This window comes from Cryptomeria japonica, chromosome 1, assembly GCF_030272615.1.
Source record: "Cryptomeria japonica chromosome 1, Sugi_1.0, whole genome shotgun sequence".
Taxonomy (NCBI): domain Eukaryota; kingdom Viridiplantae; phylum Streptophyta; class Pinopsida; order Cupressales; family Cupressaceae; genus Cryptomeria; species Cryptomeria japonica.
The window spans coordinates 683238862-683383040 of record NC_081405.1 but is presented as its reverse complement, the minus strand read 5'-3'; the positions used below and the strand labels follow the sequence as shown (position 1 = coordinate 683383040).

Here is a 144179-nt window from a genome sequence, read left to right as displayed (position 1 = left end):
CCCCACTTGACAAACAATCTCCTTTCTATCTATCAAATCACACATGGCGCAACTAAGAGAGTTGTGGAGTTCACACCTGACTCAGTTTTTATTAGAGACATGGAGACTAGAGCTATCATTGCAACTGGGGTGGTTGATCATGCATCTCGGTTATACTCCTTTTCAGATTTTGTTGATGATGATGATTTCACATTTGATGATTCTACACATGATGATCACACTTATTGTGATGATTCAGATTTTGAGGAGAACTTTGGACACTTGAACATGGGGATTCTCACATGTAACCCTGTTCTTGAGTCTTGTACTTCATCTTCTCATATTGATATCACATCACCTATTGTACCTGATGATGCAGATAGTGCGACAGTTTTGCCTTCATGTGATTCAGTGCAGCAGGATATACATTGTCTTCCAGCTTCAGATTCATGGGATGATTACTTGACAGACATTGCAGGTTTGTTTGTGGAATCCTACATTGCAGACTTGGGAGACATCATTGATGACATACATCTTCTCTTTGATGAAGATGATCCTTCTTCGATTGTTGCGAGGGCACACTCTGACCCTCTTGTTCATTCTCTACATGATCATTCTTTCGAGGTTGACATGATTGTGGATACTTATGTACAACAGTTGGAGGAGGTCTCTTTATTCTTTGAGGAGACACATGAGTCTTTGGATATTGTTCTCCATCCATCTCCACTAGATGTTGGAGTTCCTTTTTCAGCAGTATGCCACAGTTTACCATCTTTGGAAGGGGTATCTTTCAGCATCGACATGAGGACACTTGAGCAGTTTTCAGAGATTCCTTTCATCATGAGTTTTCTTCATACATCTTCCCTTCATGATTGGGGAGACTTCATGGATACACCTTTGGTTTTGTTTCTTCCTAAGGGGAGGAATGTTGTTCGACGTTCGTGGAGCAGTTTCTTCATACATCGAGCTTCTATCATTGGTGCAGATTCTTCATTGAAGGATGATCACAGTTTGACTTCTCTTCTTCTCTCATATGGGGGGGACCTTTTCCTCACATGGGGTTTTGTTCCTCACATACTTCTTTGAGAGTTCTCTTGTATAGCTTTCATCTCTCTTTTGGGGGAGGGTTTTTTCCCATTGGGTTTTTCTCTCTTTCCTCACTTTGTGAGAGATTTCATTGCATTGGTTTGCATGCATTTGCATTTGTGCATGGGTACCTAACATGGCCTCGTAGCCGGGACCCATCTTGCATTGCTTAGTTGCATTGTAGACTTAAGTGCATTCCCCTAAGTTGCACTTAAGGGGGGGTGTTGGTGTAAATAATTATTCATCATGGATATTATTACACTTACTTAAGTTTACTTAGGATAATGCATTTCATAGTAGTTTGGATATGAGACACTTGGGTGTTTGTGCCACATTGGGATAGTGTGTGTAGGAGAAATTCCACCTCTTATGGTGTTGATCTTGTTATTACACTATCATATCCACTTATTGTGGAGTGATAATTCCACCTTCGGTGGGTGATCCACCTCATATGGAATATTGTATTATTTCTCCTACCTACCCACACCTATTTCCTACCTACCCTTGTTTCTTATTGAGCCACATGTCATGTTTGTGTGCTCATACATATCCCTAGCCTTGCCTATATAAGCAGGCTCATCTACATTGTATGTAATAGTTGTTGATCATTTTCTATTGATGAGAATACAGTTTATTCTTGTCCCATATTATGTCTCTATCTTGTACATTTCAATGACTTCTTGATCTTGGCAAAATCCAACAGATATGTTGGTCCTACTCAAAGTCAACCTAATCCACCAACCTTGGCTAAAGATCAGGAGAATGATTACAAAGCAAGAGAAGCACTTTTGAGCGCATTGTCAGATCAAAAAATCATGGGATTATCATACCGATCTACTGCTAAAGCTATTTGGGACAAATTGGAGACAATGAATGAAGGTGATACCACAATCAAAATTGCAAAACTAGAATGCTTCTGGGTCAGGTATGAAAATATAAAAATGCAAGAAGATGAAAGGATTTTTGCTTTTATGGAAAGAGTTAATGAAATTGTTTTGGGTATAAAATGTTGTGGAGGATCCTTAAGTGAAGATGAAATTGTTTCTAAAGTTTTAAGAGCATTGCCACCGGCATATAAAATGAAAGTAATTTCTATTAATGAATTGAGAACAATGCCTAATGCATCAGTATCTAGAGATACTTTGGTTGGAAAACTTTCAGCTTTTGAACTTGAGGAATTTGGTCCCATTGCTACAATTAAGATAGATTTAGCTTTTAAGGCATCATCATCATCTATAGAATCATCATCATCATCTAAAAATTTTGATTGGAAAGCACTCTATGCTAGAGAACTTGAAGACATCAGAAGGGAGGATGAAGAACTGGAAGAACTTGAAGCACTATTTGCAAGGAAAATGCCTAAAGGTCCAGTTGGAAGTAAGTATGAAGGTAAAGCACCATTTAAATGTTTCAACTGTAATAAAATTGGTCATATGGCATCTAGGTGTCCTGATAGACATGCAAGATTGAAAGAAGAAGCTAAAAGAACATATAAGCCTAACCTTGAATATCAGAGATACAGATTTAAGAAGAATAGAGACAAATCATGTTACTATGCTGATGAAGGAGTAACTGATGATTCTAATGAGGAACCGACAGACAATGGATGGGATTTTTTTGCTATAATAGAAGATCAACTGGCACCTATTGTTCAACTGGTAGAACATGCCTTGGTAGCTAAAATTGAAGAAAAGGATGAATGGATCATTGATTTTGGATGTTCACATCATATGGCTAGTGATAAAAGTAAATTCTTAACCTTTCAGGAATATAATGGAGGTCTAGTAATATTTGGGGATGATAAAGCTTGTTTGATCAAAGGAAAAGGCACTATATCTTTTGATGGTAAGCACAATACTGACAGCGTTTACTATGTTGAAGGTTTGAAGCATAATATTTTGAGTGTTGGTCAATTAGTTGAAAAAGGATTTCAATTACAATTCAAGAATGGTAAATGCAAAATCATGGATAGAACTGGTTTGGAAATTGCAACCAGTAATCAGACTAGAGGTAATATCTTTCATTTGAATAACAATGAGAAAACATGCTTGATTGCACATATTGATGAAAGTTGGTTATGGAATAAGAAACTTTGTCATGTAAATTTTGATTGCATTGTGAAAATCAGTACAACCAAGGCAGTAAGGGATTTACCTAATATTGTTAAACCTCATAATCCGGTATGTAAGGAATGCCATTTTGGAAAGCAGGTTAGAGTAAATTTTAATAGTATTCCAAAGAAATCCAATAATGTTCTTCACTTAATTCATATTGATTTATGTGGTCTAGCAAGAACTAGAAGTCTACAAGGAGATAGATATTTTATGCTAATCATTGATGATTATTCTAGAATGTGTTGGGTTACTTTTCTCAGGGAGAAATCAGAAGCTTTTGGGAAATTCAAATTATTCAAGGTAATGGTAGAGAATGAAACCAGTAAGAAAATCAAATGTTTAAGATCAGATCAAGGAGGTGAATTCACATCTAAAGAATTTAATACATTCTGTGAAGTGGATGGAATCAGAAAACAATTATCAGCACCTCGGACACCCCAGCAGAATGGATTTGTGGAAAGGAAGAACAGAACTATTCTAGATGCAGCTAGAAGCATGATATCAGAAGCAAACCTACCTCATGTGTATTGGAGAGAAGTAGTGAATACAATAGTTTACACATTCAACAGAGTTCACATCAAAGGTGAAACCTAAGACCCTCATGAACTATGGTTTGGTAATACTCTACTCTTAAATATTTCAGAATATTTGGAAGCAAATGTTATATTAGGAGAGATGAGTATATTGGCAAATTTGATCCTAGAAGTGATGAAGGAATATTTCTTGGTTATTCATCTAAGAGCAAGGCATATAGATGTTTTAACAAGAGATTGCAAAAAATTGTTGAGAGTGCAAATGTGAAGATTGATGAATAGTTTAGAGGTAATTCAAGGTCAATGGACTTTGAACTAGCAATAGAGATAATCACAAATGAACCTACAATGAGTACACCGGTACATAATGTTGATCCAGTCACACCGACATCATCTGAGAATTCCACAGTGACTGAAGCACAACAACAAGTAAATACACCCAGGTATGTAAGATTGAATCACTCTGAAAGTCAGATAATTGGAAATAAGCATCAAGGTGTTATGACTAGAGGAAGACTAGAAAATGAAGAGGTATGTCTAATTTCTCAAATTGAACCAACATCAGTTATTGAGGCATGTGAAGATAAATATTGGATTAAAGCTATGGAAGATGAATTGGCGCAAATTGAAAAAATAACACATGGACATTGGTTCCCTGGCCTAAAAACAAAATGTAATTGGAACTAAATGGATATTCAAAAATAAACTTAATGAAGATGGTAAGGTAATCAGAAACAAAGAAAGATTAGTGTGTAAGGGATATTCACAGAAAGAAGGAATTGATTACAATGAAACCTTTGCACCGGTAGCTAGAATTGAGGGAGTCAGACTATTCTTAGCTTTTGCAGCACACAAGAACTATAAAGTATATCAAATGGATGTTAAATGTGCATTTCTGAATGGTGATCTTGAAGAGGAAGTTTACGTTGAACAACCTGATGTATTTTCTTTGACAGATGACAAAGATATGGTTTGCAGGTTAAGGAAATCTTTATATGGATTGAAGCAAGCTCCTAGTGCTTGGTATGCTAGATTCGACAAATATCTTTTGAAGCTTGGTTACACTAAAGGTAATGTTGACAACAACTTATACTACAAAGTGACTAATGATGACATCTTGGTTATTGAATTTTTTGTTGATGATATCATTTTTGGAGGAGAAGATGGATTGTGTAAAGACTTTTCTAATAAGATGCAGGAAGAATTCGAAATGCCTATGATTGGAGAGATAAAATTATTTTTAGGATTGCAGATTTCACAAACTGATAAAGGTATATTCATAAATCAATCAAAGTACTTAAAGGAATTACTTAAGAAATTTGGCATGGAAAACTCTAAATCGGTAAGTACTCGTATGACTACAATTGATAAACTATCATTGAAGGATGAATCAGCACCTGTTAATCCGACAAGGTACAAGTCCATGATTGGAGGTTTACTGTATTTAACACAAACAAGACCTAATATTATGAATGCAGTATGTATTGTTTCAAGATTTCTGAGTAATCCTAAAGAAAATCATGAATCAACAGTGAAAAGGATTTTCCTGTATCTACAAGGCACAACAAATCTTGGTTTATGGTATCCTAAAGATGAAAATTTTGATTTATGTGCATACACAAATGCAAATTGGGCAGGAGATGTAGATGACAGAAAGAGCACCATCGGCGGAGAATTCTTTCTTGGTAGCAGATTGATTTCATGGTTGAGCAAGAAATAGAGTTGCACATCTTTATCAACAACAGAATCAGAATATGTTGCAGCAGCAACTAATTGTACATAGGTATTATGGATTAAACAAATGTTGAAGGATATAAAGGTAAAATGCAAAGAACCTATAACCATTTACTATGATAATATGGCAACAATTGATATATCTAAGAACCCAGCATTTCACTCTAAAACTAAACATATTTCTATCAAATTCAATTTTTTGAAAGAGAATGTTGAAGCAAAAGAGGTGAAATTGGTTCATGTGAATACTAAAGAGCAGATTGCAAATATTTTTACTAAGCCTTTGCCTACGGAAACTTTTGAATATCTCAGAGAATAGCTTGTTGATTCTTGGCATCAAACCGACAGAATTAACAGAGAAATATTTTTCTGGCTTTTATGAGGAGAGCTACTTCTCATGGGGAGTAGTTGGATAAATTGGATAAGTTGGTATTTTGTAATAAGTTCTATGAACTGATTGTATCTGGTTTTTTTGTATTGCTTTGGCATTTGATGTCAAAGGAGGAGAGATATCTATGGATAAACACATTATCTTTTGGGGAGAGATTATTCATTGGGGGAGAGATTATTACTCTCTGTAACTGTATTTTGATTTCTGGTTAATGATCTCCTTGGGAGATTGTTGGTTTTTGGTTTTTGGCATTTCTGCTTTGGCACTTAGATGGTTTTTCCATCTTGTGTTGTCATCAATGCTAAAGGGGGAGATTGTTGGTATTTTGGATGTGTTGCACTAGTTTTGTCATTGATGTCAACACTTATCAACACCTATCAAGCACTTGGAGATCTTTGGTTATGTTCATCAGCATGTTCAATGACTTATGCACAGTTGCTGGTATCTGGCTCACTGGCAGGTTATATTGTTCATCGGCACTGAGGATGATATGTTATCATTTGGAGATTACTTGGTTATGTCGAAGACATTGTTTGGACACTTTATTTTGGTGATTTGGTTATTGGTCTAATAGAGTTTGCATATTTGTTGTTACCGGCAAATAGGTCTAGGTTATGGACCGGCAAGTGTTATCTATTTCAGATCAGCATGACACGTTATGGAGATGATTTGTTATTATTGTAAATGCATTGAGCCGACATGATGCATCTCATATTGACTCATTTGTAATTTATTTAATTATAATATTCTTTGTAAGCCGACCTACAGATTTGGTCTTAGGTTTTGGTATATATGTAAGATCTCATTTGTGAGATTATGAAAAAGGTGTGAAAAGGGGATTGTAATAAGGTATATGTGAATATAAGCAGAGCTATACACATAGACATCATTTGAATATTCAAGGAAGGTATGAAAAAGACAATCAGAGCTTAACCGGTACTGAATCCAGTATATGAAGATGTTATTTTGAGCACTACATTATCATTGGATTTAACCATCTAATTGTAGTGAGTGTGACTTCCATTTTGTGATTAAGCAGTGAGCTTTAGGCAGTTGGCCTTTCTGCATGTGCAGACCCCATATCGTACACACATACTATCTATAGTAGTATCATTTGATTGTGGGTAAGGTTTCCCACCATAGTTTTTCCCCTTACAAGGTTTCCACGTACAAATCTTTGTGTTATGTGTTGTGGATGTTGTTTGTCTTTATGTTCCATGCATTAAACTTTACCGGTATTGCAATTAACTATTAAACTGTCAACTGACATAAAGTTTGGTTTACTGGTATTATGCATTAAGTTTGGTTAAGTTATATTTGGGTTAAAATTAATTGACAAGTGATTCACCCCCCCCCTCTCGGTTGCCTTCGGGTCCTAACATATACTGGGCATGGTTCAAGAGTTGGCATTCTTTTTATCACAGCCCAAGGTAATAGCATTCCAAAATCATACATGATCACCTTCCCTGACACAAACAACATAGCAGAGTATGAGGCCTTGATCATAGGACTAATAATGGATGTTCAATGGAACTTGAAGGAGCTACAAGTCTACTGTGATTCATAGCTGGTCATTTGAGAAGTTAATGATGATTACCAAACAAAATACGATAAGCTCATTCCTTACAAGAAAATGGTTGGTAGTTTCAAAGAATTATTCACAAATATCACCTTTGATCAGATTTATTGAGAGAAAAACAGAGCCGCAATGCAATGGCTACAATAGCCTCTCTTCTTGATCTTCCACAGAACTCAACAGGCTACAAGTTCTTAGTTGAATAGCTTTGGATCCCTGCTTATGATATCCCAGAATCTGAAATGGTATGTCAACTCATTGGTTCTGATTCCCCATGGTATGGTGATTTTAACATCTCTTACCTACGCAATCAAATCCTTCCACCAAATCAATCAAATAATCAACGAAAAACCTTCATATGCCAATCCGCTCGATACACTATCATTGTTGAAACCCTATACTGAAAAAGGTCTTGACGGTACTCTCCTCTAATATATAGAGCAAGGTTAGGTGACCACAACTTTAGAAGAAGTACATGAAGGCATCTATGGGGCCCACTCAAGAGGCCCTCCATTGGCTAAAAATATCATGAGAACAAGATACTATTGGCCTTCCATGGAAAAAGACTCATACTATTTTGTCAGAAAATGCAAGAAGTGCCAAGTTCACAGAGATTTGATACATGGACCTACACAAGAATTACAACCCATCGCAACCCCATGGCCCTTTTATCAGTGGGGACTTGGCTTTGTGGGTAAAATCCATCCATCTTCATCCATTGGTCATAAATTCATCATTACTGTCACTAAGTACTTCACAAAGTGGATCGAAGTCGTTCCACTAATCCAAGTCACCGACAAGCAAATCTCTTCATTTATCCTAAATTATATCATTTGTCGGTATGGTGTACCCATGTCCTTCATCACAGATAATGGGCTTCCCTTCAAAAATCAAGATGTCTGAGAACTCTGTGAAAAGTTTCATATCTAACACCATTTCTCCACCCCATATTACCCACAAGAAAATGGTCAAGCATAAGCCTCAAACAAGAACATACTAAGGATCTTAAAGAAGAGAATCAATGATGTCAATCATGATTGGCACATTCATTTGAATTTTGCACTATGGACATATTGAACTAGCATTCGAACCCCTATAGGCACAACCCCATACTCACTTGTTTATGGAGCAAGAGCTATCCTTCCTATTCAGGTTGAATTACCATCCCTTCGGGTTTTCTTAAACAATCTGATTATGAAGAACACAAGTGAGCACTTAGAGGGGGGTGAATCAGTGATAATTTAAAACTTCAATCTAGTGTGAGTGCAAATAAAAACAAATCAAAATCATACACACATAAGGACACATCACATAACACAGGTAATTATGAGGAAAACCCAATGTGGGAAAAAACCTTGGTGAGAAGAGCTGTTGAAGTCTACTGCTTCAATCCAGCCTCACAAGTAAGTCATAGTTACAATATGTTTTAGGGAACCAACCCAAGGAGCACCAACTCAAGGAGCATCAACCCCTAGTTTTATGAGCACCTACCCCTTCTCTAAGAACCCACTCAGAGATACATAGTGATTCAACAAACAATTGATTACAATTACAAAAACCTTGTTACAAATGAATTTTGTAACACCTTTCTGTTGCTCTGAGGATGTACCTCAATTATACTTCATCTTTGTCTCTTTGTCTCTTCCTTCTCTTCCATGTTCCGTAATCACTTCATAAAACTTACCCTGCTCTCTACTTCTATTTTCAGCAACTAAACCCACTATATTGACTGCTGAGTTCATAAGGCACTCATCACCTCCAAATAGTCGACTAGATCATAACTCATCACACACAGGACAACTATTTTTCTTCCTCGTTGTCATGACCCATGATCTGTACAATTTCCAATGTGGCTTACATATCGTCCACTAAGTCAGTTTGAATTTTCCCAATAAACAGTTAAATTTACATGATCCAATTTGAATCCAAGTCATTGATCTGAACCTCAAAGACATCCTAATCTCTTCATTCTGCATCCAGCGCACTTGAACAAAATAGGTCAAACATCCACGTTGACTGTTGAGCTGCCCATATCAATTGATCTCCATACTATTTCTAACCTTCGTGTTATGCTGTAAGTATCAGGTTGACTAATCCAATCGGTTACCTTGTCCCTTCATCAGCATAACAATCTCTTTCGGGCAGACAACTATCACTTACATCACCTTCACAACCTATCCTGATGAACTCCTTCACCTTTGATTTCAGTTATCACCATAAGCTATCCCGAAATGCAATCTTCATGTTGACACACCTTATCAGCATAAGTTACACTATTCGCAAATCATGATGCAAAATGACCCCTCATTGGAATAGTCATCACTATCGACATAGGCAATGTTAGATAGCTCAAATAACCAGAGGAGAACCGAGAGGGGGGTGAATCAATTGTCAACAGATTACAGAATTTTAAGCATTCAAATCCTTATTACCGGAATGCATAAACCCAATACGAGAATACATAAACCAAATACCGAAATAACTAATATAGCAATTAAACATAAACATAAATCACATAACAGTTACCATCCATCCAGAACACATGACACCAAGGATTGTACATGGAAAACCTGGTAAAGGGAAAAACCACAGTGGGAAGCCTACCCATAGTCAAATAATACTTTTGCACTAAGTATGTGATTAAAAAATGAGGGGCCTGCACATGCAGGAAGTCCAACAACCTAGAGCACACTGCTCATTACAAAAGGAGCCTCACTGACTACAAAATAAATTTAGACTACAATCTAGAAAAGAGTGAACTACAAAGATAGCATCTCCTATGCCTGAGTACAACTTCGGTTGAGATTAGTACCAGAGGTCTTAAACCTCTCTTACCAACCCAATTCAATCACCCATGATCGACCAAAACTGTTGCATATGATTACAACATTATTATCATAACCATGATCTATAAAGAGATCTTCATATTTATACCAACCTGGGACCTAAACAATTAGGTCGGACACCTAAAAGATAATACAATAATTCATAACATAAACCCACAATCCAATGATCAACCAAGTTGGCCTAAGACTGAAACAACATAATCCAATCAATGAATCTATCTCGTAATGCATCGAGATCACCCCTCAACATGTTACATAAGTTGGTCCATAACCTAGTAGAATAAGATAGCATTAGGTTTGGTCCTAAATGCAACACCACCGATCAACAAGAACATGAACAAGATAACCAACAACATCCCGAAAGCCATCTAGAAGTTGCACCAACACCACTTATCACGTGCATCAAAAAATATTCAACAAAGCTCTGCCAGTAAAACCCTTACCGGTGACCAAAAGGCTTACTAGAACAAATTATAGTATTTGAGTCATCAAATCCTGAACTAGTTGATTGTGATATGCATCTGAATAGCATGAATGACAAATCTAAATCACTTCCACAAACCAAAGCATACTGGAGCATACCGGATCAATATCATAATCCAGCCACTCTACTAAAACCAACCGGAAACTGGTAAACAACCAAAATAGATGGTGTTTCCATCAATGAAAAAACATCAATGCAACACATAATCAATTCCTCCAAATTACCAATAGGCAAAACATGCTAAATCGACATAACAAGTTATACCGAAGACATACTGTTATCTTCTCAATACCGTCATAGGTATTCCAAACTCACAACTCCACAATGACAAACTTCATCGACATCACTATTCCAGAATCACAACTCCATAGTGACAAACCCCATCAGCATAGATTATATCGATGATCTTACCAAAGAGTCAACTCTTCTTTTTCCTCTATCAACATAGGGAAAATTTGCCATTCCACCTTCAATAAAAACTTTGATAGGTATCCTCAATCTCCTAGTCAACGTAACTATTCCGACACAATGATATCGGAGTAGTTTGCACAAACTCTATGATCGATATTGCTATCCTGATATGACAGAACACAAAGGAGTCTACACATGACTCGACATCGGTATGACTTATATTGATAGAAATTTCCTCCACACATCATGGCATTAGTATAGTTAATCTGAGTTATCATGATTTTTCTTTCAGTAGCATAACTTGTGTGTTATGCTAACTGCAACACTTGTTTCTCTGTATTATCTTGGCATCCTTGCAGTCCTTGTTGACATCAATGACAATAATGCCAATAATCTCCCCCTTTGGCATTGATGTCAAACACAAACTAGACATGTCTTCTCTCCCCCTTTGACATCAATGGCAAAGAGCATTCTCCAACTGAGTAGGATGAACCATTATTACAATATAAAAGGCAAGGCCACTACTGGTTACACAAATTCAGATCTCCCCCTGAGACTAGGCATGAGGTTCAAGGATAGGAATAAGTAAACCAATGAGCTCCCCCTGAACCACAGATTGTTGTAAGCACTTAAGTACTAAAATAAATTGGGACAACCCCCGATTTGAGTCTCAGATATTTAGAAGTGTCCTTGGGCAGAGGTTTTGTAAAAATATCAGCCACTTTCTCAACTGTGCTTACATATTCAACCTTGACTTCCTTGTCAGCTACCTTCTCCCTCAAGAAATGATACTTAATTGCTATATTTTTTTTCCTTGAGTGCATGACAGTGTTCTTTGAGATTTTGATTACACTTGAATTGTCACATTTGATGGAGATTGGATCTGCATACTCTACCTAGATATCCTTAAGTGTTTTCTTTATCCAAAGAACTTGTGAACAACATGTAGCAGTAGCTATGTACTCCACTTCAGCAGTAGATAAAGAGATGGATTCTTGTTTCTTGCTGTGCCATCAGACTAATCTGTCACCAAGGAAGAAGGCACCACCACTAGTGCTTTTCCTGTCATCAATATATCCTTCCCAATCAACATTTGTGTATGCTTCTAAGCTGAAATTACCACTCTTTGGATACCATAGACTATAATCAAGTGTTCCCTATAGATACTTGAAGATTCTTCTAACTGCATTCACATGTGATTGCTTTGGAGCAACTTGGAATCTAGCTACCATGCATATTTATTGCACAATATTAGGCCTTGAGGATGTAAGATACAATAGGCTTCCAATCATGGATCTATACAGGGTTTGATATACACTAGGTGACTCGTCATCTTTTCTTAATTTGCATCTTGTCACCATGGGAGTATTAACAGGTTTGTTATCATCCATTTGAAATTTCTTCAACATATCTTTAGCATACTTGGTTTGTGATATTAATATACCACTTTCTAATAAAGAAATCAGCAAACCAAGAAAATATGACATCTCTCCAAGCATAGACATTTCAAACTCTAACTGCATTTATGTTGGCCATTTGGTGGAATTGAGTATGTGTTGCATTGATGTTTTGTCATTGATGTCAACACTAGCAGTTTGGATGCTTTACCGACACCCTTCTGGTCCCAGTAGATTGAGTGGTTTCTGGTTAACTTGGATCCGGTATGTTCTGGTAGGCTTCGGTATAATCTAGTGATGGAATTGGCTTGTTCATAATACATATACTCATATTTGGTCTGGTGAATGGATGCTATCCTGCATGCTTAGAAGATTGGTTTATGGTTCTGGTGAGGGTTTCACCGGCAAATCTTTTGATAGAGATCTTTCATGCATTGCATAAGTGGTGTTGATGCATCTTTTGATGGAGTTTTAGGATGTTGTTGGTGATCATGTTCGAGACATGGCAGTTGGAGATCATTGTTGAAGTGTGTGGACCTATACTTGGTCCCAGTTGATCTAGGTTATGGACCAGCTTTAATGTAACATGTGGATAGGACCTATTGATGAATTTCTGGGATGTCTTATGTGTTGATATTACTTGATTGGTCTAAGGCCGACATGGTTTGTAATTATGTAATTGGTTTATTGTCTGGTGGCCGACCTGATTGTTTATGGTTGAGGGTTTGTATAAATAAGATGTAAGATCTCATTGTAGATCATCATGGTTAATGTAAGAGGTCATGGTCAAGGAATGTAATGTGCGAATAAATGTAATATCATTCAAGCAGAGGAGTTGGTCGATCATTGGAGATCGAATTGGGTTTATGTAAGAGGATTTAGTCTTCTGGTATTGAGCTTAACCGGAACTGTACTCTGGCATAGGAGATGCTATCTTTTGCAATTCAACACTTCTCTGGATTATAGTCTGGATTTATATGTAGTCAGTGAGGCTCCTTTTGTGATGAGCAGTGTGTTTTAGGCTATTGGCCTTCGCGCAAGTCTAGGCCCCCTTCATTGTAATTCACATACTTACTGCAGAAGTATTATCTTCCTGTGGGTAGGCTTCCCACCATGGTTTTTCCCTTTATCAGGTTTTCCACGTACAAGTCTTGGTGTTGTGTGGATGGATTTTATTATGTGATTATTGTTTATTCTTAATTGATTAACTACTATTCCGGTATTAATGTTTTGGGTTTTGGTATTAAATTTTTAATTGCTGAATGTTCCTGTAATTTGTGACAACTGATTCACCCCCCCCCCCCCCTCTCAGTTGTCTTTCAGTTATCTGAACTATCTAACAATTGGTATCAGAGCTTTGGTCCTCTTTGTAGAAAGCTTAACCACTAAGGGAAAATCCTATGGCCTCTAACAGTTCAAGTTCATCCAGTTCTTCTGGAGCTATCTTTCGAAGGGATATTCTAAGGCTTGATGGAATAAATTATACAGTATGGCAGATTTGGATGGAGACACATCTGATAAGTCTTGGCAATGAGATTTGTGAGATCACATAGAATGGTGTCACACCCTTTAATCTGGGATCTGGAAATCCTCCTTTGGCAAACCTAGACAAGGAGCTTGAGAATGATTGTAGAGAAAGAGAAGCCCTCTTGTGTGCACTTTCTGATTAGCAAATAATGGGATTAACTGACAAATCATCTGGAAAGCCTATATGGGAAAATTTGGAGACTCTTAATGAAGGTGACCCTACAGTGAAGATTGCTAAACTTGATGATTACCGGGTGAAATATGAAAACCTAAAGATGGAAGAAGATGAAAGGATTACTGCATTCATGGAAAGGGTAAATGAGATTGTTATGGGAATTCAATGTTGTGGTGGAACTTTGAGCGAAGCTGAAATTATTTCTAAATTCCTAAGAACCCTACCATCGACTTACAAAATGAAAGCTACTGCTATTAATGAGTTGATAACAATGGCTAATACGTCTATCAATAGAGATACTTTGGTTGGGAAACTATCTGCTTTCGAGCTTGAGGAATTTGGACCTTCTGGAGCTATGAAGACTGAACTTTCTTTTCATGCATCTACATATGCAATCGGTAAACAAGACTTGAAAGCTTTATATGCAAAGGAGTTGGAAGATATGAAAAGAAAAGCACCTTTTAAATGTTTTGCATGTAATAAGATTGGTTATTTTGCATCTAGATGTCCTGAAAGGAATTCAAGATTTGAAAAAAGAGTTAAAAGATCATTTAAGCCTAACCCTGGATATCAGAACAAATATAAGTACAAGAAAAATAGAGACAAATCATGCTACATAGCGAATGAGGAAGGCATTACTAATTCGGATGATGAAATGACATAAGGCTCTGCTAGTGGATCTGACAATGGGAAGGAATGGGTGTTCCTAGCTATCAAGGAAGATGATCCTGCACTAGAAGAGAATGTACCTGAGGAGAAGGCATTTCCTGCTAAAACTGAAGACAAGGATGAATGGGTAATTGACAGTGGTTGTTCACATCATATGACTGGAGATAAAGGGGAGTTTATGTCTTTGCAAGAATTTGATGGTGGACTAGTTAGATTTGGAGATGACAAGGTATGTATGATTAAAGGAAAAGGAACTATATCATTGGATGGTAAGAACAATACTGACAATGTTTATTATGTTGAAGGTTTGAAGCATAATGTTTTATGTGTAGGACAATTGGTAGATAAGGGATTTCAACTACAATTCAAGGATGGAAAATGCAAAATCATTAACAGATCTGGCTTGGAGATTGCAATCGATAAACAAACAGAAGGTAATATATTTCATTTGAACTCTAGTGAGAAGACATGTTTGATTACACAGATTGATGAGAGTTGGCTATGGCATCATGTGAATTTTGACTACATTGTGAAGATTAGTTCAACTAAGGCTGTTAGGGATATACCTAAGATTATGAAGCCCTTTAATCCGGTATGTAAAGAATGTCAAATGGGTAAACAGGTCAAAACCTCTTTTAGGAGCATACATGATAAATCAAATGATGTTCTTGATCTTATTCATATTGATTTGTGTGGCCCTGCTAGAATTAAAAGTTTTCATGGTGATAGATATTTCATGCTAAACATTGATGATTATTCTAGAATGATGTGGGTTACTTTTTTGAGAGAAAAATATGAAGCATTTGAAAAGTTTAAAATCTTTAAGACTAAAGTGGAAACTGAGACATGATTGAAGATTAAATGTTTGAGATCAGATCATGGTAGATAATTCACATCTGGTGAGTTTAATAACTTTTGTGACAAGCATGGTAGAAGAAGATAATTTTTTGCTCCCCAGACACCTCAGCAGAATGGAGTTGTGGAAAGGAAGATCTAAACTATCTTGGATGTTGCTAGAACAATGATGATGGAAGCTAATCTACCTCATATCTACTGGAGAGAATCAGTGAGTACAACGGTTTATACATTCAACAGAGTACATATCAAAGGAGAAACCGGTAAGACACCTTATGAATTATGGTTTGGCAACACACCTACAATTAAGTATTTAAGAATTTTTGGTAGTAAATGTTATATCAAGAGAGATGATACTATTGGGAAATTTGATCCTAGATGTGATGAAGGCATATTTCTTGGTTATTCTAATGAAAGCAAAGCATATAGATGTTATAACAAGAGATTGCAGAGAATTGTGGAGAGTGCTAATGTCAAAGTAGATGAGCTGAACAGAAGTCAAATCAGAGTTTATGAGAAGGAACCGGTAGTGAAAATGATTATATTTGAACCGGTAGCACCTTTACCGAAATGGAGAGTTGAACCAATTACTCTGTCAACATTAGAAAATTCTATAGTAACTGAAGAACATGGAAGAGGAACAGATAGTCAGAAGACTCCTAGGTATGTGAGATTGAATCATTCTGAAGATCAAATCATTAGGGATAAGAGTAATGGAGTGATGACAAGAAGAAGATTGGCAACTAATGAGGTATGTTTAATTTCAGAAGTTGAACTGGTATCAATAATTGAAGCATGTAAAAATGAACATTGGTTGAAAGCTATGGAAGAAGAATTAGATCACATTGAGAAAAATAACACATGGACCTTGGTTCCCTGGCCTAAAAATAAAAATATTATTGGAAAAATGGGTTTTTAGGAATAAATTTAATGAGGATGGTCAAGCTATAAGAAATAAGGCTAGATTGGTTTGTAAAGGATATTCTCAGAAGGAAGGAATTGATTACTGAGAGACTTTTGCACCTGTAGCTAGGATTGAAGTTGTAAGATTATTTCTTCCTTGTGTTGCTTATAAAAACTACAAGGTTTATCAGATGGATGTTAAATGTGCATTTTTGAATGGGGATATTGATGAGGAAGTTTATATTGAGCAATCTGATGGTTTTTTACTATCAGATGATATAGATATGGTTTGTAGGTTAAGGAAAAATTTATATGGATTAAAACAAGCAACTAGAGCTTGGTATGCAAGGTTGGATAAATATCTTTTGAAGATTGGTTTTACTAAAAGCAGTGCTGACAGTAATTTATATTATAAAATCATTGATGATGATATACTGATTATTGAAGTATTTATTGATGATAATATTTTTGGAGGTGAAGATAAGTTACGCATAGAAGTTTCTAAGAATATGGAGAAATAATTTGAGATGTCTATGATTGGTGAGATGAAATTTTTCTTAGGTTTGCAGATTACTTAGACTGACAAAGGTATTTTTATCTGTCAAACTAAATATGCTAAGGAATTGTTGAATAAATTTGGTATGGGAGATTCTAAACTGGTAAGTACTCCTATGGTTACAAGTGAGAAATTGACAAGAATTGATGTTTGTACAATAATAAATTCTACAAGATACAAATCTAGGATTGGAGGTCTATTCTATTTGACTCAGACTAGGCTTGACATTATGAATGTTGTTTGTATTGTTTCAAGATTTTAGAGTGATCCTAGAGAAAATCATGAGATGGCGGTGAAAAGGATTTTTAGATTATTGCAAGGTACATCATAATATGGCTTATGGTACCCTTAGGATGATAACTTTACTTTATGTGCATATGCAGATGCTGAATGGGCTAGAGATGTTGATGACCAAAAAAGTACTTCCGGTCAAGCTTTCTTTCTTGAAAAGAAGTTGGTTTCATAGATCAGCAAGAAATAGTCATGCACTTTTTTATCTACTACTGAAGTTGAGTTTGTTGTTGTTGCTACTAACTGTACACAAGTTTTATGGATGAAGCAAATGTTGAAGGATATAAAGGTGGATTGTGATGCACTGGTAGTTATTCACTGTGATAACTCTATTGCTATTGATCATATATCAAAGAATTTGGTATTTCATTTTAAGACAAAGCACATATCTATCAAGTATAAATTTTTGAAGGAGAAGGTGGAAGAAAATGAAGTTAGACTCGTTTATGTGAACACTAAAGAACAAATTGCAGATATTTTCACTAAAGAGTTATCCAAGGAATCATTTGAGTACCTAAGAGACAGATTGGGAGTTTCTGCCCCTCTAGTAGAGACTTGATTGATGTGATTTGGCATCAGTTTGACATGCATTATCAAAAATACTATTCATTCTGGCACTGATGTGGGATGCTACTGCTCAGGGGAAGTAGTCAGCTTTGAGATTCAGAGGCTTATGTTTTTGCTTTGATATTTCTATCAGATTTCTGGCATTGATGTCAAAGGGGGAGCGATATTGATGTGAAAAAGATAAAAACAAAAAGTCAAAAGTGGGAGTGATATTGATGTGAAAAAGATAAAAATAAAAAGTCAAAAGGAGGAGAGATATGAAAAGTAAAAGGTGGTTGTCTTTCACAGGGGGAGACTTGTTTGGCATTTCTTGGTACTTAGATGTTTTTCACATCTAGTGTTGCCATCAATTCCAAAGGGGGAGATTGGTGGCCATTTGGTGGAATTGATTATGTGTTGCATTGATGTTTTTTCATTAATGTCAACACTAGCTATTTGGATTCTTTACTGGCACCTTTCTGGTCCCAGTAGGTTGGGTGGTTTCTGGTTAACTTGGATCCGGTATGTTCCAGCAAGCTATTGTATAATCTAGTGATGGAATTGGCTTGTTCATGATACTTATACTCATATTTGGTCAATTGGTTTTGGTCTAGTGATTGGATGTTATCCTTCTTTCTTAGAAGATTGATTTCTGGTTCCGGCGAGGGTTTCACCGGCAGAGCTTTTGATGGAGATCTTTGATGCATTGCATAAGTGGTGTTGATGCAGCTTTTGATGGAGTTTCAGGATGTTGTCAGTGATCATGTTTGAGACTTGGTGGTTGGAGATCATTCATGAAGCGTGTGGACCTATACTTGGTCTTGGTTGATCTAGGTTATGGATCGACTTTAATGTAACGTTTGGATAGGACCTATTGATATATTTTTGGGATGTCTTATGTGTTGATATTACTTGTTTGTTCTAAGGCCGACATGGTTTGTAATTATTTAATCGATTTATTGTCTAGAGGATGACCTGATTATTTATGGTTGAGGGTTTGTATAAATAAGATGTAAGATCTCATTGTAGATCATCATGGTTAATGTAAGAGGTCATGGTCAAGGAATGTAATGTGTGAATAAATATAATATCATTCAAGCAGAGGAGTTGGTCGATCATTGGAGATCGAATTGGGTTTATGTAACAGGATTTAGTCCTCCGGTATTGAGCTTAACCAGAACTATACTCTAGCATAGGAGATGTTATCTTTTGCAGTTCAACACTTCTCCAGATTGTAGTATGGATTTATATGTAGTCAATGAGGCTCCTTTTGTGATGAGCTGTGTGGTCTAGATTGTTGGCCTTCCTACAAGTGCAGGCCACCTTCATTGTAATTCACACACTTATAGCAGAAGTATTATATGACTGTGGGTAGGCTTCCCATCATGGTTTTTCCCTTTGTCAGTTTTTCCATGTACAAATATTGGTGTTGTGTGGATGGCTTTTATTCTGTGATTATTATTTATGCTTAATTGATTAACTGATATTCCAGTATTAATGTTTTAGGTTCCGGTATTAAAGTTTTAATTGTTGAAGTTCCTGTAATCTGTGACAACTGATTCAACCCCCCCCCCCTCTCAGTTGTCTTCCGGTTATCTGAACTATCTAACAATTTGATCAGCAAACTGTTGGAGTTGAGAAAATACAACACCACAGGAGCCCAAATGATCTCTGCAAGCTGAAAAACTTGAGAAAATACAACACCACAGGAGCCCAAATGATCTCTCCAAGCTGAAAAACCCATTACAAGGAGAAGCAAGGAAGCAAATCACAGAAGAAAGAAATACATAGAAAATATGCTCAAAAAGAGAGAGCTCAATATTCACAAAATGTAATGTAATAGTCCTCCTTCTTGTTACAATGAAAAGAAAGAACTCAACCTTTAATAGGTCAAGAATAATTAATAAAAGAATTAATTATTATGCACCTAAAGTTAGCTTAAGTGTAAAAGAGATAAAGGGGACTTAAATAATTAAACAAATATTGTTTAATTAATCAAGTAAATACCCGAATACTCTAACACCCCCCCTTAAGCTAGACTTAGGGGAAGCTAAAACCTAGAGCAGCTACTAAAAGCAGGAAAGATGGGTCCCGGCAACAAGGCCTGATCAGGTACCCAAATACAATGAAATCTCTATGAACTGGAGAGATAGAGAAAGCACCACTGAAGCATGAAGAACCTACAAACACTGTTGAAGAGTAACTGTTGATCTAAAGAACCTCCACTGAAATAGAACATGACTAGGTAGAGAAGACTATAATCTGTATGAGTGCCCTTAAATAACACTACTCGAATTAGAAGGCAAACAAGGCAAACAACTGTAATCGAAGATACAGATGGCATGAAAACACCAAAGCCTAAAGAGCTGATCAATCAAACCACGGAAGCATTAGAACCAATGGGACAAACTCCCCATAATGTTGAAGAGGGACAAGAACACTAAAAAGAATGGCCAAGAAGAACTGCAGGATGAAGAACTAGGAACATCAAAGGTGCAGAGATAGTACATGGTGTCATGGAAGGAACATTCACTTGACACACAGCATGAGGTGAATGTCATGAAAGGAACACTCACTTGACAAAGGTGGATGGCAAACAAGGCAAACATCAACCCCCTCATGGAACTTTATCAATAGCGCATGTACAATAAGGCACAAGATGTGCAAGATCCCAAGTAAACAATGCATGATGGCACTTTATCTTAGTGTGTTTGCATAAAGACAATGCTACAATGATAATAAGACTAGAAATAGAAAGAACACCAAAAACTGAGACATCCTACTCAGAGAAGAGATCCCAAGACCTGAAACCACCAAGATATCCACCAGAGTGCTGAAAAGCAAAAAATTGAATAAAATATGCATGGAGCAGAATCTGTAAATAAAACTTATATGGCTAGAAATTACATAGCACACACTTTCCAAAAATATAAATTTTTCAAAAAACCGAGTTTGGATGCTCATTCTACGTCCCCTGGAGTGCAAAAAAGAGACCTCACTTTGACTGAAAAAATACATAATCAAATAGAAAAATTGGAAACAATTACTAACATGACAAGGGGCGGCTCGGAACCAACTTTTTGACGCCTATTTGTTTTCAAAAAAAATGACTCCGTATGCCCAAGATATGACCAAAAAACCAAACCCCCCTTCAAAACAAGAGGAAGGGGTAGTCTGGTGGCTGTTCAAGTAGAGGTGGCCAGTGAGCGGCGCACTGGTGGCGCCCCAGTGGCACTCTGGTGGTGGAGTGGCTTTTGGGTGGTGCAAGGGAAGCCTGGCAAGCGGGGCCAAGGAGCAGGGCTGAGCGAAGTGGAGCAAAGGCGGCGCAGCGGTCGGGAGGCGGAGGAGCTGGGTCGAGTGAAGAAGAGCGTTGGTGGCACGGTGTTGTGGGCTAGGCATTGCAGCCTTAGCAGAGCAGGCTGGGGCAGTGCGGCGACGGCGTGGGCCGCAGGCGGGAAGACCAACAGTGGGGCCGCAGGAAGGCGGCAGGCGACGGGGTCGGGGAGCGGTGGGGGCTGCAGGGAGCTGTCGGTGGGGGCCTGGCCAACGGGGCCAGTCAGCGTGATAGCAGGGGGGTCATACTGACAAGTCTGGTTACCATACGACGGCCGAACTATCAGCGCCGGTACCATGCGCAATCCTAAAAAACCCAAAAAATTGCTTATTTTTTTCACCGTTTTTTTTATTTTTTCCAAAAAATCAAAATCCGGCCTGCATGCCGTAAAAAAGAAAAAAATTAATTTTTTTTCTCGATTTGTGTGTCAAATTCGCACGGCCTGGTGTTGGAGAAAAAATTCACCTAGATGCTCAGGAGTCAAAAATAGACAAATTTTATGACTATAGGGGTTTTTGGACCTTTGGAGCATGATGGTGTGGTCCGTTTAGGCCCAAAGTGCTAAAAAGAGGCCTATCCCTAAGCATACAAAAAAAATTGCCTGAAACCCCAGATCTACTTCCAATGCAAAAAATCTCAAAACAAGAACAGATAGTTGCAGATCTGAAGCTCTGATACCATGTTGGAGTTGAGAAAATACAACACCACAGGAGCCCAAATGATCTCTGCAAGCTGAAAAACCTGTTACAAGGAGAAGCAAGGAAGCAAATCACAGAAGATAGAAGTACACATAAAATATGCTCAAAAAGAGAGAGCTCAATATTCACAAAATGTAATGTAATAATCCTGCTTCTTGTTACAATGAAAAGAAAGAACTCAACCTTTAATAGGTCAAGAAACCCTAAAAGGGAAAACCTAGGTTTGCACATAATAATTAATAAAAGAATTAATTATTATGCACCTAAAGATAGCTTAAGTGTAAAAGAGATAAAGGGAACTTAAATAATTAAATAGATATTGTTTAATTAATCAAGTAAATACCCGAATACTCTAACATAAACTCCTTGCATAGGGCATCCTTGTTGCTTCCAAAGATGATGTCATCTACATATACCACAACAATGATCATGTGATTATCGTTTATCCTAAAGTATAAGTTTCTATCAGCATTCTCTTTTCTGAATCCTTGATGTTGGAGATATTTGTCTAAACTAGAATACCACGCCCTTGGTGCTTGTTTTAAACCATATACAACCTTTTTCAACCTACATACAAAATTCTCATCTTCATGTAGCTAGAATCCTTCAGGTTGTTGTATGTAAAATTCTTCCTCAAGATTTCCATTCAAGAAGGAAAATTTGACATCCATCTGATATACCTTGTATCCCTTATATGTTGAGAATGCCAAGAACATTCTAATTGCTTCAAGTCTTGCAATGGGAGCAATATTTTCTTCAAAATCTATACCCTCTACTTGAGCATACCCCTTGCAGACCAGTCTTTCTTTATTCATTATCACCTTACCTTATTCATTCATTTTGTTCCTATTAACCCATTTGGTCCCAATGACATTCTTATCAGTAGGTCTAGGAACCAATTCTCATGTTTTGTTCTTTTCAATCTTCTACAGCTCTTCTTTCATTGCCTTCATTCATTTGTCACTCTTGCTAGCTTCACCATATGTCTTGGGTTCCATCTCAGTCATAAGGAAGAAGTTTACTTATTCATTATTTCTTGCATAACTTCTTCTTGTTTGCACACCTTCATTTTTGTCTCCTATAATTTTATCCTTGAGATGATTTTTTTGAACATACTTATTTGGTGTCTTATTTGGTACCTCTTCTTGTTCACTCTCAGATTGTCCTTCATCTTCAACAAAAGGCTCTTCAATCTGATTTATTGTATTTTCCCTTCCTTTGTGAAAGTTCTCATCTATTCTAACATTCACACTCTCAACCACTATCCTTAGTCTTTTGTTGAAACACTTGTAAACTTTGTTGTGAGTAGAGTAGCCCAAGAAGATGCCCTCATCGCATCTTGATTCAAAACTATCTAAACCATCTTCATCTCTTTTGATAAAGCATTTTCTGCCAAACACCTTGACTGGGGGTTTTCTATCATACCATAGCTCATAGGGTGTCATTTTGTCATTCATTCTTAGTTGAACTCTATTTAGTGTGTATACAGCAGTATGGACTGCTTCCTTCTAGTATATATCAAGCAGATTTGCTTCATTTAACATAGTTCTTGCCATCTCCTTAACTATCCTATTTTTCCTTTCTACAACACCATTTTGTTGTGGCATCCTAGGGGCTGAATAGTGTCTTCTAATTTCATGTCTTTCACAGTAGTCTTTGAATTCATTTGATGTGAATTCACCTCCACGATCTGATCTAAAACATTTCAGCTTGTATCCACTTTCTTTTCAACCAACCTTCTAAAAATTTTGAATCTTTCAAATGCATGTGATTTATCTTGCAAGAAGGTAACCCATGTCATTCTTGAAAATCATCAATAAGAAACATGAAATATCTCTCACCATTTAGAGTTGTTGTCCTAGTAGGACCACATAGATCAGTATGTAAAAGCTTTAAAGGCCTTGTGGTTGAGTACTCATTTGCGTTGAAGCTTACTTTAGTCTATTTTCCTCCTTGACATTCATCACAAAAAGTGCTTGTTGGCTTGATGATCTGTGGTATATGCCTCACATATCCTTTCTTGCTGACCTTGACAAGATTGTCAAAATTTATGTGACCCAATAAATTTGTGCCATAACCAACTCTCATCAACTTTTCCCATCATGCATTGGGACTCATATCACTCCTTCACGTTATATACATTTACATCAGTCCTTTTTCCTTCTGCAATCAATTTACCATTTCTCTCCTTTATGATTTCACATCCTTTTGAATCAAAGGTAAACTTGTATCCTTTGTCTCACATTTGACTAACACTCAACAGATTGTGTTTTAAACCTTCCACATAGTATACATCACGAGCTTTTAATTTCCCATCTATGTTGAGAGTACCTTTACCTCTTATTTTGATTGATTAATTATCTCCAAACCTCACTGAGCCTCTATTCCAATCTTCAAGCTTGATAAATTTCTTCTTATCATCAATCATGTGATTTGAGTAGCCACTATCTACTACCCATAATTTCTTCCTTATAGCATGTAGGGCAGTTTGAACAATCAGACTTGACTCAGCCTTGTCCTTATCTTTTTCAACCCAAACTTGTTTGGTTTCTTTGTTCTTGTCTGATGTTATTTTCTGATCTGGATTGGCCTTAGGTTCCAAGGTTGATTTATTCTTCTTTTTCTTAGCTATTCTAATTTTACAATGCTTTGCTATATGTCCAAAATTTTGACAATGATAACATTTGACATTTCTATTGAATGATAAACTTAAGGGACTCTCATAGGACTCAAAATCGTAGCTCCTACACTCATAACTTCTATGACCAATACCATTATAATGATGACAAATTATATTTGCATCTCTAAGAGAAGCAAAATGATTGTTGCTTTCATAACCGGGAAGAGACCTATTCATAAGCCTACACTTGGCAATTATATGACCATAAGTATTACATTTATAGCAGTAGTCGTGGAATTGAGGTACATACCAATTTTTGTTGAATGTGTTTCTCATTGGTCTCCATGAAGCAGCATAACTCAATCTTCTTGAGTTCTTCCTAGAATTATTGACTTTTATGAAGCCATCATCATCCACCTTGGCATTTCCTGTAGGATCAGTATGTTTTTTCTTTATAGCAGCAGCATATGTTTTCTTCATGTCTTCAGTAGTTGTAGTCGGATCTATTTTTTCCTTTTGGTATTCTTGACTATGAAGGTTTGTCTATTATCATTATCACTTGAAGTGACAAAGTGTATTTCCTTGCTTGATAAGTCTTTACTTGCACAACACTGACTAGCATCAAATCCAACACCCTTAGTGTCTTTGGAGTTCTTTTGTTTGTTCAGCATTTAATCCAGTGCATCTGTGTTACCCTCATACTTGATTCTCACCTTGAGTTCATCTTTGCATTTTTCAAGATCCTTTCTGAGATTCACAATTTCTTCCTCCATTTTTTGGTACTCCTTTTCCTTATGTTCTATCTTTGTTTTAGTTACCTCATACATTCTCTTAGCTTCATCCAATTGTGTTCTCAGATCTGAAATATTTTGCTCACACTCCTCAAGACATTTGTTCAATCTGTCTTGTTCTTCAGCAGTAGCATACTTAATCTTTTTGTATTCTCTCCTTACCTTTCTGAGTTCTTCAAGTGCACTCACAAGTTCACCTTCTAAGTCTATATCAACTTCTACTTCCTCTTCTTCATCACACAACTCTTTTTGTGCCATGAAAAGATTAACTTCTCTTTCATCTTCATTGCAACATTCATCAGACACTTTCTTCATCTGTAGCATCATCCTCAAATGTGTAAAGATTGTTCATCCTTCTAAAATTTCTTCTTCTTGGCATGAAAGATCTCTTCATATTCTCTTTACCATAGGTCTTCATATTTTTCTTCTCATCTTCATCCTTTTCTCTATAAGGATATTTAGATGCAAAGTGTCCAGTCTTACCATAGTTGAAACATTTAAAAGGAAGCTTACCTTTATGTTTTCCTGAACCTTTCTTGAGCTTCCTTGCAAAGTTGGCTATAGCATCATTAGAGTCATCTTCTTCTTTATTGAAAACTTCTTCTTTTACTTTCTTTGCAGTATTGAAGGAAGATTCCCTTTTGAGGTTTCACTACCGATTGTCCTCATCTCATAGGCTGATAAGGAGCCAAATAACTCATCCATGGAGAAAGTTTTTAGATCTTTAGTTTCTTCTATTGCAGAGACCTTTTTGTCAGATTTTGAAGTGAGAGATCTCAGCACCTTTTTGACAGTGACTTAATCTTTGACTTCCTCTCCAAGTCCTCTTATAGCACTCACAATCTCATCCACTCTTTGCAGATAATCCGTTATCTTTTTCTCTTATTTCATTTTTAGGATTTCAAATTGAGCTCTTAGATTCTACAATATGGCTTCTTTTCCTTTAGTGTCTCCTTCATATACCTTTTGTAGCTTGTCCCATGTTTACTTAGCTAAAGTGCAGTGCAAGAATTTGACAGACTCTGTATCAAACATACCACTTAAGATTGCATTCTTAGCTTTGGCATCATTCTCATATTCCCTCTTTGCATCAGGGTTGGTAGGAGGAACTTGAGGAATAGTATAACCATTTTTCACTGACATCCAAACATCAAAGCCTAAAGAGGATAAATAAGATTCCATTTGTATGCTCCAAAAGGCATAGTTTGTGCCATCAAACATAGGTTCTTTGGAAAATGAGGATTCATTCCTAGCCATTGTGTTCACCAGATAGGATCTACCCAAGCTAGAGGAAGCTTTTCACTAAGGGAACCTAATGCTCTGATACTAATTGAAGAACACAAGTGAACACTGAGAGAGGGGATAAATCAGTGATAATCTAAAACTTCAATCTAGTGTGTGTGAAAATAAAAACAAATCAAAATCATACACACACAAGGACACGTCACATAACACTAGTAATTACGAGGAAAACCCAATGTGGAAAAAACCTCCGTGAGAATAGTTGTTGGAGTCAACTGCTCCAATCTAGCTTCACAAGTAAGTCACAGTTACAATATGTTTTACGGCACCAACCCAAAGAGCACCAACCCCTAATATTTTGAGCACCAACCCCTGATATTCTGAGAACCAACTCAAAGAGCACCAACCCCTAGTTTTATGAGCACCTACTCAAAGGATCACCTACCCCTACTCTGAGCTCCCACTCAGAGATACATAGTGATTCAACAAATAATTGATTACAATTATAGAAACCTTGTTACAAATGAATTTTGTAACCCCTATTTATTGCTTTGAAGGATGTACCTCAATGATACTTCATCTTTGTCTCTATGTCTTTGTATTCCCTTCCCTATTCCTTAATCACTTCATAAAACTTACCTTGATCTCTACTTTTATTTTCAACAACTACACCTAATATATAAAATTATGAGTTCATAAAGCACTCATCACCTCCAAACAGTCGACTGGATCATAACTCATCACACACAAGACAACCATTGTTCTACCTCATTGTCATGACCCGTGATTTATACAATTTCCAATGTGGCTTACAGATCGTTCACTAAGTCGGTTTGAATTTTCCCAATAAAAAGTTCAAATTTCCATGATCCAATTTGAATCTAATTTGTTGATCTGTACCTCAAAGACATCCTAATCTCTTTATTCTGCATCTAGGTCACTTGAACAAAACAAGTCAAACATCCACGTGGACTGTCGAGTTGTCCAAATCAGCTAATCTTCATACTGTCGCTAACCTTCATGTTATGTTGCAAGTATCGGGTTGAATAATCTGATCGCTTACCTTGTCCCTTCATTGGCATAATAATCTCTATCAGACAGACAACTATCACTTACTTCAACTTCACAACCTATCCCAATGAACTCCTTCACCTTTGATTTCAATTATCACCATAAGATATCCCAAAATGCATGTTGACACACCTTATCGGCATAAGCTACCCCAATCTTAAATCATCATGCAAAAAAATCACTCATCAGAATAGTCATCACTATCAGCATAGACAGAACATGCTAAATCGACATAGCAAGTTATACCAAAGACATACTATTATCTTCTCAATAATGGCATAGTGTTCGCATTATTGGCATTAAGTTGTCATTGATGTCAACTGGTTTGGCATGGTCACCAATGAGTAAGAAGTGGTGACTGGTATAGGACAAGTAAGACATGATGATGTCAATCCATATGTATGTAAGCAGATTGAAGGTAAGTTACCGGTAAACATGAAATGCATCATCTACTGGTAAAGTAGGACCACCGGCAAGAGAAAGAAAGCAAGAAAGAGAAGAACTAAAGGATGTAAATTGGTATACTCTTCCTTAGAGTTTATTCTGAAAAATTTGCAGAGTGAGTTAGCAAGAGAACTGGTGAGAGGGTCTAACCGGTAGAGACAAAGTAACCAGTAAACTGTTGTAGGTCTATCAGTTAATTAAGCTAACCGATGAGGTGTGATTGGTCAAGAAGGAATTCAAGAGTGACATAGTGTGGTGTGAGGCTGAGGGAGAAATAAGAGAGGCTACGAGTAACTGGTGAGTGATCAAAAAGAGTAATCTAATAACCGGCAATGAAAGAGCCAATGAAGAAGATGAGGTTGTTAATCGGCAGAAATCCATTGATCAAGTATTGGAGAACTCATTTGTAACCAGGTGTTATAACTATATCTAAATTGTATTTCATTATACAACACCGAGTTGGAGCATGGTACGGGATTTGGTGCTCCTTGGGTTGGTGCCCTAAATCATTGTAATCCATTATTTCATTGTGAGGCTGGATTGGAGTAGTAGACTCTAGCAGCATCTCTCACCGAGGTTTTTCCCATATCGGGTTCTCCTTGTACATCTGGTGTTGTGGGTTGCATTTATGTGTTTTCCTCTTTTGATATTCACATTTGCTTACCTATTTGATTATTTAGTGCTTAGGATGATAACTGGTATTCCAAGGTTGTTTAAAAAGAAAATAATTTAGGAACCACTGAGTCACCCCCCTCTTAGTAGTACATTGTGTTCAACAATTGGTATCGGAGCCTAGGTTCCCAATTGACTAAAGCTTAGGTAGATTCTGGTCTTAGAACACAATGGCAAGAAATGAGTTTGCCTCCTCAAAATCCCCCATGTTTGATGGATCTAACTATGCCTTCTGGAGTAGAAGAATGGAGACTAATATTTCCTCCCTTGGTTTTGATATGTGGATGTCTGTCGAGAATGGGTATACGGTCTCTAGTGTTCCTCCTACTGATCCAGATGCTAAGAAGGAGTATGAGAATAATGAAAAGGTTAAACATGCTATCTTAAGTGGGTTGTCTGATAATGAGTTTGTCAAGGTCATGCATGATGGTATGATGAAAGAATAAGTATCTGGTAGATTACTAAGAGGGGGGGTGAATCAGTAAACTAAAAAACTAATACAAACTTCCCAATCTCAAACTCAATCACAAAAAGTAAACTTATCAATAAAATATCATAATAACAATACTCAACATCAACTGGTTAACTGTTATAGCAACTTAACAGTAAACAACTTTAATCTTGTAAACATCCAAATGCTTAATCATATATCAACACACTCCATCTCTCAATGCTTCCAGTTATCATGCCTTATCATAAGTCAATCAAATCAACAAATAAGATCATAACCACAAAAACATCCACCACATGACACAAATTTTTATATGTGGAAAACTCAAATAGGTAAAAAAACATGGTGAGATGAGACTCACAAGATAGCTATATGAAATCTTCTGAAGTTTGCCCTATTAGGAGCCAAGCCTATTAAATCTTTTACAATAAGTCCTGTTGAGAACTGATCCTATTAGGAATCACCCAGTTAAGGGATTTACAAATGCCTTGATAAAAAGAAAATACCCTATTAGAAGTAACCTCGGTAGAGGATTTGAGAATCCAAGCTAGTGGACCACCTTGTTAGAGGATTTAAGAAGTAACCAAGCTTGTTAGACCTTACCCGGTTAGGGGATTTTAATTCTACTATAATTGTTAGAAAACAAAAGGTTTTTCTTGATCTGTCTGAATAGAACTACATTTGCTTGATCGGATCCTTGTAAACTTCAATTTGCCTTTACTCAAACTCAGATCCATTCTTTGGTTAGGCAAACACACACTCAACCGATTTCTACCAACTCTTGCCAACACTTTTTACAAAATAGCTTCATCGACCTTAAATACAAATCAATTAGGTCGGTAACACAACAAAAACCTAATTCTCTCATACAGATTACAAACAAATCGGTTCAAGTGTGACCATTGGATTTACATAGAAATCTATACACATTCTTCAAGAAAATTCCAACCACTCCATGATCACCGCTTCATCGGACTTGTAACTCATCATGTGCTTTGCATTAGATTCAATCCAATTTTCTCATTCCCTAGACAATCAAACAAACGCGCCAAAACAATCCAAACTTATCTTCAAATAATGACCACACGTGTCACTATCATTACCACTCATCAGATAATAAACCAACATAACCATTTCAGCAAATTTAATCAGTTGGGGTTTAACAAAAACACAACTGGTAGGGTTTACCGATTACATAACATAAAAGGGTTTAACCTTATACACCGGTCACTGGTTCAACTCACATACTTACATACCGGTTTACAACATCTTCCATAAAGCTCTTCCTACCAGTTACAAGACAATATCAATAACAACAATATCAGCAATATCATAAATACCATTATCGGTTCTCTTGATTTGATGATAACATAACATATCATTAATGCAATCTACATGCAAATGCCAACAATCTCCCCCTTTGGCATTGATGGAAATACAAATATAAATGCCTCTGATTGCTACTGTGAATGGTGAATAGGAATCTTGGTTTACATTACCAAGTATTCACCATGCTCTATTTGTCTTCAGCCTGTCGTTGGTTTGCCTTTGCCATAATCCCATAATTCTTCTATTCCTTTGACAACAATGCCAAATTGAAAGTAAAACATGTAATATCAAAATTTTCATTGTGCATCAACAACATACTATAACTTGATGCTCCCCCTGTGGAATACATCCACTTCTACATCAATCCTTCTAATATTTTGCAAGTAATTCAGGGATTAATGCAATCAGCATCATGCTCAACTAACTTCATGAAGAGGGACAACCCCTAGTTGACTTCTAAGACACTCAAATGTAGTCTTAGGCAAAGGTTTGGTAAAGATATCTGCAAGCTGCTCCTTGGTAGAAACATGCTCTAAGATAACATCTTTACTTTGAACCTTTTTCCCTCAAAACATGATACTTCAATTCAATGTGCTTGGTTCGTGCGTGCAAAATATGATTCTTAGAAATGGCACTTGTGTTATCACATAAAATCTTTATAGGTTCTGAGATATTCATCTTAAAACCTTCCAAAATGTGCCTCATCCAAAAAGCCTATGTGCAATTCATATAAGCTTCAATATACTCAGCTTCAGTAGTAGATTGTGAAGTACAACTCTGCTTCTTACTACTCCATGAAACAAGCCTTCCACCTAGAAAGAATGCTGCACCGTAGTGCTTTTTCGGTCATCAACATTTCCTGCCCAATCAGCATCTATGTACACCTTCAAATCAAAGTTTCCTCCATATGGATACCATAATCCATAGTCAACAGTACCTTTCAGATACCTAAAAATTCTCTTGGTTGCTATCAGATGTGCTTCCTTAGGATTCTTCTAGAATCTAGCAACTATACCAACCACATGGGCTATATCTGGTCTGCTGTGAACAACAGTGTAATCTCCCAATCATTGACCTGTATTCCTTTTCATCAACAGACTTAGATTCATCCTCCTTGGATAACTTACAACTTGTAACTATTGGTGTTCCAACTGGTTTACAGTCACTCGTGCCAAAAGTCTTCGAAACCTCTTTCACATACTTAGATTATGTAATGAAAATACCATTCTTCATTTGCTATATTTGCAAGCCTATGAAAAAATTTATTTCCCCTACTAAAGATATTTCAAACTCATTTTTCATTTCATCTACAAAACTATTGCTCATGACATCATTACCTCCAAAAATAATATCATCAACAAATACTTCACTGACCAGTATTTCATCTCCTTCAGACTTGAGATAAATACTACTATCATCACTAGTTCTTGCAAATACTACCTTCATCAGATGTGTATGAAGCCTTTCATACCATGCTTTGGGTGCCTACTTTAATCCATACAAATCTTTATGCAAACTGCATACCATGTCTTTCTCATCTGTCAAAGCATAACCATTTGGCTGCTCTATGTATACCTCTTCTTCCAATATCCCATTCAAAAATGTAGACTTAACATCCATTTGGTATACCTTGAACTTCTTATGGGCTGCAAATACAAGTAAAGTTTTGACACCTTCTAGTCTTGCTACTGGTGCAAAATTTTCACCATAATCTTCTCCTTCTTCTTGCGCATAACCCTTGCAAACTAATCTTGCCTTATTGTGAACTACAACACCATCTTCATTTAACTTATTTCTAAATACCCATTTAGTACCTATAAAATTCTTGTTTACCAGTCGGGGTACCAGGGTCCAAGTGTTGTTCTTCTGAATTTGATCCAACTCCTCCTCCATAGCTTTAACCCAATAATCATCACCAAATGCCTCCTTAGCACTTCTAGGTTGAATGGTGGAGATCACGCAAGAGTTCTCTCTTATTTTCCTTCTAGTTAGTACTCCAACATCCTTATCCCCAATAATCTATTCAGGATTGTAATTCAATCTCACATACCTAGGAATAGCATGATCATTCTCTTTAGGTTCAACTTTTTCATTAACATCTTCTAAATTTATTTGTTTCAGTTGAACAAGTGCATCAAAATTTTCTTTACCGGTTTCTGATTTAATAGTTTCAGGTTCCAAAAGCAAAATGCAAGGATCTTCATCATTATTCTCTGAACTGCTTCCTTTTGAGACTTTAGGACATTCATCTACTCGAACATCAGCACTCTCAACAATTTTCTGTGTCTAGTTGTTGAAGCATTTATAGGCCTTGCTCTTGGTGGAATAGCCAAGAAATATGCCTTCATCACTCTTAGATTCAAAATTGCTAATGTAATCACCTCTTTTAATAAAACATTTGCTACCAAATATCTTAAAATAGCTAACATCAGGTGATATTCCATACCAATATTCATAAGGGGTCTTGTGCTTACCTCTTTTCACCAAAACTCGGTTCATTGTGTAGACAGTTGTACTTACAACTTCTTTCCAAAATCTTTTCACTACACCTCCTGTATCAATATTGTCCTAGCAGCTTCAACCACTGAGTGGTTGTTCCTCTCTGTGATACTATTATGTTTTGGTGTCCTTGGTGCAGAAAGTTGTTGTTTGATACCATTCTCATCACAGTAATTAGTGAATTCCTCATAAGTAAATTCACCGCCTTGATGTGTTCTCAGACATTTTATCTTTTTGCCACTCTCTTTCTCAACTAAGGCCCTGAATGCCTTGAACTTACCAAAAGCTTCATTCTTATTCTTCAAGAATGTGACCCACATCATCCTTGAATAATCATCAGTGAAGATCATGAAATATCTATCACCTTGAATGCTTCTTGTTCTTATTGATCCACATAGATTTGTGTGAACCAAATCTAACAAGTGCTCTGCTGAGAAGGACTTTCTCTTGAAATTTGAAGAAGTCATCTTTCCTAACTGACATTCTTTACAAAGATCATTAACCGGATTGTCTAGCTAAGGCAGACCTCTTACTGTCTTGAAATTTCTCACTTTAATAATGTTATCAAAGTTTATATGACAAAATCTCCTATGCCAAAGCCAACAATCATCTATCTTTGCAATCAAATAGTTGCTAACTTTAGGATTAAGATGAAATAGATTACCTCTAGTTTATTTCCCAGTTGCAATCAATTCACCTTTGTTGTCAAATATTTTTCACATACCATTCCTAAACTCGAGTGGGTATCCTTTGTCATTAAGTTGAGCCACACTCAAAAGATTGTTCTTTAGACCTTCAACCCAATAGACATCGTCAACACTTCTCTTCCAATTAAGAGAAATAACTCCCTTGCCTTTAACCATACAAGGTGAGTCATTACCAAATCTGACAACACTGCCATCAACACTGCCATCAAATTCCTTCAAGGAAAGGAATTTGCTCCGGTTACCGGTCATATGATGTGAACAACCACTATCAATGATTCAGTCATGGGAGTTATCCATCCTGTACACTAGTGCCTTTTGATCTGATATCTCTTCCTTAATAGCTACAAACACAATATATTCACTAGCATCATCATCAGATTCTTCATCAATGATACCACTGTCAACCGCTATAAGACAATCTCTCTTGCCTTTACCATTATACTTCTTGAATTTGTCTCTCTTATGTTCATTTTCACCATTAGGACAATTTGCTGCTATATGACCAATCTTGTTGCATGCAAAACATTTTAAAGGTAGTTTACCTTTGTATTTCCCAGTGCCTCTAGGCAGTCGTTTTACCAACAATGCTTCAAGCTCCACTAAGTTGTCTTCATCATCAGCATCTCTGCTGGATCTAGATTCATATCCATGACAAGTATCTTTACTTTTTCTCACAGATGGGTTAGAGATAGAAGCTCTGAATGCAGATTCTGATTTTTGTACACTACCATCATAGCCATTTAATTCAAAAGTAGTAAGTTTTCCAATAATAGAGTCAACATTTACTTTAGTTTTGTTAATGGATTTCAGCTCCTGAATAGCTGCAAATCGGATAGCATAGACCGATAGCAGGGTTCTCAGTACCTTACTGATCACTGTGGCATCTTCCACTTTCCCTCCTACACTCTTTATTTCACCAACTATCTCTTTTACCCTTTGACCATACTGATGGATATTCTAATCTTCAAACATTCTCATATCATCAAACTTTCCTCTTAGGCTCTCCTCTTTAGAAATCTTAACATGTTCATCACCTCTATAAATCTCTTCAAGTTTTTTCCATACTTCATATGCAATTTCAAGACCATGAACATCTACATATTCAACATTAGATATGGAACTAATAATAGCCTCCAATGCTTGATGATTTTCTTGTTGTTCTTTCTTCTGATCATCAGTCAGAGTTCCAGTAGGTGTAACATACTGAGTTTCTACATGATCCCAATACTGACTTCCCAGACTCTTAATGTAAATCTTCATTCTATCGCTCCATATCCTATAGTTATCTTTGTTGAACTTCATACCTTCCTTCTTCATCATGATCTACAAGATCTTTTCCTCAAGTTGTTAGGCTTTTAGATTTAAGAGGACCTGAGATGCTCTGATACCAATTGATGGTATGATGAAAGAATAAGTATCTAGTAGATTACTGAGAGTGGGGGGGGTGAATCAGTAAACTGAAAAACTGATACAAACTTCCCAATCTCAAACTCAATAATACAAAGTAAACTTATCAATAAAATATCACTGTCAAGATCAATACTCATAAGAATACTCAACATCAACCGGCTAATTGTTATAGCAACTTAACAGTAAACAACTTTAATCTTGTAAGCATCCAAATGCTTAATCATATATCAACACACTCCATCTCTCAATGCTTCTAGTTATCATGCCTTATCAGGAGTTAATCAAATCAACAAATAATATCATAACCACAAAAACATTCACCACATGACACAAATGTTTATACATGGAAAACCCAAATAGGTAAAAACCACGGTGAGATGAGACTCACAAGATAGCTATCTGAACTCTTCTGAAGTTTGCCCTGTTAGGAGCCAAGCCTATTAAAGCTTTTACAATAAGTTCTGTTAAGAGCTGATCCTGTTAGGAATCACCCAGTTAAGGGATTTACAAATGCCTTGATAAAAAGAAAATACCCTATTAGGAGTAACCTCGGTAGAGGATTTGATAATCCAAGCTAATGGACCACCTTGTTAGAGGATTTAAGAAGTAACCAAGCTTGTTAGAGCTTACTCAGTTAGGGGATTTTAATTATGCTATAATTGTTAGAAGACAATAGGTTGTTCTTGATCTGTCTGAATAGCACTACATTTTCTTGATCAGATCCTTTTAAGCTTCAATCTGCCTTTACTCAATCTCAGATCCATTCTCCGATTAGGCAACCACACACTCAACTGATTTTTGCCAAGTCTTGCCAACACCTTTTACAAAACAACTTGATTGACCTTAAATACAAATCAATTAGGTCGGTAACACAACAAAAACCTAATTCTCTCATTGAGATTACAAAAAAATTGGTTCAAGTGTGACCATTGGATTTACATATCAATCTATACACATTCTTCAAGAAAATTCCAATCGCTCCATGATCACTGCTTCATCGGACTTGTAACTCATCATGTGCTTTGCATTAGATGAAATCCACTTTTCTCATTCCCTAGACAATCAAATAAACATGCCTAAACAATCTAAACTTATCTCCATACAATGACCACACGTGTCACTATCATTACCGCTCATCAGATAATAAACCAACATAACCATTTCAGCAAACTTAATCAGTTAGGGTTTAACAAAAAAACAACTAGTAGGGTTTACCAGTTACATAACATAGAAAGGGTTTAACCTTATACACCGGTTACCGGTTCAACTCACATACTTACATACTGGTTTACAACATCTTCCATAAAGCTCTTCATGTTGGTTACAAGACAATATCAATAACAACAATATCATAAATACCATTACCGATTCAATTGACATCAATAACAACATAACATATCATTAATGCAATCTACATCCAAATGCCAACAATGCACAATGCATCCACCAAGGAGACTTGGCATAAAATGTAGAGGTTATTTGATGGAGATGCAAAAGTCAAAGAGGCCAAGATGCAAGCACTAAGGGGTCAACTTGAAGGCATCAAGATGAAGGATGAAGAAAAGATTGAAGACTACCTTCACAGAATAGATGAAACTGTGAAAACTATAAGAGGAGTTGGAGAATAAATTGCAGATGAGATTATTGTCAAGAAGGTACTTATATCTCTCACATCTAAGTATGATACTAAGGTTTCTGCCATAGAGGAAGCCAAGGATTTGAAGATTTTCACAATGGATGAGCTATTTGGCTCATTAACAGCCTATGAAATGAGAACAACCGGTGAAGCATCCTCAAGGAAAGAGGCAGCGTTCAACTCCACCAAAAAGGGCAAGGAAGAGGTTGCTCATAAAGGATCTAGTAAAGACTTGGATGCAGAGGTAGCCAACTTTGTCAAAAATATCAAGAGAGGATTCGGCAAGTATAAAGGAAAGTTACCACTCAAATGTTTCAACTGTGGTAAAGTTGGACACTTTTCTACAAAATTTCCTTATATTGAAACTTGTGGAGATGAGAAAAGAAGTTTTAGTAGATCTGCTAGTAAAGACAAAGAATTAAATTTCTACCGGATAGGAAGATGAGGCTATCAGAAGCAGAATAGCCTATATACTATTGAGGATGATGCCACACATGAAGAAAGTGCATCAAAAGATGACTACCATGAGAATGAAAGAGAAGTTAATCTCTTTATGGCACTTGATGAACCGATTGGTGAATATGAGGAAGAAGAAGACCTTGAGGCTAAAGTAGATCTAGAAGGTGATCTAATAAGTGCTCTTGAGGAGATAAGTAAAACAAGAAGAGAACTAAAGAAGTTCAAGCTTACTGCAGCAGAAGAACAAGGTCTCTTGAAAAAATCCTTGGATGAGTCCAATAAAGTTATATCTGACTTGAAACTCTAGTTGGAAGAAACCAAGAGGATATGTGAAGTTACATCCTCTGATCTCATGAAGAAGGAAAAGGAGCATCAAGATCTGGAAGCAAAAATAGTGAAGCTCGGAAAGGAGCTTGAAAAAAGTAAGGAAGAAATGAAAGTGGAACGCAAATATGAAGGCATCACCAAAGCCTTGGACAAGATGTTGAGGAAACATAAGCCATCTAAATATATCGATGGCATAGGATTTGAAGGATAAAGTTCAAATAGAAAGGACACATTCAATAAGGAGATACAATTCACTTATTCAAGTGAAGGTGAAGAGAAGAAGACATTCACAGTAAGAAAGGATATCGGTAAGAAGACTTATGCAGAAGTTGTTAGAAACTGCCATATAAACCGGTATACACAATCAATGAACCGGAGGCCACACTCAATGTATCGACATACAGATCCTAGGAGAAATGCAAGAGTTGTTCATGAAGGATTTACCTAAGTTAGCAGCATGAAAGGAAGACCCCCAATGAGGCAGACGTTTGTAGGACTAAGGCAACCTAACTGGTATGTTCCAAACTTTCATGGTTATTGTTACTAGTGTAACAAATTTGGACATAGGTTAGCTGACTGTAGATTAACCAATAAGCCCACTATGAGTTATGAAAGTAGAAATCCATTTAATGCACTCTGAAATATAAATTTTGTCTATTATCAGTGCAATGGATTTGGTCATAGGAGTTTTGAATGTAGGAAGAATAAACTGGTGTCCAACATTAATTTCAAAGATTCATCCTTCAATGAAAATGTGAGATGTTATAATCGTCAAGAGTTTGGACATATAGAAAAGTTTTGTAAAAAATAGGAAAATCAAGAAGAAGAGGACATGTCCTAATCAAGAACCGGTAGTTAAACCGGAGCACAAAATTGCAACTAATAAGAAGAAGAAAACCAAACCGGTATGGGTTGAGAAAGAAAAGGACAAGGTAGAATCAAGTCTGATAGTGTAGACTACCCTACATGCTGAAAGGAAAAATCTATGGGTTGTAGATAGTGGCTACTCCAACCACATGACTGGTGATAAAAAGAAATTTATCAAGCTTGAAGATTGGAATGGTGGTTCAGTGAGATTCGGAGACAACTCATCCATCAAAATAAAGGGAAAAGGTACTCTAAACATTGATGGAAAACTAAAAGCACATGATGTGTATTATGTGGAAGTCCTAAAGCACAACTTGTTGAGTATGACTCAGATGTGTGACAAAGGTTATAAATTCACCTTTGATTCTACCAGATGCTAGATAAAGAAAGAGAGTATCGGTCAGACTTTAGCCAAAGGAAAGAGGACAAATGGTAATGCATATAATCTGAAGGAATGTTTTGAATCCCAATGTATGTTGGGACAAGTGGATGAAAGCTGGTTGTGGCATGAAAGATTAGGCCACATAAATTTTGATAATTTAGTTGCAATAAGAAAAAAGGGATGTGTAAGAAATATTCCACCCATCATCAAACCGGTAAGCACATTTTGTGATGAATGTGTGAAAGGGAAATAGACTAAGGTGAGCTTCAAAACAAAAGAACACAACACCTCATGACCACTTGAAACTGTACATACAGATCTATGTGGTCCAAGTACAACAAGAGCTCTTGTTGGTGAAATATATTTTTTGCTCTTTATTGAAGAATATTCAAGAATGACATGGGTCACTTTCCTACAAGATAAATCACAAGCATTTGATAGATTCAAGATCTTTAGGAAGATGGTGGAGAAGGAAAGTGGGTGCAAGCTAAAATGTCTAAGATCAGATCGGGGTGGAGAGTTCACATCAAATGAGTTTGAAGATTAATGTGAAAGACATGGAATTAGAAGGCAATATTCAGCCCCTAGGATGCCACAATAAAATGGTGTGGTAGAAAGGAAGAACTGGACAGTCAAGGAGATGGCCAAAACCATGTTAAATGAGGCCAGGTTTTTAGACATATATCGGAAGGAAGTGGTTCATATTGCTGCATATACCTTGAACCGGGTTCAACTAAGAAAAAATAGCAGAATGACACCTTATGAGTTGTGGTATGACCGGAAACCATCAATCAAATACTTCAAGGTATTTGGAAGCAAGTGTTTTATCAAGAGAGATATGAATGGTCTAGGTAGTTTTGATTCCAAGAGTGATGAAGGAATCTTCCTTGGTTACTCATCTAACAACAAGGCCTATTAATGCTACAACAACATACTAAGAAGAGTCATTGAAAGTGTGCATGTAAGAGTTGATGTGGATATGCACAAAGGAAGACAATCACAAGTAAACCAGTATGATGATTCTGGTGATGAAGGTGAGGAAGCTCAGTCAGACAATGATCTAGAAGAAGCATCCAAAAAGGCTTCTAATCGGTATGTGCAGATGAACCACCCAGAAGAGAAGATTTTAGGTAATAAGAGTGATGGTGTGCAAACTAGGAGAATACTTTCCCGGAATGATGAACAAGTCAACTTCTGCCTCCTGACTGAAGTAGAACCTAAAACATTCAATGAGGCCAACAAAATTCAGAAATGGATGGATGCCATGGAAGAAGAGTTGTAGCAGATTGAGAAGAAAAAAACTTGGGAATTAGTCCCTAGACCAGAAGACAAGAACATCATTGGCACCAAATGGGTCTACCAGAATAAGATGAATGAAGATAGTAAAATTGTTAGGCATAAAGCTAGACTTGTGTGCAAGGGATAATCTCAAGTAGAGGGTATTGATTTTGAAGAAACATTTGCACTGATAGCTAGATTAGAAGCAATTAGAATGTTCTAGCCTTTTCTGCCTACAAGGGTTATAAACTATATCAAATGGATGTAAAATCTACCTTCCTCAATAAAAATTTGGAAGAAGAAGTGTACATGGAGCAACCGGAAGGGTTTTTGTTACATGATGATGAAACCTTTGTGTGTCGGTTGAAGAAAGCCATGTATGGTTTAAAGAAAGCCCCTAGAGCATGGTATTCAAGGCTAGATCAGTACCTAAAGGAGAAAGGATTCAAAAAGGAAAGTGCTAACAAAAATTTATACATCAAGAAAGATGGAAACCACATGATCATTGTGGTTGTGTATGTAGATGACATTATTTTTGGAGGCAATAAGGACACCCTTTGCAAATAATTTGCTGATCAGATGTAGTCAGAATTTGAGATGTCAATGCTTGGATAATTGACATACTTCCTTGGTTTGTAGACATCATAGCAAGATAAGGGAATATTTATCTCACAAACCAAGTATGCAAAGGATATGTTGAATAAATTTCAAATGGAGGACTGCAAATTGGTGAGTACCCCCATGGTGACTAGAAGAAAAATAAGGAAGAATGATGCATCAGACATTATATAGATCCATGATAGGAAGCTTATTGTATCTTACTACTTTGAGACTAGATATAGTGCAGGAAGTGTGCATGGTGGATAGATTTCAAGTTGCACCTAAGCAGTCACATATGAATGTCGTAAGCAAAATTTTTAGGTACCTACAAGGAACACTCAATTATGGTTTGTGGTACCCTAAACAAGGAGAATTCATCTTGGAATCATACACTGATTTTGATTGGGCAGGTTGCATTGATGACCGAAAGAGCACAAGTGGTGGTGCATTCTTTCTAGGTGACCGGTTGGTCTCATGGCATAGAAAGAAGCAAGATTCAGTCTCCCTATCAACTACTGAAGCATAATACATTGTTGCTGCTACATGCTGCTCTCAGGTGCTTTGGATGAAGCAAGCCCTCAAGGACATATAGGTGGACATCTCTAATTCTATTCCCATCTGGTGTGATAATTCAAGTGCCGTCAACATATCAAAGAATCTAGTGATGCATTCCAAGACAAATAATATAGCCATCAAGTATCATTTTCTCAGAGAGAAGGTTGAAGGACAAGAAGTAAAGATGGACTATGTCTCTACAGGAGAACAAGTGGTTGACATTTTCATCAAACCATCACCGGTAAGAACTTTTGAGTCCTTAAGACACAAGTTGGGAGTTGTGTCACCTGCCTTATGCACTTAGGTTAGTAAGGAGTTATATGGTTTAGGGGGAGTTCATAGTAGCATCTATAACTCTTCAACCACATGATGATGATAGGGAAATTTCAAGGTTGTATGTCTCTGTACCAGTTGTAATCACTAAGAGAAGATTTAACTAAGGGGGAGGTAGGTATGAATGAAAGGGGGAGTATAAAGTACCTTGACCCTTTGTCATTGTGTCAAAGGGGGATAAATCTACCATTGTGAAGTCTTGCAATAAGTTGACATCAATGCCAAAGGGGGAGACTGTTGGCATTATTGGCATTAATTTGTCATTGATGTCAACTGGTTTGGCATGGTCATCGGTGAGTAAGAATTGGTGACCGGTATAGTAGAAGTAAGAAATGATGATGTCAATCCATATGTACATAAGCAGATTGAAGGTAAGTTACTGGTACACATGAAATGCATCATCTACAGGTAAAGTAGGACCACCGGCAAGACAAAGCAAGCAAGAAAGAGAAGAACTGAAGGTTGTAAACTGGTATACTCAGAGAAGATTAATGTTGTCGTTAAATGGACTGAGTAGTAGGACCAACATGTTTGATGGCAGGCCAAGTTGATCCACTGACAGAAAAGAGGTATGCAGGTATGAAGGCCCAACGGTGGAGTTAGGTTATACCGGTAAGGTGATTTGAACTGGTAGTCAATCTTGATCAATGAAGAATGTCAAATCGACATAGAAAACCAAGCAAAGGTGGATGTCGACAAAGATGACAGCTAGAAGCTAGGTGGTTATCATGCACAAGCTGGTGAAGTGTGCATTGACATAATAGTCAACAAGCAAGTTGGCTTTTATGAAGAATCCGCAAGTCATGGGAGGATGGCAGAAGATTGTGGCTCGAGGAAGACAAGATAGCAAGCTATTGAAATTATCTTGCAAGAAGATCTAATCTTCGTATCCATTTGCTGAAGAAAACAGTCGAGCCATTTATGGTGTGTGACAGAGAAATGCATAAAAGTATGGTGCAGACCTCCAGATATAGAAAACGCACATTGGAATACGAGGTGTTGGCAGTGCTAATCGATGACATGCAGATCATCTCTTTGGAAAAGAAGATCGGATCAAATCCAATACGGATCGAGTTGGTGAAGGCAAAACCTAACACGACACTATTTGAATGTTGTTTTGGTGGGAACCCTAGAAGATAAATATGTGAGCTCAAGACTGAAATCAATTGATGCTTGATGCAAAGACTGAGAAAGAATATATTCTGACCAAGAAGAAAGATCATCTTCCTTAGAGTTTATTTTGAGAAAGTTGCAGAGTGAGTTAGCAGGCGAACCAGTGAGAGGGTCTAATCAGTAGAGATAGAATAACCAATAAATTGTTGCAGGTCTAACAGTTAATTAAGCTAATCGGTGAGGTGTAATTGGTCAAGAAGGAATCTGAGAGTGACATAGTATGGTGTGAGGCTGAGGGAGAAAGAAGAGAGACTAGGAGAAACTGGTGAGTGATCAGAAAGAGTAATCTGATAACCGGCAGTGAGAGAGATAGTGAAGAAGAGGAGGTTGTTAATCGACAGAAATCCATTGATCAAGTGTTGCAGAACTCGTTTGCAACGAGGTGCTATAACTGTATCTAAATTGTATTTCATTATACAACACTGAGTTGGATCTTGGTGTAGGGGTTGGTGCTCCTTGGGTGGGTTCCCTAAATCAGTAGGGGTTGGTGCTCCTTGGGTTGGTGCCCTAAATCATTGCAATCTATTATTTCATTGTGAGGCTAGATTGGAGTAGTAGACTCCACCAACATTTCTCACTGAGGTTTTTCCCATATCGGGTTTTCCTCGTACATCTGGTGTTATGGGTTGCATTTGTGTGTTTGCCTCTTTTGATATCCATATTTCTCTTACCAATTTGATTGTTTAGTGCTTAGAGTGATAACCGACATTCCAAGGTTGTTTAAAAAGAAAAGAATTTAGGAACCATTGATTCACCCCCTCTTAGTGGTACATTGTGTTCTGCACATAGGTATTTCAAACTTACAACTCCACAATGACAAACTTCATCGACATCACTATTCCAAAATCACAACTCAATAGTGACAAACCCCATTGGCATAGATTATACCAAAGAGTCAACTCTTATTTTTCCTCTATCGGCATAGCTTGGTCTATCAGTATAGGGAAAATTCACCATTCTACCTTCAATAGCAACTCTAATAGGTATCCTCAGTCTCTTGGTTGGCGTAGCTATTATGACACAACGATGTCGGAGGAGTTTGTACAAACTCTGTGATCAGTATTGCTATCCTGATATGAAAAAAGACAAAGGATTCTACACATGACCCGACATCAATATGACTCATGTCGATAGCAATTTCCTCTACACAACATGGCAATTTCCTCCACACAACACTGCATCAGCATAGTTAATCTGATTTATCCTGATCTGTCTTTCTGCAGTATAACTTGCATGTTATGTTGACTACAACACTTGTTTATCTATATCATATTGGCATCCATGTAACCCTTGTTGACATCAATGACAATAATGCCAACAGATTAATGATGAAGAATACCGAGTCTCCCATCTTCAAGACTTTGAACTACTTGATGAAAAGCGACAAGTTTCCCACAACCACCTTGAAGCATATCAACAGTGCATGAGAAGAAGCTACATTCATAGGGTCAAACCTCACACATTTGAGGTACGAGATCTTGTTCTCAAAGAGAATCCTCGCAACCAACCAAATAGAGAACACTGGGGCTAATTTATCCAATTGGTTGCATCCTAATGTTATCACTGTTGGCATTACAGTAAGAAAGATTGTTGATATTCAATAAGGATATTGAGAAGGTTGTTGAAGATTATTGATATAACTGAAGAAGGGTGATAACTATCTTTATAACATTATTTTGTCATTGATGTCAAGAAATTGATTATCTGATTTAGTATGATGTTGCCATATCTTGACAAGATTGATTAGAAGAGAATTAAGATGTCGGTAAAAGACATAGAAAGAATGTGATGAATAAAGGGAGGAATAAGTTACTCAATGGGCAACTATTACCGAGTTAGACAATGATGAGATCATGATGTTTAGATTGTTTTGATATCCTACATATGTTGTTGATTGTAAGGTTAATACTATACTATGCCATCAAGCAAAGAACCTAGTCGATAAACCCTAAGGAACCTAGTCGGTAAACCCTAAGGTTATCGATATCGGTTAATGAAGGTGAAATGTCTACCGAGTAAAGTTTAGTATTTACCAAGTTGCAACCGAGTTATGACAGTGCGCATGGGATGGATAAAAGCATTATTTAATAAAGGATAATGATTAACTGGAGATGTATAAATGATTGGTATGTCGTGCATGAAGTTTGTTAAGGATCTATGGCAAAGGAAAATCAGCAGGAAGATCTACAACGCAGATTGAACCGCAATAACGTTATGCAAGTTCCAAGATAGGATTGCAAGTCCCGAGGTAAGGTAAAACATTTTTAGATTGGAAGGATACATTGAACCTAGTCAAGTTTGAAGATCTGATGGCTAAGATTGATCATGGGAAATGTGATCAAGGAGATTTAGCGGTTAGCAATTGTTTATAAATAAGGAATTGTTAATAAACAATGTATGTGGGCAAGTGTATGCACAGGGATGCTACATAGTGATTACCAAGCATGGAAGCTTGAAGACCTATTTGAATAACAGAGTAGAGAGCCCAGCAGAGGGACAAGATAAGTCCTATGACTAGATTATTTTGAGCAAATAAGAATCTTCTTTAGCATTTTAGATGTGAAGTTGCAGATAGATTTTTATTACTGTTATTTTGTAAGTGACAGAAAATCTCTTAACCGAGTGGACTTAACAGTCTTATATATAAACCCTCTAGCAAGGTAACATTCTAAATGAGTGCTTGAAATCCTTTAACAAGGTCACTTCTAACAAAGTGAAGATCCTAATAGATCTGAGGGAAATCCCTTAACCGGGTCACATCTAGAAATGTGTTTGTAATCTTTAACAGGATTTTCTTTTAACTAAGCATACTCTAGAAGAGTATATTTCTTAGTGGGTCCGAAACCCCATAGTGGTTTTTCCCTATTTGGGTTTCCACGTTAAATCTAGTGTTATGAATGTTATTATGATTATGTGTTCATAAGTTTGCATGTTTAGCAGTTTTTGGTTAAGTTGCTAAAGTATAAGTTACCGATGTTGAATTTGTTGATTTTATGGAAGTTTAAGTTTGTATGATTCACCCCCCCCCCTCTCATCTTGTTAGCTATTGGCATTTGTACTTTACATTTAGTATCAGAACTAACAATCACTACAGTCTTCGAGTCCGGGGCATACTAGTTAGCAACTTCAGAAGGGGAACCACTGGAAGATCGAATCAACAACATGCATCTCAAAAAGTTCCATACATAAGCTATGCAGAACATCAGGCTCGTAAAATCTCAAAAAATACCAAAAACATTCAAAAAAAGTACAAAAAAATGGAAAAATCAAGAAAATAGTAAAGAAAAATTATTCATCCAAATGGTGAAAATCAGTTTGAAGGTGCCTTGGATACATACAGTGGTGAAAACCTAGAAAACAAGTGCTATTCGTAAAGGTTATGGCTCCATTGTCTTTCAGACTTGTTGCGATCACATCCTTGCATCCACTCATACACCATATCTACCATGCCTTGTTATTGATATGCAATCAGGGTTATTGCCTTGTGTGTCTCACATCATGCTTTCACACTGACACCTAACTGGGAGCAACCTTTTTAACCTAATGATGGGAGTGAATTATCAATATTGATGATTCGTCGAGTTACCCATTTGGAAAATGTCTTGAAATAAAGACCAAAAACATTCAAAAGACCAAAAACATTCAAAAAATGTCCTAAAGAAAAAGAAAAAACATTTGTAAAACACACAAAAAGCCCAAAAACATTAGAAAACATCAAAATCAATCAAAAACATTTCAATAAACTTGTTCCTTCTACAAAAACATCCAGTCAAATATAAAACAACATTTGAGCTACCTACAAGATGACCAACTATCAAGTCAATAAACAATCAAACATCTGAAACATACGTGAAACCATCTTAACAAGGATACATATTTCTTTACAACATATACATGGTGACATATCTCTTTGACAAGAAGATTTTGTTTGGCTAATAAGCACTTGGTCAGATTGTTGTTTTTTTAATATATATATCAGGTTCCTATAATACTTTGGGATATCCAGAAGTGATTAGAGTGGCCAGGATGGTTCATGATATCTTTTTCTTTGTTTTCTATTTGCAGATTGTTACAATGAAGTTCTAGGGCAAATACTAATGGTGTCTACATAGGAAGTTCACTATGCTACGAGATCCTATGCAAAAATACAAGTCATAGACCACTATGGCCTACTAAATATAACGTATAACATGACCATACATATATGAACCAGAATAGAGGGGAACCTTCCTTGACTTCAATTTTTGTTTACAAGTGGCATGCTCAACCTTGGTTTCTAATACCTTAGCCAAGATCAGTACTACCACGGTCGATGAGGAAATAAAGCATTATGAATGGACATGGATTGTCAATTTCATCTCATCTGTATATATTACATTTGGTTGCATGTCACCCATACATCTGTTCATTCATACATTGTAAATATTTTTGTGAGCATGCATATGCACAGAATAGGTTGCTATGAGGAAGCTATGTATGATGAACTGTTCTTAAAAAATCATGATGGGGTACTCAGATAACACACTAAATTTCACATTATTATTAGGACCATTTTCATTAAGGCTCTATCATCATCAAATTAATCATTATCATTTTTCATCACTTCTTTCATTATCCAATTCATCTTTTCATCATTCATTATACATTATCAAATTCATTTTCATTATTTCTTTTATTATCCAATTCAAATTCATCATTTCTTTCATTATCCAATTCAAATTCATCATTCTTTCATTATCCAATTCAAATTCATCATTTCTTTCATTATCCAATTCAAATTCATCATTTATTATCAAATTCTTTCCATTATCATTTCTTTCATTATCAAATTCATCTTTTATTTTCATCTTTCCATTACATTATCACTTTCATCATTTCTTTCATTATCAAATTCATCTTTTTATTATCATTCTCATCATTTCTTTCACTACCAAAATTCATTTTCATCATTTTTTTCATTCATTTATCATTATCCAAATTCATTATTATATCCTCAGACATAGATCATTATTAAATACATCATCATTACATATATTAATTCATTCAATACATCATCAATATAAATAAAACAACGGATCCAATTCCATTTCATCAAAATCAAACATTGCATTTATTACATCTTATTCATCATAGCATTAATCACATATATCATCATATGTCAAATCAAGTCATCCATCCACACAAAATGTCAACATCTACATCGACATCCTTCATCATATCATAGAACAAATTAGAAGCCATATGCATCTATAACATGTATAATCATTTGCATCCACAACATTAATCTAACCATAAATCAAAAAATGATAAATCATCTACATAAACATTATAGCATCATTGCAATACATCATTTGCATAACATCATAGCATAAATCAAAATCATACATATCAAATGCCTCCATCATTTAGCACATTCATCATTATTACATTTCATCACTATACATTACATCTATTGTGTACCAATCATTGTATCATATCATACATCAAAAATATCTATACATCATCATAAATCATCAATCATAAAACATGTACCATACATTATAAAATGCATCATAATTGCATAAAGAATCCCTCACATATCATGCATATCAAACAAAATCATGCAGGGTTGCATAAGCAATAAATCCTATAAATAACTCATATCATCGCCACCAAAAAGGAGATCTCATCATATATCTCTCAACAAAATAAAGTACATGTGTGTGAGAGTACAATGATGTCAACAAAATAAGCTACCAAGAGCCATCCAAGTATCAGTAAGTAACAATGTATCTAAATATCAAATACAAAGGGCAATAAATATCACACAATACTCTCGTCAGACGTAGAAAGGGCACTATCAGTTGAAGGTCCTGGATAATGAGGCTAACCCATAACACCCTTGCTGCTTGCTTCTCTCTACGAGCACTCTAATCTGGCTTGTCGCCTCTGTGAGAAAAACATCACTCGTTGAATGTTGGGCACTACCTGCTCATAAAGACCTCGCCAATAATCAATCTTCTCCCTAGCCTGCCGCATCTCCCTCTTGGTCTCAATTGTCAGCCCCTGCCCCTGTACTTGCTCTATTACATGGATATTATCTTGTGCCTGTGCTAATATATCCATAGCATCATCTCTCTCCCTCAAAACTACAGTAAGCTCAGCTCTTCAAGAAAAAATTTGTGCATCCCCGGTCACTATCTCTACATCTCTATCATCTAATTGTGCATCTAGGGCATGAACATGAGCCTCAACAATAGTGAAGTGGGCTTGTAAATGAACCAACATCACCTCCCGCAGGTCTCCCTATGGGATATCCTACTCCACCCCCATCTCCCCTTGTTTCTCCTACTCCACCCCCATCTCCCACGGCCACCTCAAACCTCCCTACCTCTCCCTCCCCTCTCCCCTCTACCTCTTCTGGTGTTGGACCTGTGAAGGTGGCGATTGTAAGAGTTGCACTAGGTGACTACCCCTACGTCTCATCAAACACCTCCCACCTCCTCCATCTCCACCCCACCTCCTCCACCTCCCCGCATCAACTCTTCCTCCATCTACTCTCCTCCTCCTCCTCCTCCCCTATCACGGAGCTCGGTCATCCTCAAAATGTGGCACTAGCTCTACTGGGTCTGAAATCTGTAGAAATGGGTGGGAAAAAACATACTATGCATACTCATCTATCATACCTGCATCTACAATATCCACTAGATAATCCCATGGCCTTAGTTGTAGGCTACTAAACTCTGCCAACACCTAATCATATGGTAAACAAGGGCCCCCACTGGTACATCTCTTGCACCACTCGAGCATACTCACCAAATCCTCATGGTATCCCTTGTGCCTAACCAAATTGTCTCATAACTCGACCCAATAAGTGCCTCTCAATAAAGTGGGATGTCCTCCTGATAAAAAACCATGCAACATAGACATAGTAAATGGCCTCTACATCATCCTCCCACAGTTCACAATCTAGCTAGGGACACCAGACCATTGTATTCAAGTCATCGAGAGCACGACACCAATACTCCAACTTACCTAGCTGGGGCTGAGTCATCATCCCTCCATACATATATACATAGGGTTGGTCAATGGCCCTAAACCTCATGCATACTGGTCAACAGAAGGGCAAGTGCTCCCATTCCCAAATCTGAAGCAGGGTGATCCCAACTTCCAGTGATGTACTCTCATGGTACACCACATCATGTAAATCCCTGTACAAATGTGCCAAGATGCATGGACCCCATGCAAATCGGGTGCCCTCACTAACCATCCACTTGATCACTTGTCCCCAACCAATGATTAAACCATGTGACCTTTGATCAGGGCATAGTAGCCCTCCAACCATCCCAAATAGTAGAGCAGATAGTGGCTCATATAAATCTACAATATCCTCCTAGGGAATTGACCCATCATGCACCTCTAGATCTAAATGCGAGAAGATGCATCCTAATGCCGCCTCAACCATCACCCAGTCATAAGTCACCAACTCTCCTATGATGGGAATGTGTAGGATCCTCCACATGTCCTCCAATATCAATTTCATCTCTCTCATTGGTAGATGAAAGGATCAAGTATTGCTATGCCATCTCTTGGCTAGCACAGTAGTAGTTTGTGATTTGTATGAATCACAGGTAAATGAATCATATTGAATGAGTCAGTTGCACATACACAATCCACCTACAGGTCTGACAACTGATCTCATAATTGCTAAGTGGCAGGATGCCTCTCTTACGATTGCAACACACCTAGCTCATCCTACACACACAATCAAGTGACAATGTCAACCTTTTTGCTCACATAATCAGCTAATACCTACACTTCATCAGATGTTTCTTGATCAAGTATCTCAAGTCTCAAACAGGTAACTCGACTCACAAAACCTAGACTATAATAAGAATTTACATCAATTTCCTAGTCCCAACGGGTATGCTAAGTCCAACAAACATAACACAACAACCTAACATCCAAAAATTGACATCAATTGTCGCACACAAAGTCAAACCGGGGCATCAAATCACAAAAGTCCTATACTAACCACACAAAGGTGCTATACCAACACAAAAGCGTTAAATCAACTCTACAAAAGCACTGCAATAAAATAATAGTATTATACTGTTCAACAAAACCGCTACAACAATAAAAAAAAGTACTCCGCAAAAGCACTAAAATAACAAAAGTGCCACAACTACCTTACAAAAGAACCATTGTGGCACAAAGGCGCTAAACTAGGCGACAAAAGTGCTAAAACATAGTTTTAGCACCTTTATCTTTGTTCTTCAACTAGCAAAAAAATGCATTGAATGAGCTCAAGAGGAAAAAGTCAAAACTTGACTTACCATGGGTCTGTAGTCGGTTGGCCGCTAGTACCTCCAGATGTGCTTGCAACGATGATCTGCTATAGGAAACACCATCTTTTTTGCAATTGGCTGATCACAAACAAGTCACTGTTAGATCTCAATATCACTATGGAGGAGTGTGCAAATGAGGCCAATTTACCCCATCTCACACAAATATACCCTACCCAACCCTAGCCCTTTCTGCCTCGCTCACCGTCGTGGACCCTCGAAACTTCTGCAGCTCACCATTTCTCCATTTTAACGTTATTTTCTTTCGTTCTTTCACCTTTTAATCCAATTTCTTCTAATCTATCATCCCTACAATTCTTTCTATTTTCAAGAGACCGCCCAATTTTTCAAAATTTTCGGCCCATCTCTTGAGGGGGCATATCACCTATTAGGACTTCAAAAATTATGTCAAAATTTTGAAGGCCCAGGTTCGAAGTTTTGATTTTTGACACTTAGAATCCCTTTTGTAGGATAACACGTTTTGTTATATTACAACTTTAGTAGATAACTAATCAGAGAACAGTGTGTTAGTCACACATGAAGATATGAAGGGCAAGCATGGGATATGCTACTAGGATAGGTAACTAGACAAGGATAGCACATGCCATTGAGTTGGAATTGTATTGGGTAGGCTTCTTTGATCCAGGAAAAGTATGATTGTTGTTTAACTAGTACACCGTGTTAGTCACAGTTGGCTATAGTTGTCAATAGCATGTCATGTTTGTCACTTGTAGTCAGAGGTGTTGTTAGTCGCGCAAATGTTACAGGGTTAGCACATAACATGCAGGTTATCATACTACAGTAGGTGGCAGGAGGTGCATAACACGAGGGTTATGCTAGTGGGGTGTCAATAGCACATGGGTTTTTTATCTAACGGAGGCCAATAAACTACCAAGTGTGCATAATGCACATGTTATTGATTGTCTGACCTTGTTTCGCAGACAAACATCCTATTGACCTTGACCCTTTGCGAAGCAGCAAAAGGTTAGTGTGACCACATAGTCAAAGAGGGCATTGAGGGATAGCAGGATATGGCGGCAGACAAGGGAGTCCTCACCCTAAATGGGTCCAAGGCTTGTGCAAAGTATGGTGCGGGGGAAGCAATAATAAAGGGAGATAAAAGTCCCCACCACCCCACATCAATTGAAGAAGGAACAACAAAAGAAAGAGAGGCTCGTTCCTAGTGTACAAGGGCATCATGCGAGATAGCAGGGGATTTCTTAAAATACATACAAAGGATTACCCCATAGGGGTAAGATTGGATCGTATGAAATGATGTGAGATAACAAGAAGATAGAATATTAATTCCCCCGCCATCCCGTGTCGGTAAAAATAGGAACAAGACAAAAGAGGAATGGCTCACTCTCACCATTCAGAATAGGTTCCCTACAGGATAGCAGGAAATATTGAAGAACAAGGAAAGGCTTACCTCGCATGAGAGAGATGGGCTTGTAAATGATGATGTGCGGTAATAACAAAGGTGAAGCCATAGATGGCGATAAGGTTACCCATCATCCTGCATTGTTTGCGAGGATGGGAAAAGGGCCTTGCAGGGTAACATATAAAGGGAAACTCATGGAGGGCCCCGCCACCCCATAGTGTGAAAAGCGGCAGGAAGATGGAATTATGGGGCAACATAGAGGTATAGAAAATGGAATCCCCCACTATCTCATGATTTTTAAAGCCAAAGGAAATTGACCCCGCAGGTTAAAAAGAACACGAGGAGATTTGGGCTCCCCGCAATCCTACGGCCAGAAAAACAGAAGAGGGAAGACTCTGTAGGGATCAAAACCATAGTGAAAGGCAAGCATCTCACCAGCCTGCAGGGGGTTGTTGTCGTGAGGGTGCATAACACATGTGTTATTTGACCCATGTAGCATGCCTACATGCAACCTGGTGGTCAAATTGTACACATGGGGAGGTTGAATGAGGTTGACCAGAGGATAGATAGGAATATTTTGAGGACGCGACATGTACTAATTGGGTCAAACTCCACATGTTGAAAGGGGAAACACTGTCGATAGAGAATAGTTATGTCGACACACCGCAAGTAGTGGTTTGCAGCCAAATCATATCAAGAGGGAGGTTGCATTTAATGAAGATCAAACAAATGATCGATTGAGTAGCTCAAAAAGATTTGAAGATCTTCTATCGGTGAGATTTCACAGCCTTGACAATATTATAAAATCTACAGTCATTAAGACATAGGGACACAAGATAGGTGAAGATTACTAAATGTAGTAATCTAGACTTTGATGCACAACATCCAAGGAACTCAACCAATAGGGGAGATCTTTCTCCTAACTCACCTATACAATAAGGTGATAGCCCTCTAAACCTCACAGGACTCCTCACAAGGCAATTAGTACTCACAAGGTACAATACATCAAAACCTTACTCATGCTTCTTATCCCTCATCCACTCATTGGAACATGCTCACATAGACTTTTTCAACATGTATGGACCCAAATCCAAACCCTCTAATAATCCAATCACCATAAGTCTCCCTTCTAGTCACTCACTCAACACCAAACACAATTAGGACTCCAAAATCCATTCCAACATATAGTAGTGTCATAAAATTGTGACCCTAGCAATTTTCTACTACATTAGGGTCCTCATGCATGTGAGATCAAATCCTCTAGCCTGACTGGAGATCGAAGATTGCTCTGCCCTCGAAAATAGCTTCTTTCTTGGCCCCTACATCACCCTGTCCGCACTCTTCCATGGAGAAAGGGGTAGGATAGGGGTGTGGTGCCCTTGTCCTCCTAGGATAGGGGCGTGGTGCACTTGTCCTCCTAGGACAGGGGCATGGCACTCCTTTCCCTGCCCTATTTGGGGGGGTTGCATTGTTGGTTGTGCATTGGGCAAGAAACTCCCTCGATGTCGGCCTGTGACAAAAATCATGTCCACTAACATGTATTTAAGGGGCACTCATCCTCTCATTTGCATAAGTTCAATAAGTTGAAGTTGGATAAGATTGGAGTGGATCAAGTTGCACAAGCGATCAAGCATTCAAGAGCATTCAAGCATTCTTTTCCACCGTTGAGCATTCTCAAGTCTCCCTTCAATGCTAGGTGTTGCATTCAAGTCAAAGATTCAACCATTGAAGAGGAGATTGATTTTAACATTCAGTTCCGCACAAGAATTTCTATAAACATGGCTACCACAACCTCTCTTGAGGTGATTTACAATTCAATCTTTCATTTACATCTACTTGTAATTACTTTCTTTCATTACTTGGTTAATTCCAAAACTAGGGTTTGAACTAAAGGCAAACCCCCAATCCCAACCCATTTTCCTCTCTTTTATGTGTAAGTTGCAGGTGCGGAGCTGTACTTTTGGATTCGAGCTTAATTTGCAGAGGCGGAAAAACCCCTTTCATTTCGCAGATTTTTCGGAGGACCGTGTACATTCCCGCCATGGTCTGGGCGAATTTTCCTCATCTAGGTGCACAGCTTCATCCCATATTCTAATCTCAAATTATAATTAGTTCTTTGTCATTTTTGCACTACATAAATCAATTAATTCCTTTCCATTTCAAATAAGGAAGAGGGGATCATCTTATCATACCCATTTCATTTAGAATTCAATCTTCATCCTTGAAGGTTGGATCTAGTGAATTTCCTCTCCTCTTCCAAATGTAACTTGGTGAAAAGTGTTTGAAGGGTAATCAATAGTGAAACTCTCATCTCTCTTTGAGGGAAAGGGTAGTTTTCCTCTTGATCCATCATTCACCATTTTTTCCAACATTGCATTTTGGTGAACCCGATGTCTTGCAAGCTTTACTTTGAACCAAATTGCATATTTTTCATTTGCAAGTTTAAATTTTTTCCAAACTTAGTGGTTAAATCATTAAAAACCCTAGTTTATAAATTTAAAATTGAACTTGTAATTTGTAAAAAATTGCTTGTGATAATCTTAGATTTGAAAGTTGTTTTGTTTGTCAAATTCAATTTCCTCCTTGTCTTGTTCAATTTGCAATTAAAATTTACAAAATTAAGAGATTACTTGTTAAAACCCTAATTTTCAAAAATCATCTTGAACTTGTGCAAAAATTGGATTTTCATTTAATTTTTAGATTTCTGGTTGTTCTCAGACTTGTTTTCATTCCTCCAATTCAAATTTTCAAGTTCCCTCCTTTTTCCCAAAATTCAAATTTCAAAATTAAGTGGTTAGGTCATAAAACCCTAATTTTTAAATTTAATTGGATTTTGTGCAAATTTCAAATCAGTTTCATTCCAATTCACGTTTTTACACATTTTCCAAGGTGTCCCTATCCATTAGGTTTGACCTTTTTCAAAATTGCAATTCAATTCCTCTTTTTCTTCAAAACCCTAATAGGAACCTATTTTTAACATTTGCGCCTTCATTTCACCCATCTAGAGATTGTAAAATTAGCCAATTTTGGGGGGTTAGCTTTGAAATCATCATAATGTTCATCCCCGGAAATTTTGACAAAAGTTGGTCGGACCATGTGCATTCCTGCCACAGTCGACTTTTTTCCTGAAATTTTGAGAGATTGTTATGACTATATTTAATAGCCTAAATCCAGAATATTGGTTGATTTTGTCAATTTTTTATCCCTCTAGAATCGGAAATATCTTCAAAATTCAATATATCAAATTTCAAGAAAAAATTTAAAATTAAGAGGTTAATTATAGTCTGCCCTAATTTTAAAAAATTCTGATTTAAAAAATAAGTGATACTCCCTTGGCCCTAATTTTAAAATTTCAATTTCCTTTCATTTTTGGAAATTGTGTCATCCTCTTCCCCCAACAAAATTCAAATTGTGTAATCATTATTTTCTTAAATTTTTGCATTACTCAATTTTGTAAGCTTTGTTCTAAAATTCAAAATTTAAATTTTCCCTCTAGTGCATGAGTTTTACCACTATTAGTCCTACCTATCCTATCACCATTAGACGAAGAATTAGAATTAAGGCTTCCCAAGGTTTAATTGTCGAGGAGATGGAACCTAATTTGGGTGACTTCCTTAATGAGGATCATGCTAATTCTTCCCATCCTAATCATGTGCCTATTCACCCCATTGATGAATCCCATGATGAAGAAGAAGCTTTAACTAGGGTTTCTCTAGATCAACTTTCCACATTGGACAATTAATTTGATAACTTTCAACAATGGATGTCCCAATAATACCTTAATAGTGAAGCTCTTCCATTAATTGAAGGCCTTAAACGCATGTTTCAAAGTGATAAGAATGGAATTGATATATTGTGTGGCATTGTACATATTGTTGATTCTAATGTCATGCCTATCAAGAGTTGTGCCAAAACCCTAGGTTATTCACAACCTCCAACACAAGTCAATCCTTCTATTCCTTTGACTACAAATATGACTAGTATTCCTACTTTTACCTCCAACATCATGGCTACTTCAACTCAAAATTTCTTTCCTGCAACCATTGGTCATGGGGGCAATCCCTCTTCTTCATTTAATCCTCCATCTTTTCCCATGACTTCCATAAGTGTTCCTACTATTCCTCAACCAATCGGTGTGACACAAGGGGCAATCCCTTCAACAACTTTATTCCTCCTTTAAGTGTCCCTTTTCCTACCCAATCATCACCAATTCCTACTTATCATAATGTCCCACCACCTTATTCTCATTCCATTCCTTCTTTCAATAACATCACACCACCTTCTCAATCACCTATGTCTAACATCAATTCTTCTACCGAAATGACAATTAACAATCTTTCTCAAACTGTGTCTTCCTTACAACAACAAATTGCCTCTATGAGTCAATCCAAGTTTAGTGTGCCCACCTTCGATGTTGTGAGCCCACTTTCTCTTGATATTGTTAAAGTTGTGCCACCTAAACATGTTGAGATCCCTCAATTGGAACTCTATAATGGAAAAGTTGATCCTCTTATGCATGTCAAAACATTCCAAACCTTGTGTATTTATTTTTCTTATGATCAAAGATTGCTTGCAAAAATGTTTACAAGAACACTAAGAGATAAAGCTTTACAATGTTATTGCCCTCCTCCTTCTTATTCTATCACTTATTTTCAACAACTAGCAAATGCTTTCATCCAACAATTTCAAAACAACATTGGTCCTAAAATCACTTTGATTGATTTAATGCATTGTAAATAAGGTGTTAAAGAAAAAGTGACTGATTTCATTCGTAGATATAAGCATTTGTGGGCTCAAATTTCTTTTCATGTACCTGATAATGATATTCAAAGAATTTTCATTTCTAATTTACAAAAAGATATCAGGGAAAAGCATCTTTTGTCTGAGTTTACTTCCTTTCTGCAATTGTGTGCAACACTCCACAATTATCAATTGGTTGTGAGTCAAATGGAGCAATCTACTCCTATGGCTCCGAGTGATAAGGGGGAGAGTGTTCAACAACCATTTGTGAAGTTTAAACTAAAAAAAAGCTTCACAAAGTTCAATTATCCAATCAACAACCACAATGTGAATGCTACAAGAGGTGTGCCTTCTATTTAAAAATTCTTCCAAAGAGAAAGACAGTTTACTCCTTTGAATGAATCTTTACATAGTATTATGTTTTAGTTGTTGCACAGAAATGTTATCAAACTTCCTCCTATAAAATAAATTGATCCTTCTAAACCGGCATCCCCTTATTTTGATAACAATTCCTTTTGTCAATTTCATCGTCAACCTGGTCATGATACTGAGAAATGTTTTGCATTCAAGAATAAGATTCAAGACTTTATTCATAATAGTACTATATATATGGCAGGTGTGAATGATAAAGGGAATAAATCAGTAGCTCCTCCTAATCAAAATCTTAATATTTTCACCGATCCCTTGCCTTCTCATACCTCTAATGTTATTGACATTGTGTCTAATTCTCTCTCTTCTTAAGAATTCACCTATAAGGATCCAAACTTGGTTAATATGGTAGAAACACAAGATATGCCTAAGAATCCTTGTACATTTGACCCTAGCGAGACCATTAGAGCACCTGATCGCCCCTTATACATAGCTGCAAAGGTTAAGGATATCCCTTGCCATGGTGCCCTGATTGATCCCTCTTGCATGGTTAATGTCATAATAGAAGAGTATCTTTTCTCTTTACGATTGCATAAACCAATATATGATGCTTCTAATGTGGTTGTGAAGTTATTTGATGGCTTCTCTTATCCTACCATTGGTTCTATCACCCTTCTTGTTGAGCTTCATACTAAATCCTTGGATGTTGACTTTGTTATCATACCTTCTTCTGAGCAATTTTGTGTGAAGTTGGGCTATCCTTGGATATCTTCCATGAAGGCTATTGCTTCTCCAATCCACAAGTGTTTGAAATTTCCTCACAATGGTGAAATCATAACCATGAACCATAGCTTATTTTATCCATTTGAAAGAAGCCTCGATGTTCCTATTGATCTCTTTTGGCCCAAATAATTTCAATCTCTTCCATCAAGGAGTGATGATCTTTTTCAATCTTATCAAAAATGGAAGAACGATATGATCTTATCCTTAAGTCAACCTAGATCCCCAACACTTGACATTCCTATTATTCTTCAAGATGAGGTTCTTCCCCTCTCGGATAGAAGTAATCTCCCTCCTAAGGAAGATCATCAACCTATACCTATGGATGTGACTTTACCTTCTCTTAAGGAGAACAACAATATTCTTGCTAAGGTTAGACCCATACCTCCTCCTCATGATGGACCTAGTCTCCTTCCTACACCTAATATTCCTCCTTTCTATGGTGCAGTTCCACCTCCTTCCTCTTATCTAGAGAAGAGGCCTGCTTATCCTCTTGTTCAACCTAAAAGACCTCAACCTAAACCATCAACTATCAAGAAGAGAAACATTCCTACTTTTTCAAGTGTTCCTCCTCCTTCTCAGCCTTCCACTAAGACTCAACAGAATCGTAATGCGAGAGAACACTGATGAAGACGTCGCGTTCAAGCTCGTGATTCTATCCCTCAAAATACTCAATCTCCTCATTCTCTGATAATCAACATGATTCCCTTTTCTCCTAAGAAAGATGTTCAACCAACATCTCCAAATCATAAGTTGCATAAAACATATGATGGTTTTACTCCTATTTGTGTTCTTTCTCCTCTTTCTCTAAACTTTGATGAAGAAATGGGTGAAAATTTTATTCATAATGGCAATACAACTCCTAATGCTTCTAATAGTGAGTATGAGTATGTTGATGTGGACAAGCATTTATCAAATGAATTTTCATAAACCCTAATCCTAGCTCCTAGAATCGAACAAAGTGACTTACAACATGAGCATAGTCCTTGTTTGGATCTTGTGATAGCTCCATCTGTTGTGCTCGATGTCGCTCCTCTGGCATGTTGCATGCCTTCTTGAAATAGTGATCAGCAAGATTGGGAGGCGGATGTCATGCTAGATTAGAAATATTAGCATTGCAGATGTTTCTCTCTCTCCTTTCTTTCTCTTTTGTGACCATTCTTCTATGTGTACACCTGTTCTTCTATTGTTCCCTTAATGTCTACTTGGGGACGATGCAAAGCATTGAGAAATTTTTTTGGTCTCTTTCATGTTGACTCAAAAGGAATCCTCTCTTCCCTTTCTTCTAAGGTAGTGTCTGTATTTGGGGAATGATGATTATTATATGCACATATACATACATGAGTTATCATACAACATACTGACCCCGAGGAAAGCAACACTACCTCATGTTTTGTGTTCATTATCCTTGGATTTATTCCTCGGTTAGGGGCTAAATCCTTGCAATAATGTGCTCCCTCCCTTCTTCTCTCTCTCTTGGGAGTATCCTACCTTAAATAAATCACTCTCGATAAGGCGCTCGTGATCGCTTTAACGTGGGGGCATACACTTTGCCCATATTTTCCTTCTTGATACTTAGAATTACTTAGTGAACTTTGTTTTGCTTTGTAATCTTTGGTATCCTTGCTTTCATGATTCATAGTGAAGAGAAATTTGCTACTTGTAGTCATGGTTTTCCCCTTCTCAATCTTCCCTTTTACTTTGTCAATTGAAGTCGTAAGATCCTAAGTCAACTGGGGGCTTGGTGCATCTTGCCTCCTTGACGTGGTAAGTCTTTCAATCTTGTTTCCTTGTACTTTACTGGCAGTATTGGCATACACTTATACTCTCACTAAAGTGGGGACTAAATGTAGTGTCATAAAATTGTTACCCTAGAAATTTTTTACTGCATTAGGGCCCTCGCACACACGAGATCGAATCCTCTAGTCTGATCGGAGACCGAAGATTGCTCTGCCCTCAGAAATAGCTTCTTTCTTGGCCACTACATCACCCCATCTGCACTCTACCCTAGAGAAAGGGGTAGGACAGGGGTGTGGTGCCACTTTCCCCCCTTGGACAGGGGCATGGTTCCCTTGTCCTCCCAAGATAGGGGCATGGCACCCCTATCCCTACCCTATTTTGGGGCAGGACCCTTCCTAGGTTTGCATTGCTGGTTGTGAATTGGGTGGGAAACTCCCTCGATGTCAGCCTATGATGAAAATAAAGTCCACTAACATGTATTTAAGGGGAATTCATCCTCTCATTTGAATAAGTTCAATAAGTTGAAGCTGGATAAGATTGGAGTGGATCAAGTTGCACAAGCGATCAAGCATTCAAGAGCATTCAAGCATTATTTTCCAGCATTGAGCATTCTCAAGTCTCCCTTCAAGGCTAGGTGTTTCATTCAAGTCAAGGATTCAACCATTGAAGAGGAGATTGATTTCAAAATTCAATTCCACATAAGCATTTCTATCAACATTGCTACCACAACCTCTCTTGAGGTGATTTACATTTCAGTCTTTCATTTACATCTACTTGCAAGTACTTTCTTTCATTACTTGGTTGATTCCAAAATTGGGGTTTGACCTAAAGGCAAACCCCCAATCCCAACCCATTTTCCTCTCTTTTTTGTGTGTAGGTTGCAGGTGTGCAGCTGTACTTTCAAATTTAGGCTTCATTTGCAGAGGCAGAAAAATCTTTTTTGTTTCGCGGATTTGTTTGAAGGACCGTGTACATTCCCGCCACGGTCTAGGAAATTTTTCCTCAAATTCATAGGTCGACTTCATCTCAACATATTACTACCAAATCCAAGTGCACAGCTTCATCCCACATTCGGATCTCAAATTATAATCAATTCTTAGTCACTTTTGTACTACATAAATCAATCAATTCCTTTCCATTTCAAATAAGGAAGAGGGGATCAACTTATCATCCCCATTTCATTCAAAATTCAATCTTCATCCTTGAAGGTTGGATCTAGTGAATTCCCTCTCCTCTTCCAAATTTAACTTGGTGAAAAGTGTTTGAAGGGTAATCAATAGTGAAACTCTCATCTCTCTTTGAGGGAAAGGGTAGTTTTCCTCTTGATCTATCATTCACCATTTTTTCCAACATTACACATACAATGAATAAACCCAACACATATACTCCATAGACATTCCAAGAAGCATTCTCAACATACACAAAGAGTTTCTCTACCCTCCCAACCATCCAACATGGTTACCCTTCATTCACAATCAACACACTGCTTATTAGGACAGTCAAACGTGCTTTGGGACAGTCATGTAGTAGACAAGGACAATCATGTTTGAATGGACTATTCTTTTCTTATCACCCTTCAAATAAAAAATATGATAATGGGGATCCACCCTACCACACCCTTGACACTCAAACCAACACCAAATCCACTTCTAAATATGTAAATGCAATGATTTTCAACACACTGCCAAACTGTGACAGCCAACTCAAAGGTTTAAGAAAATCATAAACTCCCATGGATTAATTGTCTTCCTTGTTCCTATGGCAGTTGGATAATGCCAAGGGGTCCTTCACACATCCCTCTCCTCATTTTAAAACTTTCCAAACACATTTGTTTCCTTTACACCATCTAAACTCAAGCACCCATTGTGTTTTCAAACTGAGACAATGAATTTATGTCCTTTTCCTTCATGATTGCACCAGCCAAAATGAACATGGAGTACTTGAAAAATAAAAATAAACAAAATACAATACAACAAGGACATACACCACAGAAAAGAGAATTATTGAACATGGAATGGCCTTGAACTCATGATTTTTCCCTCTCGTGCTATCCTAGATTAGGGTTTAAATAGTTTTTACAAAAAATAAGATATCTATTCCAATTCTTGATGAAATCAAATGCCACAAAAGACAAATTAAACTAGATTTTGTTGGTATTTTGGTATGGTTTTGTCATTGATGTCAACACCTACTAAACACTTATCAACTCTGGCACTTTGGAGAATCAGCAACATTCACTGGCAAGCAAATGACTTATGCACAGTCACCGGTATCTGGTACACTAGCAAGATACAATTATCACCGACACTTGGAACAGCATGGAAAACACTTGGTAATGTCAAAGACATCATTTGGACATCTTGTCTTGGAGAATTGTTTATTGGTATATTCATATTTGCATATTTGTTGTTACCGGCAAATAGGTCCAGGTTACACCGGTAGGTTTATCTTTTCCAGATCAGCAGGCACGCTATGGAGATGATTAATTATTGTTGTAAATGCATTAAGATGACATGTTCAATCGGTTATTGCATCGGATATTGTATTGTTTGTAAAATGTTTTTATTGTAATATCTTGTAGAGCTGACCTACTAAAATTGGTCTTAGGTTATGGTATAAATGTAAGATCTTATTTGTAAGATCAAATGTGGAATGCGAAAAAGGATTGTGTGAAGGTTTATGCGAGAATAAGTAGAGCTATACACGTAGACATCATTTGAAGATTGAAGGAGGGTTTTTGTGAAGACAATCAGAACTACACTAGTACTGAATCCAGCATATGAATATGCTATTTTGTGCATTACATTCTTATTGGATTTAACCATCCAACTATAGTTAGTGTGACTCCCATTTTGTGATTGAGCAGTGAGCTCTAGGCACTTGGCCTTTCTGCATGTGCAGACCCCATTTATGTACACTTACTATCTACAGTAGTATCATCTGATTGTGGGTAAGTTTTCCCACTGTGGTTTTTCCCCTTACAGGGTTTCCACATACAAATATTGGTGTTATGTGTTGTGGATGACTTTGTCTTTATGTTTCATGCACTAATCCTTACCGGTATAGCAATTAACTATTAAAATTGTCTACCGGCATATCAAATTGGTTTACCGGTATTAAGCATTAAATTGGTTAAGTTGTTTTTGGTTTGAATTTATTTGACAACTGATTCACCCCCCCCCCTTCTCAGTTGCCTCTGGGACCTAACAATTGGTATCAGAGCTTAGTCCTCTTTTGCAGAAGTTTAACATCTTGAGGAGATCCAATGTCTACTAACTATTTTAGGAAGGACAATCCTAAACTTGATGGAACCAACTATGGCATATGGAAGATTAGAATGGAGACACATCTAAATTGCATTGGAAAGGACATCTGGGATGTTACAAAGAATGGTTATACTACTCCTACTCAAATTCATCCCACTCTACCCAACTTGACTAAAGATGAGGAAAATGATTACAAAGCAAGAGAAGCACTTTTCAGCGCATTATCAGATCAACAAATCATGGGACTATCAGATAGGTCTACTGCTAAAGCTATTTGGGATCATTTGGAAACGCTGAATGAAGGAGATTCCATAGTCAAAATTGCAAAATTTGAAAGCTTACGGGTCAGGTATGAACATCTAAAAATGGAAGAAGATGAAAGGATTTATGCTTTTATGGAAAGAGTAAATGAGATTGTTTTGGGTATTAAATGTTGTGGAGGAACCTTAAGTGAGGATGAAATTGTTTCAAAAGTTTTAAGAGGATTGCCATCGGCATATAAAATAAAAGTCACTGCTATAAATGAGTTAAGAACAATGCCTAATACATCAGTAACTAGGGATACATTGATTGGGAAACTTTTAGCTTTTGAAATTGAAGAATTTGGTCCTATTGCTACTATAAAGACAAATTTGGCCTTTAAAGCATCAACATCATCTGCTCCATCATTTGACAAATATAATTGGAAAGCCTTTTATGCAAGAGAACTTGAAGAAAGTAGGAAAGAAAATGAAGAACTTGAAGAACATACAAGCCTAACCTTGAATATTAGAGATACAGATTTAAGAAGAATAAAGACAAATCTTGTTACATTGTTGATGAAGGTGTGACTGATGATTTTGATGAGGATCCGGCAGATAGTGGATGGGTTTTTTTTGCTATAATAGAAGATCAACTGGCACATACTGCTCAACTGGTAGTACAGGCCTTGGTAGCTAAAGTTGAAGTAAAGGATGAATGGATCATTGATTCAGGATGCTCACATCATATGACAGGAGACAAAGGTAAATTCTTGAACTTTTAAGAATACAATGGAGGCTTAGTGAGATTTGGAGATGATAAAGCTTGTTTAATCAAAGGTAAGGGTACAATATCTCTTGATGGTAAGCATAACACTGACAATGTTTACTATGTTGAAGGATTGAAGCATAATCTTTTGAGTGTTGGTCAATTAGTTGAGAAAGGATTTCAGTTACAATTCAAAAATGGAAAATGCAAAATCATGAATAGAACTAGTTTGGAAATTGCAACCGGTAGTCAGACTAGAGGTAATATCTTTCATTTAAATAACAATGAAAAGGCATGCTTAATTGCACATATTGATGAAAGTTGGTTATGGCATAAGAGACTCTGTCATGTAAACTTTGATTGCATGGTGAAAATCAGTACTACTAAGGTAGTTAGAGATTTACCTAAAATTGTTAAACCTTAGAGTACAGTATGTAAGGAATGTCAATTTGGAAAAAAAGTTAGAGCTAGTTTCAAAAGTATTCCAGAAAAATCCAGTAATGCTCTTGATTTAATTCACACTGATTTATGTGGTCCAGCTAGAACTAAAAGCTTACAAGGTGATAGATATTTCATGCTAATCATTGATGACTATTCTAGAATGTGTTGGGTTACTTTTCTCAGAGAAAAATCAGAAGCACTGGGAAAGTTCAAACTGTTCAAAGCAATGGTAGAAAATGAAACCGGTAAGAAAATCAAATGTCTAAGATCAGATCAAGGAGGAGAATTTACATCTAAGGAGTTTAATACATTATGTGAAGTAAATGGAATCAAAAGACAACTATCAGCACCTCGGACACCACAGCAGAATGGAGTTGTTGAAAGGAAAAACAGAACTATCTTGGATGCAGCAAGAAGTGTGTTATCAAAAGAAAACCTACCACATGTATATTGGAGAGAGGTAGTCAGTACAACGGTCTATACATTCAACAAAGTTCACATCAAAGGTGAAACCGGTAAGACCCCTCATGAACTATGGTTTGGTATTACTCCTACTCTTAAATATTTCAGAATTTTTGGAAGTAAATGTTATATTATAAGAGATGAGTATATTGGCAAATTTGATCCTAGAAGTGATGAAGGAATATTTCTTGGTTATTCATCTAAGAGCAAGGCATATAGATGTTTTAACAAAAGATTATAGAAAATTGTTGAAAGTACAAATGTAAATATTGATGAACAATTCAGAGGAACTTCGATGTATATAGACTCTGAACCGGCAACACAAATTTTGACAAATGAACCTACTCTGAATCCACCAGTACAGAATGAAGATCTAGTTACCTCGGTATCATCTAAGGATTCCACAGTAACTAAGGAACAGCAGCAAACAAAGACACCCCGGTATGTAAGACTAAATCATTCTGAAGATCAGATAATTGGAAACAAGTTTAAAGGAGTTATGACAAGAGGGAGATTGGCAAATGAAGAGGTATGTCTTATTTCTCCAATTGAACCATCATCAGTTAATGAGGCATGTGAAGATAAATTTTGGATTAAAGCTATGGAAGAAGAATTAGAACAAATTGAGAAAAATAACATTTGGACATTAGTTCCCCAGCCTAAAGATAAAAATTTAATTGGAACCAAATGGGTATTCAGAAACAAACTTAATGAAGATGGATTATGTAAAGAATTTTTTATTAAAATGCACCAAGAATTTGAAATGTCTATGATTGGAGAAATAAAATTCTTTTTAGGATTATAGATTTCATAGATTGATAAAGGTATATTCTTGAGTCAATCCAAGTACTTAAAAGAGTTACTAAAGAAATTTGGGACGGAGGACTCTAAACCGGTAAGCACACCTATGACAAAAAATGACAAAATATCACTAAGGGATGAATCTACACCTGTTAATCCAACTAGATACAAATCTATGATAGGAGGTTTATTGTATTTGACACAAAACAGACCTGATATTATGAATGCAGTATGTATTGTTTCAATATTTCAAAGTAATCCTAGAGAAAATCATGAATCAGCAGTAAAGAGGATTTTCTGATACTTACAAAGTACTATAAATCTTGGATTATGGTATCCTAGAGATGAAAACTTTGAATTATGTGCATACATAGATGCAAATTGGGCAGGAGATGTGGATGATAGAAAAAGAACCACCGATAGAGCATTCTTTCTTGGAAACAGACTAGTTTCTTGGTTGAGTAAGAAACAAAGTTGTACATCTTTATCAACAGCAGAATCAGAATATGTTGCAGCAGCAACTAACTGTACACAGGTACTATGGCTTAAGCAAATGTTGAAAGACATAAAGGTAAAATGCAAGGAACCTATTACTATCTATTATGATAACACTGCAGCAATTGATATATCTAAGAATCCAGTATTACATTCTAAAACCAAACATGTTTTTATCAAACTGAATTTTCTACGGGAAAATGTTGAAGCAAAGGAAATAAAACTGGTTTATGTGAATACTAAAGAGCAGATTGCAAATATCTTTAGTAAACCTCTGCCTAAGGAGACCTTTGAATATCTCAGAGATCAGCTTGGGGTCATACCCCCACCGGTAGAGACTTAGGAAGTTGATGATTGTCATCAACCGACAAAATTAACAGAGAAATTTTTTATTCCGGCTTTGATGGGAAGCTACTTCTTAGGGGGAGTAGTTGGTATACTAAATTGATTGGTATTTTGTATATGAACTTGGCTTGGTAAGATGTTTTTGGTAATAAATTTGGCAATTGATGTCAAAGGGGGAGAGATTGGTATGGAAAAACACAAGGAAAACACATGTTGCTCCCAGGGGGAGAGATTGTTACTCTCTGTATCTATATTTTAATTTTTGGTTATGATCTCTTTTTGGAGATTGTTGGTTTTTGGTATTTGGCATTTCTGTTTTGGCACTTTGATGGTTTTTCCATCTTGTGTTGCCATCAATGCCAAAGGGGGAGATTGTTGGTATTTTGGTATGGTTTTGTCATTGATGTCAACACCTACTAAACACTTATCAACTCTGACACTTTGGAGAATCAGCAATATTCACTGGCAAGCAAATGACTCATGCACAGTCATCGGTATCTAGTATATCGAAAAGATATAATGATCACCGGCACTTGAAATAGCATCAAAAACACTTGGTAATGTCGAAGACATCATTTGGACATCTTGTCTTGGAGAATTGTTTATTGGTATATTCATATTTATATTTTTGTTGTTACCGGCAAATAGGTCCAGGTTACACCGGCAAGTTTATCTTTTCCAGATCAGCACGACACGCTATGGAGATGATTAATTATTGTTGTAAATGCATTAAGCCGACATGTTCAATCGGTTATTGCATCGGATATTGTATTGTTTGTAAAATGTTTTTATTGTAATATCTTGTAGAGCCGACCTACTAAAATTGGTCTTAGGTTATGGTATAAATGTAAGATCTTGTTTGTAAGATGATATGTGGAATGCAAAAAAGAATTGTGTGAAGGTTTATGTGAGAATAAGCAGAGCTATACATGCAGACATCATTTGAAGATTGAAGGAGGGTTTTTGTGAAGACAATCAGAACTACACCAGTACTGAATTCAGCATATGAATATGCTATTTTGTGCAATACATTCTTATTGGATTTAACCATCCAACTATAGTCAGTGTGACTCCCATTTTGTGATTGAGTAGTGAGCTCTAGGCACTTGGCCTTTCTACATGTGCAGACCCCATTTATGTACACTTACTATCTGCAGTAGTATCATCTGAGTGTGGGTAAGGTTTCCCATCGTGGTTTTTCCCCTTACAGGGTTTCCGCGTATAAATATTGGTGTTATGTGTTGTGGATGACTTTGTCTTTATGTTTCATGCACTAATCCTTACCGATATAGCAATTAACTATTAAAATTGTCTACTAGCATATCAAATTGGTTTACTGGTATTAAGCATTAAATTGGTTAAGTTGTTTTTGGTTTGAATCTATTTGACAACCAATTCACCCCCCCCCTCTCAGATGCCTCTGAGACCTAACAGATTCATGCTCCTTAAATACACAATCAAATCCAGGGGTGGATTAATGTATTTTAATGGTGAATAATGAGTTTGAACAAACTATTATGTGGGAGTTCTCAGGAAAAGTGCACTAACCAGCACCTAATCATCCCTTTAACACAAAAAGTTGCATTGAGCAATTTTTGACAATATTGACAACTTGGCTAACTTTAATCCTAGACCCAACCTATGACTTCAATGAGTAAAAAATGACACAAATAGGTCCAAATAGGTCCATAAAGACCCTTAGACACCATCAAACATCATATTTGACCTATTGAGACATATTTTCCACATTAAGCCAATTTTGTCAATATGTGCCAACATGGCCCCCCATTAGGACTCAACATACAAACCATTAGTCTCAGTGACATTATTACATCATATATGGAATAATTACATATTTTATGGCCTTTTAAGACCTTATTACAAATTTCATACTTCAAAACATAAAAGATTCAAAATGTGCCTCATAGAGGCTTGATGGTAACCTAGGTGCTCCTGCACCAAACTTAGAGATCAGTCAATGTGGCAGAAGATGAAATTTATGATGGCTGCCAATCAACGGTGGGGTATATTTCCTTGAGGCTTGAGGAGATAAATTTTGAATGTCCTTTTGGGGGGAAGGTATGTATGTCATCAGGCTTGTAGATCTATTTTCTAGAGGTTGTCCTCAAAGTTGCTTGCATTTATTACCTCCAGTTGGATTGCGAGTGGAGAAAGAAGAGGGATGCCTCATGGCATATTTTTGTCTTAGTCAATAAAATTGTGACATGTGTCTCACTTGGCCTGTAGCTTATTTTTTCTCCCTTGTCTTACAAAAGGGAATTCAGAGCCAATCAGACAGGATTCTGAAGGTGATTCTAAATGTAATTCTGGAAGCAAGGCTTGCATGTATAGTCGAAGGTTAGGTGTAAGCTAGAGTTCCATTTTTTAGTTTGTAGTCATTTTTCCATTCCAAATAGTATATAACTAGAATGCATACAAGTCTTAATGTTTTTATTGTAACTGTCTCCAGCATGTAATTTCATTGTTTTATGAAATAGATAATCAAGGATCCTCTATTTTGCCCCTACAAGCTCAGGTGTTTATCTTGTTTCTTGATTCTCTTCAAGGAAGAGATTAAAATGTTTTTTAGAGCATAATGAAATGGTGTTGTGTGTATGTAGGATATGTAAGAATTGTTGGCATTGTGTTGTCATTGATGTCAACCGGTATAGGATGGCTACCGGTATAAGAGATGAATGTGCAGCACTGTCATTGATGCATACCGAATATGATGTCTTTGATGTCACCTAGTACTATAGGTCATCGGTAAGGGAGAGATTGTCATTCAACACAATGGCTATTGGAGTCACCGATACACAAGTTAGTGTTTGACTTGTGTTGAAGATATGGACAGGAGACCAATATGATATAACAATTGGTAAATTATATCTGTAAGAGAGCAAGATGTTGGTCAGTTGATTGTGATGAAGAGGGGAAAAATTATCTAAATCACATCAACACTAGAGGAGAACTATGTATAGGTCACCGATATGTTGTGTGGATGTCAATTAGCAGGACTCCCACCAGATGAAGAGATGACTGACAGTGAGTGTGCCCCAACCGGATCACATGTGTCTATTTGAATATTGTTACTATTTACTAAGTTGTTATTAGTTTTATATCCAAAGTCATCCTATATACTCTAGTTGGTTAAAACTACCAAAACATTCAGTCGGTAAGCACTAAAGCAGTCGGTTACAGAAGATAGAAGTCACAGAGTCTAGTATACACTGAGTTGTCTACCGAGTAACACTCTATGTCTACCGAGCAGCAAAAATGATATACCGAGTGAACACACACCGAGTGAAACGTGTTACTAGATTCATTGAACCTAGACACATGTGTGGAAACGTGTTACAAGATCAAGGAACAAAGAACCGTTATCACATAGAAAATTGCACCTTAAAGATTTTGTATGATCTTGAGGTCATCTATCCAATGATTTTGTATAGTTATTCATTCAATGAATCTTGTTTGTAAGATTGATGCATGAACAAGATCACCATCCTAAGAGATCTATTTATACAACATGAATTAAGGATCAGATATAGAGGTGTATGAAGCAAGACATTTGTAATAAATAAGGAAGCACTGAGTATTGTGACTGTTAGAGACACAGAAGGTCACCGAGAAGGATTTCAGAGAACGATCAAGGAACAGAGTAAACAGAAGGGTTTACCAAGTTAATCTATGGATTATCGAGGTATGCTATAAGCAAGGTAATCTCATTTTGAGCACATAGAATCTGCTGTAACATTTCATATGTAAAGTTACAGATATTTGTAAAGATTTTATTGTAATATCTTGAGTTGTAAGAGAAACCTTTAACAGGGTAAAAGACTCTAACAAAGTCTATAAATTGTAAAGTCTTTAACCAGGTGCAGCATTTAGTTTAAGTGTTGTAAAATCCTTTAGCAAGGTATATCTAAAGATCTTGATACTCTTAACAGGGTAAGCTATCAGAAATAGCTAAACATGTAGCTCTAACCGAGCAACCTTTATTATTGCAGTAGTGAAGTTGTGGGTGCCATCCCCACCGCAGTTTTTCTCTTTAACCAAGAGTTTCTGCGTAGCCAAAATATATGTGTTATGGAGTGAATCTTGTATAATTTGTATTTATTTGTTTTAGCATTATATTATGTTACAGTAGTTTTTGGTTTATGCTTAACAGTAAAGTTATTGCTCAAGAAAAGATTTGAAGTATTGATTCACCCCTCCCCTCTCAGTACATTAGCTTTCCATATTGGGCCTAACAATTGGTATTAGAGCTTCAATCTTGGAAAAGGGTTTAACAGCCTAAAGAAAAAGATCTTATCAATGGAAGGCTATAAACAATCTCGGAGAATTGTGTATCTACAAGAAGAGTTGGATCATGCTAATCAAGTGATTGTAGACATGCAAAGACAAATGCAAAAATCATTGAAAGTCAGAAGAAGGTTGTCTGATGATCTACAGGACTCACAAGAGCTTGTGGAACAAATTGAGACATCATATGAGAATAGTATATCTGAAGAGACTGAAGAGATGATTGGAAAATTGAAAGAAAAGAACAAAGCACTGATTGAACAGCTAAAAGCAATGAAAAGAGATCATAAACATTTCAGCACACAGATGACTGAAAATCTAGATGCATTGAGAATAGCTGAGGATAAGATAAGAGATATAGAAAGATAAAAACATCAACTTGAAGTATTAGTGACTGAAAAGAATGATGAAATCACAAGGATGACTGGAATTCAGCACAATATGTCTGATCAATTGGGTTATGCACATCATGAAGCAAATATGAAGGATAATGAGAATCAAGCATTAAACTTGAATTATCAAGATTGACTGATGAACTTGAAACAGAGAAGAAATCCAAAGAAACAATGAAGAAGAGTTATGAAGCATCAAGGATGTTGGATGAGCAACTGAATATAAGAAGACCCAACAAAGATGCAGGACTCGGTTACAACAGAAAGAACTCTACCAAGAAAGGAATCTTCATCATCGAGAGAGGAGAATCATCAAAGCAAGCTAGAAACAAGAATAACATCAAAGGAAAGAAGCCTATTTGCAACTACTGTGGAAAACAAGGACATACTGCCAACATGTGCCAAATCAGAAAAGGTAAGCAACTGAATGTCACAAGGTCTAATGGTTATTGTAACAATTGCAATAAGTATGGTCACACATTTAATCAGTGTAGGACAAAGTCTGTTAGCAATTATCAGAAGGCAAAATTCAAGGGGTTTTGCAAAAACTGCAATAGATATGGACATAGTACCAAGAAGTGTTGGTTTAAGCAGAAGAACTATATGTGGTCTGCACACCGAGCAAATACTGGAAGCTACCGAACTCACACAGATCCTAACCGACAATATGTTGCAGTACCATGGGATTACAATACAAGGATATGATGTGAATGTTGTGGAAGATATGGACATATAAGTGGCAATTGCTTTATAAGGTTTGGAATGAACAACCAAAGATCATGGAGAAATCTTGGTATGGCATCTTTTCATTGTCACAAAGTTGGACACTTGGCTGGAGATTGCAGAGATCAACCCAAAGGAGATACTGAGGTAATAAGAAGCAAATTATAGATGATTTGGGAAAAGAAGGAAAATGGATCAACTAATGAAGAAAGCACCTTACCTACCGAGTTAGGTGCACCTACTTTGAATTAATCAGTGAAGATATGAAGGGACTACATTCTCTCAAGGTTAAATCTTAACAGTTCCTATTTTATCATGTACTTAATTCCAAATTAGCCAGTTTGAAATTCTATCTAGTCTTTTGGAGCACCAGAGTAGTCGGTAAATGCAAGAGACCTGTCTAGTCGGTAAATGCAGGAAATTTGTCTAGTCGGTAAAAGGCAAAAAGGAAGGTAATCGGTTTAGTGGAACCGAGTGCATTTAATGTTTTCTTACCTAACTGTACGGAGCCCGACAAGGTAAAGTTGTGTACTTAAAGCACTTTGCGCAGTCATTTCACACTCACCAAGTTTTCAAACAGTAGAGCTAAGCGATTCAAAGGCAATCAAACACCTCCCAAGCGAATTTCAAGGTATTTACCCATCGATCTCAAGCATTTCTAAGAGCTAGCTAACCGGGAAATATCAATGTGATTATTTGTTTTATATTTACTAAGTGAAAGTGTTTGTAAGTTTCAAACCCTAAGCCTTTTTCGTTAGTAATCCTAAGTTTGTAATGGCTCCAAAGATTCAGAAACCCACTGTTGTTGAAACCATTGAGAAGCCCTCATTGAAATATTCCCTACCTCCCAAAGTAGCATCTGAACCGGATGATAAAATGGCATTTTCACTCATTCCGGATAGGGTTCTACTGGTTGAGGATATTAGATTTTTCACCAAATGTCATGCTGAGGAAGTAGGTCATGTTGAGATCAAGGACACATATGATGAATTGTGTACTGATGGAAAACTAGATAACAAGTTTGAACACATTAAAGTCAAGGGATTGACCGAAGCCCTAACCTATCCCCGTGTCTTCAAACCCCAATGGGTTAAGTTTGTTCTAAGCAGAGTTCATGATGATTTCATGTGGTTAGAGGAGCAACCATTCAAAATCACCAAGGAAATCATTCACTTGATAACCAGATACCCTATTTATGACCATTCCTGAGCTCAGAAAATGATTTCACAGAAGGAATTGATCACTTTAACCGGAGTTGAATCCGATTGTAGAGGTCTAAAACTGAATAATGTCATAGATGCAGAGCTGAAGTTTGCCATTAGAGTAATAGGCTATTGTTTCTTTCAATCGGCAAGGGAAAACAGTGTACCATGTGTAGCTGTTGATTTAGCATATAAAATTGTGAAGAAGGGAATGAAGATTGATCTTTGTGAAGTGTTGTTGAAGAATCTGTTTGAAAATATAAACACCATAAGGAAGTCGAAGAAGAACAACTCAGCTAACACACTGAAGTTTGGATCACTCTTGGTATGCATGTTTTTCTATTTTCAGAAATCATTTCCATCTATCAGTAATATAGTTTGGGAGCTACACCGACCAATCACCCATCAAATCAATGACTTCATCAAACAGCTAGGTGATAACTTCAATGAAATTATGGATGATTACTTTAGCAAGTTTCAAGAAAAGATGCATAACAGGTATAGGATTCCACCCAAGTTAGTGGAGAAATACAAGGATGATATATGCTTTGAAGTAGACACCAACTACTGCTATGTCAATGCGGTGGAACTAAGAACTCAATCTTTGCCACCTATGGGTTATGAGATTGATTTTGACATTTCACAACAACAGATAGATGCCTTTCTTGCACTTCCAAGGCATGCTACAGAAATTAGGTACGGAACCTATGAAGAGGTTAAAGAAAAATTTAAGATGAGCATTGTAGTACCTAAGGCTACAAGGAAAGCAACTAAAATGATTAAAGTGTTAACTGAGAAATTTGGAGAAGGTTCTTCCTCCACTCCTGTCAAGAGTGAACTACTTGCAATTGAGGAAGAATCTGAAGCTCATGAAGTTGCTGTTACTTTGAGCACCGAGTTTCCAAAAGGCAAAATTTTAAAAAGAAAGAAGCAGGACTCATCACAAGTATCACCGACTCCTCCAGCACAGTGACCTAATACTAGATCATCTGCAGTGTCACCAAGTAAGAAGCAGAAAAATGTTGCAATGCCTAAGGTCACAAGGACTTATAAGAAAATGCCTCAGAGACTCATTTTGAGCAAAGAGTCAAGTGACACAGAATCTGAAGATGCAAGCAAATTTCAGATTGTTAAGAGTCAAAAGGAAGATGTACATAGCGTTGATAATTTATGTGCTAACCTGAAACAATATGGTGGATTTGGAGCTTTTCAATATGTGAAATATGATTCCAGAAATGAAGATGAAAAGAGGCAAATAGAAGAAGCAGTAGTATGTACACTACTTAAATTCCGAATAGTCCCATTGGAAGTAACTGATTTCCTTCCTAAAACATTGTATTCACATATTGACACCAGGTGGCAATATGTTATGGACTCGGAGAAACTGGTTAGAGAAAGAGTTTTGGTACATCTCTTTCCAGACATGTCGGTAGATGACATTAAAGAACATTTAAAGACCTCACAAACAAACTTTCAATTAAAGCAGAGAGCATTGAAAATGATGAACGATCTCTATCTTGAAGTCGAGAATGAAACTAAGGAAAAATGGCAAGAAATATTCCGACTCAAGAATGATGAACCTCATGCTAAACCTCAAAGTGAAGTTGAAATAGTTGACATCACCGAACAAGATCCTGCTAAAACTATTCAATTAGATGAGTATGTCATGGCTTCTAAGGATCAGGGACAAGAAATGATAGAAGGCAATGCCTATGCCAAACTGGTATCTAGTGAATCAGTTTTGGAACAAGTCAAGTCATATCCTCTGGTCACTCAACAAGTCCCAACCGAGCATCCTAAGGATACTGATCAAGGAAAAGGGGGTCAACAATCTACCAAAGGAGAATCTACTTCTCAGACCACTAGGGAACATACTTCTCAAGCACCTGCAAGCACAGAAACTGTTGCCACCGAGACCCCAAGCATAGAAGCACCGAAGGACACAACAGAGGCTACATGAACCAACAAAAGTTTTGCCTCTACCGAGCAACCTACCGAGGATGATGAATCCTCCAAAGCCATTGTACTAGTTCAACTGATGAAAGCCTCATCATCTAGAGACAGGAAAATGAAGAAACATAGTTTCAAGATAGATCTCTCTAAGCCCATTGTGTTGCCAAATGTTGACATTTCTAAACTGAAAGGGCAAGCACTCATTGAATTTGGAGAGCTATGCAAAGCCAAAGCTGAATAGGAAAGACAGATGGCTATTCAGAAAAAGATTTGTGTACTTCAGAAGGTTAAGGCATTATTGTCAGACATGCTACTTGAAGCTACCATGAATAAAGATGATGCCATCCATATGCAAGTGGATGAACTCCTCACTCAATTAGAAGCATCAGGAGTAGATGCATATGAATACCTCAGCAAGCTGAAGGATAAAGAGCTAACTGCAAAAGTGATTGAAGAGGTACAGAAAGCAATTGCTATCGGTAAAGTCAAACTAGTCAAATTTATTGCTGAGTTGTCCCCTCAACTCAAGCACATTCTTTATTTATTTCAGAAACTCTGTACATTCTCTTTATTCATTAAGGATATCAAAATAAAAATGAAGTCATTGAACAAGAGATCACCAATCTCTCCAATACATTGACTACCGAGCCAAATTCTATTCAGAATTTCTACACCAAATTGCAAACTCTTATGGCTCAACAGTTGGAACTTCAAAATGAAGAGCACAAGATCAGGATGGATATAATGACTCTTCAGACATTATTCATTCCTCATCTTTCATCTATTCAAGAGAAGATCAACCGAGCCACTTATTTATCCACTCAACCAAAAGGAAGCACACTAGATGGTCTGATCTCACTCCTAGCTGACATTATAGCTCAGAATTCACTCATGGATAGTGTCAAGGATGCCCTCTCTACCGCTCTCACCGATGCAAGGACAAAGTATAAATCCATTTTTGACCAGTTGCCTCAACCGAATGGTAACTAGTTTTGTTGTTTGTCAAAAAGGGGGAGTATAGTATCAAAGTATCACAGGGGGAGTGTAGTATACAGGGGGAGTATACCGAGCAGAACAAAGTATCCAAATGCACACTTGAATTTGACAGGGGAGCAGTAAACACCGAGTAGTGATCAAAGAGCAAAGAACAAGTGCAGTAAACACAGAACATTGATCACCGAGCATGCAAAATCAGAATTATGTACAGTATATTGATAAGGGGAGTATATCTGAGTATACTATTTATTGACTATTGTATATACTGTCAGTTTAGTCAAATTTTGTAAGTATATAGATTTTGAGTTATGACTTTGAAAGGAGTTTTGTCAAACATTTCAAAACTAATGTCAAAAGGGGAGATTGTTACTATTTACTAAGTTGTCATTACTTTTATATCCAAATTCATCCTATATACTCTAGTCGGTTAATACTACCGGAACATTAATTCGGTAAGCACTAAAGTAGTCGGTTATAGAAGATAGAAGTCACAAAATCTAGTATACACCAAGTTGTCTACCAAGTAACACTCTATGTCTACCGAGCAGCAAAAATGATATACTGAGTGAACACACACCGAGTGAAACATGTTACCAGATTCATTGAACCAGTAAACATGTGTGGAAACGTGTTACAAGATCAAGGAATAAAGAACCGTTATCACATAGGAAATTGCACCTTAAAGATTTTGTATGATCTTGAGGTCATCTATCCAATGAAATATTTTGTATAGTTATTCATTCGATGAATCTTGTTTGTAAGATTGATGCATGAACAAGATCACTGTCCTAAGAGATCTATTTATATAGCATGAATTAAGGATCAGATATAGAGGTGTATGAAGCAAGACATGTGTAATAAATAAGGAAGCACTGAGTATTGTGACTGTTAGAGACATAGAAGGTCATCGAGAAGGATTTCAGAGAACGATCAATGAACAGAGTAAACAGAAGGGTTTACCGAGTTAATCTATGGATTACCGAGGTATCCTATAAGCAAGGTAATCTCATTTTGAGCACATAGAATCTGCTATAACATTTCAGATGTAAAGTTGCAGATATTTGTAAAGATTTTATTGTAATATCTTGAGTTGTAAGAGAAACCTTTAACAGGGTAAAAGACTCTAACAAAGTCTATAAATTGTAAAGCCTTTAACTAGGTGCAGCATTTAGTTTAAGTGTTGTAAAATCCTTTATCAAGGTAGATCTAAAGATCTTGATACTCCTAACAGGGTAAGCTATCAGAAATAGCTAAACATGTAGCTCTAACCGAGAAACCTTTATTATTGTAGTAGTGAAGTTGTGGGTGCCATCCCCACCACAGTTTTTCTCTCTAACCAAGAGTTTCTGCGTAACCAAAATATATGTGTTATGGAGTGAATCATGTATGATTGTTATTTATTTGTTTTAGCATTATTTTATGTTAATGCACTATTTTGTTTATGCATAACAGTAAAGTTATTATTCAAGAAAAGTTTTGGAGTACTGATTCACCCCTGCCCTCTCAGTACATTAGCTTTCCATATTGGGCCTAACAATATCCCACACACACCCATTCATTTGAGAGATACAATGAGGTCTCTTAGGAATTTTCTTGATACAATAGTTCATCATATGGTTATATCCAACAAAACATAAGCTCAACTGATTACAAAATGAAGAGTCGGATGTCAATAAATATATCCTCGAGAAAATCATGCAAAGGCACCAAGATGCCCATATGCTTTTACCATTTGGGGAGCAAAAACCTTCTTCAGCCTAGCTTGTCCAAACTGAATTCTATACCAAATTTGCCCATACCTGCATCAAAAAACCATACCACATCTCCAAGATACCATAGAAAAGTATCAAACATTCAAAAACCAAGTGCTAGTACCTTCAGCTGGGGGATCATTAGCTGCATCCAGAGGAGGAACAACCCTTAGAGGAAATTCCAATCGTGCAAGAGCAAAAAACTGAAAGCTCAAAGAAAGTAGCGAGTACAAAGCTACAAAAACAACCAAAGCCTTATCCACAATCTGAGTAGGTACCCAATTCGCAAAAAATTCCATACATGCCAGGGTATCATCCAAAGTATCACATATAAGCCCCATTCTTAACTCAAACAATAATTGATCATACCATCCATTACCCAAAAGCTCATGATGAGGAAGAAAACCACCATAATAGAAAGTCCCCACATCAAAATGATAACTATCCAAAGCAAGAAAAACCATATCCCAAGTACACATTGTTGGAAACATGAACGTGGAGTCCAGGAGATGAACCAATTCAGCATCAAGTAAAACATCATAACAAATTGTAACAAATTGAGACATAATCTCAGAGTAAGAAATATTAACACATATTTCCAGCCAACGATTCCTCAAAAGCTTGTGGATTTCATAAGCCACCTCGGGAGAAAACAGGTTACTGAGCTTTTGATAATTATCCTCATTTTCTTCCTCCAAAACCACAGATTCAAGCACCCCTCTATATTTTATAGAAGACAAGAGACTCGACACTTGCAAAAACAATCAGACCAAGACAACCCACAGTACATGTGAAACAAAAATCATCCTACCACTTTCTAAATAATCTAAGTGAAAGGCATGGAAAAAAATTCTTAATTGAAGTAATAAATGTCCGCCAACAACTTACCACCTTGTCGACGGCAAAAAAAGATAGACAAAATATTATTTCAAGATTGCAAACTGCATCGATGTGATATTTCACAATACATAATAACACTTAAAACGTGACAACCGTCAATGATAACTTAATGGGAGGAAACACCTTTGCCAAAAAATGATTACAAACATCATAGAACAATGTCGTTCTTGCCACGACCGAACTCACACAAATAACCTACAAGTTAGTACTGGAGACATCATCAGACAATAATAGCCCAAGTACGTACATCAGATAATACCTCACACATGCCAATATCCATTTTAAGCTAAAAATCCAAGCCTTTACATCTCACACACCACCACCCTTGAGTGTATCATGAATATCCACACCCTCACCCTATGAATGACATCGTATATCACTAGTACATAAAATAGAAATACAATTTCCACTTCATACACCAGGCATATAACGATAGTCATCCATGAAATGAACATGTACACAAACCTGACATTTCAAGGAGGGCGGGAAAGGAATTTAAAATACGAGACTGCAATAAAACCATACGAAGCATTAATCATTCTAAATTCCTTCCCAAATTTTAGAAGGAATTTCTTTGGGATCAACTTTATGAAAATGTGCTTTGCTATCAAAAGCTAGATTAGCCAGAAAATCTGCCACTATGTTAATTTCTCTATAACAATGACATGTTAAGAAGGAATCAAAAGAATCTAACTTTTGTAAAATATGATCAAGCAAATATTGCAACTTCCAGCAATTTGATTTCTTCTTTATAACACTCTGTATTATTACCATAGAGTCACCCTCAATCATTATGTTTTTAATCCTTAATGAGATTGCCATATCCAAGCCAAAGGATAAGGCTTGATACTCCATGAAATTATTAGTACTAATACCAATGTCATGACATTTAGCAAGAATGAGTTGTGCATTATGATCAAAAATAGCCATCCCAACTCCTACCTTCCCAGGGTTTCCTTGGGAGGCACCATCAAAATTAAGTTTGAAATGTCCCCAAGGAGGAGTTTTCCACTTAGTCAGCAACCTCTGACCTAAGGACTTATTACTCTTGGAGACTGAGCCATGAGGGTAAGATTGAGAGGGATTTTCAAACCCTGGCAACCCTATTATCCCAATGGGAAAAATAAGACTGGTTACCCAAGTTCTTATAAATGTATTACAATGCAACCTCTAAAATAGAGGCTTCATTTTTTTGCAAAACATCTGATACAAAAGAACACACCTTTTTTAAAATCCTACTATTTCGTTCAAGCCAAATGTTCTAGACCATAATAGAGGGAGAAATAACCCAAAGGAATGCATATAAAGATGATCCAAACATGAGAGGCCAAGAACAAAATTGAGAAACAAGATCCTTACCAATAACAAAAGACAAACCTAATTTTCCTAGTAGCCATTACCAGCACTCATAAGCAAAATCACAATGAAGAAACAGATGTGAAGAGGACTCTAGGTTCTTATTATAGAGGACACAAGGAAAAACAACAGTAATACCTAATCTATCTAACCTCATTCTTGTTAGAACTCTATCCTGGGCAGCCAATCAAGCAAAAGCTCCAGCTTTAGGTAACCAAGCCAAGTGCCAAAACAACTTATAAGGCCACTATGAACAATTTTTAGCAGGTAAAAGGGAGTTATAACCATCCTTAACAAAATACTTTCTAGATCGGAAAATAAGAATATCCAAGCCAAAGGATATGGAAAGAGACATCCTCACTGAATGGAACCTAATACATAAGGTCTACAGATCAGAAAATAAGAATAGGAGAGATAATATTGTCTGGCGTTTTCCTGATTATGACTGGATAAAGGTAAATTTTGATGGGACGGCTAAAGGGAACCCTGGGAAGGCTGGTGGTGGAGGAGTTATTATAAATGCTCAAGGAATTTTCATTGCTTCTTTTGCTTCTTCTTTTGGGGTCCAAAATAACCATGTGGCTGAAGCTCTGGCAATGCTAAAGAGCCTCCAGCTAGCTCAAGAATTCAAATTCAAAAAAAATTGGCTCGAAGGGGACTCTTTAAACATCATACAAGCCCTCAAAGGTACAAGCTCTATATCTTGGAATATTACTAACTTAGTTAAAAGTGCTAAATATCTGTTAAATAACTATGTTAGTAGTAGTATAACTCATACCTTTAGAGAAGGCAATAAGGTTGCGGATATCCTAGCCAATGAAGGGGTCAATTTGGAGAAGGATGTCAAATACATTGGAGAAACTCACATTAAAAGGGAAGTTAAAGAGCAATTATATTTTGATCATATCAATGGGTCAAGTTAATCTCATGATTACTTTTTGGGGAACGACTTCCAAAGATAGATTTTGGGGGCGGATTAATTGTCAGCTAATAAGTGTTTTTTGGCATTATTTCCAAGATCATATTTGTGAGAAAGATTATAGTAATAATTGATGGGTTTCTGTGGCCATAAGCAGCAATTTCAAAACAACGAAAGAGTCTCTACACTGGAATTCCATAAATAACAAGTTTTCAGGGTTTCATCTGCAGACTGTGAATTGTAGCAGTGGGTATCTCTACTTGGAGCTCAAAATGGGTGGTAACCTAAATAGGAACGAGCCTCGAGGATGTGAAAATTGGAAGAGTGAACAAAAGGTCTGGAGAAGGCTCCACAGATACAGCTTTACTGACTATATGGAAAAGCTTCACGGAAGCTGAAATTCTATGTCTTATGGTTTTGCTAAAAGCTGGAGTAACAACAGAGTCACCCTCTTCGGGGAGATTTGGCAAATTGATGAAAACCTGGTTGCAGAGGTCACAGGTCTTCAGACGGAGGGTACTAAATTCTACAGGGATTGGAAGTATGCAATTGAAGCTTTCAAAAACTTCCCGAAGTCGGAGGATGAGAAGGGAAATCTTGTGAAGAAGGACAACATCTCCTACTACACTCCCCTTTTGGCAAAAAGTTCTAAGGGTTTTAATGGAGTATTTGACTATGGATGGAAGATTTACAAAAATTTATAACTATCACTTCGCTATTTTGAACCATTTCCGTCATGGGGCTAAAATTTCCTTGCCTTTCTATTTAGCATCCTCTCTAAATGAAAGTCTTGCAGACCATGCTAAAAAGCCTAACTCTTACCCTTTAGCCCACCAGGGGCTTATACTGCTAATATATGAATGTCTAAAGGACAAGGCTAGGGCAACCAAAGATGACCCCTTGATCACTAACGCTCATATCTCTGAGAGTTGCAAAGACTCTGACTCAGATGGGGATCAGGCCAATACCCCTACCCACAAAAAAAGGAAAGTTGAAATAGAGCATGAGGAAAAGGAGGTGCATTGTGATGAGGAAGAGGAAAATGATAAGGAAATTGATATAGAAATGGAGCAAAATAAGGATGAGAATAGTGGTGAAGGGGAGGAAGGGGGTAACTCTGAAAACCCTCACTCTAACCCTAATGGCTCAGAAAGTGAGAATGTTGCTCTGAATCCTAAGGAGTATGACAACCCTAACTCTAAGGAGACTGAACAGAGCAAGGACTCTGTGAACACCATCTTGAACACCACCTGTAACTGCACTCTGGAATCCTTCAATTTCCAGAAATGGGTTGTCGAAAACATCACCAATATGCAAGGTAAGCAAAGGGAGCTGGAAGATAAAATTAATAAGTTTATTAAGGATTCTAACTCTAGGAAACAGAATGAGGATACAAAAAACAGTGAAGCTGAGGAGGAAATGGAGATGGAGGATTGGCTGGAGAAAGATCTGATCAAAGGGGACCTGAAACACTTGGAGGATGTTATCAGAACTTTGAAAGAGTGGGCGGAGGAGGACAAAGACAACATCAACACCCGGATCGCCCGTAATGAGAAGGCTCTGAAAAGCCTCATGAACCACAGCCTCCAGGTCCTTAAAGTTTCTTCCCAGAATATGAACACTCTAGTGGATCATTTGGAAAGGAAAAATCGGGATAAGAACCTGGTAATTATAGAAGACACTCCAACATCCAGCCTCAACCAATAGAATCCCAGACGCGGAACTAGGCAGACCACTATTGGGAAGGACACCAAAAGGAAAGAGAGCCAGCTGGGATAGGGAAACAATGACCTGAGGGAAGCGACCAAGGCGATGATTCTCTTGGTTCAGAATGCTGAGGAATCTATAAAGAGTTTTTAATTAACTTGTAATGTTGGGCTTGGGGCCAATTTCTTGCTGGCCTCTTGTTGTCCCTTTCTTTGTTGCTAGTTTTTTTGCTGGTCCTTTGCAACTGTCTTGTTTTGTTTCCTTCTCGGCTATCTTTCGAATGTAATCGGGTTTCAGGTCACTTAAATCCTGTTTTTACTTAATCAAAAACAAAATACTTTCCAGAGTCATTCCCAGTCCAAATAAGTTCATCCTCAGAATCTGAGAGAGTGACAATCCTTTCACCCATAATCTTATCAAACTCTACTTTCAAATGCAGATCCACATCAAGAAAATCAATTGACTTCCATTTAGCCATTTTTAGAGGACCATTCTGAACAAGATCAAAATAGTCCACCACATACACACCCTAAATAGAAGTAATGATTGCAATCAAGGGAGACCAATCTCTAATGCTAATCAAGGAACAATGTCTGTTCCATGCTTCATCCCAAAACCTAGCTTTCCTTCCATTATGCACAACCCATGAGAGACAGGGAATAATAACCACTCTGCATTTACATAAAAAATTCCTTATGATAGATCTAGAGGGCAGATTATAAAATTTGAAAATACTTTCTCTGGGACCATTGTTCAGATACTTAGCAAACATAATCTGAGCCCACAAAGACTTTGATGTATCATAAAGTTTTCAGACCAATTTAGCCCCTAATGCTAAATTTTGATTATCCAAATTATGAATACCAGTACCACCTAATTCCTTAGGAAGGTGGATCTTATCCCAAGCTACCAAAGGCAACCTCTTTTTTTCATCCTTATTGTTATTCCAAAGAAACGACCTTAGAGTATCTTGCAAGTTCACAATAACTATTTTTGGTGATTTTAATACCAACATTAGATAAATAGGAACAACATTAAGATTAGATTTGATTAACATCATTTTACCAGCCAAAGACAACCATTTATTTAAATAAATTAAACATTTATTTAAATATACCCTAAACAAATCCCTATTTAAATAAATTAAATATATATTTAAAAATCCCATCCACTTGCATTCGCCTACAAATGCAAGTTGCACTCATTATTTTTATTAAATAAATTATTTAATTAAAAACCTATTTTATCCTCATCCACTTGTCAAGCCCACTTGCATGCCTAAACTTCTTCTAGATTCTTCTAAGCACTTCTAAATTGGTCTAATCCCCCTTCTAATCACTTGCACATTCTTAAACCCCAAATTAACCCCCAACCCATCATCTCAACCATTTAAGACTCTTACAAAGTCTTAATGGCTTCCCTTCTTCAACAAGTTAACCCATATGGGTCTTGTCCCTTTGGTCAGGGCATAACCATGGGTAAACTTTGCACAAGAGTTTACCCATTGGATAATAACATTACCATTGGATAATAGCTTTATCCAATAACCCAACCACGTGAGGTTGCCCTCATGTCCCCTCAGGCATTAAATGCTTCTTCCCTCTCCTCTAAAGCCCTCTCATATTGACACTTGTGAACATGTGGGCTTAATCTAAAAACTATCACATGGATTCAAGATCATGCAATCCTAGCCCTCTATAAGTCAAATCAATCTTAACATTCCAATCAACTATTTTGCCTATAAATAGAACTCTCATCCTCAAGCAAAGAAGGAAGCATTTTTTAAGCATTCTTACTATAGTTAAATAAGCACCCATACTTGTATTTCTCATAGAAAGATTACTCTTTGCATTTGCAAAACAATAGGAGTTAATTTCTCAACCATTTCAATACTCCATTTGGAATCCATGGCATCATGTTAAACTAAGAGCTACACTCACACCTTTGGATCTTGGAGAGGATAAGAACAAGGGAGAGCCATCAAGAATCATGGGAGCATCTTAGGGAGTCTTCTTGCTCCTCTTTTATTGTGTTTATTCTTTCTTTTGTATGCTTTCATTCTCTTTTGATATGCATTTAAAGGATTTTTAGTTTCTTTGTGTTGGTTTTTGGTTGGAAACTAACCTATTAACTCTTGAGATTTGTTTTTGCTTGTGCCCCCGGACATGAATCCAACACCAATAAGTTAATTTTGTTAACTGCCCCTTTTGAAACTTGCACATTTTCACACACAGTTGCACTTTCGTACTTTCGTCACACGAATTAGCCCCTTTGTTGCATGTAGTAGTGTTTTTGTGTTGCATTCTAGCGTTGTTGTAAACTATCTTTCTGTTTAGCGCTTTAGTTATGATTTAGTGCTTTTGTTGCTTATTGTAGTGATTCTGTGTTAGTTCAACACTTTTGTTCTCTATCTAGTGCTTTTGTTTTTGTTACCAATCTGACACTTTTGTAATAGGAAGAGAGCTAAAAATTGTAACCTCAAATAAAATTTTAGGCTTTTGAGCCCACCATTTGGACTAACACTTTGAATGTTTTGCAGGTGCTAACATTGTATGCAGATTCTCAAGGAGTTAGCTTAGTTACAAATTTCTAAACTTAGAAAACGTGTATTGGAAGCCGCATGATTGGTGGAGTTTATTGATCCATTGAATGAGGTCAATCTCTGAAAGGAGATCTGATTAGATTTGGTTTGCCTCGAGGTCAATGAAGAAACCCTAACCGCCTGAATTTTGAATTATTTTTTGGCGGGAATACTTGTTTATAAATATGCAAGTTGAAATTGATGAAGGTTGTCACTGAATGATAGGGTGTTGCTGCATGTGAGAGAATAAATCAGTTAAGTGCTCAACGATTATCAGACGAGAGACTGCGTGGGAGAGAATTGGGTTGAAGAGTTCAACCGGTAAGAGTGAGGCAACCGGTGGTCTACAAATGAGTCTGTGAGTGGAGGACATCGGTGGTGACCATAGCGGCAGAGAAGAGTTGCAGAAGATTGTAGAGAAGGCAAGCTGAGAACCGGCAAGAATCAGATGGTAGACATCTGACTAAGTTATCAAAATGGATTATGGAGAGAAGCAGTATAGCAAAGAAAAGAGAGAACTAGCAGAGAGCAGAACCAACAAAGAAGAAGAGGTTGAACCAGTAAGGTTGCAGCAAGAGATAAGGCTACATCAGTGAGAGGGTGAGCAGAGAACTGACAGTGAACTGGATAGAAGATCCGGTGAAGAGATTTGCAGAAGAGTTACAAAGTTCATTTGTAACAAGGCTATTACTTTTATAATTTATTATGTTTATTGAGATCACTGAGTTGGAGCTCGGTGCAGGGGTTGGTGCTCCTTGGGTTGGTGACCTAAACATTGTAATCAGGTTTCCATTGTGAGGATGGATTAGAGTAGTAGACTCCATTATCATTTCTCACAGAGGTTTTTCCCATCTTGGGTTTTCCTCTTACATCTGGTCTTATGTGATATCTCATCCATGTGTGATTGCATTTGTGTTAGTCTCCTATCTAACTGATAAGTCTGCTTTCTGTTAGATCTATTAATCGGTATACACACATAGGATTGAGAAGGGAAAATTTTGTAAACGAATCACCCCCCCTCTTAGTGGCACATTGTGTCTAACAATTGGTATCAGAGCCTAGGTTCCTGGTTGATAAGCTTTCTCTAGCTTGGGTATATTCTGGCTTAAGGACACAATGGTCTGTTTAGTGTCAATTCCAGCTCCGATATTTGATGGTTTAAACTATTCCATTTGGAGTTGTAGAATGGAAGTTCATTTATCCTCTCTAGGGTATGATATCTGGATGTCTATTGTAAATGGCTTCCCTAGTAAAGTCAATCCTCCCACCGATTCAGATATAAAAAGAAGAAACTAGTGTAGTGATATAGCAATGAAGACTATACTCTGTGGGTTATCTGATGATGTCTCCTCACAGGTGGACAGATGTAGATCGACAAAAATCTTATGGGAAATATTGAAGAAGCTCTATGGAAATGAGCCTACTACTGCAAAACTAGTTTGTGAAGAAAAGATGAGAAATGCAACTCATGCATCTATAGATGATGAAGGCAGATCTGTTAGCAGCCACAACAATGATGAAGAAGGAACCCACCTTTTCATGGCACAAGATTCAGAAGATGATAGACACACATCTAAGAATGATCATGCAGATCATTCCCACCAGCAAGATGTGTTTGGCAGTGATAGTGAAGATGAAGAAGAAGAAGAAGCAAAATTTGATCTTGAAGGAGAACTTGTAAGTGCACTCAAAGAACTTAGTAGAGTGAGGAATCAGTACAAGTTATTCAAGAATGTTGCAATTGTGGAGAAGAAGAAGTTAAGAAAATGTCTTGAAGAATCCAAGAAATGTGTCTCAAAATTAAAGACTCAATAAGAAGACACCAAGTTGTGTCAGTGTAATGATTTAGCATCTGAACTAGAAGTAAAAGATAAAGAATATCAATAGCTAGTGGGAGAAATGGAGAGTCTCTAAAATGACCTTGATAAATGTCAGGATGAACTCGAGGTAAGAATCTGGTTTGATGGCAGCAGTGATGCCTTGGATAAGATGCTAAAGAAACAAAAGCATTCCAAGGACACCAAAGGATTAGTAAGTGGTGTTGGTCAATACTCCAGCAAGAATGTCCCCCACAATGACATTTTATTTGTCTCCTCAAATGGAGATAACAAGGGACAAACCTTCACAGTTAGAGATGTTCCCCAGAAGAAGGTAGATCTAACCACAACCAGTGAAGACATGCAGACAAGGATGAAGACCGGTGTTGCAAGAAGGAGGAACAATGAAGATCCCAAAGGAAAAGGGAAGATGGGAGAAGACAGCTTCACCGGAAGCAAGAATAGAAGATGACCTCCTACCGGTAGAAGACAAGGAAATTCTATCTCCCATAAAACAAATCAAGTGTGGGAAAAGAAGAGATCATATGAAAGAATTGCAGAGCATGGACAATCCAGGATCCATCCCTAGAGAAGTAGAAATGGAGATGCCAAACCAGTAAGATCTCCCCATGCATGGCAGAATAAGTTTGTAAGTTATAAACCTTTCTTCTCCAGTTATTTCTTTGCATGTAATAGTCATGGCCATAGGGCATAAGAATGTAGAAAGGGATCTAGAAGGAACAATCTAGGATCTCATAGATATTATGAAAATGAGCAAATTGTATGCAATAGAAACATGCATACTTTCTCTCCTGGTTATGCAAATAGTGTTTGTTATAACTACAATGGATTTGGCCATAGAGAGTTTGAATGAAGGAAGAAGGACTTGCAGTCACATGGAAGTCGGTATAGCTGCTATGCTCAACATATAAATAAATATAGAACATATGAAAGTCAGAAACATGCATGGAGCCAAAGGAGAAATGTCCCTACAGGATCAAGAGGTCCACCAGTTTCAGTTGTCAGTCACAACAACATGACCAGAAGAATATGGTCTAACCGGTATGTTAGAAGGTTCCCCAATCATGAGATTGGCATGGACGTTGTGTGCTTTCATAGCACTACTTCCAGTTATGATGAAGGATCCAAAAACATAAGAATCTATGAGTAGAAGAAGAAGACACATGTCCCTAAAACTGAAATTGGGAAGAAGAATGAGATCAAGCAAGAATGGAGGAAGAAGCAAGAAGATGCAACCATAGACTAGCACTGTGCATTAAATGCACAAGTAACATCTCCTAAGGCTTAAAGGAGATGCAAGACCTTAGGGGGAGTAGTACGATGGCCATATCATTCACCCCACCAGTGAAAAAAGATACATGGAAGAACAAGCTGCTTCCGGTATGAAGGAAGGAAATGAGAAGATAAGTGTGTGTAGTGGCTGCCTTGGCTTCACACCTACAAATTAGAGATGGATCACTACTACATGTGTCAGGAGTTATAGAAAGGTGCTCCGATAGTGATGATGGACTGGTACAAGATACCGACATGAATGCTAAACAAGTACTTGTAGGTTATGTAAGACAATGAGGTTCAAGATCATTGCATTAGCCCCGGTAGCATGGAATGAAGGGGTTATGTCTCAAGTGGTATTGGAAAAACCCTGAATGACATATGATGGTTTGGTTGTTGACTATATAGGCATGCATCCTTTGAGGGCTAACAGGTTTGATTTATGGCATGATGATGATATTGGCATTATGTACATCCAGGATCATGTCATATGCTATGGTAGATATAATGGAGTTGATGGATCCTCAGATTGATCACATATGTACAACTCAACTGGTATATGGTGAAGATTGGAGCTTCAGTTTCGAACCTGACCGTAAATGTGGACCTAAGATGTATGACTCAAGGGAAGTTCAAGTGCTCATAATGCAGAATCGGCATGCTTGAACTTATGGGTGTACTGACTACATCAACTGCTGAAGATGGAAATTGTTGTAGGAATACCTAAGAGAATTTCATGATTGAGGGTATCTGCTTTCCCAATTGGTAGCACACATAGTACAATCACATTTGATTCTTATGATCAATTGATATCAAAAGGGTGGTGATGCAATTTGACTGGCAGGTATGTTGTATTCACTGACACATGGGCCTTCAATTGGTTTCAGTCTTGCATATGCATTAGGGTTCAGGCTTACATATACACTTTGGTGTTGAGCAATTGGAGTCGGTTGATGGTTGAGCCCTCCATCTCAAATGTTGTGATTTGAGAGGATGAAAAGTTTGAAGGTTAAAGGAGAAGATGCATCTGGTAGAGCAAAATGGGAGAAAAACCTATGTCAGTGCCCGGTAGACACAAGGAGGAGAAAATCCCTGACAGTGCCCTTTGCTATTGTTGTCAAAGGGGGAGATATATTTTGTAGTATAACATATACAACACATGTGAGAATCCATGGATCACACAAAGGGAGAGAGAATATTTAGTATGCTGGATACTACATGTGTTGACATCATTGCCATAGGGGGAGATTGTTGGCATTGTGTTGTCATTGATGTCAACCGGTATAGGATGGCTACCGGTATAAGAGATGAATGTGTAGCACTATCATTGATGCATACCGGATGTGATATGTCTTTGATGTCACCTAGTATTGCAGGTCACCGATAAGGGACAGATTGTCATTCAGCATAATGGCTATTGGATTCACCAGTACACAAGTTGTTAGGGTTTCAAGCAGATCCGAAGAAAATATGAACTAACAATTATATGCAGATTTAAATACAAAAGATAATTGTTAGTTCATATTTGCTTCGGATCTTCTTGAAACCCTAACAATTGGTATCAGAGCGAGGTTTTCTATAAATTGGCAGGACTCTTAGATTTGAGTGGGAGCAATGGAGGATTCCAAATTCAAGGTTGAAAAATTTTAACGGCCAGAATTATCAGTTATGGAAAATGCAGATGGAGGATTACCTATATCAAAAGGATTTGTGGCGGTCATTGGAAGGAAAGGCAAAGAAAGCGACCACAATGTCAAATGAAGAGTGGGACATTTTAGATAGAAAGGCATTGGGATCCATTCGATTGTGCCTTGCACCGTCTGTAGCATTCAATATAACAGAAGCAAAAATGACTGTAGATTTGATGGCGATATTGGCTAAGTTGTTTGAGAAACCCTCAGCTTCGAATAAGGTATTTCTTATGAAGCGTTTATTTAATTTGAAAATGAGTGAGGGAGGATCTGTAGTGGAGCACTTAAATGAATTTAATACAATTACCAGTCAATTGTCTTTAGTAAAAATTACCTTTGCAGAAGAGGTTAGGGATCTCTTGATTTTATGTTATTTGCCAGAAAGCTGGAATAGCTTGGTTATGGTTGTAAGTAACTCTGTCTCTAGTAAAAATACTTTGATATTTGATGATATTGTTGGTGTTATCCTAAGTGAGGAAATGCGAAGGAAAAGCACAGGTGAGACTTCAACATCATCAAGTAGTGTTTTGAATGTGGAGAACAGAGGAAGATCAAAGGAAAGAGGAAAAGGCCCTGGGAATGAGAAGTCACGAGGGAAGTCAAAGAAAGGACGCTCTCAATATAGAGAGAAGAAAGATTGTTGGTACTACAGAAAGCTTGGTCATCTAAAGGAAGACTGTTGGTCTCAAAAAAATAAAGAAGGAGACAAAAATGAAAATGACAGTAAGAAAGCTAATATTGCAAGTAATACTTTACAAGATGCTTTAATCTTATGTTTGGATAATGTTAATGATTCTTGGGTAATAGATTATGGGGCTTCATTTCATTCTACACCCCATAGAAAATATTTTCTAGATTATGTTCAAGGTGATTTTGGACAGGTATATTTGGGTGATGATGAGCCCTGTCAAATTGTTGGAAAAGGAAAGATAAAGATCAAGTTGCAAAATGGAAATGACTGGTTTCTGCAGGAGGTAAGACATGTTCCTAATTTAAGAAGAAATTTAATTTTTGCAGGGCAACTAGGTAGTGAAGGTTCCATAGTTACCTTCTCAGATAGTATCTGGAAGGTCACTAAAGGATCATTAGTAGTAGCTAAAGATGTGAAGGTAGGCACATTATATCTATGTACTGGTAACACTTACTCTACCTTAGCTACTACAGATAAAGTTACTGCAGGGACAACAACAATAGATGTTGCAAGAACAGATTCGATAATGTGGCACCATAGGCTTGGGCACATGAGTGAGAAAGGGATGAAAATCCTTCACCCCAAAAATATATTGCCAAGACTAAAGAAGATTGATTTAGAGTTCTGTGAAAACTTTGTTTATGGTAAACAGAAAAGAGTCAGATTTCTCAAGGTTGGGAAAGAGAAGAAGAGTGAGAAGTTAGAGTTTGTGCATTCAGATTTATGGGGACCAGCTCAGGTATCATCTCTTGGTGGCTCTTGTTATTATGTTATTTTTATTGATGACTCAACTAGAAAAACATGGGTATACTTCCTAAAACAAAAATCAGATGTTTTTCAAACTTTTAAGAAATGGAAAGCTTTGGTTGAGAATGAGATAGGAAAAAAGTTGAAGTGTCTCAGATCGGATAATGGAGGTGAGTATTGCAGAAAATCATTTGAAGATTACTACTCCTTAAATGGGATTCAAAAGCAAAAGACAGTTCCAAGAACTCCACAGGAAAATGGTGTGTCAGAGAGAATGAATAGGACTATCATGGAATGCACGAGGAGCATGAGATTGCATGTTGGATTGCCCTTACATTTTTGGGCAGATGTTGTACATATTGTTGTCTATTTGATAAATAGATGACCTTCAACCCCTTTGGATGGTGGTATTCTGGAGGAGGCATGGACTAGAAAAAAGGTAAATTATTCCTTTCTGAAAACCTTTGGTTGTGAAGTCATAAATGTACCTTCATTCGATATGGGATAGATGAATATGGCTATCGGTTATGGGATTTTGAAAATAAGAAAATAATTAGAAGTGGAGATGTTATATTCAATGAGAAGGTCATGTATAAAGAACAGATGCAGGAAAAGAAGCATGAAAAGGACAAACAAGAATATGTGGTGTTGGATGAGATTCCTAAAAATGAAATGCCACAGGTACCTGATGCTCAGCAACAACAGATTGTTCCACAAACTCCTGCAAGTGTTAGACGTTCTACAAGGTTAAGTAGACCCCCTAAAAGATTTTCTCCTTCTTTGTATTCTATTTTATTAACTGATTCTAGTGAACTGGAAGAATATGAAGAAGCAATGCAGGTGGATGCCAAACAACAGTGGGAGATTGTTGATATGTGGTGACTAATCAGCAAAGTACTGTACACTTAGCACGTTGATGAAAACTGACATTGTAATAAAACCCTAAAAAGGTCGACTTTGTTTGGTGCCCTAAAAACGCATGTTATAAGCGATTGGGATGCTTAAGGCATGGTGATGTTGATGTACTATTTTTGTTGGATAGTAAGAAAGATTGGATGGCTATGTATGGTGGATGTAACCCATTCTGGGTGAACCACATTAAATCTTTGTGTTATCTGTGTCCTATTTGATTCCTTTATCTTTTGTATTTAAATCTCCATATAATTGTTAGTTCATATTTGCTTCGGATCTTCTTGAAACCCTAACACAAGTTAGTGTTTGACTTGTGTTGAAGATATGGACAGGAGACCGGTATGATATAACAACCAGTAAATGATGACATATGTAAGAGAGCAAGATGTTAGTCGGTTGATTGTGATGAAGAGGGGGAATGTTATCTAAATCACATCAACATCGAAGGAGAAGTATGTATAGGTCACTAGTATGTTGTGTGGATGTTAATCAGCAGGACTCCCACTGGATGAAGAGATGATTGACAGTGAATGTGCCCCAATTGGATCACATTTTCCTATTTGAAGATATGCTACTTAAATGGGGAAGCCACATTGGTGCATTACAGAATGCAAATGACAAGGATCTACTCCCATTGGTAAGTGGGGCTTATCTCCTATTATGCATGAAATGCATCATAGTCCACTGAGATAAGAGAGAAGAGTAGAAGGTAGGTGATTGAAGGCTCACACCAGATGAACTAGTGAAATACTAAGTTTCCTTAGGTGCATGAGAATAGAGATATGCACCGGATATGTCAAGTAGACATGTTGAGTTGTTGGTATAGAGAAGGAAGGATATGTTTGCCATCTTGGCAAATTGATTAAGAGGAGGACCGGTCAAATGATGAAAAAGGCAAATTTTGTGTAACTGTAGACAGAGGACATTGCTAAATTGAAGATGGAGTTTGTTGAAGGTTGATGACATGGTGTCATCAAGGTGGTTACCGGTAAGTATGTCCACTGGTAAAGCTGACAAAATGCATGAAGTGTTTTGACAAGAGTGATAACCAGTGAAGGTGTTCCACTGGAAGAGAAGAAAGGTGCAAGGTTGGTGATAGGTTGGTTAGGGTATAACTGGCAGGGTTTGTGAACCAGTAGATGAACCCGGTTCTGAGGTTGGTCAGTAATCTTATCCAGACCGACATAGATGACCTAGCAAAGTTGGATGCCAACATAGTGGCCACGTGGAGTTGAAGTGGCATGCATGCATAGGTCGGTGATTATGTTGTCGAGGAGGTAGATGGTGACAGGTTGACATTTATATCGATAGCATGTTTTACGGGTCAAGGAGCAGAAGAGTGTGGATCGAGACTGATCAGAGGACAGAGATCTGATTGGATGACTTCATTATTGAGGCCAAGTGTCCAGGTGTTGATCAGGGTAGGTGAAGCTATCTGCATGATCACTTCATAGGTATTTGATAAGTGCAAAACAAAGAAGATTTTGTGTTTTCTAAACTTAGCAAACGTGTTAGAAGTCACGTGATTGGTGGAGTTGATTGATCCATTGCAGGAGGTCGATCTCTGAAAGGAGATCTGATTGGATTTAGTTTGCCTCGATGTCGATGAAGAAACCCTAACCGCCTGAAGTTTTAATTGGTTTTTGGTGGGAAGACTTGTTTATAAATATGCAAGTCAAAATCTATGAAGGTTGTCCCTGCATGATAGGGTGTTGTTGCATGTGAGAGAAGAAATTAGTGAAGTGATCAATGAGTATCAGAGGAGAGACTATGTGGGAGAGAATCGGGTTGAATATTTCAACCAATAAGAGTAAGGCAACCGATAATCTGCAAATGATTCTATGAGAGGAGGATACTGATGGTGACCATACCAGCAGATAAGAGTTGCAGAAGACTATAGAGAAGGCAAGTTGAGAACCAACAGTAATCAGATGGTAGACATTTGACTAAGTTATCAAGACCATTGGTGGAGAGAAGAAGTATAGTAGAGAAAAGGGAGAACCAGCTGAGAGCATAACCAACAAAGAAGAAGAAGAAGAGGCTGAATCAAAGTGGTTGCAGCAGAAGATAAGGTTGTAGCAGTGAGAGGTTGAGAAAAGAACCGACAGTGATTTGGATAGAAGATCTGGTGAAGAGATTTGCGGAAGAGTTGCAAAGTTCATTTGTAACAAGGCTATTACTTTTGTACTTGATTATATTTATTGAAGATCACTAAGTTGGAGCTTGGTGTAGGGGTTAGTGCTCCTTGGGTTGGTGCCCTAAACATTGTAATCAGATTTCCATTATGAGGCTGGATTGGAGTAGTAGATTTCAGCAGCATTTCTCACCAAGGTTTTTCCCATCTTTGGTTTTCCTCGTACATATGGTGTTATGTGATATCCCTTTCATGTGTGATTGCATTTGTGTTAGTCTCCTATCTAACCGGTAAGTCTTCTTTCTGTTAGATCTTTAACCAGTATGCACACATAGGATTGAAAAGGGAAAAGTTTGTAAACCACTAGTTCACCCCCCCCCCTTCTCAGTGGCACATTGTGTCTAACAAGAATGACTACAATATAGCTGTAATAGGGGGCGTTGATGTAATAGGGGGCATTGATGGTTAATTGTTCATAACAAAGTTTACTCAAGATAATTTATATATGCTTAAGATGCTCATCTTTAAACTTGCTAAAAATTAAGATGTCATCTAAGTAAACAACAAAAAATTTACCAATGTAGTCCTTGAGTACTTCATTCATGAGTCTCATGAATGTACTAGGGGCATTTGTGAGTCCAAATGGCATAACAAGCCATTCATAGAGTCCTTTTGTAGTCTTGAAGGCTATCTTCCATTCATCACCCTCCTTTATTCTGATTTGGTGGTAACCACTCTTGAGATCTATCTTGGTGAAGTATTCAGTACCTTCCAAACAATCGATCAAGTCTTCAATTCTTGGGATGGGAAACCTACATCTGATAGTAATCTGGTTTATGGATCTAGAATCAATGCAAAGTATCCAAGTACCTCCCTTCTTTGGAGCCAAAATGGTGGGTACTACACATGGGCTGATGCTCTTCCCAATTAGTCCATTGTCTAGGAGTTCTTGTATTTCCTTCTCTATCTCCTTGTTCTGATCCGGTGTCATTTTATAAGCTGCCTTATTGGGCAAAGAAGCTCCGGGTATAAATTCAATTTGATGACTTATGGCACATTGAGGAGGCAATGTATCTAGTGTTCCATCACTAATGTGTTGGTATTTTGATGATGATTAGTTGTGATTGTCATTAATGGACACACACTTATTTGATGTATGAGTTATTCTCAACTGGTAGTTGTTCCAACCGGTATTGTATGTCATTAAATGTATAGTCTTTATTTGTTGAAGACTATTGTTGTTTTGCAGAAGATGCTTACCAGTCACAGCATGACCAAAGACCCCAAGTGGTATCAAGATCTCAAGTGGAATGAAGACCCCGAGCGGTAGTTAATCTTTTGATCGGAACACTATGCTCCAATTTTCCAGTCTTCATTTGTCAACCAGTAATCGATATATTCTATTAAACTAGTATAATTGTAATGTGTGATGAGTTATCATCCACCGACACTTTGGTGGTGTTTCTGTGTCGTGTTACCAAATGTGTCTAGATGCACTGTACCTAGGAAATTGTAGTCTAATCTTATTGGACCGACATGAAATCAGGTTCCTATATGAAGACATCATGTCTAGGGTTTTAAACAAGTTGTGTGTGAATGTTGGAAAGAAGATTAGGTCTATGTGAGAAAAAGGTCTCTCACAATAGAGATAGAGAGTGCAAAATATAGAAGACTGAAGTAATGTTGGAATGTATTAACAGGGAGCTATCAAGGATCTAATCAAGCATTATGTGCTACTATCTAGATCATTCACTTGTTGATTACTAATATCTTCGACAAGTCTTAAACCCTTAAGCGGGTAGGCCAAGCCAAGCCTATTGTAAATCCTCTAACAAGGTGGTTCACAGTTGTGGATCTGAAATCCTCTAACAGGGTAGTCTTTAGCAGGACTTGTCTCCTAAAAGAGATCTGGATTCCTAACATGATCTATTCTGGTGAAGAATGTTGTAAGGCCTTAACCGGTCTGGTTACTATTCTGCAGATAGTTGACTTGTGAATTTTACTCACCGTGGTTTTTCCCATTTGGATTTCCATGTCAAAACATCTTGTGTTATGGTGATTGTGCTTCTGTGGGTGAATGTTTTATTTTCTATTTGGATTGTTTATGTTTTAATCGGTTTATTGTTTAATCTGCTACATCGATCTGCTGTTAAACTACTTAAGAGATTGTTTAAGTTTTTGGGTATACTAATTCACCCCCCCTCTTAGTATTCATCAATTGGTATAAGATCCAACCTTTCTATAAGTCTAACCACTTGGAAGGAGATATGGGGGAATACAGCATGAGGGAACTCACTTACCCTCTTACTGAGTCTGAGAGAGCCTATGATGAACTCAAAATCAAGTATAAAGCCTCTTTATCCAAGAGAAGAGAACTTGCTGAGCAATTGATGGAATTTACTAAAAATGGCTCTTCTAATGAAGTAGACATGGAGGCCCTAGTCAGAGAAGTAGAAAAATTGAATGAATCCAAAACTAACCTAAGGAGGGAGTTGGAAGGACTGACTATCAGGATGAGTTAGGAGCTAGAAAACAAAAGAAAAGTTGAAGATTTGGTAAAGGACAAGGAGCATGAGATCTCTAAGTTGAAACAAGAAATCGGTACCATTACCGCCTATCTGCAGGAGGGTAAAGAAGAGAAAGAAGAAATACAAGCTGAACTGAATATAGCTATTTCTCAGAATGAAACCTTGATGGAAACCAATGTTGCTCTTTCCAAGGAACTTGCTGAGACAAAGGAGATACTTGCTAAATTCAACCGGAGTGTTGCTAAGTTGGAACAAAAGCTGGAATCGATGAAGCCATCAAAGGATACCATTGGAATTGGTTTCTCTGGATACGAGGAAGGTGAGACCTCTGGAACCAAGAGTGATGCACTAAAGAAGCAATCGACACCTAAGAACAATAGTAGGAGTAAAGGTAAGTAAAATTTTAAACCTGTTTGCTTTAACTATATTAAAGAAGGACATACTACCAATGTATGTAGGAGCAAGGCTTACAACAACTTTCCTTACTTTCAAAACAATATGGCTAGATCTGGTAGATTTAATGGTCACTATTATGCATGCAACAAGTTTGGGCATAGAGCTTTTGAGTGCAGGCTGGTTATGAACAACTCTGGAAGTTATCCATCAAGATCTAAAGGAGTTGTCTAGGAACCTCCTATGAACCGGAACCCAAACCGGTACATAACCTATGACCATCGGTCAACTGGTTATGGAGCGGCAACCAGTTAGAGAGAAACCTATTTGATATGTCATGGTAGCGGTCACACTATTTCAACATGCAGAAGGAAGAATGGAAATATGAAAACCGGACCATGGAGAACACCTGGAATGATATGCTATCATTGCAACAAACCAAGAAACACTGCCAGAGCATGCAAACTGAGAAAGAATCCATCATGAGACATACCAATCAACCCAAAAGGGAAGATTGATGTTGAAACCATTCAAGCGGACATGGATAAAACTTGCCAAAAGAAATCTGAAGAGAAGCCACAAGATGTACCAGTTTCCGCACCCAGTGTGGAAATCCCTGAACTGGCAAACTGAGATTCAAAAATCTTAGGGGGAACATATCTGTAAAATGTTTCGAACCCCCAGAGTATATCGGTAAAGTACCTTTATTGGTATTTGTTACCTGTCAACCAACAAAAGAAATGAAGCGGTAAAAGGTAAAATTAGGGTTTGAGCCCTAATGATGATGCATTTATTATGGTAGGTGGGACCATGTTTAAAAGTGACTTTTGTCATCATTTTTACCTACCTATTTTCAGAGAAGAATTTTTCTAAGCTTAAGCAGCGCAACCAGAGCGATTCATCTTGCATTCAAAAGAATTCAGAAAGGAATCTTGCACAAGATTTTGCAGCCACTTCAAGCTATCAGTGTGAAAGTCAAAGTGGTAAACAAGCTTCCAAAGAAGTGTGTTGTGCTCGACATCGGAAAACCCTAAGTTTGGAGTGTGAAGGTATTTCTCATTGAAACATTCTTATCATTTGGAATCTTCTTGATATGGCTTATGCATCTAAAATCCCCTCTAGTTCTACTAAACCTGAGGATGCACCTGAGTTTCTTAAAAAGAAGATGAAATATAATGCCCTATCTCAAATTCCCGCTAGAGTCATTGTCGAAGGTGATGTTTCAAGATATATTGATTGCAAACTAGAAGACCTAGGGTCCCTAGTGATTCACTCCTAGTTAAGTCTGTTCTGTGGAGATGATAAGAAGATTAAACTTGAATACAGCATAATAGAGAAGAAGAAATTACATAATGCAGTATACTTTTTCAAAGAATTTATAGAAGAATACATCAGGATTATCCTTAGTAGGGTTCATGGTGATAAAATGTACCTTGAGAGAACCCATGATATTACACCAGAGGCAATTCATGTCGTGACCAGTTTCTGCAATGTTGGGGAAGTCCCCATTCTTCAAAAGATCACCAAAACCAAAATGACAAAGCTCACCGGTTTTGTGAGTGACCAATGGGCAATGACTCTCAACAACATTAAAGATTATTTGGTGAAATATGCATGCATGGTAATCCGACATAGAATATTCTATGCTAGCAGAATGAATTTTGTTCCTACAGCTGCAGTGCATGCCGCTTATAGGATGATCAAGGAGAATGCAAAATGTGACTTATGTACCTGCATGTAGAAACAACTCATAGATAACCTGAAGTCGATCAAATTGGACAAAACCCCGAGGTTTAAGTTTGGTCAATTGCTTGTCAGTTTATTTTTCTACTTTCAAGGATATTTTCCTGGAGTCGGTGATGTTCAATAGTCAACTGACCTACCGGTTTCTAGACAAATAAAGGAGAGTCTGCAAGTAGTGGGAACTGCATATCTGGAGACTCTGAACAAATATTTTGATAAGTTTAAACTAAAGATGAACCAAAGAATGAGAATATATGGTGATCTAGTTAAGAAATATGAAGATGACATCTATTTTACAATCAAAACAGATCACTACATAATGGAAGTTGTTGAACCCAGAGAAGATGTAGTTGAGCCTATGGGGTATGATGTGGTAAATGATATACTGACAGGGTATGCCTCTACCCTACTTGCTTCACTACTAGATCCCAAGAAGAAGAGGACCGGTACTTACTTAGAGAGGATCAAACCTATTGAGGTACTGAAGCAAAAAAAGAATAAAGCAGTACCATTGGCATCGGCACTAGTTACATCTGCTGCTAGTCCTAAAGTGACCAAAAGGTCACCAGCTAAAAATAAATCGGAAGCTATTCCGGAAAAGGTATTCGAAAGGAAGAGGAAAACCAGGAATAACTCATCAGATTCAGAAGGCACTGAACTAGAGGTAGAAATGAAGAAGACAAGGCAATCAAGCAAGAAGACGAAGTCAACTGGTAATGTACCAGCAACCTCTATAGTGGTAAATTTAGATATTTCCTCTTAAAAACCCATGACACATTGTCAAAGGACCATAAAGAATATTAGAAGAAAAGTTCTTGATGATTTAAAAGAATATTTTGATGATTTTAATGATAGTGAAAAGGAGGATGTTGAACAAGAACTTATTAAATATTTATGTATTAATGATCGGTCACCTTCCAAAATTAAATCAGTTACTTCTAAATCTTTGTATAATTCTTTGGACAACAAATGGCGCATTGCCATTGAAAGAGAGCAAGAAATCAGGGAGAAATGTTTTGTTCAATATTTTCTAGATGCCTCTAACACATAATTGTTTGAAATTATTGATAAGTACAAAGGCATTTTCTTCATGCGAAGAAGAAGACTTCAGCTACTTAGAGGCAAAACTTTTGAAGTGGAAAAAGACACCCATTTGCAGGTTAAAGTTGTTGTCAAAATGAAACAAGTATCTGAAGCTAATTGGCAAGCTAAGCAAGAGCCTGACCTATCCACAATCAAACCAGATGAAGTCTTTGATAGTCAGGGTGAAAGAATAGTAGAACAAAATGACCCCATTGATGTTGATGCACTGGATATTGAGGATATCGCTCCAGACAAGGAAAAAGTTGAAAAAGAGAGAATGGAGAAAGAAAAGGATGAGAAAGTGGAAAAAGAGAAATAGGAAAAAGAGAAAGTGGAGAAAGAAAAGTAAGAGAAATAGCAAGCAAAGAAAGCGAGACAAGAAGAGAAGAGGAAGGAAGAAGAAAAGAGGAAGGAATAAGAGAAGAAGAAGGAAGAAGAGAAGAGGAAGGAAGAAGAGAAAAAGAAGGAAGAAGAGAAGAAGAAGGAAGAAGAGAAGAGGAAGGAAGAAGAGAAAAAGAAGGAAGAAGAGAAGAAGGAGGAAGTAGAGAAGAAAAAGGAAGAGGAGAAAAAGAGGGAAGAAGAGCGTAAGAAAGAAGAGGAGAAAGTGAAGGCCACCAAGGTAGCCCAAGACAAAGAAGAAGAGGAGGAGAAAAGACAAGCGGAGATCAAGGCAAAGGAAGGAGGATAGACTCCTAAGGCAACCAGAGATCAATCCAAGCAGGTTGATTCCACCGGTCCCATCGATCTAACTCTTTCCTGTCTAACTCAATCGGTTTATGAGACTGAGCTACTGCGGAGCATTCAACTAGCGCAGGAGAGATTGGAAGAACTAAGGAAAGAGAAAGAACATGATATCATTCAATTTTTTGTTGACACCCTTACTAATCTAATCCCCAGTACTAACCTCCCCAGTATCGATTCCTCACTGACTAAGCTCAAACTTCTTTGCACAATAGTGGATGATCAGGTACAATGTTTGGAAGATGTTGCCCAGGCCACTACAAAGAAAAACCATGAAAAGGCACTCAAAGTTGTCTTAGTAAAGCAAATGGATGAAGACAAGACATGATTGCTTGAGCAAAAAGATGATATAAGTTCAGCTATGGGTGAAGGTAACCTACTCTTGAGTAAAATCTGCCAACCTCACCTATTTTGTGAAGATGCTATGAAACAGAAGACTCAACTCCAATCGGAATTACAAAAATATATCAGCAACTTCAAACTTCCCTATGATCTATCTGTTCATAGTATATGGACAAACTGTTCATACTCACCAGCATCAGATTACAAAACTTGACTTAGAGATCTGCAGGAGCTCCAGTTGCTCCTATTTCCAAAATTGTAGGTTCTTCAGAAGTGCTTCCTGAACTTGGAGGATATTACTGTGACACAGGAGATGAGAACCATCGATGCAATGGAAGAATTAGCCTTCTAGATGAAGACCGAGAGTGAAATTATTTCCTCGCTTCTTGAGTCATGGTCCTCAGACATGAAGAATTTTATGCAAAACTTTAAATCTCTTTTTGAGAAGTTTTACTCCTTATTCTCATGAACATATAATCTATTTTCATTTTATGCCAAAAAAAAAGGGAATATTTTGCATTACTTTGTCATTGTTGGCAAAGGGGGAGTAGTCTATAAAAATTTTGGTGAGTATTAACATTTCATGCACATACTTGTAATTTTTGCAAAGGGAGTATTGTATATGCTTAGGGGGAGTAATTTTGATTATGGCTATTTTTGTTTTGTAAGTACTTAGATGTCAAAATTTTCCTAAGTGGTGCCATCAATGCAAAAGGGGGAGATTGTTGGTATTTTGATGATGATTAGTTGTGATTGTCATTGATGGACACACACTTATTTGATGTATGAGTTATTCTCAACTGGTAGTTGTTCCAACCGGTATTGTATGTCATTAAATGTATAGTCTTTGTTTGTTGAAGACTATCGGTGTTTGGCAGAAGATGCTTACCAGTCATAGCATGACTAAAGACCCCAAGTGGTATGAAGATCTCAAGCAGAATGAAGACCCTAAGTGGTAGTTAATCTTTTGATCAGAACACTATGCTCCAATTTTCTAGTCTTCATTTGTCAACTGGTAATCGGTATATTGTATTAAACCGGTATAATTGTAATGTGTGGTGAGTTATCATCCACCAACACTTTGGCGGTGTTTCTGTGCCATGTTACCAAATGTGTCTAGATGCACTGTACCTAGGAAATTGTAGTCTAATCTTATTGGACTGACATGAAATCAACTTCTTATATGAGGACATCATGTCTAGGGTTTTAAACAAGTTGTTGTGTGTGAACATTGGAAAGAAGATTAGGTCTGTGTGAGAAAAAGGTCTCTCACAATAGAGATAGAGAGTGCAAAATATAGAAGACTAAAGTAATGCTAGAATGCATTAACAGGGAGTTGTCAAGGATCTAATCAAGCATCTTGTGCTACTGTCTAGATCATTCACTTGTTAATTACTAATATCTTCGCCAAATTTGAAACTCTTAACCAGTTTTTGTGGATTTGCTCACAATTTACCCAAAGATCCACACAAATTTCTTGATGATCAGGATACCCTTTTGGGAGTACTTTCCAATTTATGACATGAGAAATCTTAGTATGACCGTATCGATACGAAACCCGAGAAATGCTTGTGTTTAGGTGGTTTTAGGCTTGTTTTGGTCTTTTCCTAAGGGTTTGGTGTATTTCTTGATCTGCCATGCCTCCAAAATCACACATATTCTCTGCCACACCCCACTTTCTCATGCCAAACACTATGTACTTCCAACCCTCCTCATCCCTACAAGCACTTGCATAATTTCATCCATTTCCTAACCGGGCTATGACTGAGCTCGCCTAGGAAATGATGCTCATTGGCCTTTAAATGACCTCCAAAGTAAAAGAAAGAATATTTACACTATAAAAAAGGTTCCATGGCTCAATTCCCAAGGGTTATTAAGAAGAACTCAAAGGACTTCAAGCTAGAACCATGTTTGGGCCTCTCAAGCCCCTACTCAGGCCTAGAGCTTACAAAATTAACAAATTAATTCAAACCTACACAAAAACTAATAAAAATGATTCTTGAGAACTAAAAGAGCATGTACAAAACAATAAACAAAGAATAGAAATGCAATCAATCCATTAAGTGCGGACTGCTACTCTAATTCTTTGAAAAACACAAGGTAAAATTCAAAAATGGACTTCAATTTGTATTCCAATCTACTCCAGGAGTTCAAAAACCTCATTAGATTCATTCTTGGGGAATTTATATGTCATTTTTGGCCTAACTAACTCCCCATCAGTTTCCTAACCAACCGTTTGCTCGAAAATGCAAAAAGTTGCTCAATGTTGCAAAAAGTTGTCAAGCAACTTTGACAACTTTTGCCAAAAAGTGCATTTTTGCCTTACATGCTTTGTTTTCTCCTCCAAACCATCTGCGATGACTAAAGATCATTAAATTAACATTTCCCAATGCCAAACAAGGCTATTCAAGGCATTTTACATCAAAATGCAAGATTATGCCATTTTAGGCTTACAAGCCAAAATTGAGCAAATGCATTGTCCTAAGGACATTCAACCTACCAAAACATTTCAAAAAAATATGAGGAACTAAGAGAAGACTTTTATTCACCATCTCAAACCAAACTATGAACAAACACACCAAGATGAAGAAGTTGTACTCAAAACTAGGTGCTCCTGCACTAGTATGCTATTGAACTTAACGACGCAGTTTACTTTGAAGAGAATGCCAAACCTTTCAGTCACAAAAATATTACAATAAAAATAGGATCCTCAGGTGAAAACCACATTGTGGCACTTGTGGAGACCAAAAGAGTAAAAACAAAGGACGTATCCACAAGTGAAAACCTCTCTGAAGCACTTGAGGATGGAAGGTTTGACATTCTCCCCTTTATCACTAATCGAGAGAGATTGTCTATTCTCATAGAAGAAACAAAGGAAGTCAATCTAGGGGCACCAAAAAATCCACACATACTACATCTAGCTAAATCACTGACTCTGGCTGAAGATCCTGATTTTATAGAATTCTTCCAAAAGCAACAAATCAATTTTGCATGGTCCTGTGTAGACATGTCGAGCCTAGATCCCAAGCTAGTAATGCATCATTTGAAAGTAGCAGAAGGAGCCAAACCAGTCAAACAAAAGCTCAGGAAGATGTAGCCTTAGATTTGGTTGCATAAGACACTAATTTGATGATGCTCCGGTGAAGATTGATGATTTTTAATGGAGGATATTTCTTAGGATTTTTCATTGATGGCAATTCAGCCTATTGATCTTATCCGGTATAGAGTTTGGGATATCCGGTATGGAGTTTTAGTTCAAGCCAATCAGTGGTACTTTCTGTATAGTTTTGGTGAATAGTTATTGTTGGCATTATAACACACAAGGGGAGATTGTTGGCATTTCAATAAGGATATTGAGAAGGTTGTTGATGATTATGGATATAACTGATTAAGGATGTTTACTGTCTTAACAATATTATTTTGTCATTGATCTCAAGAAATTGATTTTCTGATTTAGTATGATGTTTCCATATCTTAAGAAGTATGTTTTGAAGAGAATTAAGATGTCAGTAAAAGACACAGAAAGAATGTGATGAATAAGGGGAGGAATAAGTTATTCAATGGGCAACTATTACCAAGTTAGACAATGATGAGATCATGATGTTTAGATTGTTTTGATATCCTACATATGTTGTTGATTGTAAGGTTAATACTATACTATGTTACCAAGCAAGGAACCTAATCGGTAAACCCTAAGGAACCTAATCAGTAAACCCTAAGGTTATCGATATCGGTTTATGAAGGCGGAATGTCTTCCGAGTGAAGTTTAGTATTTACCGAGTTGCAACCAAGTAATAACAGAATGCATTGGATGAATACATGCGTTATTTAATGATGGAAGCTAATGAGATGGATATGATTAAATGATTAATACAACGTGTATGAAGTTTGTTAAGGATCTATGGCATTGAAAGATCGCCAGGAAGATCTACAGCTCAGATTGACCCGCAATACCCTAGCACAAGTTCCAAGAAATGTATGCAAGTTCCAAGGCGAGGTAAAACATTTTCAGATGGAAGGATACATTGAACCTAGTCAAGATTGAAGATCTAATGGCTATGATTGATCATGGGAAATGTGATCAAGGAGATTAAGTGGTTAGCAAATTGTTTATAAATAAGGAACTATTGGTAAACAATGTATGCAGGCAAGTGTAAGCACAGGGATGCTACATAGTGATTACCAAGCTCAGAAGCTTGAAGACCTATTTGAATAACAGAGTAAGGAGCCTAGCAGAGGGACAAGATAAGTCCTATGACTAGATTGTATTAAGCAAATAAGAATCTACTTTAGCATTTTAGATGCAAAGTTGCAGACATACTCATTACTGTTGTTTATTTGTAAGTGACAGAAAATCTCTTAATCGAGTGGACTTAACAGTCTTATATGTAAACCCTCTAGCAAGGTAACATTCTAAGTGAGTGTTTGAAATCCTTTAACAAGGTCACTTCTAACAAAGTGAAGATCCTAATAGATCTGAGGGAAATCCCTTAATGGGTCACATCTAGCAATGTGTTTGTAATCTTTAACAGGATTTGCTTTTAACCGAGCATACTCTAGAAGAGTATATTTCTTAGTGGGTCCGAAATCCCACAGTGGTTTTTCCCTATTTGGGTTTCCACATTAAATCTGGTGTTATGAGTGTTGTTATTATTATGTGTTCTTAAGTTTGCATGTTTAACAGTTTTTGGTTAAGTTGCTAAAGTATAAGTTACCGAGGTTGAATCTGTTGATTTATGGAAGTTTAAGCTTGTCTGATTCACCCCCCCCCCCCTCTCATCTTATTAGCTATTGGCATATATACTTTACATCAAGTATTAGAACTAACAATTGGTATCAGAGCTAAGGACTCCAGAAGAAAAATTTTAAAGGTACTTGAGGCAAAGATCCAAATATGTATAAAAGGGATGCACCGAAGCTGAACAAGTCAAGTTTCTCCACATGGCAGAAAAGGATGAAGCTACATTTATCAGGAATTGGAGAATATGCAACATATTATCTGGAGAATAATTACATTGCACCGAGAACCAACCCTATGACCTTGGAAGAGATTAAAGAAAAGCAAGAACATATTCAAGCTATGATTGAAATAACATCAGCATTGACCGACTCGGAGTTTAATGATCTAGAAGGCTACAATGATGCAAAAGCAATGTGGACTAAGCTCACATCTATGTATGGAGGTGATGAACATGTTCAAAGAGTAAAAGTAGATAGTTTATGAGGACAACTTGAATCCATGAGGATGAATGAAGGTGAGAACATAACCCAATACAATACAAGACTAAAGGAGATTGTCAATCAAATTAAAGGAGCAGGTGGAACTATTGAAGAAAAGGATATAACAAGTAAGTTGTTGAGAACCCTTCTACCAGCTTATGCTATTCGAGTCTCTACAATCAATTAATTGAGGTATGTACCTAACATTCCAGTTTCTTTGGATGCTACTATTGGTAAGCTACATGCATTTGAGTTAAGTAATTTTGATAACAGTGGGTCTTCGGTAAATAAAGTAGAATTTGCATTCAGTTCTTTCCATATTGGTGAATCTGATGATTACAATGATAGAATGAGTAAGTACTCTGAAGGAGATCATAGTGGAGCAAGTGAAAGATTTCGCATGAACATGGAAAAAGTGTACAGACTGTATGAGGAAATCAAGAAGCAAGAAGAATTTGAAGCACTATTAGCCAGAAGGTTACCGAGAGGAAGAGGTAAGTATAAAGGAAAGCTACCTTTAAAATTTTTCAATTGTGATAAAATAGGACATATGGCTTCTAACTGCCCCTAACAAAGAATCTTGTGAAAAGAGAGAATACCGAGATAACAGGTAGAAAGATAACCAATACAGAGGACACCGAGATTTCAGAAGGAGAGATAGAAAGACATGTCTAGTAGCAGATGAGGAATCCAACAATGACAAATCTGATGAAACTGATACTGAGGAAGTTGTTTATGTGGCTATGATGCACCATGTCCAGTGAAAGGTAAAGGATCTATAACACTTCTTGACAATGCTAAATGTGATGATGTTTATTGGGTTGAAGGTTTGAAATACAATTTGTTGAGTGTAGCACAGCTAAACAATACAGGATACTGAATAGAGTTTCAGAAAGGAATTGTCAAAGTTCATGACAAACATGGAAAGTTAGCAGCTACCAAGAAACAAACAAAAGGTAACACATTTCACCTTGACTCAACTCGGAATAAGTGTCTATATACAAAGATAGATGATACCTGGTTATGGCATAAAAGGTTTTGTCATGTAAATTTTGATAATCTGATCAAAATAAGCAAGAAGCAACGAGTAAGAGGTCTACCGAGTCTTGAGAAACATGAGAATGCTATGTGTCGAGGATGCCGGATGGGTAAGATGACAAGATCAAGCTTTACAAGTAAGTCCTACACTTCTAAGGGAATTTTAGATCTTGTGCATACTGATATTTGTGGTCCTATGAAAGTTTAGAGTTATTATGGTGATAAGTATTTCCTATTATTTGTGGATGATTACTCAAGGATGATGTCAGTAATATTTCTAAAAGAAAAATTAGAAGCTTTTCAAATGTTTAAATGGTACAAGGCAAGAGTTGAAAATGAAACAGGAAGACAACTAAAATGTCTTAGATCTGATAGAGGAGGAGAGTTCACTTCTGATGAGTTCAACTTATTCTGCAACAATCATGGTATTAAAAGACAAGTCTCTGCACCGAGAACTCCACAACAAAATGGAATTACTGAAATAAGAAACGGATCTATTGTGGATTGTACCAGAACCCTGATGATTGAAAAGAAAGTACCACAAAAAATTTGGAGAGAAGCAATAAGCACTGTTGTTTACACCCTGAACCAAGTACAACTGAAGAAAAGAACTTTGAAGACACCATATGAAATCTTGTATGACAAGAAACCTAATATAAGTTATTTTAAAATCTTTGGAAGTAGATGCTATGTTCACAAAGATGACAGAAATGGTAAGTTTGATCAGAAAAGTGAAGAAGGAACATTTCTTGGTTATTCTTCTAGAAGCAAAGCATTTAAATGTCTGATCAAATCATCTAAAAAAATAGTAGAAAGTGTAAATGTGAAAATTGATGAATTTGCAGAAAGAAATGATGAAGGAAACTCCAAAGAACCAGAAGATTATGAAGGATTTGTATATGTTCAACCGAGAAGTCCTATCGAGAAAACTGTTGAAGGAAATGAAGAGAATATCCAGTTACCAAGTGATGAAGAAGATCATACAGAATCTATCGAGCCTATATTAGCCAAGTATGTCAGAATGAATCATGCATCAAGTCAGATTATAGGAGATAAGAATGATCCAGTGATGACAAGGAACAAACTGAGACAGAACACATGTTTGATATCTGAATTTGAACCAAGGATAGTGAAAGAGGCATTTAATAGTGAAGATTGGATAAATGCTATGACAGAAGAGATTGATCAAATCAAGAAGAATGACACATGGACACTAATCCCAAGACCAAAGGACAAAAATGTAATCGGTACTAAGTGGATTTTCAGGAATAAGCTAAATGAAAAAGGTGAGGTCATTCACAACAAAGCAAGACTAGTTTGCAGAGGTTATGCTCAAGAAGAAGGAATTGATTATGGTGAGACTTTTGCACCTGTGGCAAGACTTGAAGGAGTAAGAACATTGTTAGCATATGCTTCTTACAAGAATTTCAAAGTATATCAAATGGATGTCAAATCTACATTTCTGAATGGTATATTAGAAGAAGAAGTTTTCATTGAACAACCTGAAGGATTTGTTGAAGACAAGAGTAAAGATCAGGTATGCAAACTGAACAAAGCTTTATATGGTCTGAAACAAGCACCTAGAGCATGGTATGAAAGATTTCACTCTTATTTAATCAAGATTGGTTTTATAAGGACAAGTGAAAATAGCAATATGTACATGAAGAAAGATGAGGATAATGGAATATTGATCTCAGCCATATTTGTTGATGACATTATATTTTATGGAAATGACTCTTTATGCAAGAACTTTGGAAATGAAATGTGCAAAGAATTTGAGATGTCATTAATCGGTGAAATAAATTATTTTATAGATCTACAGATACTGTAAATGAAAGATGAGATTTTCATTACTAAATCCAAATACATAAAGGAAATCTTGAAGAAATTTGGAATGGAGGATTCAAAACCAGTAAGTACTCCTATGACTACCATCCATAAACTATCAAAGAATGATGAATCTGCATCTGTTGATGAGACACTTTACCAATCTATGATTGGAAAGTTGCAATATGTTGTTCACAGCGGGCCAGATATAGCACATGCAGTAGGTATAGTTGCAAGATTTTTCTGCAGATCCCAAGGAAACACATATGACAGCAATCAAGAGAATTTTCAGATACTTGAAAGGCATTGAGGATTATGGCTTAGTATATGGAAAGAGAAATAATTTTGATTTAAAAGTTTATACTGATGCTGATTGGGTAGGCAACATTGATGACAGGAAAAGCACAAGTGGAGGAGCTTTCTTTTTAGGAGAAAGACTAGTAAGTTGGCTTAGCAAGAAACAAGGATGTATTTCACAGTCAACAGCAGAAGCTGAATATGTTGTTGCAGCATTGAATTTTACCAATATAGAATGGATCAAACAATTGTTGGAAGGCATAAATGAGAAATTTACCAAGCCAGTAACTATATTATGTGATAATACTTGTGCCATTAACATTTCAAAGAATCATGTAATGCACTCTAAGACAAAGCACATCTCTATCAAATATCATTATCTTAGAGAAGACGTTCAAGAGAAGAAAGTGGTGTTGGAGTATGTTAGCTCAAAGGAACAAATAGCAAATATCTTCACCAAGCCACTGCCAAGGGACACTTTTGAGTATCTCGAAAGTAAGTTAGGGGTCCTACCCCTATCTTCTAATCATTGACCGAGTTTGGTGAAAGCATCAATTCGATGACTCTAAAGAATACCTTTTAGGAGTTGATGTTGATTTACAAACTTTAGAAGGTTTTCTAAAGGTGTGCAGGAAACAAAAATAGGGAACAGGAATTGAAGACAAAATGCTCTGACCGAGACTGAGTTGATACCAAATAGCAAAGGAATTACTTCACACAGGAAGAAATTATGTATTAGTTTTCTTTTGGCATTGTTGTCAAAGGGGGAGAAGACTAATGTATGGGGGAGAAGACCAATGAAAGGGGGAGAGCATCACAGCAATCTCACAGTAATCTGATAGCAATCACAGCAATATGAATTCGAATCTTTTAGGTCAAATCAATTGGTTTTTCCATCAATGCCAAAGGGGGAGATTGTTGGCATTTCAATAAGGATATTGAGAAGGTTGTTGATGATTATGGATATAACTAATTAAGGATGTTTACTGTCTTAACAATATTATTTTGTCATTGATGTCAAGAAATTGATTTTCTGATTTAGTATGATGTTGTCATATCTTAAGAAGTATGTTTTGAAGAGAATTAAGATGTCAGTAAAAGACACAAAAAGAATGTGATGAATAAGGGGAGGAATAAGTTATTCAATGGGCAACTATTATCGAGCTAGACAATGATGAGATCATGATGTTTAGATTGTTTTGATATCCTACATATGTTGTTGATTGTAAGGTTAATACTATACTATGTTACCGAGCAAGGAACCTAGTCGGTAAACCCTAAGGAACCTAATCACTAAACCCTAAGGTTATCGTTATCAGTTAATGAAGGCAGAATGTCTACCGAGTGAATTTTAGTATTTACCGAGTGGCAACCAAGTAATAACAGAATGCATTGGATGAATACATGCATTATTTAATGATGGAAGCTGATGAGATGGATATGATTAAATGATTAATACAACGTGTATGAAGTTTGTTAAGGATCTATGGCATTGAAATATCGGCAGGAAGATCTACAGCTTAGATTGAACCGCAATACCCTAGCACAAGTTCCAAGGTGAGGTAAAACATTTTGAGATCGAAGGATACATTGAACCTGGTCAAGATTGAAGATCCGATGGCTATGATTGATCATGGGAAATGTGATCAAGGAGATTAAGCAATTAGCAAATTGTTTATAAATAAGGAACTGTTGATAAACAATGTATGCGGGCAAGTGTAAGCACAGGGATGCTACATAGTGATTACCGAGCTCAAAAGCTTGAAGACCTATTTGAATAACAGAGTAAGGAACCCATCAGAGGGACAAGATAAGTCCTATGACTAGATTGTATTGAGCAAATAAGAATCCGCTTTAGCATCTTAGATGCAAAGTTGCAAACATACTCATTAATGTTGTTTATTTGTAAGTGACAGAAAATCTCTTAACTAAGTGGACTTAACGGTCTTATATGTAAGCCCTCTAGCAAGGTAACATTATAAGTGAGTGTTTGAAATCCTTTAACAAGGTCACTTCTAACAAAGTGAATATCCTAACAGATCTGAGGGAAATCCCTTAAATGGGTCACATCTAGCAATGTGTTTGTAATCTTTAACAGGATTTGCTTTTAACCGAGCATACTCTAGAAGAGTATATTTCTTAGTGGTTCCGAAATCCCACAGTGGTTTTTCCCTATTTGGGTTTCCACGTTAAATCTAGTGTTATGAGTGTTGTTATGATTATGTGTTCTTAAGTTTGCATGTTTAACAGTTTTTGGTTAAGTTGCTGAAGTATAAGTTACCGAGGTTGAATCTATTGATTTATGGAAGTTTAAGTTTGTATGATTCACCCCCCCCCCCCTCTCATCTTATTAGCTATTAGCATCTATACTTTACATCAAGTATCAGAACTAACACTTATCATTTTCGGTGCTGTGTTTTTGGATATAATCATCTAAGTTAGGTTGATTAAGTATGAGAAGAAAATTATCATGCAATATTATCCTCTAGTGTTGATTCTTTAGCATGTTAGAAGATCTGGTATCCGATTTGGTGCAATGACAATCACACTTGTAGCAAGTGGTATGATATTGTTGAACCAAGAACAACCTAGATCATGCCCATGGGGTATGAGGTTGATGCTAATACACTTGAATCATATATACAAAATCTACTAAGTCAACTGGTAGATCAAAAGGAAGAGATATTTGGAACTTTTCTAGAAAAGGACCAAAACCTGCATAAGAAGTTCACTGATTCTGGAAGGAAGAGGAAAGTAAGAAAGGAGGTTAAGGAACTTGCTGAACAGATGGGTATTACCTGGGAAGCAGTGCAGAAGACAAGAGAGAAGGAGGAAGATATGGTGAAGCCACAAGCTAAACCAGATTCTCCTAAGTAGACCCAGACCAAAACTAGCAAATCTGCACCCTCCTCCAGTATGCAGAAGTCGGTACCCCCCGCCCACCTAATCCTAAACCAACAGCATCTACCAACGGAGCAAAGAAAAAGAAGAAGGAGAATCCTACAAGACAATAAACTACAACATAAGAAGACTGCTATCTATGCAAGGGTAGTCTGGAAGCCTACATCCAGTGATGCTCCTCCAACCAAGAAAGCTAAGCCTCAAGCAAAGACATCTGGAAAGGCTAGGGCAAGCAAGAAGAAGAAGTCTGAAATAGATGAAGCTCTTAAATCCAATAAGATTGAAATTCCATATGAAATAGTACCTCCTTTGACTTTGCAGGAGTTAATTGATGAGATTTTGAAGGATGGAAATTTGAAAAATCTCTCTGTATATTATGAAAATTTTGAGGATAAAGATCAGCGAGCAGTAGAAGAAGCAATTGTAAAGTATATGGATAAATTCAGTAAGGTTTTGATTGAATTATTATCTATAATCACCAAGAGCTTGTATGACAACTTGGATGCTCGGAGACACACCGTCGGCATAGAAGATGAAAGATTGAAAGAATTTATTTTAGTAAAGCTATGTGCGGAAATAACTAGAGATGAAATACCTAAGATTTTGGGACTTACAAAGGAAAAATTTTGAAGCAAGTTGTGAGTAAATATAATAATGATTAGAAGGGTAGATGAAGTAGTGAAAGATATTGAAGGTATTTTGAGGAAATTTTTGAAAGAAAATGGTTATCAAGTTATGCCAAAGAAGGAATCCCAACTAGAAGTACATTCAAGTAAAGACACTTCCCCTCTGCCAATTCATGTGTAGATAGAAGTCCCTTAGGATCAACCAATTGTACAAATTGATCAGGTTGAATAGGAAGCTTTTGTTGATGCCTTTGATAATCAAGTTGTGGATAACTCTAGTGATGCTACTCAGGATCCTTCTGAGATAGAAATACTAGCAAAATTAATAGCAGATGAGTTAGGTGAAGTGGAAAAGAATGCAGATGATGGAAAAGTTGGTGAGAAAGGTGAAGAGGATGAAAAGGATAAGAATGCAGAACCGATGAAGGAGAAGGGTGAAGAGAAAATTGTTGAGCCTTCGGTAACCATGACCAAATCTATTGTCCTTGATAAGGGAAATCAGATTGCAGTTGAAGATTATCTTTCTCATGGTCCGGTAGATCTAAGAACCTTAGACCCTCTTCAAACATTAAAGTTGGCCACTCTTGCGCAGATCAAGGCTAATGAGGACTTACTCAAGTCCTCTTCAGAAGAGAAAGAGATAATATCTTTGGCAACTGTAGTTCTGGAAAAAAAATTGCCTGACCTTAAGCAGATTTCAAAAGACTCACCTTCTGTGAAGCTTAAGGATATGTTGAGTAAAGTAGACTCTAATTTTGTATCATTGGAGAAAGCAGCAGATATAAAGGTTTTGAATAAGTTCAATGAGATGAGTTTTCAAACATATTTGAAGACAATTGAAACTAATAGAGAAGTTTTGAAGACTGTGGTGAAGAGTGCAGAGGATACATTAGGTGAAGACAGAAAAATATTCAAATCATGTCTATTTTTGCCCAATTTTTTTACGGATATTGATAAGAAAATAGGAGATTTTGAAGGGAAGCTTGCAAGTATTGGTCATTCATTTGCCCCTCATTTAGTTTTTCCTAGTTCCCTTGAACCTGGATAATGGATTTTACTAACAAAATAAAGGGCTTGAATAAATAAAAAGAGCAAGTATTGAGCAAAGTGGGAGAATTGAGAAGTCTGATCACTCCCCGAATAGACACCTTACTCGGAGCTCAGCAAGATGCAGTCAGTGCCTTAGGTAAATAGGTGGCATCTAATCTCAAAGGTGTTGAAGTGCATGCATACATGTTTAGTGCTCTAATTAATGTTTTAGATTATTTCCAGAGAGTATGGAATGGGTACTTACAGTCCTTGAAGGTTACCTATGCAGACATTTTTAAATTCATGTAAATTATTGCATTCATTTATACATAATTTTTGATGGATTCCTACCATTTTCTATTGATGTAAAAGGGGGAGAGAATTGGGAGAGTGCAATGAAAAGTGATTCTTATTCTTAGGGGGAGTCAGTTGGAGTCAATTGAGTGTACAGATTTCATATTGTCGAATTGTTAGTGTTTTTCACAGTGTTGTCATCAATGCCAAAGGGGGAGATTGTTGGCATAAGATACTAGTCTGGTTATGCTCCGATGAAGATTGATGATGTTTGATGTAGTATATTTCTTAAGAGTTGTCATTGATGGAAACTATTAATCTTATCCGGTATGGAGTTTGGGATATTAGGTATGGATTTTTGGTGCAAGTCTATCAATGATACTTTGTGTACAGTTTTGGTGAACAACTCTGATTTGCGGTGATGTGTTTTTGGTTCTAGTCATCTGAGTTAAGTTGATTAAGTATGAGAAGCGTATTATCATGCAATATTATCCTTTGGTGTTGATTCTTTAACATGTTAGAAGGTCTGGTATTTGGTAGAGCAGTAAAATAGGGTTATATCCATTATTGAAGGTCGATCTTTTGGTGCAAAAACAATCGTACTTGTAAAAAGATCGCACTATTAGTAAAAGAAGAACTCAAAAAGATATTAGATGTGGGTTTCATAAGGCTCATTGATTATGGAGAATGGATCTCCAACCTTGTACCAGTGGAAAAACTAACTGGGGGCATCCATCTCTATATAGATTTTAGAGATCTAAACAAAGCATGTCCTAAGGACTACTTCCCTCTTCCAAACATTGATATGATCTTGGACCTCATAGCAGGACATGTAATGATATCACTCATGGATGGCTTTTCAGGGTATAACCAGATAAAGATTGCCCCAGAGGATCAACACAAAATAGCTTTTACATGCCCATGGGGTACATACTATTGGAATGTGATGCCATTCGGTCTCAAGAATGCAGGTGCCAAATGTCAAAGGGCAATGACTACTATCTTCCATGACATGATGCATATATTAATGGAAGATTGTGTGGATGATTTACTAGCTAAATCATTAACAAGAGAGGTTCACCTCATTGTACTACACAAAATTTTCACCAGAATAGAACAATATAATGTCCGAATCAATCCAAAGAAGTGTGTCTTTGGCGTAACATCTGGGAAGCTCCTACGATACATTGTCTTGAACAAAGAAAAATAGGTTGACCCTGCAAAAGTCAAAGCAATCATGGAGATGCCACCGCCTAAGAACATTAGTTAGTTCAGGACATTATAAGGGAGGCTAAATTCAATCTGTCGCTTCATTGTACAATTGGCTGACAAATGTCATCCCTTCACACATCTACACCATAAGAATATACGTTTCAAATGGGAAGAGAACTGCCAACAAGCATTTCAATAGCTTAAGGATTACCTAATTATGCCACCATTACTAACACTGCCATCTCTTGACAGGCCTTTATTGTTATATATATTAGCTACAACTATGACCTTAGGAGTATTACTAGCACAACATAATGCAGAAGGCAAAGAATGTGTAGTATACTACATTTCCAGAACACTGGTAGGGTATGAACTCAATTATTCCCCTATTGAATGAGCCTACCTAGCAATGATTTTAGTCGCAACTAAAATAAGACATTACATGCTGACACACAAGATATAAATCATTGCCAAGACAGATCCACTCAAGTAGCTACTCAGTAAAGCAACACTAACAGGTCGTTTGGCAAAGTGGGTTATGCTCCTTAGCAAATTTGATATTGAGTATGTGGACCAAAAATAAATCAAAGGGAAAGTCATTGCAGATTAGTTGGTCGAAGCACCACTCATAGGAGACCATCCTCTTATCTCAAATTTTCCAAATGAAGAAATATTCACAATTATGCTAGCACAACAATGGAAGCTATATTTTGATGGATCATACACTGGGCATGGTTCAGGAGATGCATTATTTTTTATCACCCCTCAAGGTGATAGCATTCCCAAATCATACAGGCTCACATTCCCATGCATGAATAACATAGAAGAGTATAAAGCTTTGATCATCAGACTAAGAATGGTTGTACAATGGAATTTAAAGGAGGTACGGGTCTATGGCGATCCACAACTAGTCATTCGATAGGTCAATGATGAATACCAAACTAAGGATGATAAGCTCATGCCTTACAAGAAAATGGTTGATAGCTTCAAAGAATTATTCACAGCTATAACTTTTGAGCAGATTCCTCGTGACCAAAACCAAGCTATTGATGCAATGGCTACCATAGCCTCTCTCCTCGATCTTCCATAGAATTCAACATGTTATGAGTTCTTAGTTGAACAACTTTGGATCCTCGCTTATGATATCCTGGAATCCGAGATCGTATGTCAACTCATCGGTCTCGATTCCCCATGGTATGGTGAGTTTTATACTTACCTACACGATCAAATCCTTCCACCAAACCAATTAAACAATCAACAAAAAACATTCATACACCAATCCGCTCGATACACCATCATTGCAGAAACCTTATACTGATGAGGTCTCGATGGTACTCTCCTCTAATGTTTAGAGCACGGTGTGGTGACTAAAGCTTTAGAAGAAGTACATGAAGGTATCTATGGGGCTCATTTAAGTGGCCCTTCATTGGCTAAAAAGATCATGCAGGTAGGACAATATTGGCCCTCCATGGAGAAAGACTCCTACTACTTTGTTAGAAAATGCAAAAAGTTCCAAGTTCACGGAGATTTGATACATGCACTGTTAGACAGTTCAAATAACTGAAAGACAACTGAGAGGGGTGGTGAATCAGTTGTCACAGATTACCAGAACCATTAGCAATTTAAACTTTAATACCGGAACCTTAAACATTAATACTGAAATAGTAGATAAACCAATTAAGCATAAACCACAATCACAGAATAAATACCATTCACACAACCCCAAGATTTATACGTGGAAAACTCGGTAAAGGGAAAAACCACGATGGGAAGCCTACTCACACTCAGATAATACTTTTGCAGTAAGTATGTGAATTACAATTGAGGGGCCTGCACTTGTAGGAAGGCCAACAGCCTAGAGCACACTCCTCATCACAAAAGGATCATCACTGACTACATATAAATCCAGACTACAATCTGGAGAAGTGTTGAACTACAAAAGATAGCATCTCCTATGCCTGAGTATAGTTTCGGTTTAACCTCAATATCGGAGGACTAAATCCTTTTACATAAACCCAATTCGATCTCCAATGATTGACCAACTCCTCTGCCTAAATGATATTACATTATTCTCACATTACATTCCTTGACTATGACCTATAACAATAACCATGATGATCTACAATGAGATCTTACATCTATATATACAAAACCCTCGACCATAAACAATCAGGTCGGCCACCAAACAATAAACCAATTACATAATTACAAACCATGTCAGCCTTAGGCCAAACAAATAATGTCAACACAGAAGACATCCCAGAAATACATCAATAGGTCCTATCCACACGTTACATTAAAGTCGGTCCATAACCTAGATCAACTGGGACCCAATATAGGTCCACACGCTTCAGCAATGATCTCCATCCGCCAAGTCTTGAATACGATCATCAACAACATCCTGGAACTCCACTAGAAGCTGCACCAACACCACTTATGTAATTCATCAAAGATCTCCACCAAAAGTTATACCGATGAAACCCTCACCAGAACCAGAAACCAATCTTCTAAGTAAGCAGGATAGCATCCAATCATTAGACCAAAACTGACTGACCCAATATGAGCATGAGTATCATGAACAAACCAATTCCATCACCAAACTATATTGGAGCCTACTAGATCATGTCGGATCCAAGTTACCCAGAAACCACTCAACCTACTAGGACTAGAAGGGTGCTGGTAAAGCATCCAAACAGCTAGTGTTGGCATCAATGACAAAACATCAATGCAACACATAATCAATTCCACCAAATAGCCAATAATCTCCCCCTTTGGCATTGATGGCAACACTAGATGTGAAAAACACCTAAGTACCAAGAAATGCCAAGCAAGTCTCCCCCAATGGAAGACAACCAACAAACTCCCACATATAGCTCTTAATATCAATATCTCCCTTGGTGAATAATATCTTTGTAAAGCTTTGAATTATACATATATCTCTCCCACTAATGTATACAACTCCTTAAGTTTTTCTTTCTCGCATCAAGATCTCTCCCCCATTGACATCAATGCCAGAAATCTGATAGAAATATCAAAGCAAGAACATAAACCATTGAATCACAAAGCTAACTACTCCCCCTGAGCAGTAGCATCCCACATCAGTGTCGGAATGAATAGTATCTCTAATAATGCATGTCAGACTGATGTCAAACTGCATCAATCAAGTCTCTACCGGAGGGGCAGAAACTCCCAATCTATCTCTCAGGTACTCAAATGATTCCTTGGACAAAGGTTTAGTGAAAATATCTGCAATTTGCTCTTTAGTGTTCACATAAACGAGTCTAACTTCATTTGCTTCATCCTTCTCCTTCAAAAAGTTGTACTTGATAGATATGTGCTTTGTTTTAGAATGAAATACTGGATTCTTTGATATATCAATAGCAGCAAAGTTATCACAATGAATAACTATCGGTGCATCACAATCTACCTTTATATCCTTCAACATTTTCTTCATCCATAAAACTTGTGTTCAGTTAGTAGCAACAACAACATACTCAACTTCAACAATAGATAAAGAAGTACATGACTGTTTCTTGTTGATATATGAAACCAACTTATTTCCAAGAAAGAAAGCTCCACTGGAAGCACTTTTCTGGTCATCAACATCTCCAACCCAATCAGCATTTGTATATGCACATAAAGTAAAGTTATCATCCTTAGGGTACCACAAGCCATATTCTGATGTACCTTGCAAGTATCTAAAAATCCTTTTCACCGCCATCTCATGATTTTCTCTAGGATCACCCTGAAATCTTGAAACAATACAAACAACATTCATAATGTTAGGCCTAGTCTGAGTCAAATAAAGCAAACCTCTAATCTCAGATTTGTATCTTGTAGGATTTATCGATGCAGAAACCTCTGTTCTTGTCAATTTCTCACTTGTAACCATAGGAGTACTTACCGGTTTAGAATCTCCCGTACCAAATTTATTCAAAAATTCCTTAGCATATTTAGTTTGATAGATGAAAATACCTTTGTTAGTCTGAGTAATCTACAAACCTAAGAAAAATTTCATCTCACCAATCATAGACATCTCAAACTCTTTCTCCATATTCTTAGAAAATTCTATTCATAACTTATCTTCACCTCCAAAAATAATGTCATCAACAAATAATTTAATAATCAATATATCATCATCAGTGATCTTATAATATAAGTTAATGGCAGCACTGCCCTTAGTAAAACCAGGCTTCAAAAGATATTTATCCAACCTTGCATACCAAGCTCTGGGTGCTTGTTTCAATCCATATAAAGCTTTCCTTAGCCTGCAAACCATATATCTATCATCTGATAGTGAAAAACCATCAGGTTTCTCAATATAAAATTCCTTACCAAGATCCCCATTCAAAAATGCACATTTAACATCCATCTGATAAACCTTGTAGTTTTTATAAGCAGCATAGGCAAGAAATAATCTTACAGCTTCAATCCTAGCTATAGGTGCAAAAGTCTCTCCATAATCAATTCCTTCCTTTTGAGAATACTCTTTACAAACCAACTAGCCTTATTCCTTATAAATTGACCATCCTCGTTCAATTTATTCCTAAAAACCCATTTAGTTCCAATAACATTTTTATTTTTAGGCCGGGGAACCAAGGTCCATCTATTATTTTTCTCAATCTGATCTAATTCTTCTTCCATAGCTTTCAACCAATGTTCATCTTTACATGCCTCAATTATTGATACTGGTTCAACTTGTGAAACTAAACATACCTCATTAGTTGCCAATCTTCTTCTTGTCATCACTCCATTGCTCTTATCCCCAATGATTAGATCTTCTGAATGATTCAATCTCACATACTTAGGAGTCTTAAGACTTTTTGTTCCTCTTCCCTGTTCTTTTGTTACTGTAGAATTCTCTGATACTGTCAGAACTAGTTCAACTCTCTGTTCCGATAAAGGTGCTACCGACTCAAATATAATCATTTTCATTCTCAGTTCCTTCTCATAAACTCTGATTTTACTTCTGTTCAGCTCATCTACTTTGACATTAGCACTCTCCACAATTCTCTACAACCTCTTGTTATAACATCTATATGCTTTGCTTTCATTAAAATAACCAAGAAATATGCCTTCATCACATCTAGGATCAAATTTCCCAATAATATCATCTCTCCTGACATAACATTTATTACCAAAAATTATGAAATACTTAATTGTAGGTGTATTGCCAAACCATAATTCATAAGGTGTCTTACCGATTTCTCCTTTGATATGTACTTTGTTGAATGTACAAATTGTTCTACTCACTACTTCTCTCCAATAGATATGAGGTAGACTAGCTTCCATCATCATCATTCTAGCAGCATCCAAGATAGTTATATTCTTCCTTTTCACAACTCCATTCTGCTGAGGTGTCTAGGGAGCACAAAATTGTCTTCTTATACCTTGTCACAAAATTTATTACTCACCTGATGTGAATTCTCCACCATGATTTGATCTCAAACACTTAATCTTCAATCTTGTCTCAGTTTCCACTTTAGCCTTTAAAATTTTAAAATTTTCAAGTGCTTCAGATTTTTCTTTAAGAAAAGTAACCCACGTCATTCTAGAATAATCATCAATGATTAGCATGAAATATCTATCACCTTGAAAACTTTTAACTCTAGCAAGGCCACACAAATCAGTATGAATAAGATCAAGAACATCATTTGATTTATCTTGTATACTCCTAAAAGAGGTTCTGACATGTTTACCCATTTGACATTCTTTACATACCGGATTATAGGGCTTCATAATCTTAGGTATATCCCTAACTGCCTTAGTTGAACTGATCTTCCCAATGAAATCAAAATTCACATGACACAGCCTGTTATGCCATATCCAACTCTCATCAATCTGTGTAATCAAATATGTCTTCTCACCGGAGTTCAAATGAAATATATTACCTTTTGTCTGTGTACTAGTTGCTATCTCCAAGCCAGATCTGTTAATTTTCTATTTTCTATCCTTGAACTGTAATTGAAATCCCTTATCTACCAATTGTCCTACACTCAAAAGATTATGCCTTAAACCTTCAACATAATACACATTGTCAGTATTGTTCTTACCATCCAGTGATATAGTTCATTTTCCTTTGATCATACATGCCTTATCATCTCCAAATCTAACTAGACCACCATCAAATTCTTGCAAAGACAAAAACTTCCCTTTATCTCCAGTCATATGATGTGAACAACCACTGTCAATTACCCATTCATCCTTGTCTTCAATTTTAGCAGCAAGTGCCTTCTCTTTAGGTAGATTTTCTTCCAGTGCCAAAGTATCTTCTTTGATAGCCAGCAACACCCATTCCTTCCCATTGTTGGATCCACTAGCAGAGTCTTATGTCAGTTTATCATCAGAATCAATAATGCCTTCCTCATCCACTATATAGCATGATTTGTCCCTATTTTTCTTGTATTTATACTTGTTCTGATATCCATGGTTAGGCTTAAATGATCTTCTAACTCTTTCTTCAAATCTTGAATTTCTTTTAGGACATCTAGATGCAAAATGACCAATCTTATTACATCCAAAACATTTAAAAGGTTATTTTCCTTCATACTTACTTCCTATCGGTCCTTTAGGTACTCTTCTAGCAAATAGTGCTTCAAGTTTCTCAAACTCATCATCTTCTCTTTTCATATCTTCCAATTCCTTTGCATACAAATCTTTCCAGTCTTTCTTACCGGTTGTAGATGTAGATCCATGAAAAGAAGGTTCAAACTTCACAGCTTCAGAGGGTCCAAATTCTTCAAGTTTAAAAGTAGATAGTTTCCCAACCAAAGTATCTCTGTTGACAGATGTATTAGCCATTGATCTCAACTCATTAATGGCAATAGCCTTCATTTTTAAGCCGGTGGTAGGGCTCTTAGGACTTTAGAAACAATTTCATCTTTGCTCGGAGTTACACCACAACATTGAATTCCCATAACAATCTCATTTACCCTTTCCATGAATGCAGTAATCCTTTCATCTTCTTCCATCTTCAGGTTTTCATATCTCACCCGATAACCATCAAGTTTAGCAATATTCACTATAGGGTCACCTTCATTAAGAGTCTCCAACTTATCCCATTTAGCCTTTCTAGATGATTTATCGGTTAATCCCATTATTTATTGATTAGAAAGTGCACACAAGAGGGCTTCTCTTTCTCTACAATCATTCTCAAGCTCCTTGTCCAGGTTTACCAGAGGAGGATTGGCAGATCCCAAATTATAGGGTGTGACACCATTCTATGTGATCTCCTGAATCTCCTTGCCAAGACATCTCAGATGAGTCTCCATCTGAAACTTCCATACTGTGTAATTTGTTCCATCAAGCCTCAGAATATCCCTTCGAAAGATAGCTCCAAAAGAACTAGATGAACTCAAATTGTTAATTGCCATAGGATCTTCCTCAAGCGGTTCAACTTTTTTTAGAGAGGACCAAAGCTTTGATACCAATTGTTAGATAGTTCAAATAACCAGAAGACAACTAAGAGGGGGGTGAATCAGTTGTCACAGATTATCGGAACCATTAGCAATTTAAACTTTAATACCGGAACCCAAAACATTAATGCCAAAATAGCAGATAAACCAATTAAGCATAAACAATAATCACATAATAAATACCATTCACACAACACCAAGATTCATACGTGGAAAACCCGGTTAAGGGAAAAACCATGGTGGGAAGCCTACCCACGGTCAGATAATACTTTTGCAGAAAGGATGTGAATTACAATTGAGGGGACTGCACTTGCAAGAAGGCCAACAACCTAGAGAACACTGGTCATCACAAAAGGAGCCTAACTGACTACATAGAAATCCATACTATAATCCGGAGAAGTGTTGAACCGCAAAAGATACCATCTCCTATGCCTGAGTACAGATCTTGTTTAAGCTCAATATCGGAGGACTATATCCTCTTACATAAACCCAATTTGATCTCCAATGATCGACCAACTCCTCTACCTAAATGATATTACATTATTTGCACATTACATTCCTTGACCATGACCTCTAACAATAACCATGATGATCTACAATGAGATCTTACATCTATATATACAGAACCCTCGACCATAAACAATCAGGTCGACCACCAGTTAATAAACCAATTACATTATTACAAACCATGTCTGCCTTAGGCCAAACAAATAATGTCAACACATAAGACATCTTAGAAATACATCAATAGGTCATATCCACGTGTTACATTAAAGTCGGTCCATAACCTAGATCAACTGGGACCCAATATAGGTCCACACGCTTCAGCAATGATCTCCATCCGCCAAGTCCTAAACATGATCATCAACAGCATCCTAGAACTCCACTAGAAGCTACACCAACACCACTTATGCAATTCATCAAAGATCTCCACCAAAATCTTTGTTGGTGAAACCCTCGCTGGAACCAGAAACCAAGCTTCCAAGTAAGCAGGATAGCATCTGATCATCAAACCAAAACTGACTAACCAAATATGAGCATGAGTATCATGAACAATCCACTTCCATCACCAAACTATATCGGAGCCTATCGGATCATGTCGGATCCAAGTTAACCAAAAACCACTCAACCTATCAGGACCAGAAGGGTGTCGGTAAAGCATCCAAACAGCTAGTGTTGGCATCAATGACAAAATATCAATGCAACACATAATCAATTCCACCAAATGGCCACATGCACCAGTGCAAGAACTACAACCCATTGCAGTACCATGGCCTTTTTGTCAGTGGGGACTTGACCTTGTGGGTAAAATCCATCCTGCTTCATCCAACGGTCACAACTTCATCATTACTACCATAGAATACTTCACAAAGTGGATTGAAGTGGTTCCACTTACCCAAGTAACCAGCAAGCATATCACTTCATTTATCCTAAACTACATCATTTATCGGTATGGTGTACCCATGTCCATCATCATAGATAACAAGCTTCCTTACAAAAATCAGGATGTCCGCAAACTCTGTGAGAAGCTTCATATCCAACACCATTTATCCACCCCATATTACCCACAAGGAAATGGTCAAGCAGAAGCCTCAAACAAGAACATATTAAGGATCCTCAAGAAGACACTCAATGATGTCAGTTGTGATAGGCACATTCATATGAATCCTACACTATGGGCATATCGAACTAGCATTCGAACCCCTACAAGAGTAACCCCATACTCACTTGTATATGGAGCTAAAGCTATCTTTCCTATTAAGGTAGAATTACCATCCCTATGGGTCTCCTTGTACAATTTGATTACTAATGAAGAGTACCAAGTCTCTCATCTTCAGGACTTGGAACTGCTTGATGAAAAGTGACAAGTTGCCTACAATCACCTAAAATCATAGCAACAACGCATGAGAAGAAGTTACTATCATAGGGTCAAATCTTGCACATTTGAGGTAGTAGATCTTGTTTTCAAAGAAAATCCTCTCAATCAACCAAACAGACAACACCGGGGAAAATTTTAATCCAATTGGTTGGGTCCATATATCATCATTGTAGTCTTTGGGTCTGGTGCATATCAGTTAGCAACTTCAGAAGGAGAACCACTGGAAGATTGCATCAACAACATGCATCTCAAAAAGTTCCATAAATAAGTTGTGCAGAGCATCAGGCTCATCCAATATCAGAAAATACCAAAAACATTAAGAAAAAGTCCTGAACAAAGTTCAAAAGAATGAAAAATTCAAGAAAATAGTAAAGAAAAATCATTCATCCAAACAGTTAAAACCACTTCGATGGTGCCTTGGATAAGTATGGTGGTGAAAACCTGGCAAACAAGTGCCATTCGTAAAGGCTCTAGCTCCATTGTCATTCAAACTTGTTGCAATCACATCCATTGCATTCGTTCATACATCATATCTATCATGGCTAGTTATTGATCTATAATTAGGGTTATTACCTCATGTGTCCCACATTATGATTTCACACTGACACCTAACTAGGGGCAACCTTTTTGACCTAATGATGGGAGTCAATTCTAAATACTAGTGATTCACCGAGTTACTCATTCGGAAAATATCTTGAAACAATCTAAAAACATTCGAAAAATATCCTAAATTAATACCAAAATTATTCATAAAACAAAAAAAATTATAAAACAACAAAATCAATCAAAAACATTGCAAAACACTTGTACATAAACACCTAGTTCGACGCAAAACAATATTTTGAGCTACATACAAGATGACCGACTATCAGACAAACAAAAACATCTAATCAACACATACACACAACCGTCTTAAACAAGGATGTATCCTTCCTTCAAAACAAGACATGGTGACATATCTCTTTGACAAGAAGATTATGTTTGGTTGATAGGCACTTGGTCAGATTATTGCCTTATATATTAGTTTCCTATGCTACTCTAGGATATCCATAAGTGATTATAGTAGTCGGGATGGTTCCTGATATCTTTTTTTTTGTTTTCTATTTGTGGATTTGTTCCAATGAAGTTTTGGGGCACATACTAATGGTGTCTACATGGGAAGTTCACTAAATTATGAGATCCTATGCAAAAATATAAGTCATGTATCACTATGGCTTACTAACTACATTGTATACCTCGACCATATGTATATGAACCAGAATTGAGGAGGAATTTTCTTGTCTATCGTGTTTGTTTACAGGTGTAACGCTCAACCTTGGTTTCTTATAACTCGGCCAAGATCGGTACTACCATGCTCAATGATGAAATAAAGCACTATGAATAGGCCATGGATCACCATTTCATCTCATTTGTTTATATTGCATACCGCTCATCCATTTTTTCATACATTCATTGTACAAATCTTTTGTCAGCTTGCATTTGCAATTAAATAACGTTGCTATGAGAAAGCTGGGAAAAATCTCAACAGAGTACTCTAAAACACATCACTCATCTTACATTATCATTTAGGCTCATTTGCATTAGTGCATTTCATCTCCTCATTTATTTATCATTTAAGGTGATTACTATTATCTTATTTCATCATTATTATCATTAGTTTCATTATCACATCATTTTCGCATCATATATCTCATCATATTATCCATCTTATATTATCCTACTCATCACTATCATGTATTTATCACTCGTACATCATTAACATCATTTTCATATATTAATCATTACCCTACTTATCATTACATTATCATATATCATTTATTATCACATCTTTTTCAATTATCATCACATTTTCACAAACATCTATATCATTCATAATCATATCATTTTCATTTCATTTTTTCATCATTGTTAAAACATTTATTATATATCATTTTTATTTTATTTATCATCACATCATTACATAACGTCATGGTTAAATCATTTATTATATACATTTATCATTTTCATCATCAACAAAATCACATTTTCACCATCTATATCATCATTTCATTCATTATCATATCATTTTCAATTCATTTATTATCACATAATTTTCACTTCATTTATCATCACATTATCATATATTATTTATTATCACATCATTTTCATTATCATATATCATTTATCACATTATTCTTATCATTTACAACTCATCACTATCCTATATTCATCATTTTCATTTCATTTATCATCACATTATCATATCATTTATTATCACATCATACATATAAAGGCATCAAAACAATCATCATCACAAAGCATCATAAACACATATAAAATTCCATCACATCTTATAGCATATATCAACATAACCTACATCCACATATTAGTATTATCATCATCACATCAAATCATACATCTAGAAATAATCAACATAATCGCATAAAGACATTCATCATGGTAAAAAAGCATAAAATAATCTACATCCATCACAACATAAGCATCAATGCAAGTATCACATCAATAATCCATCATAAGGAAATTGCATCATCACATAAATACATATCATATCATCGCCACCCAAAATAAGATCTCATCATATATCTCTCATCAATATAAAGTACATATGAATCAGAGTACAATTATGTCAAAAATATCGGCTACCAAAGAGCCATCCAAGTATCATTATAATAATAATATAACAATGCAAAAAGGCATATCAAATGGCACTCTCACCGGATGTCGTGGCACCACTCCCCCCACCACCACCTTCATCATCTCGTCATGGAGGACCCCTAGCACCCCTACTACTCTGGCCCCTCTGAGATTGCTCTGACCTCGCCCGCCGCATCTGGGAGTAACTCATAGCCCACTGAATACTGGGCACTACCTTCTCATATAACCCCCACCAATAGTCAATCTTTGCTCCTGCCCACTACATCTCTCTCATCACCTTGGTTGTAGGGCCCTATCCTTGTACTCCCTCTAGCACCTGGATCTTGTCCTATGTCTTCCTCAGTCTATCCATCGCTTCATCCCTCTCCCTTTAATACTATTGTGAGCTTGGCCCCTTGGGCAAACAACTGCACATCTCAAGCAGCAATATTTGTGTCCCTGTCATCTAACTGAGCCTCCAGGTCCCAGATGCAATCCTCTGCGATAGTAAGACGTGTCTACAGTTGCACTATCATGACCTCTTGCAGGTCTCCTTGTCCTCTCCCGCCCATCTCTACCACCTCCTGCACCTGCATCTCCCCCCATATCTCCTCCTACACCTGCATCCCCACCCATAGTTGCACCTGTTCCGCCCTCCACTCTTCCCCTGCTCCTGCTACTGCTAGTGTCTGTATCAGTGGGCCATGTGCAAGTCACAATGGAAGACCACCCCTGCCTCTCATCAGACCCCTACCTCCTCCACCACCACCACCTCCTCCACCACCACCTCCCCCATCTCCACCACCTCTACCACCTCCTCCACCCCCATTTAATCTCCTCCTCCTCCTACCTTGTCTCGATGCCCAGTCATCCTCAAATGGTGGCACTGGCTCTGTAGGATCTGAAATGCACGGAAAGGGATGCGCTACCAAGTACTAGGCATACTCATTTGTCACTCTTACATCAGCCACATCTGCTTTGTATGGCCATGACCTAGCCTATAAACTACAGAACTCTATCAATGCCTAATCATAGGGAAATACTAGCCCCCACTGAAATCTCTCTCGCTCTACTCGGGCATACTCTCCTGAACCCCGTGGCATCCCCTTTGTCCATCCAAATTGCCTCATAACATGGCCTAGAAGACGTCTCTCCATAATATACAAAGTGCGTTCGATCAAAAACCAAACTATGTACACATACAACATAGCCTCCACATCATCCTCCCATGGCTCATAATTGACGTGTCTACAGTTGCACTATCATGACCTCTTGCAGGTCTCCTTGTCCTCTCCCACCCATCTCTACCACCTCCTGCACCTGCATCTCCCTCCATCTCTCCTCCTACACCTACATCTCCCCCCATATCTCCTCCTACACCTGCATCCCCACCCATAGTTGCACCTATTCCGCCCTCCACTCTTCCCCTGCTCTTGCTACTGCTAGTGTCTGTATCAGTGGGCCATGTGCAAGTCGCAATGGAAGACCACCCCTGCCTCTCATCAGACCCCTACCTCCTCCACCACCACCACCTCCTCCACCACCACCTCCCCCATCTCCACCACCTCTACCACCTCCTCCACCCCCATTTAATCTCCTCCTCCTCCTCCTACCTTGTCTCGATGCCCAGTCATCCTCAAATGGTGGCACTGGCTCTGTAGGATCTGAAATGCACGGAAAGGGATGCGCTACCAAGTACTAGGCATACTCATTTGTCACTCTTACATCAGCCACATCTACTTTGTATGGCCATGACCTAGCCTATAAACTACAGAACTCTATCAATGCCTAATCATAGGGAAATACTAGCCCCCATTGAAATCTCTCTCGCTCTACTCGGGCATACTCTCTTGAACCCCGTGGCGTCCCCTTTGTCCATCCAAACTGCCTCATAACATGGCCTAGAAGACGTCTCTCCATAATATACAAAGTGCGTTCAATCAAAAACCAAACTGTGTACACATACAACATAGCCTCCACATCATCCTCCCATGGCTCATAATTGAGGTACGACTGCCAGATCACTATATCCAAATCATCTAATGCCCGTTGCCAGTACTCGAGCTTCCCCAATTGGGGCTATGTCATCATCCCTCCATACATATATACATAGGGTTGATCAATCGCCTTGAATCTCATACGCATTGGTCTAGTGACGAGTAAGTGCTCCCATGCTTAGATATGTAACAAGGTGATCCCAACCCCTAGTGAAGTAATCCCATGGTAGACAACATCATCAAGATTGTTATACAAATGCACCAACACACATGGTCCCCATACATACTGGGTGCACTCACTGGCCATGTCCTTTATAACCTGTCCCCAGCTGATAGCAAGTCCATGAGATCTCCGATCAAGGCATAGCAACCCTCCAACAATCCCTGATAATACTATTGGTAATGGCTCATATAGATTTGCAATATCCTCCCATGGAACTGATCCATCATATACCTCTAGCTCTAGATAGGAGAATATTCATTGTAACACCGCCTCCCCAACTACCCTGTCATATGTAACAAGCTCACCAATGATGGGAATGTGTAGAATCTTCTAGACATCCTCTAGGGTAACTATCATCTCTCCCATCAACCTGTGGAAGGAGCATGTCTCGTTGTGCCATCGCTCGACCAGCGCAGTTAGCCTTATGTGATTTGTCTGAATCATGGGTAGATGTGTCATATTGAACAAGCCTATAGAACTTATACAACCAATCTCGAGGTCAGACAACTGGTCACGCAAACGTTGTGTGGTGGGATGCCTCTCTCGCATCTGCAATACACCTAGGTGATCCTCCTACAAACACAATCACACGACGATGTCAACCTTCTTGCTATACAAAATCTGCTACTACCTAGACTTCATCAGATACTTTTCAAGTATCTCAAGTCTCATCAAGTATTTCGACTCATGAACACCTAGACTACCAATAAGCATTTACATCAATTTCCTAGTCTCACAGGTATACTGAGTCTCAAAGACAAAAAACACACATCAACAACAACATTGGCTGGAGCAATAAACATTAGAATCAAGCTGGAGCAATCAACATTAACTGTCTTACAAACCGTGTCAAAAGCGCTATAACACTTGACAATGCACTAAACAAAACATAAGCACTAAAAAATTTCACAGAAGCACTACTTTCACTATATGATAGCACTACAATTGAACAGTAGCGCTACCCTATTCAACAATGGTGCTAAAACAGCTAAAAACCTACATATCAACATGCCAAAACAAAAGCGCCACAACTTCGAAAACCAATAGCGCTATACACACGATAGTGATATAACCACATGGAAAAAGCGGTGACAAAAGCACTAAAACAATGTTTTAGTGCCTTTGTCGTCAGAAATTTTTCCGTAGCTAAAGCATGCAATAAATGAGCTCAAAACACAAAAGTTAGAATTGGACTTACTGGGGGTCCGTAGTCGACTAGCCGCTAGTACCTCCGGATGCGCTCAAATCAATGATCTGCAATCGGGAACACCATTATCTCTGTCACAATATGTTGCAAAGGGTCTCTATCAGGGTCTAGATCGCTATGGGAGAGTGTGCAAATGAGGACCATTTTACCCCTTCTAGCCTAAATATACCCTACCCCTGCTTCATCCCGCTCACTGTCGTGGACCCGAGGAACTTTCGAGCCTCGTCATTTCTCCAATTTATCCCTATTTTCCTCCATTCTTCCGCCATTTAATTCAATTTCTTCTTATCTATCATCCCCATATTTCTTCCTTTTTTCGAGAGATATCGCCCGATTTTTCAAAATTTTCAGCCCATCTCTCGAGGGGGCATACCAACCCACTAACCAACATCCCTGGTCCATTTTTCTCATGCCTATCATTTATTTCAACTAATCGCGTTGTTTCATTTAGTTGAAATAAATGATTTTATTTTAATTAAAAATCTACTTTATCCTCACTCACTTGCTTCTAGATTCTTCTAACCCCTTCTAAATTAGCCTAATCCCTCTTCTAATCATTTGCACAATCCTACACCAAAATTAACCCCCAACCCATCATCTCAACCATTTAAGACTCTTATAGAGTCATAAATGTTTCTCTTATTCAAACACTCCAACCCACATGGGTCTTGACTCTTTAGTCAAGGCTTAACCATAGGTAAACTTTGCACAAGAGTTTACCCATTGGATAATAACCTTACCCTTGGATAATAGCTTTATCCAATAACCCAACCCACATGAGGTTAGCCTCATGTCTTCTCAGGCATTAAATGCTCCTTCCCTCTGCTCTCAAGCCATCTCATGTTGACACTTGTCATCATGGGATTGGATTGAAAACCATCACATGGATCATGAATCATGCAATCTTGGCCCTCCACAAACTAGATCAGTCTTGACCATCCAATCTTCTATTTTGCCTATAAATAGAACCCTTCTCTAAAAGAAAAAGAGGAAGCATTAGAGAATTGTTATTATAGTGGAATTTTAACAGATACTTAGAGCTTTCTCATAGCATCACTCTTTGCATTTGCATAGCATATGTTTTTTATTTTTAATCATCTTGAATCTCCATTTGACATCTATGGCTAATGCTAAAAGTTGAGAGCTACACTCATTTGGAACTTGGAGAGGAGGGAAACAAAGGAGGAACAACAAAGGCATCATGGAAGCATCTTAGGGAGACTCTTATCCTTGTTTTATTTAAGATTCTTTCATGCTTTTTAAATCTCTTTTGATATGTTTTTGGAATGGCTTTTAGTTCTTTGTTTTGGTTTTAATGGTTGAAACTAACATACTAACATTGAACTTTGTTTTTGGCTCTTATCCACATTTCCAAGGGAATTACCATGAATGTTGGAAACTATAAGTTATGTAGGCATTACTTAAGTGCGCTCGCCTTGGTCTCACAAAGCCAAAAGTGCGGGAGATTTGAGTCTTGTGACTGAATCTCGTTTGTTGGCCAAATCCAATCCTGAACCTGTTAATAAGAGCGTGGCTAAGTCTTTAGGGTTTAGGGATATGTTGATTTTGGAACCAACACCACCCACTAAAACTAACATCCCTGGGGCATTTTTCCCATGCCTATTGGTTTTTCTTTGAAACAGCACAATAAACTGCAGCGTCTCAAAGAGGGGCAAATGTAGACACATAAATTTGTCCACTAATTAAATAAATATTTAATATTTATTTAATACACTAATATTCCTCTATTAATTAAATAATAATTTGATTAATTCATTTCAAACTATTCTTCTAATCTAATTAAATAAATTTCATTAATTTATTTAATTACTAAGCTATAGTCCAAATATTTAATAAATTAATAAATTTATTTAATTCCCCTTTCTACTCATTTAAATAAATTAAACATTTATTTAAATATACCCTAACCAAATACCTATTTAAATAAATTAAATATTTATTTAAAAATCTCATCCGCTTGCATTCTCCTACAAATGCAAGTTGCACTCATTATTTTAATTAAATAAATTATTTAATTAAAAACCTATTTTATCCTCATCCACTTGCCAAGCCCACTTCCATCCCTAAACTTCTTCTAGATTCTTCTAAATTTAGTCTAAACCCCCTTCTAATCACTTGCATATTCCTAAACCCCAAATTAACCCCCAACCCATCATCTCAACCATTTAAGACTCTTACAAAGTCTTAATGGCTTTCCTTCTTCGACAAGTTAACCCACATGGGTCTTGTCCCTTTGGTCAATGCCTAACCATGGGTAAACTTTTCACAATATTTTACCCATTGGATAATAGCATTACCATCGGATAATAGTTTTATCCAATAACCCAACCACATGAGGTTACCCTCATGCCCCCTCAGGCATTAAATGCTTCTTCCCTCTCCTCTCAAGTCCTCTCATATTGACACTTGTCAACATGGGTTTGGTTTGAAAACTATCACATGTATTGAAGATCATGCAATCCCAGCCCTCTACAATTTATATCAATCTTAACCCTCCAATCAACTCTTTTGCCTATAAATAGAACTCTCATCCTCAAGCAAAGAAGGAAGCATTTTTTAAGCATTGTTACTATAGTTACATAAGCACTCATACTTATCTTTCTCATAGCAAGATTACTCTTTTCATTTGCATAGCAATAGGAGTTCATTTATCAACCATTTCAATACTCCATTTGGCATCCATGGCATCATGTTAAACTGGGAGCTACACTCACACCTTTGGATCTTGGAGAGGAGAAGAACAAGGGAGAGCCATCAAGCATCATGGGATCATCTTAGGGAGTCTTCTTGCTCCTCTTTTATTGTGTTTATTCTTTCTTTTGTATGCTTGCATTCTCTTTTGATATGCATTTAAAAGATTTTTAGTTCATTTGTGTTGGTTTTTGGTTGGAGACTAACCTATTAACTCTTGAGCTTTATTTTTGCTTGTGTCCCCTTTCATGTACATCACCACTATTTCTTTAGAACTATGAAGCAAGTTTGTCTTATTAGTCCTTGGTGCCTTTTCCCATTGTGACAATGCCTTGAGTGTGGGATGATATCCACTTCCCCATACTCCTCTCACACTATCAAATTCTACAATAAACATGGGATCATGTTGTTTCCTAATCTGACCTAGTAAGAATACCTCCTTAAGGTCCCAATTTAAAATTAAAAGTATTCCACTTTCTTTCACCATCTTTATTTCTTCTTCAGGAGTTATGTCAATATCATCAAGATTGATGTGTGAAACCTCTTCCTTTGAAGACCGGGCTTTAATTTTATTTCCATCCAAAATATTTTGAACTCAAGAGACTTAATAAATTTATCATCACTAATGAATTGCATTGCTACAATCATCCATTCATATTCTAGTTACTCCATAGGAATAAAATTTGGCAATGTTACTCTATCTTTTTCTTGTTCTCTTTGTTCCTCATTATCATCACCTTGAAAGGTGGGCAATGGTGGGTTAGGTTCCTACTCAAATCTGGTTCTCAGTACCTCACTTTCTATGTCTTCTGATTCTTTTCCTTCCTCCCCACCCACTTCTTGTATTACCACATTAGACTAAGGATCAATTCTAGGCCTTTTAGGTGGGGGTTGTGATACTTGACCACCTTCCTTTGCAGTTATTTTACCTTTGTCAACATTCACCTCCCTTGCTGAAGGCTCAAGCCTCTCTTCTATCGGAGGTGCATTGGCAAGTGATTGACCATAGAGTAACTCAAAGTTAGCAATCATAATATCCATTCTTTGAACCTTGTTGGCTATATCTACATAAATACCTATAAGCTTGGGTCCCAACTTCTTCTTTCAATTTCCAATCGCAACAAAATAATCCATTTATTTCTTCTATTCAAAGCTTCACCAATAATTGAACAATCCCTAATAATATTCTCTTCAAAAAATACCTAATGGAAGTAGGCCTTCCTTTTTATTCTTACTATTCTCATATATTTTATGTAACCCTTTGGGTCATAGTCCCTCACTTTACCACTTTTCAAATGGTTCATGTCTTTCATGAACTCTCGTACTTTCTCTAACACATCACAACCAAATACAAAATCACAAAACCTTGTGAAACATGGCAAGTGTGTTCCTTTGTTCTCTAGTTTTACCCATTGATGTTCCATCCACATTAATTGCCACATAGACTCCATAAATGCAAGTTTAGGAGGGACAATTATAGGTAACCTATGAGGTGTTTGAGGGAAACCATACAGTTGAATCATTATGTACTCAATATAATAAAAATAAACCTCAAAATTATGGTTGTAAACATCTTCTGGTATAGGCTTATCAGTGGGTTTCAAATATTTAGCCCATAATAATTGCATGACAAGTGGTGGGAACCTTTGGTATGACAGACAACACCATCCTAAAATCTTCATCACAAAATTGTCATGAAAAGTTACATAATCACAATACTTGGACCTTCGGTCCCAAATGTATGTCCACCTCTGAACAAGCCATGGGTCACCTTTCTTATCAAACATGGTGATTCTCATGTTGAGACTCCAAACTATTCTATTTTAAAAAAGAATAAGATGACGCAATTGTAATACCCTAAAAATGGTCACCTAAACCATGGGCCCCTAATCTCGACTACATCACCAAGGTCCTAACCAAAGGTAATTAAATCAATCATGAGCACCTAATTTATTAATTCTCAATCATCAATGTCACATGGCAAATAAATCATTCTATATTAATTAAATATTTAATTAATTAATTAATCATTCCAAGTAAATCATTTTAATCAATTATCCTATTTATTCAATTAAATATCCTAGCATTTTTTATTAATAAATCAATTTGCAATTAAATCATTAAAAAATAATTAATTTGGAAAAAGAAATAACAAATGAATTAAATTGAAAAATCTCATAAAAGCAATTAAATATTAAGATTACAATACATATCAAATAATTACCACACGCTTGTGGGAATATGGCTCTGCAAGTTGGCAGTGATAGGCGACTCAGTGCTTGGGCAGATGTTGGCGAGGATGATCCGCCACATGTGTCGCAGTGGTTGTTTTCCAAGGGCCGATGGGAAGATAGGGCTCTGTTTCTGCGAAGGCATCGCAGAGATTTTCGTCCGGTATCCAAATATTTTCAGGGCTTTTTCAAAGGGTTTCTGTGGCGTCGGTTGGGAAGTTCTAATAGGCAAGGTTCAGATGGAAGAAACATTAACAGGGGTAGGAAATCGGCTACTGCACACTGATCTTTTGCTGAAGTGGTAGCCATGGGAACCCTAATTGCTCCTAGGGCATCTGGGTCTGTAAAACAAATGAATGGCGCTCGTTTGGCTGGCCCTACACCATCTGGGTCTGTTAAACAGATGGATGCGGATGTTGTTGTTATTGTTGATAAAGATGTGGGGAGCTCGAGTAGTAAAGCTCATGTGGAAATTGGTAATAAGGATCATTTCATTCCTTCGAAGGAGGTTTGGTTTCCGCAACCTTGTTTTGATTTTTTTGGTTCTGTTGTGGCTGATAGGGCTTCCAAGTTGCATTCAGTGGCTATTTTAGGAGAAATCTGGGGTCCTCTGACCAACTTATCTAAATTTCATTCTAAATTACGCAAACGTTGGCCTGCTTTGATTTGTTTTCAGTTGTTATCTTCCAATTCCTGTGTTTTGGTTTTCGAATCCCCCCGTTGCAAGGATGATGTTCTTAAAAATTCATTTCATTGGGTAATGTTTTAGTTAGGGTTTCTATTTGGAAACCCTTCTTTGTTCCAGAATGGGTCAAACCTAAATCTCTTCCGGTTTGGTTTGGCTTGCCATAGCTTCCATTTGAATTCATGGATCCAGAGGTGCTGAAATCTATAGGGGATAATTTCGGGTGTTTTTTGACATCTAAATTTGTTCTTGAGGAAGGGAAGGTTCTAGTAAAAATATGTGTTCTGATTTCCCCGTCATCAGTATGCCCAATTTCTTGTAATATTAAATCAAATGAAGGCATTTGGAAGCAACCTATTGTGAAAATGAAGGATGATCTGGGTTAAAATCTGATAATTGTGGATGCTCCTTTGTTTTTTGACTTTCGAAATGTAAAAGTTGGTTTAAACAATGAGGTAGATCGGAATGTTTCTTTTAATCCTGCTCCTGCTTAAGACTCCTCTCAGGTCTCGATGGGGTTTGTTTTCCAAGACAAGGAAGACCTTAACAATGCCGCTCCAATTAATCATAATAATTCTGCTAAAGAATCTCCTCAGGTCTTAGTTGGGTCTGTCCGACAATTCAAGGAGGACCTTCACAATACCGCTCATTCTATTAGTAAATCTACTACTGGTGTTCTTGAAAGTGAGGCGAACACCTTATCTCAAGTTGTGTTGTCTGTTGGTCATGTTAAAAACGGCATTCCTAATCTGGGTAAACAGTTGACCCTTCCTCCATTACAAGATTCCCTTGTTTGCCCTGTCCAGAAGGGGGGGCTTGGTGGTAGCTTAGGGGATGAGGTCCTTAATTCTTTAGATCGATCGTCTGGTCCTATTGCAGCAACCGGGGTGATTGCTCCGGTTGTGTCTATCACTGTAAATCATGATGAAGATGCTTTAATTCAGCAAGTCAAAGAGTTACTACATAATGAGCCTCTTAGGGAATGTGCTAAGCCTGAGTCTCTGCATATTTTTCCAAATGATCACACGGCTCAGCTAGTTGAGCAGATGCTTAAATCCAACATGGATTTTGCGGAAGAAGAGGTCTCGGAAAAGGTTGTGTGCTCTATTGGGAATGACCTGGATTTAATTCTTAAGAGTTTGTTTGTCTCTCCTTCCTTAAATCCTTTTGAGGCCCCCATTATCACCTCTCAGGATGGCCCAAAAAGAGTGGTTCTTCAGGAAGTGACCCTGTCTCATCGGTCATCTCCGGTGAAAACACCCATTAAATCTTCTATTGCTCAGGTTCAGCTGAATTTCCCTAACACTATAGTGTCCCCAGGCAGGGGTAGACCTCCAAAGATTCGTAAAACTCAGTTGGAAATTGATGCAAGTATTCAACAAGTTTTCCCCTAGGTTCAAGAAGGCTGCCATTTTGACCTTTGGGAATGGAAAAGGTAGTGGTTCCTTCAAAACAAAAAAAAAGTGTGTTATTAGTCCTTCGGTTACTAGGTCTGCTATGGTCAAGAGAAGCTTACATAAAAGCTTTAGGGAGAACTGTTCTTCTCCCATTAGTGAAAAGAGGGGAGGGTCATCCTCCCCTTGAGTCCAATGAAGATTTTATCATGGAATGTTAGGGGCTTAAATGCCCCTAACAAGAGAATCTTGATCAAGTCTCAGCTAGATTTGGTTAAGTGGGATCTAGGTTTGCTTCAGGAGACTAAACTTTCGTTGGAAAACTCATAATTTGTATTTTCTTCTTGGAAAAAGTGAAAGTTTTTATCTTGTCCAGTTGTTGGGGCTTCGGGAGGTTTGGCTCTGTTATGGAATGATTTTGTAGTTGATGTAAAATTGGTTGCATCTGAGCCTAACTGGATGTTGTCATTAGTCTCATTCAGAGCTTCTAGTTTTAAAGTATGGGTGTTTAACATTTATGCCCCCTCAGGTATTTTGGCTAAATACAATCTTTGGCAAGAACTGTTTAGGGTGTCATCCCCCCTTAGGAATTCTTTTGTCACTTTTGGGGGAGATTTCAATGCCATCTTGGATTTTAGTGAAAAATCGGGGGGGATTTACCCAAACAAGAAGTCCATGGATGATTTTAATGCATTCATTGTTGACATGTCTCTTTTTTATTGCAAGCCCAATAATGGTCTATTCACATGGACAAATATGAGGAAACATTTCTCTCAGATTCCGGAAAGATTGGATAGATTTTTACTCTCATCCAATTGGTTCAATTCAGACATTGAGTTTTTCTCTTCCATTCTTCCCCTGTGTGGGTCGGATCATTTCCCAGTCTCGCTGACTATTGTATGGGATAGACCTGGCCACAAGCTTCCTTTTAAGTTTGAGCCAATGTGGTTTAGGGATCCCTCTTTTCTTCCCCTCCTGAGACAATGGTGGGGAGAGGCTCCATTATGTAGGGGTTCTAGAATGTTCCAGTTGATCAAGAAGATTACTTTCCTAAAAAAAAATATTAGGGGATGGAACTCCCTTCATTTCAAGGATATATTTGAAGAAAAACAAAGGGTTTTAGATATGTTAGAGGTCCTCAATAGGCACGTCTTGCAGCATGGTTTGGGATCTAAGGTATTGGATGAACTCAGGTCTCTTAGGAGTGAATTAGAAGAAATATTGGCTAGAGAGGAGGTTTATTGGAGACAAAAATCTTGGGAGTTATGGCTAGCTGATGGTGATAAGAATACAAAATTTTTCCATCCTAGTACTAAAATGAAAAGGGCCAGGAGTAGGATCTCTTGTATTCAGGATTGTCAGGGGAATATTCTTTCTAAGGATGGGGACATCTCTAAGGAAGCGGTTAAGTTTTTTAAGAATCTTCTTTCTTCTGAGAATATTGATGTTTCTAACAATATCTCGTCTCTTATTCCCTCTCTTGTCTCTTATGAGGATAATAGAATGTTAATGTCTCCTTTCTCAATAGAAGAGGTTTGGGGGGTTGTTTTTGCTATGAATCCGGATAAGGCTCTTGGGCCTGATGGTTTGACTCCTTTGTTTTTTCAAAAATGTTGGGAGTTTGTCGGTCAGGATGTCCTTTTGGCATTAGAGGAAGCTAGGAGAAATAGGTCTATCCTTAAAGAAATGAGCACTACCTTAATTGTCATTTTACCTAAAAAGGACGACCCTAAAACCTTCACAGATTTTCGTCCTATAGCTTTATGTAACACAACTTACAAGATATTTTCCAAAGTGATTGCTATGAGGTTGGCTAAGCTTTTACCAAGAATAATTTCCCTTTAAGAAGGAGGATTTGTTCCTCAAAGGGAAACTCCTTAAGGGGCTATAGTTGCTCATGAGGTCTTACATTTGATCTATGCCCAGAAATACCTTGCAATGATTCTTAAGTTAGACATGATGAAAGCCTATGATAGGGTTGAATGGAATGCATTAAAAATTGTCTTGTCAAGGTTGGGCTTCTCCTTGGCTTGGATAAAATGGATTATGGCTTGCATTTCCTCGGCAAGATTCTCGGTTCTTATCAATGGGTCCCCCTGTGGTTTCTTCCACTCTTCTAGGGGATTAAGGCAAGGGGACCCGCTCTCACCTTTTTTATTTATCTTACTAGCTGAAGCTCTTAGTCGAGCAATTGGCTCAACATGTGAGAGTGGTTCATGGAAGGGTATCAAAATTCTGAATTTTGATCAGAGGATCTCCCATTGTCTTTTTGCTGATGACACCCTCTTATTTGGTTGTGCAACCTTGAAGGAGGCTCGGGCTATTGATCAAGTAATTAGGAATTATGTAGCTTTTTTAGGTCAGAAGGTCAACAAGGAAAAATCTAAGATTTTTTTCTTAAATACTCACTCCCTGCTCCAGGATAAGCTTCAAAAGTTTTTGGGTTTCCAACTTGAGGATCTTCCTTGTACTTATCTAGGTGTTCCTTTTTTTGCTAATAAGGTTAAGGTTAGTTTTTGGGATAAAATAGTTTCAAGGGTGTCTAAGAAAATCTTGGCATGGAACCACAAATGGCTCACCATGGCGGGGAAAATTGTGTTGATTAAGTTGGTTTTGAATGCGGTGCCTACTTACTTAATGTCAATTCTCAAAGCTCCAAAGGATGTTATTGTCAGTTTAAAGGATACTCTGAGGTCCTTTCTTTGGAATAACAATAGGGATGGTAAATCTAGGATCCCCTTGTTAGCTTGGGATAAGGTCTCTCTTCCTAAAGAACTTGGGGGGTCTGGAATTCGTAGCTTGGAAAACCAAAATTTGGCCCTGGGGGCCAAATTAGTGTGGAAATTGTATGATAATCCAGCCTCCCTTTGGGCTAGAATCATGTTCGCTAAGTATCTTCCTAATGGAGCTAGGGATTCTATTTTTTAGGCTGAGACACTGCCTAAGGGGTCGGCCATTTGGAATTTCATGGGAAAATGTAGAAGGGTCTTGCTGCCGCATCTTTCTTGGGTTGTGCATAATGGTTCGAAAGTTAGATTTTGGGATGATGCTTGGAATGCTCATTGTCCTATGGATTCTATTAGGGATTGGTCCCCCTTGAAATCTATACTTTTGGATAAATGGGGGGTCTATTTATCAGACTATTTTACTGTAGTTCGTGATGGACATATGGTGATGGCTCAATGGAAGTCGATTGAGTTTCTTCCTATTAGCCCTAGTCGAAAAGCAGATTTTTACTCTATTCTTAGAGATAGAATTATCATTTTGTCTAAGCTCGATGATGAGCTGATTTGGACTAAGAATTCATCTGGAAATTACTCAATGAAAGATGGATACAATTCCCTTATGCCGGCCAAGGATCTCTCTTCTTGGCCGTACAAATTATTCTGGCATCCAGCATGTCTGTCGAAGGCTGGAGCATTTGTTTGGCTTGTTGTTCAAGATAGGGATGTTACCGGGATGAGACTGGATAGGATGGGTTTATCTGTTGTTTTCCCTTGTGTTCTCTGTGATCAGAAATTGGAATCGTCATCCCATCTTTTCCTTCATTGTGATTTTTCTCTAGGATGTTGGAATTGGTTTTTCAAGAAGTTAGGTATGTCTTTTGTTACTAGTGGGGACCTCCTCTCACACTTCAGAGATTGGCCTTTTTTATTTTCCTCTTCTTTTTACGCCTGCCTTTGGATCATAGCTCCATCGATTATTGTTTGGAACATATGGTTAGAGAGAAATAATAGGATCTTTAAAAAATCATCCACGTCGCTCTCTGATATCTTAGTCAAGATAGAGACTTCTATCTTGGAGGTGGCCTTGTCATATATTCATAAGAATTTAGATCATTTGACATCTTTTTCCCATTGGGATGGCATGATCACAAGGACATGGAAATCCTTGTCTATCATTCCTTCTCATGGGTCAGTTTCAAAGGATTTGGCTTTTAAAAATAAGAGAATTATGGCCAGTTGGGTTCCTCCTCCTCCGGGTCATTTTAAACTCCATTTTGATGGTGCTTCCAGGGGGAATCCGGGTATGGCTGGGGCTAGCATGGCCATTCTTGATCATAATGCAGTTCTAATAACTACTCAATGTCATGCCCTTGGGTTTCACTCAAACAACTTTGTTGAGTGTGAAGCTCTGTCACTTGGGATTGATATGGCTATTTCCCTTGGGATCAAACACCTTTCCATTCAAGGGGATTCAATGGTTGTTATTCAAAGTGTATTGAACTGTAAAAGTAATTGTTGGCATTTGAAGTATTTAATTGATCACATCTTGGAGAAATTATCCTTTTTTGATACCTATATATTATCTCATTGTTTTTGAGAATTAAATAAACTGGCAGATTTCCTGGCTAATTTGGCTATTGACTCAGCTGCTTTTCGTAAGAATGTAGAAATTGGTGACATTCCTCAAGATGTCCTCCCCGGGTATATGCCACATCCTAAAGATTAAGATCATCTGTTTTTAGTTTTTATCTTCATTTCTTATTGAAGTATATATATTATCCTCTTCTCATATTAGTTTGTATCTGTGCATCATGTGGTGATAGGAGGCTTTTACTTCTATTTGCATATGGTGTACTTTTACACTTCTGTATTGGGTTAGATGGTAATGTGTGTACTTATTGAGGAATGGGGAGGAAATTTTCAGGTGGCAATACATTTTAAAACTCTTACTTATTATCTTGATTTCTTACTGAAGTATACATATTATCCTCTCCTCAGTACAACTTGTATCTGTTCTTTATGTGTTGATAGGAGTCTTTTATTTCTATCTGCATTTGGAGTATTCATACATCTTTGTACTTGGGTTAGATGTTAATGTGTGTATTTCTTGAGGATTGGAGAGGTTTCTTCAGGTGGTTTGTTTTTTATATGGTAACAATCTTCTTATTCGGCTTAATTATATGGGCTTGAAATTGAATTACATTATTGGTTTTTTCTCTTATTTGTTTGAGATTTATAAGTCATCCTTCTCTTGGTCCAGATTATTTTATCAACACATGTGGTCTATTTTACATATGATGTGTCGATATAATTGGTTCGAGCAGAAGGATGGGGTGTATATCTCGGGCACTTTGGGTTATTTGGTAGATTATGGTTGCTTGTTCTATTATTTGCAAATGCTTTTCTATTTCAGAAGTACGCCCTTGTGCCTTATATGTTTATTACATTCAGACATAAAGTTTAAAGTGGTGGTGTCTTACTTTGGGACATTACTTCATTATTTTTGCATGCTTGTGTGTAGTCCCAGGCAGGGCTCAGGCCTTTGTTTCTTTATCCGGTTGGATTTATGGTGTATGGAAATTGTTTCTTATCATGCTTTATTCTTCATTACCACTTTAAGAGTTTTTAT

The 144179-nt window shown here is 37.3% G+C and overlaps 1 protein-coding gene across 1 annotated transcript; it reads right to left on the bottom strand.

Annotated features, from left to right (window-relative positions):
* Nucleotides 1–128837: 128837 nt before the first annotated feature.
* On the bottom strand, nt 128838–129771 carry LOC131858544 (uncharacterized). Its single transcript, XM_059211820.1, has 2 exons — nt 129579–129771; nt 128838–129064 (listed from the first exon to the last, which is right to left on the bottom strand). The coding sequence occupies exons 1-2, from the start codon at nt 129769–129771 to the stop codon at nt 128838–128840; spliced, it is 420 nt and encodes a 139-aa protein (XP_059067803.1).
* Between the last annotated feature and the right edge of the window lie 14408 nt (nt 129772–144179).

What these genes read in the sequence shown, in the direction of transcription:
- LOC131858544 (XM_059211820.1), bottom strand. Translation starts at nt 129,771, where the DNA reads ATGGGTGGGGATGCAGGTGTAGGAGGAGATATGGGGGGAGATGTAGGT. An exon ending in GATGATGTGGAGGCTATGTT is followed by an intron (nt 129,065 to 129,578) that starts GTATGTGTACAT and finishes CCACTGATACAG; the next exon opens with ACACTAGCAGTAGCAGGAGC.